Consider the following 134,239-nt stretch of genomic DNA (forward strand, 5'->3'; position numbering starts at 1 on the left):
CCTCCTGACTGGCCTTGCCAGCTCTCCCCTGTGGTAGATACAATTGGCAGGGGTCCTAAGGCTCTTCTTAAGCAAGAAAGGTGTCTCAGGGTTCCAACTTGGGGATGAGTAAGGGGACAGGGCTGGGCTGGTGGCAGGACCAGGGCAGGAAGCCAAGGGAAATCAACAAGAGAGCACACGGTACAGGCCAAGGCCGCCCAGCCCTCAGACTGAGGGTCGGTGTAAAGGACTCCTGTAGACCTTATACCCCTCGGGCCCTGGGCTTGAGCTGCCACCTGCCATTGCCTGACGGTCTGCCTGCCCACTGGAGAGAACCTGCAGAACACCAGCTACCTAGCAGCCGAATGGGAGGGGCCAAGCTGGGCAGGTGAGTGGGGTGCAGGGCCCTCACCTGGGCACGAAGGAGGCCTCTGGAGGGCTGGACCACCAAGGCCCAAATCCGGGTGGTGGCTATGGCCCTACCTGGCCCGTCACCAGTGGGCCCTGGACCACAGGGGAGCCGTGGAGGGTGAAGCAGAGCCCCCGGAGCGGGACTTGCTGGCGGGTCTGTGAGCACTAACTGTGCTGCAGCCCTGCCGCTCTCTCACGTAATGCTTCCCCCACCCCCTCAGCCCTCCAGTCCCCGGGCTCCCCGTCTTCCTTGTGTGTGATGCTTTTTGTCCTGCTGTGTCACCAATCTCTTTGCAACCTGACTGAAATCTTCTTTTGGAACTTCTTTCAGGACTGGAATTATTACTGTATGTCTTACAATGCACTTTCTGCCCGCATTTTAATCTTTGTGAACCAGTGTGAGCCAACGCACGTGTACAGTGATTGGCACAGTTTTTCTTTTTTTCCGTGAAAATCCATCATCTTGGATGGTTCATCTCACACTTTAGATCTGTGCCAACTTGTTGTATTAGTTTCCTAGGGTTGCCACAATGAATTTCCACCAACATGATGGCTTATAAACAGCCAAAGATTATTCTTTCACAGTTGGAGACCAGAAGTCTGAAATCAAAGTGTCTGCAGGGCCATGCTACCTCTGAGGGGGGATCTTTCCTGGTCTCCTTCGGCTTCTGGTAGCCCCAGGCGCTCCTGTGCTTGCAGGTGCATCTTCACATGGCCATCACCCCTGTCTGTGTCCCTTCACCTTTTAAAAGGACCCACCCTACTCCAGTTTGACCTCACGGTAACCGTAACTGATAACATCTTCAAAGACCACATTTCAAGATCCTATTCACAGGTACCGGAGGACAGGACTTCAGCATCTTTCTGAGGAACACAACTCCACCCACACCATTTGGTATAGCTCGCTCTAGGATGAGCCGGGCAAAGCCCCAATGTGAAAATGGCCTGAGTGCACCTGGGAGGAAGCTGGGAGAGCACCAGCAGAGCACTGGCCTAGGTCTGCGCGAAGCTGAGGTGGCCCCGGTACATCTACCTCACAAAGGCTGAGGAGGTGAGCCCTTGGGGTAGTCCAGTTCTTCCCCTACTTCATTACAGAGAGGCTCGTGTGCCCCTCCCTGGGCAGCCTAGCTTGGCAGAGGAAAAGAATACATTGACAACTGGTTTTTGTGTCAGTGGCCTGTTACCTGAGCTAGGCGTCCCCCCCGCCCCGGCCTGGTCATCTCTGGGGGCACTGCTAACATGGAATCTGTGGGCATACAAAGCGGTGGTACAGCTCTGGACCCTCTGCAACCCTCCCAAAGTCCCACCTGCCTGTGAGGCTCTGGGCTCTGAGCAGCTTGTCTGAGTCCTATCTGTGAAAGCTCTTGAAAGAGCAATGGTGCCTATTATTTAAGTGGCTGAACTAAGCAGCCATCTCATGCTTGATGCCTGTTTGTGGCAAGGCTGTGGGTAACAAAGATGGGGCTGGCCAGTCTGGCCACTCACAAGCACCTCTTTCTACCAGAGCATGGACTGCTGGGTCAGCCAGACTTCAAGCTGCATCTTTGCTCCTCTACCCTTAGTAGCTGTGTGGCTCAGGGCACATCATACACGCCTCTCTGTGCCTCAGCTTCCTCTTTTGTACTGGACTGTTTGCTGGGAACGTCCTCAGGGCTGGACACCGGCCTCTGCCTGGAGACTGGGCAGAGGAACTGGCCCAAAGAATCTGGGACAGGGTTCCAGAGATTCAGCAGCTGACAAACTTGCTGCACATTACTCATCCTTAAAACCACCTTATATAATAATATCCTTTCCTCAGTGGATGTTGGGAAGCCTAATTACCACTTGTGAAATGCTTTCAAGTTCTCAGCAGAAAGGTCATACATCATGGCAAAGCATGACTATAACAATTTTGATACTCTCGAGGTGCCCCGAGGCTGACCACATTAAATTGCTCTTCCTGAATTTCTGCTATTGTGACAAAGTACCATAATGACACTAGACTAACATCCAAGGTATTGCTGTGCTCATGAAAATCTCGATTGGCTGGAAGTGAAGATGGCAGACTAGGTCACCTGTTGTGGGCCTGTCTTGCTTTATTTGGTTGTTGGGTGCCATTGAGTCAGTTCCAACTCATAGTGACCCTATGTAGAACAAAACAAAACGTTGCCCAGTCCTGTGCCATCCTCACAATCATTTGTTTGAGTCCATTGTTGCAGCCACTGTGTCAATCCATCTCACTGAGGGTCTTCCTCTTTTTCACTGACCCTCTGCCTTACCAAGCATGATGTCCTTCTACAGAGACTGGTCCCTCCTGATAACAGGTCTAAAATACTTAAGATGAAGTCTTGCCATCCTCATTTCCAAGGAGCATTCTGGCTGTACTTTCAAGACAGATTTGTTTGTTCTTCTGGCAGTCCATGGTACATTCAATATTATTCACCAACACCATAATTCAAAGGCATTGATTCTTCTTTGGTCTTCCTTATTCATTGCCCAGTTTTCACACGAGTATGAGGCTATTGAAAACACCATGGCTTGGGTCAGGCACACCTTAGTTAGACCTCAAGATGACATCTTTGCTTTTTTATACTTTGAAGAGGTCTTTTGCAGCAAATTTGCCCAATGCAATACATCCTTTGATTTCTTGACTGCTGCTTCCATGGGTGTTGATTGTGGATCCAAGTAAAATGAATCCAAGTAAAATGCATCTTTTCTCCATTTATCATAATGTTGCTTATTGGTCCAGTTATGAGGATTTTTGTTTTATGTTGAAGTATAATCCATACCAAAGGCTGTAGTCTTTGATGTTCATAGCAAGTGCTTCAAGTCCTCTTCCCTTTCAGCAAGCAAGGTTTTTTCACCTGGATATTGCAGGTTCTTAAAGATTTTCTCCAATCCTGATGCCACATCCTTCTTCATTTAGTCCAGTTTCTCAGATTAGTTGCTCAGCATGCAGATTGAATAAGTATGGTGAAAGGATAGAACCCTGATGCACACCTTTCCTGATTTTAAACTACACAGTATCCCTCGTTCTGTTAGAATGAAGGGCTCTTAGTCCACGTACAGGTTCCGCATGTGCACAATTTTCTGGAATTCCCATTCTTCGAAATGTTATCCATAATTCGTTATGATCCACACAGTCGAATGCCTTTGCATAGTCAATAAAACACAGGTAAACATCTTTCTGGTATTCTCTGCTTTCAGCTAGGATCCATTTGACATCACCAATGATATCTCTTTTTCCTTGTCCTCTTCTGAATCCAGCTTGAATTTCTGGCAGTTCCCTGTCGATGTACTGCTGCAGCTGTGTTTAAATTATCTTCAGCATAATTTTACTTGCACGGGATATTAATTATATTGTTTGATAATTTCCACATTCTATTGGCTCACCTTTCTTTGGAATGGCCACAAATAGGGATCTCTTCCAGTTAGTTGGCCAGGTACCTGTCTTCCAAATTTCTTGGCACAGGCAAGTGAGCACTTCCACTGTGGCATCTATTTGTTGAAACATATCAATTGGTATTCTGTCAATTCCTGGAGCCTTGTTTTACGCTAATGTTTTCAGTGCAGTTTGAACTTTTTCCTTCAATACCATTGGTTCTTAACCTTATGCTACCTCCTGAAATGGCTGAACGTTGGCCAATTCTTTTTGGTATAGTGACCCTGTGTATTCCTTCGATCTTCTTTTGATGCTTCCTGCATCACTGAATTTTTTGTCCATAGACTCTTTCATTATTGCTACTTGAGGCTTGAATATTTTCTTCAGTTGTTTCAGCTTGAAAAATGCCAAGCATGTTCTTCCCTTTCGGTTTTCCAACTCCAGGTCTTTGCACGTCATTATAATACTTCACTGTCACGTCAAGCCACTCTTTGATGCCTCTGTTCAGCTCTTTGATTTCATCATTTCTTCCTTTTGTATTAGCTACTCTACATTCAAGAGCAAGTTTCAGAGTCTCTTCTGACATCCATTTTGGTCTTTTTTTCCTTTTCTGTCTTTTTAATGACCTTTTGCTTTCTTCATGTATCATATCCTTGATGTCATCCATCCTACAACTCATGTGGCCTTTGGTCATTAGCGTTCAATGCGTCAAATCTATTCTTGGTGGGATATATTCAAGGTCATACCTTGGTTCTTGTAGACTTATTCTAATTTTCTTCAGCTTCAATTTGAACTTGCATATGAGAAACTGGGGAAACCCTGGTGGCATAGTGGTTAAGAGGTTGGCAGTTTGAATCCACCAGGCACTCCTTGGAAACTCTATGGGGCAGTTCTACTCTGTCTTATCGGGTCACTATGAGTCAGAATCAACTCGACGGCAACAGGTTTGGTTTTCGGTTTTAGGAGCAATTGATAGTTTGTTCCGCAGCTGGCCCCTGGCCTTGTTTTGACTGATGATATTGAGCTTCTCTATCATCTATTTCCATAGATGTAGCTGATTTGATTCCTGTGTATTCCATCTGGCAAGGTCCATATGTATAGTAGCCATCTATGTTGTTGAAAAAAGGTATTTCCAATGAGTAAGTCATTGGTCTTGCAAAATTCTATCATGTGATCTCTGGCGTCATTTCTATCACCAAGGCCATATATTCCAACTACTGATCTTTCTTCTTTGTTTCTAACTTTTGCATTCCAATCGCCATTAATAATCAATGCATCTTGATTGCATGTTTGATCAATTTCAGACTGCAGATGTTGGTAAGAATCTTCAGTTTCTTCATCTGTGGCCTTAGTGGTAGGTGTGTAAATGTGAATAATAGTCGTATTAACTGGTCTTCCTTGTAGGCATATAGCTATTATCCTAACACTGACAGCATTGTATTTCAATACAGATCTTGAAATGTTCTTTTTGACGATGAATGCAACACCATTTCTTTTCAATTTGTCATTCCTGGTGTCTTAGGCTGGGTTCTCTAGAGAAACAAAACCAGTAAAGTGTATAAATATATACAGATTCATCTCAAAGAAACGGCTCACAGGGTTGTAGAGGCTGGAACATCCCAAGTCTGTGGATTAGGATAGAGTCTTCTCCCGATTCATGTAGCTGCAGGGGCTGGCGAACCCAAGATCAGCAGGTTGGAAAGCAGGGTTCTTGCTCACAGGCTGTGAATATCCATGAACCCCAAGGTTGGTCAATAAGCTGATAGCTTAAGTCCCAAGAACTGGAAGTCAGACGAATAGGAGGCAGCTGTAGGATCCAGAGCAAGCAAAAAGCCAGAATTTCTGCTTATATTTGGAGCAGACCACAACTCCAAGGAAACTCCCTTTCAACTGATTGGCTACTCACAGCAGATCCCATCATGTGAGTGATCACATATAAACACTGAGAATCATGGCCCAGCCAAGTTGACACAAATCTTAATCATTACACCTGGCATAGTAGACCATATGATTGTCCAATTCAAAATGGCCAATACCAGTCCATTTCAGCTCACTAATGCCTAGGATATTGATGTTAATGTTTTCCATTTCATTTTTGACTATTTCCAATTTTCCTAGATTCATACTTCGTACATTCCATGTTCCGATTATTAAAGAATGTTTGCAGCTGTTTCTTCTCACTTTGAGTCATGCCACATCAGCAAATGAGGTTCCCGAAAGCTTGACTCCATCGACATCATTAAGGTGGACTGTACTTTCAGGAGACAGCTCTTTCCCAGTCGTATTTTGAGTGTCTTCTGACCTGAGGGTCTCATCTTCCAGCACTATATCAGACAATGCTCTGCTACTATCCATAAGGTTTTCATTGGCCAAGATTTTCAGAAGTAGATCGCCAAGTCCTTCTTTCCAGTCTGTCTTAAGATTCCAAAACTAAATAAAGAGTCCTAGGCGGTAGCAAACATTCCTTGGCCACCTAGCCAGTGGTGGGCAGTGTGTCATGCATTCGATTTCATTGAATCTTCCCAACAAGTTTGGGAAGTAGATTTTAAACTCTCCGTTTTGCAGAGCAGAAAAACTGAGGCTCAAAGGAAGATGAAGTTTTAAGTAGGATGGCCTGAGGTGGGGAAAGAAGCCAAGTGTGTGGTGGCCACACAGTCCAGGCAGGCTCAAGGAGGATCTGAACTTGGTTTGCCAAGTGAGGCAGACTCCCCGAGTTCCAGTCTGGGAATCCCAAGGGAACAGGGCTGCTATCAACCCGGAGAGGACACCCAAGAGGGCAAGGTGGGCTGGGGGGGGGATGACTTTGGTTCCGGGGAACCTGAGTTGGGGACGTCCAGCGTATGTAGCCATGGTGGCCTGGGGCTTGGAGAGGAGTGGAGACACAGACTTTGAAGTCACTGAAGCCTGGGAGGAGATCGCCAAATGCAAGCTCTCACCCTAGTGCCACTTCTGTAAGCCAAGGCGCAACCTTCATTGGCGGAAACGTTCAGCAGCAGCCGTTTCTGCGCTGATGGTGTCTGGGAAGACCTGTCTTCGGGACGGAGGCTCAGTCCCTGAGGGCGTGAGCACACGCCGCTTCCCAGGCGGGTGGGCGGAACCGCGGCGGGCGGGGCTTGGCGCATGCGCGCCGCCCTACGGAAGCCTGGCCGGCGGGGCGCGGCCAGGCGGCGGCTCAGGTTTCTGGGGCGGCGGCGGTGGGGACGCGGTTGTGCTGGCACCATGAACCCGCTGTAAGGCGCAGGCTGCGCGGCGGGGCGGGGAGGAGGCGCCGGCGCCGCGGTGAAGTTCTCCGCCATGAACCTGAGGGGCCTCTTCCAGGACTTCAATCCGAGGTGAGGCGGCGCTGCCCGGTCGGGCTCGGGGAGGCGCGGTGGGCGAGATGCTGCAGCCGCGGCGGACCGCCCCGGGCCCGGGCCTCCTGTGGGTGCAGCGGCTGTCCTGGAAGCAAGTCTGCCTCCCTCCTCCGCCCCGCCGAGCGGAACTTCCCGGCGCCTGGCCCAAGCTCTGCCCTGCCCTGCCCGAAGGGCGCCTACCCCGCTAAGCTCTCCCTCCCTCGTCGGCTTCACAACTTCCACCTCTCGGTTCCACTTCTCCCCTCCCTGCCCTCCGCTCTCACGCCAGGCCCAGCTCACTTGACCCAGCACCCCTTCCTCGCACCCCAGCTGTTTCCTCCCGTCCCCCGCAGCCCTGGAGGGTTTCCTTGAATTGATGCCCATCCCTGACTTCTCTGCTTCTTTGTTGAATTGATGGCTGAAACATTGTTAAACCCTTGGAGTTGGTGTCAGGATATGATAAGACCTTACATAATGCCTTTGCGTGTGAGCCTGCTAATTTTCCATACGCATTTTCGCATCCGTCTTCATTCGGAGTTTATTTGCATGAAGCAGATCTTTCTGTCCTTATTTCTCAGGTTGGGAATCCCCAGTGGACAGCGAGGAAAGAACACTGGCTAAGGAATCCAGCATTTGTCTTTGCATGTGCCACGCGTCCTGTAACTTGCTGTCTGTCCTTCCCCCAGGCTCCCTGAAGCAGAGACCGGCTCCTGCTCATTTCACTGTCCCCGATACCTACCGCCGCTGTCGTGCACAGATAGGCAGTTCCTTTGGACAGGCAGCACGTTGTACTCCTCCTTCTTGTACTTCTTTATGCTCCTGTATTGGTTTGTGTGCTTTATAAGAAAAATGTTGAGCTAAACTGAGCCAGAAGACCTACACTTGAGACTTGGCCATATGTATCTGGGTAATTCTCTTCCCTTCTTTGGCCCTTCTTTTTTTTTTTTGTTTTAAAGAGATTGAATTCACTGTTCTCCTAGGTGTCTATGAAGGAAGTTTTTGTTTCCCTTATTTGCTAGTGTGAAGCCATGCACTCGGTAAACATTTACTGAGCACCTTTTGTATGCAAGGCCCTGTGCTAGGTGCTTCTGATGTTGAGAGGTCTCAGCTTGGGGGGCCCGTTGCTGTAGATTCCAACTCACAGGGGTGGAGAAGGGGTTGCAAATAGATTATGACAGTACTGTGCGGGACTGCACTGTGGGAGCCCAGTGGAGACCACTAACTTGGCTGCTTGTTGGAAATGCAAGGAAGTGTTGTATGTGTGTGTTGGGAAGTGCAGTCTAACGTTTTAAGCTATAAGCCATAGTGACTTCCCAGGTACCAGTGATCATGAGGATGGCACAGGACTGGCAACATTTCATCCTGTTATACATAAGATCACAGTGAGTCAGAGCCAACCCTACAGTGACTAACAACAAACGTACACTTATTCCTCTTTTGAGCACTTACCAGAGTTCATATTCTAGTCTGGGATGCCAGTGTTCCTATTACAGTACAGTCGATATCGTTGTTGCCCTTGAAGGCACCCTGCAAAGAGGAGCTTATTTAGAGTAGGTAACAGAACTTAACAGAACTAACTGTAGAGCTGTCCTCTGCTGCTCCCAGGGGTGAGGCTTGGTTTGCAGGGGTAGCCGACTTGGTGCTGAAGTTGGAGTTGGTTGAGTCTGGTGTATCTTCATTGTTTTTAGAGGGTGATGAGAAAGATAAGTAAAAACTGCATTGTTTTGTGTCCTTGAGCAACTTATCTGTCTGTTTTATCTGTTGAATGAGCCTAATCTCTCAGCAGGAGAGTGAGACTGAATTAATGTTTGATTGCAAAGTGCTTTATAAAGTTCCATGACTCCTTTGCAAGGTGACAGATACTTAGAAGCCACAGGGAACTACCTTAATAAGTGATCTAACAGGCTAACAGAATTGCCAAAGCATATTAGTGCTGCACAGATAACACCCTTAACTATTTTTTTCCTTCAGCTTTTTTCCCAGAAGAAAGTAGTATTTGTAAATTGCAGTGAAATACCCGCAGAATCAAACTAATTGCTGTTGAGTTGATCCTGACTCATAGTGACCCTATAGGACAGAGCAGAACTGCCCAACAGGGTTTCCAAGGCGGTAATCTACAGAAGCAGACTGCCACATTTTTCCCCTAGAGTGGCTAGTGAGTTCAAACCTCTGACCTTTCAGTTAGCAGCCGAGCACTTAACCACTGTGCCGCCAGGGCTCCTTCACAGTGAAGTACTAGGTATCTGAACAGTTTTATAGTACTAATCAACACATTTATTAACACCTTAATTCTACCTGGATTAAAATAGATCTTTACTTGAAACTTTTAAAGGTCTTTTATGCTATGCCATTTTACTGATTCAGTGTTTAGTCGGTGGGAGGGAGCAGTGTTACCTTACAGATATTTCAAGAAGATGACAGTGGTCAGATATTTTTAGCTGATGGTTGTCATCTCTCATGGGCACACCTAGTTTTTGTCATTGTTCTTTGGTCTTATTCCATGCTGAGGAGGGCCTTCCAGACAGAGGATAAACCAAAGGGTATAGACAGGAAGATACCTTGTGCTGGGGCCTAAAACCTTGGTGCTGCCTTGCTCGTTGTGTCTAATTCTGAGCCAATTCAACCTCTGCCTCCTACCACAGAATCTTATCACATACTGTTGTCTTTGCCAGGAGTGTTTTCCTCTCTTCTCTCCTCCTGACTTACGGTTATCCTTGAGGTCTCAACTCACTTGTTTCTTGCTGAGGGAATCTTTCCTGACTTCCCTGACCAGGTCCACCGCTCCTTGTTTGTACAATCTTTGTAGTACCCTGTATTCCCCCTTCAGAGTATTTGTTTGTGTTCTTATTTCATTAATAACAATCTCTTCAACTAAAGTACTAAACTCAGCGAGGCCAGGACCATGACTCTTTGCTCATGATTGTGTCCTCCACACCTGCTCAATAAACGTTTGTTGAATGAATGACTGACTCTTGCTCCTACTTTCAGTCACTGCTTTCCTGGTGGTCTGCAGCCTGGTTAGCTTTCCTCTCATCCTCTTTTCTCCTTCGGAATCCAGCCATTTCATTGGAGAGATGGGAAAGACCATGATGCTAAGGCAGAATGTGGCTGCCTTTACTTTGCAGGTTATGTCCGTGTTGCAGAAATAGTCACTGTCAAGGTGTGGTGGGTCCTAAGGCCTAGGAAGTGGTTCCAGATCTCCTTTCCAGCCTATGGCTCTTGGGGAGCCCAGACCTGCTGCTGCATTGCCAAGAATCTGGAAACTGTGATGACAGAGAATGATTCACGAGTGTCAACACTCAGATGCACATGGCTGCCAGCTGACCCTCTGCCTATTTGAATCTGGCTCAGAACTGGTTGATCATGAACTTCTTTTCATAATTGCTTTTTAGTTACACAGGTTAAGACTTGCTGAAACAGACGTACTGGACCCATCAGCCAGTCATTCCCTACATGCCTCAGGCTTCCTAGCAGCTCGGGGCCCCTACTCATAGACTAGACAAACTGCTAGAACAATATAGAGTTGTCAGTCTCTGATTAGGAGGCAAAGCTGGGAGGTAGGGGTCTGGGGAGAGGTGGCATTAACGTGGCCCCCTTCCCACATCTCAGTGCCTTGGGGTTTTCTGCTACTTTGGTGGAGCTGCTGGCTCTGAGAAGGCCCTCAGCCCTGCAGCTCTGCCAGGCTTTCTGAGTCGGTGCAGTGAGCTCCTGTTGGGAGTAGGGCACATCCCTCAGGTGCCCGAGTGGAACAAAGGTTGAGAAACACTGCTCGGGGGGGCTCCCCTCCTATGGGTGTGGAGTTTTGATGTGGTCAGTAGTGTTTATAAACTTCTAGATGCTTCACTTGCTAAAGCCATTTCGGAGTTTATGTAAGTAATCTTGTCCCTCATTTGAAGTCAGGGAAAATGAATGTGATTGCTGGTAATACCAAACCCAAACCAAACCCGTTGGCTGTTGAGACGATTCCGACTCGTAGGGACCCCATAGGACAGAGTAGTAGCTAAAGGCAATTCCCTGACCTTTATCAGTCATTTCAAAGTATTTATCTTAAAAGTATCTCTTCATCAAACATTCCCTGAGTCTCTTCTGTGTGCCAAGAAATGTGCTGCTGTTGTTGTTAGGTGCTGTTGAGTCAATTCTAACTCATAGCAACCCCATATGACAGGGTAGAACTGCCCCCTTGGGTTTTCTAGGCTGTAATTTTTATGAGAACAGATCACCAGATCTTTTCTCCCTCAGAGAAAAGACTTCAAACCACCAGCCTTTTGGTTAGCAGCCGAGCACTTAACCCTTCCACCACTAGGACTCCTAAGAGTTGTGCTAGGTGCTCTAAATAAAAAAATTAATTAATTAATGGGATGTAGTCCCTCCTTAAAACAAAAAAAAAAATTTTTTTAGAGCCCATTTATTTTTTTTGTTTAGAGCACCTAGCACAGCTCTTAGGAGTCCCTCCCTGGAAACCCTGGTGGCGTAGTGGTTAAGAGCTATGGCTGCTAACCAAAACGTCAGCAGTTCAATTCCACTACGTGCTCCTTGGAGATCGTATGGGGCAATTCTACTCTATCCTAGAGGGTCGGTATGAGTTGGAATCGACTCTAAGGCAATGGGTTTTTTTTTTTAGTCCCTCCCTCAAAGCTCAGACCTAGTGGAAGAAGTAGAAACGTCGAGGGAGATGAGAATTCAGCACAATCGGAGACATTACAGAGACAGGGCCCCCAGTATGTCTGGAGCAGTTAGGGAAGGCTCCACAGTGGAAGGGACTTTTTGAGTTAGGTCTTGAAGGGTAATTGTAGGACTTTGTCAGACCAGAGGGCAGAAATGTCTTAAAGGGACAAAGTGTGCAAAGGCACAGGGTCCTGAAAGGGCCTGGTATGTTTAGACAATGGTGAAAAGGTCAGTGTGGGAGGAGCACTGCAGACGACATGTATCATGTGATTTTAAAACATCGTTCTTAGTGTTAGGATTCCCTGAATGGTACAGATGGTTAAGCACTGGGTTGATAACTGAAAGGTTGATAGTTTGAACTCCGCCAGAGGCACCTTGGAAGAAAGGCCTGGCAATCTGCTTCTGAAAGGTCACAGCCATGAAAACACTATGGAACACAGTTCTACATATGAGGTTGCCACGAGTTGGAATCGACTCCATGGCAACTGGTTATATTATACTTGGTGTTAAACAGTTACTGTGAGTATAATTTTATCTGTTATTGTAGTTTAAAAAAAAAGCTAGTTTCTAATTCATCAGTAGTGAGTGTATTGTGAGTACTGCCAATTAACTACGCATCACTGGAATGCCTTTATCTGTCCTCCTGTCATCTCAAACCGCCTATAAGAAGATTGTCTTGATTAAAATGAGGTTGTTATTAACAATAGCTGTGACTTACTGAGTGCCTACTGTGTGCCAGGCACAATGTAGGTTCTTTTGTATCCATTATCTGTAATTTCTACAATGACTCTGTACATTAGATATTGTCTTTATTTTAGAGATGAGGTCCTGAGTGTTAGAGATTGTGACTTCCCCAAAGTCACACAAGGAGTAAGTGGCCAAGCCAGGATCGTAACCCAGGCCAGTCTCCTTCCAAAGTCTGTGCTCTTTCCAACATGCCATGCTACCTCCCTAATTTAGTGACTGTCTCTTCCCCAAATGCCACAGTAGGTCCTGTATACTAAGGAACCTTCCATTTATGAGCTTCAGGTGATTAAACAGAACAAAGTTTATATCAGAGCTTACACACCCAAATGAGTATTATCGTTCAAAGAAGTTACTTGGGAAAAGGAGAGGATATATCTGTCCCATTGCTCATGGTCCTTGTTACTCATCTGGAATTCCCTTTGGAGCAGTTTACAGATTATATGAGAAAATCAGTCTCATTGCTTTATAATCATTTATCATTTTCGAACCAAAATAGTGTCACCTAGTTAAATCACACAACTTATTCACTAAACTTGGCTCTGACTGAATTTTGTCCATTTCCAAAAATCCACGCTCTTCTCAGTGAACACTTGGCAGCATTTAGGGTGTTCAGAGGAACAGCCTGCGTACGCACTAGGCGATTCCAAGAGGATGCTCCAAAGATGGTTTGCGCGAGGAAGCGTCATTGGAATTAGTGTATGGCCTCCCAAGGGGACTGTTTAAAGGAGGCAAGCCTCATTTAAATGTATAATTTCTGTTTTTTTTAATCATTTCCTAAAGAACAATGATGAATCCGTGAAGCATTATCATAACATGGAGGAATCTGGAAGGCATTATGCTGAGTGAAATGAGTCAGTTGCAAAAGGACAAATACTGTATGAGACCACTACTGTAACAACTCGAGAAATAGTTTAAACAGAGATGAAAATATTCTTTGATGGTTATGAGAGGGGGGAGGGAGAGAGGGCGGGAGAGGGGTTTTCACTAATTAGATAGTAGATAAGAACTATTTTAGGTGAAGGGAAAGACAACACACAATACAGGAGAGGTCAGCACAACTGGACTAAACCAAAAGCAAAGTTTCCTGAATAAACTCAATGCTTCGAAGGCCAGCGTAGCAGGGGCGGGGGTTTGAGGACCATGGTTTCAGGGGTCATCTAAGTCAGTTGGCATAATAAAATCTATTAAAACATTCTGCGTCCCACTTTGGAGACTGGCATCTGGGTCTTAAACGCTAGCAAGCGGCCATCTAAGATGCATCAGTTGGTCACAACTGACCTTGGAGCAAAGGAGAATGAAGAACATCAAAGACACAAGGTAATTATGAGCCCAAGAGACAGAAAGGCCCACATAAACCAGGGACTACATCACGCTGAGACCAGAAGAACTAGATGGTGCCTGGCTACAACTGATGACTGCCCTGACAGGGAACACAACAGAGAACCCCTGAGGGAGCAGGAGAGCAATGGGATGCAGACCTCAAATTCTTGTCAAAAGACCAGACTTAATGGTCTGACTGAAATTAGAGGGACCCCCGGAGGTCATGGTCCCCAGACCTTCTGTTAGCCCAAAACAGGAGCCATTCCCAAAGCCAACTCTTCAGACAGGGATTGGACTGGACTATGGGATAGAAAATGAGCTGCTTGGATCAAGTAGAGACACATGAGACTGTGTGGGCAGCTCCTGTCTGGAAAGGAGATGAGAAGACACAGGGGGACAGAAGCTGGTTGAATGAACACGGGGGATACAGGGTGGAGGGAAGGAGTGTGCTGTCTCAGTAGAGGGAGAGCAACTAGGAGTATATGTTGTTAGGTGCCATTGAGTCACTTCCGACTCATAGTGACCCTATGCACAACAGAATGAAACACTGCCCGGTCCTGTGGCATCCTTGAAATCGTTGTTATGCTTGAGCTCATTGTTGCAGCCACTGTGTCAATCCATCTCGTTGAGGGTCTTCCTCTTTTCCGCTGACCCTGTACTCTGCCAAGCATGATGTCCTTCTCCAGGGTCTGATCCCTCCTGACAACATGTCCAAAGTGTGTAAGACGCAGTCTCGCCATCCTTGCCTCTAAGGAGCATTCTGGCCGCACTTCTTCCAAGACAGATTTGTTCGTTCCTTTGGCAGTCTGTGATATATTCAATATTCTTTGCCAACTCCATAATTCAAAGGCGTCAACTCTTCTTCGGTCCTCCTTATTCATTGTCCAGCTTTCACATGCATATGATGTAATTGAAAATACCATGGCTTGGGTCAGGCGCACCTTAGTCCTCAGGGTGACGTCTTGCTCTTCAACACTTTGAAGAGGTCCTTTGCAGCAGATTCACCCAATGCAATGCGTCTTTTGATTTCTTGACTGCTGCTTCCGTGGCTGTTGATTGTGGATCCAAGGAAAATGAAATCCTTGACAATGTCAAACTTTTCTTCGTTTATCATGATGTTGCTCATTGGTCCAGTTGTGAGGATTTTTGTGTTCTTTATGTTGAGGTGTAATCCATACTGAAGGCTGTGGTCTTTGATGTTCATTAGCAAGTGCTTCAAGTCCTCTTCACTTTCAGCAAGCAAGGTTGTGTCATCTGCATAACACAGGTTCTTAATGAGTCTTTCTCCAATCCTGGTGCCCTGTTCTTCTTCATATGGTCCAGCATACAGATTAAATAAGTATGATGAAAGAATACAACCCTGATGCACACCTTTCCTGACTTTAAACCAATCAGTATCCCCTCGTTCTGTCCAAACAACTGCGTCTTGATCTATGTAAAGGTTCCTCATGAGCACGATTAAGTGTTCTGGAATTCCCATTCTTCGCAGTATTATCCATAGTTTGTTCTGATCCACACAGTCGAATGCCTTTGCATAGCCAATAAAACACAGGTAAACATCCTTCTGGTATTCTCTGCTTTCAGCCAGGATCCATCTGACATCAGCAATGATATCCCTGGTTCCACATCTTCTTCTGAAACCGCCATGAATTTCTGGCAGTTCCCTGTCGATATACTGCTGCAGCTGTTTTTGAAAGATCTTCAGCAAAATTTTGCTTGCGTGTAATATTAATGATATTGTCCTATAATTTCCACATTCGGTTGGATCACCGTTCTTGGAAATAGGCATAAATACGTGTCTCTTCCAGTCAGTTGGCCAGGAAGCTGTCTTCCATATTTCCTGGCATAAACGAGTGAGCACCTCCAGCGCTGCATCTGTGTGTTGAAACATCTCAATTGATATTCCATCAATTCCTGGAGCCTTGTTTTTCGCCAATGCCTTCAGAGCAGCTTGGATTTCTTCCTTCAATACCATCAGTTCCTGATCATATACCACCTCTTGAAATGGTTGAATAGCGACTAATTCTTTTTGGTAGAATGACTCTGTGTATTCCTTCCCTCTTCTTTTGATGCTTCCTGTGTGGTTTAATATTTTCCCCATGGAATCCTTCACTATTGCAACTCGAGGCTTGAATTTTTTCTTCAGTTCTTTCAGCTTGAGAAACGCCGAGTGTGTTCTTCCCTTTTGGTTTTCTATCTCCAGCTCTTTGCACATGTCATTATAATACTTTACTTTGTCTTCTCGAGAGGCTGTTTGAAATCTTCTGTTCAGTTCTTTTACTTCATCAGTTCTTCCTTTTGCTTTAGCTGCTTGACGCTCCAGAGGAAGTTTCAGAGTCTCCTCTGACATCCATCTTGGTCTTCTCTTTCTTTCCTATCTTTTCAGTGACCTCTTGCTTTCTTCATGGATGATGTCCTTGATGTCATTCCACAACTCGTCTGGTCTGCGGTCACTAGTGTTCAATGCGTCAAATCTATTCTTGAGATGGTCTCTAAATTCAGGTGGGGTATACTCAAGGTCATATTTTGCTTCTTGTGAACTTGCTCTGATTTTCTTCAGTTTCAGCTTGAACGTGCGTAGAGCAACTGATGGTCCTTTCCACAGTTGGCCCCTGGCCTTGTTCTGACTGATGATATTGAGCTTTTCCATCGTCTCTTTCCACAGATGTAGTCAATTTGATTTCGGTGTGTTCCATCTGGCGAGGTCCATGTGTATAGTCGCTGTTTATGTTGGTGAAAGAAGGTATTTGCAATAAAGAAGTCGTTGGTCTTGCAAAATTCTATCATTTGATCTCCGGCATTGTATCTGTCACCAAGGCCATATTTTCCAACTACTGATCCTTCTTTGTTTCCAACTTTCGCTTTCCAATCGCCGGTAATTATCAATGCAACTTGATTGTATGTTCGATCAATTTCAGACTGCAGCAGCTGATAAAAATCTTGTTTTTCTTCATCTTTGGCCCTAGTGGTTGGTGCGTACATTTGAATAATAGTCGTATTAACTGGTCTTTCTTGTAGGTGTATGGATATTATCCTATCACTGACAGCCTTGTACTTCAGGATAGATCTTGAAACATTCTTTTTGACGATGAATGCAACACCATTCCTCTTTGAGTTGTCATTCCCAGCGTAGTAGACTATACGATTGTCTGATTCAAAATGGCCAGTACCAGTCCATTTCAGCTCACTAATGCGTAGGGTATTGATGTTAATGTTTTCCATTTCATTTTTGACTATTTCCAATTTTCCTAGATTCATACTTCGTACATTCCAGGTTCCAATTATTAATGGATGTTTGCAGGTGTTTCTTCTCATTTTGAGTCATGCCACATCAGCAAATGAAGGTCCCGAAAGCTTTACTCCATCCACGTCATTAATGTCGACTCTACTTTGAGGAGGCAGCTCTTCCCTAGTCATCTTTTGAGTGCCTTGCAACCTGGGGGGCTCATCTTCCAGCACCATATCAGACAGTGTTCCGCCACTATTCATAAGGTTTTCACTGGCTAATGCTTTTCAGAAGTAGACCGCCTGGTCCTTCTTCCTAGTCTGTCTTAGTCTAGAAGCTCAGCTGAAACCTGTCCTCCATGGGTGACCCTTCTGGTATCTGAATACCAGTGGCATAGCTTCCAGCATCACAGCAACATGCAAGCCCCCACAGTACGACAAACTGACAGACACATGGGGGAGGCTATATACTGACAGACATGTGGGGAAGGAGTATATAGCAAGGTGTATATAAGTTTTTGTATGAGAGAGTGACCTGGTTTGTAAACTTTCACTTTAAGCACAATAAAAATTAAAAAAATCATTTCCATTACTTGATAATTACGTGTTTTTCTTGGCTGTGAGTTCTTTGAAGGCTAAGATTTTGAGATGCTTGATAAATATATGTGCTAAATGAGTGGATGTTCAGTACACATAGACATATACCACTGGAAAATCTTTGTTGTAGGGGAAAGACAGTGGATTGAAGGAGGAGTTTCAGGTTATAACAGAGGAGCTTTCTAGGCCTCCAGGAGTTGTTTTCTAGTATTGACCTTGGGAATTCTGATTGTCATGCCTGATCATAGGATCATAGGATCAAGGTGACTAGAACTTTAGATCTAAGCCTTGAATTGAATGTGATAGATATGTTCTTTATGACTGGTAATTTGTACTTTGCCAGGTATGACCCAGTATCATGAAAAATGATTGCTAAATGAGATTGTTGAAATTGTGTGGCAGAACTTTCCTGTTTTATAATACTAGCAACAGCTATAATAGGTAAAATTTATAATTTACAAAGTGCTTTTTCACATAGCCATTTCTTAATTGATTGATTGATATGTAAGAAAGCAGATAAGGAAAGAGACTCAGAGGAGAGTAGCTCACCCAAGATCATACACCTCAAGTGGCAGGCGAGGACTTGAATGCGGATGTTTTCGTCAGCCTGTGCCCTTTCTGGTAGTCCTTTTTAAGCTGTTGTTAGTTGCAGTCCAGTCGATTCCAGCTCTCGATGACCTCATGTGTGCAGTGTAGGGTTTTCCAACCTTTGACCTTTTGGAAGCAAATTGTGAGGGCTGCCTTCTGAGGTGCCACCGGATGGGCTTCAATAGCCAGCCTTTCTGCTAGTAGTCAAGCACGTAACCGTTTGTGCCACTCAGGGGCTCTGTCCTTTTTAAGAGTGATTTGTTTTTATTTTACTTTTGTGCTTTCTTATATCTAGCGGTTAGATACTCTTAAACATTTTTCATCTTAAACCAGTTAACATTGCCCCTAAAAGACTTGAAGTTTTGTTAAGAAGGTTCTGTTCAGTGTTAGAGGTGCAGTCCCTTTAATGGTTTCTCAGTGTCAGTTAGCAGTTGGGCACTTGGGGCCATTCTCTCAAGCTGTACACAGGGAATCACTCGCAGGGATGTGCCCCCCTGTGAAGATGGGGGAGCTGGGGAATGGGAGCCAGTTAAGCCAGCAGCTTGCACCAGAGAACACTGACAGGGCTAAAAGGAGTCCGGTTGTGTGATTTGATTTGGGGAAAATAGATACTAGAACTTTGACACTCACAGAATCATCTGTTCGCTGTGTGGCTTTGTCTTCTTCTCTCTTCACATGAAGAGAGGGTATTCCAGCTTGAGTGGAAAGCTCCATGTAAATTTCAGAGAAAACACTAGCTTTGTAGTTTGGTCTGTGTGACACTTCATAGTGATAATATGTTAAAATTACAGAATCAGAAGAAAGTGAACTATATTCCTTTTAAGGGCATAATTGCTAAACTGACATTTAGGAAGTAGTCGTTAATGCCAGAATATCCAGTGGATCCTCCATTAGCTGGTTTGTGGTTATTGCTGAGAGGTGCCGTCGAGTCGGTTCCAACTCATAGCGATCCTAAGCACAACGGAATGAAACACTGCCCACTCCTGCACCATCCTCACAATCATTGTTATGTTTGAGCCCATTGTTGCAGCCACTGTGTCAGTCCATCTCCTTGAGGGTATTCCTCTTTTTCTCTGACCCTCTACTTTACCAAGCACGATGTCCTTCTCCAGGGACTGGTTCCTTCTGATAACATGTCCAACGTACTTCAGACGAAGTCTCACCATCTTCCCTTCTGAGGAACATTCCAACTGTACTTTTTCCAAGACAGATTTGTTTGTTCTTCTGGCAGTCCATGGTATATTCAATATTATTCGCCAATACGTAATTCGGAAGGCTTCAGTTCTTCAGTCTTCCTTATTCATTGTCCAGCTTTCGCATGCATATGAAAAAAAAAAAAACGAGGCGATTGAAAATACCAGGGCTTGGGCCAGCCACCTTAGTCCTCAAGGTGACATCTTTGCTTTTCAACCCTTTAAAGAGGTCTTTTGCAGCAGATTTGCCCAATGCACCTTTTGATTTCTTGACTGCTGCTTTCATGGGTGTTGATTGAGGATCCAGGTAAAATGAAATCCTAGACAACTTCAATCTTTTCTCCGCTTATTATAATATTGCTTATTGGTCCAGTTGTGAGGATTTTTGTTTTATGTTAAGATGTAATCCATACTGAAGGCTGTAGTCTTTGATCTTCATCAGTAACTGCTTCAAGTCCTCTTCACTTTGAGGACACAAGGTTGTGTCATCTCCATATTGCAGGTTGTTTTTGAGTCTTCCTTCAGACCTAATTCCTCGTTTTTCTTCACATAGTCCAGCTTCTCAGATCATTTGCTAAGCATACAGATTGAATAAGTATGGCGAAAGGATACAACCCTGACACACACCTTTCCTGATTTCAGACTATGCAGTATCTCCTTGTTCTTTTTTTAACAACGGCCTCTTGGCTTATGTACAGGTTCTGCATGAGCACAATTAAGTGTTCTGACATTCCCATTCTTTGCAGTGTTATCCATAATTTGTTATAAGTCACTCAGTCGAATGCCTTTGCGTAGTCATTAAAACATAGGTAAACATCTTTCTCGTATTCTTTGCTTTCAGCTAGAATTTATCTGACATCAGCAATGATATCCCTGGTTCCACGTCCTCTTCTGAATCTGGCCTGAATTTCTGGTAGTTCCCTGTTGATGTACTGCTGCAGCTGCTTTTGAATGATTTTCAGCATAATTTTACTTGCGTGTGATATTAATAATTTCCACAGTCTGTTAGGTCACCTTTCTTTGGAATGGGCACAAGTATGGGCCTCTTCCAGTCAGTTGGCCAGGCAGCTGTCTTCCAAATTTCTTGACATAGGTGAGTGAGCACCTCTAGTGCTGCATCTGTTCTCTACAGCATCTCAACTGGTATTCCATCAATTCATGGAGCCTTGTTTTCATCAGTGCCTTCATTGCAGCTTGGGCTTCTTCTTCCTTCAGTATCATCAGTTCCTGATCATGTGCTGCCTCCTGAAATGGTTGAATGTTGACCAGTTCTTTTTGTTTTTACACTTGGGCTTTGATCTGAATGCTTCTTAGAGAAGTAACTGAAAGTAGTTTAGGTTCCTAGGGCTTTGACCATGAGTTTTTGTATTTTTTGTCTGTTTTTAATTAATTCTGTGTCACTGTGTTCTTGCTGCCTCTTATCTTCTTGCCAATCATGGTTGGTATTTTATATGCAGTCATCTTTTTGGACTTGGCTTCAAACTGTATTGGCATAGTTGAGATCTTATTCTTTCTTCCCCCAGTTAAAAAAAAAAGCATAAATTACATCTTTAAAACTTGCTAATTGCATTAACTTGTTTATTGATCAAGTTTGTAGTTCATTTTTTCAAAGAACCGGTTACTGGTGTCATTTATAAGCTCCATTTTTATATCTATATTTCTGCTTTTAGTTTTAGTACTACATATTTTGGCTTCTTACTCTGTTTCTTTTTTAAATTTCTTCTGCAGAAACTCAGCACACTCACTAGTGTTCCTTTTGCCTCTTTTTTCTTTTCCCCCTTTCTTTTTCTTTTATTTAAACTTCTGCAGCAGATACATTTTGATGTTTTAGTTACGTGTTAGAAGTATTTTAATGATTCTGTAATAGTGTTCTGTTTCCTCCTTGTTTTAGTTATTATTTCAAGAAGGAAGCTAACAGTTACCAAGAATCACCTGTTTGGTGCCATGCCCTGCAAGAACTGCTTTCTGGTAGGTTTTTTAATCCTTACCTCGGCACAATCTGGTAGCGGTAATACTAACTGCAATTTGCCGATGAGGGGCCTGAGGCTCAAATAAAGTCACGCAAATAATCTCTTTAAGTCTACTACACTGCTTAACAAATGAGTATTGACGAAGATCCCTGTGGTTAGACAATTTTCAGTCCATTTCGTTGGTGTATTGTGAATTGTGTAGACTTTTCTGCCCCCAGTCTCTACCCATTATTAACCGGTTTTGTCAGCACCATTTGTTTAAAGAAAAAACAACTGTCTTTTCCCCATTTGGAGTCCTGGTGGCACAGTGGTTAAGAGCTTGGCTGCTAAACAGAGGATTGGCAGTTTGAATCCACTAGCTGCTCCTTGGAAACCCCGTGGGGCAGTTCTACCCTGTCCTGTAGGGTCGCTATGAGTCGGAATCCACTCAACAGCAATGGGTTTTTAATGTGTTTTTCACCCATTTAATCAACTTTAATCTTTTTAAAGATCAGCAGACTGTAGGCGGATGATTTAGGTCTCTGGGTTCTTGATTCTGTTCTATTGGTCTATGTGTCTGTCACTGTACCATTACCAGGCTGTTTTGACTGCTATTGCTGCATAGTAGGTTCTGAGATCAAGTAGTGTGAGGCCTCCTACTTTGTTCTTTTTCTTGAAGAAATGTTCCCATTTTTAAGAGAATACAGAAACATTTCATATGATATCCATCATGAAGATAATGAAGAAACTGACTAAACACCCATTCCGGAACCTCTTAAAATTGCTCCTATTCTCAAAAAAAAGACCAGGGTTCTGTTCTTTTCACTGTGATCCATGTGGTTAGGCAATTTTCAGTCTATTTTGTCAGTTTATTGTGAATTGTATAGACTTTTCTGTCTCCAGTTTCTACCCATAAGAATCACTTTATACACTCTTACGTACCTTATGTCACTCTCTGTGGCTAAGAAAATCTTCAGTGGCTCCCTACTGCCTCCAATGCCCTTTCTTCCCAACCTCCCACTCCTCACCCCAAGATTTACGGGATGTATTCTGTGTGTTCCAGTCTCCTGGGATATGACAGACTGTCTTGTACTTTTAAAAATGTTATCCCCTTTGTCTGGCGTTCCCTCTTCTCAACCTGCTGCTCAAATCCCACCTACCTTCCCAGCTTTCCCGGGGAAGTTAGTCTGCCAAGTCCTCCAGTTTTCCGTAATACATAATTGTTGTTGTTGTTAGCTTACAACAGAACAAAACATTGCCTGGTCCTGCATCATCCTCACATTTGCCAGCGTGTTTGAGTCCATTGCTGTGGCTGTTACGCCAATCCATCTCTCTGAGGGTCGTTCACACCCTCATTGGCTCTCTACTTCACCAACATGATGTCTTCCTCTAGTGACTGATCCCTTCTCAAGACGTGTCCAGAGTAATCGAGTTGGACGATGTTCTGTTGTGATCTATAAGGTTTTCATTGGCCAATTTTCAGAAGTAGATCTCCAGGCCTTTCTTTCTAGTCTGTCTTAGCCTGGAAGCTCTGCTGAAACCTGTCCACCATGGGTGTCCGTGCTGATATTTGAAATACCTGTGGCATAGCTTCCAGCATCATAGCAGTATGACAAACTTGCAGACAAGTGGTGGGCAATAAATCATTCTTACTTGTTGATAAATCATCCCCTTTTACCACTCCTAGTAGTCTTTGAGTATCTTGTGGGTAGAGACGGTTTTTTTCTCATCTTGTTATATCCCACACATTACAGGCATTCAAACAATTTTTAAAAATTTTAAATTCCATTTGTGCTTATTATATATTAGTGCCCCCGATCCTTTTTTTCCCCTGAAGAGATCCATATGCATGTAAAGAAAGTGTATTTTTGTGTACTGATATTTAATTCAGTCTAACCATGCTATTTTTGTCTACTCTAGTGCTTATTTCCATAGTTTTCTTAGGAACTTTGTCTACTTAGTCTGTCATATTTACTATGGTAATAAACTGCTTCCCTTGTCCTTACCCAGGCCTGGTAAACCTTTGTTATCTCCTTTCTTATAGCTGGTTTGACTTTTGACATTGGTTTCAAGTGTGACTCTGGAATGCAACAGATTTAGATTTTATTTTACAATCCAGTGACCTTTTTATAGGGTTGCGTAGAGAGACTAGTGCCGCCCCCACCCCCCCCGACCAAAAAAAGTCTACATCCTGATCCTTGGAACTTGTGAACATGTTACGTGGCAAAGGAAATTAAGGAAGCAGATGGAATTAAGGTTGTTATTCAGTTGACCTTAAAATAGGGAGATTATCCTGGATTCTCTGGGTAACCTAGTTGTAGTCTCCAGGATCCTTACATGTGGGAGAAGGAGGCAGAGTGATTTGATATGAGGAGGACTCAACTTTCCATTGTTGGCTTGAAGATAGAAGAAGGAGGTAATGAGATAAGAAATGTAGGTCGACTCAAACTGGAAAAGGCAAGGAAACAGATTCTCCCCTCGAGCCTCCGGAAGGAGCCAGCCCTGCTGACCCCTTGATTTTAGTCCAGTGAAACTCTTACTGAACTTCTGACCTCCAAAACTGTAAGATAATAAATTTTGGGTTTTTTTTAAGCCACTGAGTTTGTGGTTAAGAGCTCGGGTGCTAACCAGAAGCGTGGTAGTTCCAGTCCCCCAGCTGTTCCTTGGAAACCCTATGGAGCAGTCCTACTCTGTCCTATAGGGTCGCCATGAGTCAGAATCGACTTGAAGGCAACGGGTCTGGTTTTGGAAGTTTGTGGGAATTTTATGTACAATAGGAAACTAATAAGACCTTTCGATCCAATTGTATTTTTCTAATTCCAGTATTTGAATTATAAATTGTATTTTGTACTGTGTGTACTCCTTTAAGTTCATCTGTTTCCTTTTCATTTTTCAAATAATAAACATAAAACTCTTAATTTCTCTTTAAATTATGGCAAAAGGTAATTGTGAAACAACCACTTTTCCAACATTTTAAGCATTTTGGTATGTCTGTTTTCACTATTCTTACTGTTCTTTTATTAAATAAGAAAACTCTCTTACTAGGGTGGTAATTAATTTACGGGGTTTACTCTCCCTCCCCAACCTCATCTTTTTTTTTTTTTGTTTATAGTCTTATACTTCTTTAGAAAAGCTTCCACCTCTGTGTATTATCTAATTCATCTGTGAATCCTATGTTTATCATTATCCTTCTGTTTGTTAATATTCTCCACTTATTTTAAGTATTTTTATCTGCTTTCAAATCCCTTGTTTCTGGTAATGATATTTGTAGCTGTGGGCTTTGCTTGATGAATTGGTTCTGATTCTCTAGATTTTGCAATATTCTCCTTCTGCTCTCAGAATTTTCTTGTTTCCAGCTTTTGCATTCCAATCACCAGTAATTATCAGTGCATCCTAACTGCATGTTCAATCCATTTCAGACTGCAGCAGCTGATAAAAATCTTCTATTTCTTCATCTTTAGCCTTAGTGGTTGGTGCATAAATTTGAATAATAGTCCTATTAACTGATTTTCCTTGTAGGCGTGTGGATATTATCCTATCACTGACAGCGTTGTACTTCAGGATAGATCTTGAAATGTTCTTTTTGATGATGAATGCAACACCATCCCTCTTCAAGTTGTCATTCCCAGCATAGTAGACTATAAGATTGTCCAATTCAAAATGGCCAATACCAGTCCGTTTCAGCTCACTAATGCCTAGGATATCAATGTTTATGCATTCCATTTCATTTTTGACAATTTCCAATTTTCCTAGATCCATACTTTGTACATTCCAAGTTCCGATTATTAATGGATGTTTGCAGCTGTTTCTTCTCATTTTGAGTCGTGCCACATCAGCGAATGAAGGTCCCAAAAGCTTCACACCATCCACGTCATTAAGGTCGACTCTACTTTGAGGAGGCAGCTCTTCCCTAGTCATCTTTTGAGTGCCTTCCAACCTGGGGGGCTCATCTTCCAGCACTATATCAGACAGTGTTCTGCTGCTATTCATAAGGTTTTCACTGGCAAATGCCTTTCAGAAGTAGACTACCAGATCCTCCTTCCTAGTCTGTCTTAGTCTGGAAGCTCAGCTGAAACCTGTCTGCCATGGGTGACCCTGCTGGTATCTGAATACTGGTGGCATAGATTCCAGCATCACAGCAGTACACAAGCCCCCACAGTGTGATGGACTGACAGACACGTGGGGGATCGGTAGTTGGAAAATATGGCTTTGGTGATGGGAAACAATGCCGGAGATGGGATGATAGAATTTTGCAAGACCAATGACTTCTTCATTGAAAATACCTTCTTTCACCAACATAAGTGGCAACTCTACGTATGGACTTCACCAGATGGAACACACAGGAATCAAATCGACTACATCTGTGGAAAGAGACGATGGAAAAGCTCAATATCATCGGTCAGAACAAGGCCAGGGGCCGACTGTGGAACAGACCATCAATTGCTCATATGCATGTTCAAGCTGAAACTGAAGAAAGTCAGAGCAAGTCCACGAGAGCCAAAATACGACCTTGAATATATCCCACCTGAATTTAGAGACCATCTCAAGAACAGATTTGACGCGTTGAACACTAATGACAGAAGACCAGGTGAATTGTGGAATGACATCGAGGACATCATCCATGAAGAAAGCAAGAGGTCAATAAAAAGACAGGAGAGAAATAAAATACCTAAACGGATGTCAGAAGAGACTATGAACCTTGCTTTTGAAAGTCCAGTAGCTAAAGCAAAAGGAAAAAATGATGAAGTAAAAGAACTGAACAGAAAATTTGAAAGGGCATCTCGAGAAGACAAAGTAAAGTATTAAAATGACATGTGCAAAGAGCTGGAGATAGAAAACCAAAAGGGAAGAACACGCTCAGTGTTTCTCAAGCTGAACTGAAGAAGAAATTCAAGCCTGGAGTTGCAATAGTGAAGGATTCTATGGGGAAAATATTAAAAGATGCAGGAAGCATCAAAAGAAGATGGAAGGAATACACAGAGTCATTATACCAAAAAGAGTTAGTTGATCTTCAGCCATTTCAAGAGCTAGCATATGATTAGGAAAGGATGGTACTGAAGGAAGAAGTCCAAGCTCACCTGAAGGCATTGGCAGAAAACAAGGCTCCAGGAATTGACGGAATATCAATTGAGATGTTTCAACAAACAGATGCAGTGCTGGAGGTGCTCACTCGTCTATGCCAAGAAATATGGAAGACAGCTTCCTGGCCAACTGACTGGAAGAGATTCATATTTATGCCTATTCCCAAGAAAGGGGATCCAACCGAATGTGGAAATTATAGAACAATATCATTAATATCACACCCAAGCACAATTTTGCTGAAGATCATTCAAAAACGGCTGCAGCAGTATATCAACAGGGAACTGCCAGAAATTCAGGCCGGTTTCAGAAGAGGACGTGGAACCAAGGATATCATTTCTGATGTCAGATGGATCGTGGCTGAAAGCAGAGACTACCAGAAGGATGTTTGCCTGTATTTTATTGACTATGCAAAGGCATTCGACTGTGTGGACCATAACAAATTATAAATAACATTGTGGAGAATGGGAATTCCAGAACACTTAATTGTGCTCATGAGGAACCTTTACATAGATCAAGAGGCAGTCGTTTGGACAGAACAAGGGGATACTGAGTGGTTTAAAATCAGGAAAGGTGTGTGCCAGGGCTGCAATCTTTCACCATACCTATTCAATCTGTATGCTGAGCAAATAATCCGAGAAGCTGGACTATATGAAAAAGAACCAGGCATCAGGATTAGAGGAAGACTCATCAACAACTTGCCTTATGCAGATCACATGACCTTGCTTGCTGAAAGTGAAAAGGACTTGAAGCACTTATTAATGAAGATCAAAGACCACAGCCTTCAGTATGGCTTGCACCTCAACATAAAACAAAAATCCTCACAACTGGGCCAGTGAGCAACTTCACGATAATTGGAGAAGAGATTGAAGTTGTCAAGGATTTCGTTTTACTTGGATCCACAATCAACAGCCATGGAAGCAGCAGTCAAGAAATCAAACAACACATTGCATTGGGTAAATCTGCTGCAAAAGACCTCTTTAAAGTGTTGAAAAGTGAAGATGTCACCTTGAAGACTAAGGTGCGCCTGACCTTAGCCATGGTATCTTCAATTCGCATCATATGCATGTGAAAGCTGGACAATGAATGAGGAAGACCTAAGAAGAATTGACATCTTTGCATTGTGGTGTTGGCAAAGAATATTGAATATACCACGGACTCCCAAAAGAATGAATAAATCTGTCTTGGAAGAGGTACAACCAGAATGCTCCTTAAAGCAAGGATGGCAGGACTGTGTCTTACATACTTTGGACATGTTGTGAGGAGGAATCAGCCCCTGGAGAAGGACATCATGCTTGGCAAAGTACCGGGTCAGTGGAAAAGAGGAAGACCTTTAGTGAGGTGGATTGACTCAGTGGCTGCAACAGTGTGCTGAAGCATAACAAAGATTGTAAGTATGGCGCAGGACTGGGCAGTGTTTCATTCTGTTGTGCGTAGGGTCGCTATGAGTTGGAACTGACTTGACAGCAGCTCACAACAGCAACAGTCTCTCAGAATAAGTCATCCGGGCTGGAGGAAAAAAAAAAAAAACCCATCAAAGTTGGTTCGATTCCTACTCATAGCAACCCTATAGGATTGAGTAGAACTGCCTCATAGGGTTTCCAAGGCTGTAATTTTTACAGAAGCAGACTCCCACATCTTTCTCCCATGGAGCAGCTGGTGGGTTTGAACTGCCAGCCTTTCAGTTAGCAGCTGAACGCTTTAAGCACTGCGCCACCAGGGCCCCTTAGTTTGTGATAATAACTTCTATTAGCTTGTGAACCTCCCACCCCTCCCCAAGCCCTTTTTTCTCAGTAGTCTAAGAGATGAAGTCATTTCATTTTTTAAATTGTATTTCAAATGAAGGTTTATAGAACAAACTAGCTTCTCCTTAAACAGTACACATATTGTTTTATGATATTGGTTAACAATCCTACAACATGTCAATACTCTCCCTTCTCCACTTTGGGTTCCCTGTTTCCAGCTTTCCTGTCCCCTCCTACCTTAGTCCTTGCCCCTGGGCTCCTGTGCTGCTTTAGTCACATTTTGTTTTATGGTCCTGTCTAATCTTTGTCTGAAGGGTGAACCTCAGGAGTGACTTCATTACTGAGCTAAATGGTGTCTGGGGCCATACTCTTGGGGTTCCTCCAGTCTCTATCAGGCCAGTAAGTCTGGTCTTTTTTTGTGAGTTAGAATTTTGTTCTATATTTTCCTCCAGCTCTGTCCGGGACCCTCTGTTGTGATCCCTGTCAGAGCAGTTAGCGGTGGCAGCTGGGCACCATCCAGTTGTGCTGGACTCAGACTGTTGGAGGCTGTGGTAGTTGTGGTCCATTAGTCCTTTAGACTAAACTTTCCCTAGTGTCTTTTGTTTTCTTCATTCTTCCTTGCTCCTAACAGGGTGAGACCGGTGGAGTATCTCAGATGGCCACCTACAGGCTTTTAAGACCCCAGATGCTACTCACCAAAGTAGAATGTCCTGCCATCCTTGCTTTAAGGAGCATTCTGGTTGTACTAAAGTAGGACATTTTCTTTATAATCTATGTTATACCAATTGAGCTAGATGTTCCCTGAGACCATGGTTCCAACAGCCCCCGTCCCAGTGATTTGGTCCCTCAGGGAGTTTGGATGTATCTATGGAGCTTCTATGACCTTGCCTTGTTACAAGTTGTGCTGGCTTCCCCAGTATCCTGTACTGTCTTACCCTTCACCAAAGCTACCACTTACCTATTGTCTATTTAGTGTTTTTCCATCCCCGCCCCACCCCTCCCTGGCAACCATCGAAGATTGTTTCTCTTTGTGTGGAAACCTTTTCATGAGTTTTTACAGCAGTGGTCTCATACAATATTTGTCCTTTTTTGATTGACTTATTTCACTCAGTATGATGTCCTCCAGATTCATCCATGTTGTAAGATGCTTCGCAGATTCATCGTTGTTCTTTATCGTTGTGTGGTATTCCATTGTGTGTATGTACCATAGTTTATCAGGTCCTCTGTTGAAGGGCATCTAGGTTGTTTCCATCTTTTTGCTATTGTGAACAATGCTGCAGTAAACATGGGTGTGCATATGTCTATTCATGTGAATAGACATTTTTCTCTAGGATATATTCCTAGGAGTGAAATTGCTGGATCATATGGTATTTTTTTTTCTAGCTTTTTAAGGAAGTCCCATATAGTTTCCTAAAGTGGTTGTATCCTTTTGCATTCCCACCAGCAGTGCATGAGAGTTCCAACCTCCCCGCAGCCTCTCCAACATATATTATTTCATTTTGTTGTTGTTTTTTTTAATTTGTTCCAGTAATGCTGGGGTGAGATGGTATCTCATTGTGGTTTTGATTTGTATTTCTCTAATGGCTAGAGATCACAAGCGTTTCCTCACGTGTCTGTTAGCTGCTTGAATATCTTCTTTGGCGAAGTGTCTGTTCATTTCCTTTGCCCATTTTCTAATTGAGTTATTTGTCTTTTTGTTGTGGAGGTACTGAATTTTCCTGTAGATTTTAGAGATTACACCTTTGTCAGATTTGTAATAGCCAAAAATTTTTTCCCAGTCTGTAAGTTCTTTTTTTACTCTTTTGGTAAAGTCTTGAGCATAAATGTTTAATTTTTAGAAGATCTCAGTTATCTAGCTTATCTTCTAGAGTTTGTGTGTAATTAGTTATGCTTTCTATCCTGTTAATTCCATGTATTAGGGTCTCTAGTATTGGTCTTATTTTTTCTTCTATGATCTTTATAGTTTTTGGTCTTATGATCCATTTTGAGTTAGTTTTTGTGTAGGGTGTGAGGTATGGGTCCTGTTTCATTTTTTTGCAGATGGACATCCAGTTTTGCAAGCACTATTTGTTAAAAAGACTGTGTTTTCCCCATTTGATGGACTTTGGGACCTTATCGAATATTAGGTAACTGTAGGGAAATGGATTTACATCTGGATTCTCAATTCTGTCCCATTGGTCAATGTATCTGTCATTGTACCAGTATCAGGTTGTTTTGACTACCATAGCTGTATAGTAGGTTCTGAGGAGGTCAAGTAGTGTGAGTCCTCCTACTTTATTCTTGTTCAATAGTGCTTTACTTATCCGAGGCCTCTTCCCTTTCCATATAAAGTTAATGATTAATTTTTCCATCTCTTTAAAGAATGTTGTTGGTATTTGGATTGGGGTTGCATGGTATTCGTAGATTCCTTTGGGTAGAATTGTCGTTTCCACATTGTTGAGTCTACCTATCCATTGGCATCGTATGTTTTTCCATTATGTAGGTCTCTTGGTTTCTTGCAGTAGTGGTTTGTAGTTTTCTTTGTACAGGTCTTTTACATCCCTGGTGAGATTTATTCCTAAGTATTTTATTTTTTAGGGGCTATTATAAATGGTATTGTTTTCCTCATTTCCTTTTTGTCAGTCACATTACTGATATATATGAATCCAACTGATTTTTGTGTTTTTGTCTTGTAGCCTGTTACTCTGCTGAATCTATTAGTTCCAGTAGTTTTCTTGTGAAGCCTTTTGGGTTTTCTATGTATAGTATCATATCATCCGCAAATAGGGAGAGTTTAACTTCTTCATTACCAATTTGGATGCCCTTTATTTCTGTTTCTTGCCTTATTGCTCTAGCTAGGACTTCCAACACAATGTTAAATAAAAAAAAAAAAGGAGTGGTGATAAAAGCCATCCTCGTTTTGTTCCTGTTCTCAAGGGGAGTGTTTTCAGCCTATCTCCATTAAGAATGATGTTGGCTGTTGGTTTTGTATAGATGCCTTTAGTATGTTGAGGAATTACCCTTCTATGCCTGTTTTATTGAGAGTTTTTTTTTTAAATCAGGAATGGGTGTTGAACTTTGTCAAGTGACTTTTCTGCATTGATCGAGATGATCATGTGATTATTTTTGTGGTAGATTACATTGATTGATTTTCTAATGTTGAACTATCCTTGTATGCCTGGTATGAATCCTATTTGGTTGTGTGTATCATTTTTTTGATATGATGCTGAATTCTGTTGGTTAGAATTTTATTGAGAATTTTTGCATCTATATTCATGAGAGATATTAATCTGTAATTTTTTTTGGCCTGGTTTTGATATAAGGGTTATGCCGGCATCATAGAATGAATTCAGAAGTAACCCTTCCTTTTCTATGCCCTAAAATAGTTTGCATAGTACTGGTGTAAGCTCTTCTCTGAATGTTTGGAAGAATTCTCCAGCAAAGGCATCTGAGCAAGGGTTTTTTTTGTTGGGAGTTTTTTTTTTTTTTTTTTTTTTAGCCTTTTCGATCTCTTGTCATTGGTCAGTTCAGATTTTCAATGTTATTTTGTGTTAGTGTGGGTAGGTAATGCATTTGTAGAAATTTGTCCATTTGTTCTAGGTTTTCCAATTTGTTGCAGTATGGTTTTTTGTAATACTCTGTTATGCTCCTTTTTATTTCAGTTTGGTCGGTTGTAATGTCCCCCATTTCATTCCTTATTTAGGTTATTTGCATCCTTTTCTGTTTTTCTTTTGTTAGTTTGGCCAGTGGTTTTTTGATTTTGTTGATCTTTTCAAAGAACCAACTTTTGGTTTTGTTGATTCTTTGTTTTCTGTTCTCTATTTCATTTATTTCTGGCCGGATCTTTATTATTTCCTTTCTTCTTGTGGCTGTGGGCTTCTTTTGTTGTTCTCATTTTGTTCCAGATATGTACTTAATGTTTTGATTTTGTCCCTTTTTTGGTGTGTGCATCTATTGCTATAAGTTGACCTCTGAGCACTACGTTTGCTGTGTCTCAAAAGTTTTGGTATGATGTGTTTTCATTCTCATTTAATTATAGGAATTTTTTTATTTCATATTTGATTTCTTCTCTTACCCGGTGGTTTTTAAGCAGAGTGTTATTCAGTTTCCATACAATCGATTTTTTTCCTTGTGCTTCCTGTTGTTAATTTCTACTTTGATGGCGTTGTGATCAGAGAAGATACTTTGTATTATCTCAGTGTTTTGGATTTTGTTGAGGGTTGCTTCGTGGCCTAAGATGTGGTCTATTCTGGAGAATGGTCCATGTGTGTTGGAAAAGAATGTGTACTTTGCAGCTGTTGGGTGGAGTGTTCTGTATATGTCTGTGAGGTCAAGTTGCCTAATTGCGGCCTTTAGATTTTCTGTATCTTTGTTGAGTTTCTTTCTAGATTTGTCCTTTACTGAGAGTGGTATGTTGAAGCCTACTATTATTGTGGAACTATCAATTTCTCTTTTCAGTGCTGTTAGAGTTTGTCTTATGTATTTTGGAGCCCTGTCATTCGGTGCATAGATGTTAATATGGTTATGTCTTCATGATGGACCATCCTGTTAATCACTATATAGTGCCCTTCTTTATCTTTTATGGTAGATTTTGTTTTCAAGTCTATTTTATCTGAGATTAGTATTGCCACTCCTGCTCTTTTTTGGTAGGTGTTTGCTTGATGTATTTTTTTACATCCTTTGATTTTTAATAAATTTCTCTTTGTTTTTAAGGTGTGTCTCTTTTAGACAGCATATTGATGGATCCTGTTTTTTTTTTTTTTTAATCCATTCTGTCACTCTCTGGCTCTTTACGGGTGCATTTAGGCCATTTACGTTCAGCGTAATTATTGATAGGTGTGAGTTTATTGCTGTCATTTTGTAGTGCCTTTTTTTTGTGTGTGTGTGGTGCCGATGTTTTCTTCGTCCTCTTACTCTCCTGTGCTGAATTCCTTTTGTTTGTGGTGGGTTTTTTTTCCACTTCTTTTGTTTTTGTAGATTTTGTTTTTACTGAGACTTTATATGTCTCCTTTTTATTTTGATGAGTAGGTTTGTTAACTTTATTTTTGTTTTCCTTGAAATTTACCCTTATCTTCCTAAGTTTGAACCAGTCTATTATTACTTGGTATCACCTTGCCTTCGTCTTCATTAGAAAATGCTATATCTACATTGTTTATTCCCTCTTTTATTGTTCTGATGTTGTTGTCATTTACAGGTTAGCCTCGCTGGTTCCCTGTTGTAAATCTTTTGCTTTTAATAGTCCTTCAGAGTTCATTTCCTAGATTGGTATCTGGCTGGTGCAATCTTGTATCCTAGATTCAGGCTGTCGTCTGCTGTTGTTTGTTCTCAAACTGAAGGAGTCCCTGTAATAATTCCTGTAAGTTTGGTTTGGTTTTTACATATCCCCTTAATTTTTATTTGTCTGGAAGTGTCCTAATTTCACCATCATATTTGAATGAGAGTTTTGCAGGATATATTATTCATGGTTGGCAATTTTTTTCTTTCAAGGTTTTATATATGTCATCCCATTACCTTTTTGCCTGTGTGGTTTCTGCCAAATAATCAGAACTTAGTCTTACTGTTTCCCTTCTGTATATGACTTTTCGTTTTTCTCGAGCTGCTCTCAGGATTCTTTCTTTGTCTTTGGTTTTAGTGATTGTGATTATGATATGCCTTGGTGAGTTTCTTTTGGGGTTTATCCTATATGGTGTTTGTTGAGCTTCTTGGATGGTCAGCTTTTCATCTTTCCTGATATTAGGGAAGTTTTCTGTCAGCAGTCCTTCAGTGATCCTCTCTGTGTTTTCCATTTTCTCCCCCTGTTCTGGAACTCCGATCACTTGCAGATTTTTTGTTTTGATTGTATCCCACATCATTCTCAGGGTTTCTTCATTTTTCTGATTTTACCTTGAACAAAGTGGTATTCAAGTATTTGTCTTCAATTTCACTGATCCTGTCTTTCATTGTTTCAGACCTGCTCCTCAGACCTTCTATGTCATTGTCCATTTTTAAAATCTTGTTGTGTATATTTCTAATTGTTATTTTTGTATGATTTCCAGTTGTGAATTTATTTTGACATTTTGTTCCTGTATTATTTTTCTGAATTCTTCCATTTTTCTGTCTGTATTTTCCATAAATTTGCCTATTTTTTCCTCATTTTTTGTCTGCTTTTTGCTTCAACTCTCAGACAGCTCTGAATATTAGAGATTAGAATTCCCTGCCAGGTAGTTCCAGTGCCTTTTCTTCTACTAGAAAGTCATCTGGTGTTTTATTTTGGATGCCTACTGGAACCGCCCTGTTCTTTTTTTTTATGTTTTGATATTGCCTATTGTCTTCTAGAAATTCAGTAGTTATTTTATTTGTTTATTGATTGTAAATTTGTTTGTCTCATCCTGCTTTTTTGTTTTATTTGGTTATGTCTGAGTAGGCGGGCTATATGTTGTTTGTTGTTTGCTTGTTTGTGGGCAGGATATTTTTCACCTCGTCCAATGTGTAGGGCCAGTCGCTCAGCTGTGGTGCAGCAGGGCAGGTTCAGCTGAAGGGGCAGGGCTTGGATGAGTTGTTTATGGCATGTACTGGGGCCGACAAGGTGAGTCAGGGGTCAGTGAAGGGCAGTTTCTGGTAGGCCATGCCTGTGCTGCTCAGGGGTGCAATGTTCAGCACACGGTGTAGATAGGCAGGAGGAGGGAGGGGAAGGGGGGCGGTTGTGTTGTGTGGAGCTAGATGGGGTATGGGACAGAAGAGAGAGGAGAGAGAAAAAGTGCCGAAAAAAAAAGAAGTGCTGAGGGAGCCTGCTGTTGGTGTGGAGAGACGAGAAATGGAGAAATGAGAAAAAGGAAAACTGAAAATAAACAAAAACAAAAAATTCAATAAATGTCCCCAGGGATTGCACTGGCATGGCTGCACAGACTGGGACAGTGGGCTCCCAGGTCGCACAGTGCAGCCTAGTTAGAAGGGTTGGAGATGGCACACAGCCTCAGGTATTTGGGAGACAGGAAAAGAAGGTACATGGAAAGAGATAAGAAACCGAGAAATGAAGAAAAAGAGAAAGAGAAAACAAACATGCAGAAAAGAAGAAGAAAAAAAAAGCCCCCAGTGATCCCACCAACATGGTGGAGCAGACTGGGGAAGCAATTCCCCAGCCAATCAGTTCTTCACAGCCTGTCAAGAAGAAGCACACGGAGTCAGGTGTTTTCAGGGAAAGGAGGGGGAGGAGGTGAGAGGCAAGGAAAAAACCAAAAGAAGCCAAAAAAAGCAACAGCAGCAACAAAGAAATGTCACTTAAGGAGTTGACCGGTGTGGGCTGGATGAATCCACGTGGCATGGAGCTGGCATCTCCTTGGCCGTGGTGGCCCAGCCTGCTGGGAAGTGGCAGATTGGCCTGCTGGGAAGCAGCAGATGCTGTTAAGAGGGAAGGGGGAGGTGGGAAAGCGTGTATCCCTGGTTACTGGGTGCTCTGTCTCCTGCTGAATCTACTTTCCTGTGCTCCCTGTCTGCCGATCTCCGACAGGAGTCCAAGGTGGTGTATCCATGGTGTGTTAGCTGATAGGGGACCTCCGCTCATTTCTGTCCTAGCTCTCTGTTTTCTGTTAGTTTCTTATTCCATTTGATGCTTGGTTGAGTTCTTTATCTCTTCATTTGATGCTTAGGGTTCCAAGACTGATGTTTGTCTCTGTTTTACTTAGGATTTTTGTATCTTTGCTTTGGAGGGATGGCGTGGTGCTTCTGTCTATAGCGGCATGTTGTCTCCGCTGGCTGGGATGAAGTCATTTTTATCTTGGTATCTTTCAGTGCTAGTGCTCTTTTCTTTTGTGGCAGCTTTAGTAATAACAACTAACCTGTATTTAGTGCAGTGGTCATGAAACTGTGGTCCACAGACCCCTGGGGGACTTTGAGACCCTTTCCAGGAGTCTGCAAGGTCAAAACCATTTTCATAATGACACCAAGACCATAGTGGCCTTTTTCTCTGTTGACGTTGGCACTGCTGGTACAAAAGCAATGGTGGGTAAACCTGCTGGCACCTCAGCACGAATCAGGGCGGTGGCACCAACTGGTACTAGTAATCATTGGGTTCTTTACTGCCACACATTTGCTGCTGAAAAGAAAATGCTAGTTTCTCTTAAGAATGCCCTTGATAAAGCAGAAAAAGTTTAATTTATTAGATCTTGATCCTCGCGTGAACATCTTTTTTGATATCCTGTGTGACAAAATGGGAAGAATGCCTAAAGGCCTTCCGCCATCTGCTGAAGTACAATGGTTGATTCAAGGAAAACCACTTGTGTGGCTGAGTTGCAAGCTGAACTAGCTGCTTTTTTTTTGCATGGAATACCATTTTTCTTGGAGGAGCAACTAACAGACAAGCAATGTTATTGGAATTACGATGTTTGGCAGACATTCGTGAAAAGGAAAGACATGAACCTACCACTTCAAGGAAAACAACTGCTCAAATGATAAAACTTGAGATTTGAAGGGAAAATCGGAATTTTTGAAAACTGGTATCTACCACCATGAGCTTGACAGCCTCCCAGTGCTTAAATTTTTTAAAAATAATTTTTATTGTGCTTTAAGTGAAAGTTTACAAATCAAGTCAGTCTCTCACGTAAAAACTTATATACACTTTACTACATATACCCACTTACCCTCCCTCTAATGAGTCAACCCGCTCCCTCCTTCCAGTTTCTCCTTTTGTAACCGTTTTGCCAGTTTCTAACCCCTTCTTCCCTCCCATCTCCCCTCCAGACAGGAGATGCCAACATAGTCTCAAGTATCCACCTGATGCAGGTAGCTCACTCCTCATCAGCATCTCTCTCCAACCCATTGTCCAGTCCAATCCATGTCTGATGAGTTGGCTTTGGGAATGGTTCCTGTCCTGGGCCAACAGAAGGTTTGGGGACCATGACCGCCGGGACTCTTCTAGTCTTAGACCATTAAGTCTGGTATTTTTATGAGAATTTGGGGTCTGCATCCCACTGTTCTTCTGCTCCCTCAGGGGTTCTCTGTTGTGCTCCCTGTCAGGGGAGTCATCGGTTGTGGCTGGGCACCATCTAGTTCTTCTAGTCTCAGGATGATGTAGTCTCTAGTTCATGTAGCCCTTTCTGTCTCTTGAGCTCATAATTACCTTGTGACCTTGGTGTTCTTCATTCTCCTTTGATCCAGGTGAGTTGAGACCGATTGATGCATCTTTGATGGCCGCTTGCTAGCGTTTAAGACCCCCGACGCCACACTTCAAAGTGGGATGCAGAATGTTTTCTTAATAGAATTTATTTTGCCAATTTATTTAGATGTCCCTGAAGCCATAGTCCCCAAACCCCCACCCCTGCTCCTCTGACCTTCGAAGCATTCAGTTTATTGAGGAAACTGCTTTTGGTTTAGTCCAGTTGTGCTGACCTCCCCTGTATTGAGTGTTGTCCTTCCCTTTACCTAAAGTAGTTCTTATCTACTATCTAAGCAGTAAATAACCCTCTCCTGCCCTTCCTTCCTCCCTCCCCTCTCTCGTAACCACAAAAGAATGTGTTCTCAGTTTAAACTGTTTCTCAAGATCTTATGATAGTGGTCTTATACAATATTTGTCCTTTTGCAACTGACTAATTTCACTCGGCATAATGCCTTCCAGGTTCCTCCATGTTATGAAATGTTTCACAGATTCGTCGCTGTTTTTTATCGATGCGTCGTATTCCTTTGTGTGAATATACCATAATTTATTTATCCATTCATCCGTTGATGGACACCTTGGTTGCTTCCATCTTTTTGCTATTGTAAACAGTGCTGCAGTAAACATGGGTGTGCATATATCTGTTCATGTAAAGGCTCTTATTTCTCTAGGATATATTCCGAGGAGTGGGATTTCTGGGTCGTATGGTAGTTCTGGAAATCTGGGTGGCCTACTGGTTAAGTGCTATGGCTGTGAACCGAAGGGTCGGCAGTTCAAATCCACCAGGCACTCCTTGGAAACTCTATGGGGCAGTTCTACTCTGTCCTATAGGGTCGCTATGAGTCGGAATCGACTCGACGGTACTGGATTTGGTTTTTGGTTTGGATGGTAGTTCTATTTCTAGCTTTTTAAGGAAACGCCAGATCGATTTCCAAAGTGGTTGTACCATTTTACATTCCCACCAGCAGTGTATAAGTGTTCCAATCTCTCCATAGTCTCTCCAACATTTATTATTTTGTGTTTTTTGGATTAATGCCAGCCTTGTTGGAGTGAGATGGATGGTGATATTAACTAATGTCATTTTTTGGATTGTATATTGAAATGTGTGAGCATTTGAAAGATTTTCATAACTCAGCAAACCAGTATTTTCCATGTGACCTACATGACACTTACATAAGCATGCAATTATAAAAGATTCATTCAAAGTGCAAGAGAGGCCACTGGGTTTTAATGTAGCAGAGTACAAACAGTTCATTTATAGGCTTTCAGATTCCACATTGCTGTTAACTTTTAAGAAAGTACCACTTGTTGAGTTTTAGTGTCCTATCGAAGAATAATATTCACAATCATCTGAGAGAGCTATTAAAATACTCAGTTCTCTTCTAACTGCATATCTTTGTGAGGCTGGATTTTCTTTATATACTTGAACCAAAACAACATATTGCAACAAATTAAATTCAGATATGGGTATTAGGATATAGTTGTCTTCTATGAAACCAGACATTTAAAAAATTTGCAAAACTGTAAAACAGTGCCATTCTTCTCACTAAATTTTTATTGCTTTTGGAAAGAAGTTTTTTCATAAAAGTTATTCTTTTTGGTGTGTAATGTGTGTATTGTTTTCGTTATTTTAAATGAGTTAATACTTTTAAAATACCAGTTTTAATATCTGTTATGGATTGAATTATCTCCCCCCAAAAGATATGTTGAAGTCCTAACCCCTGACACCTGTGAACTTGACCTTGATTGGAAATATAGGGTCTTTGAAGGTGTTACCAGTTAAATTAACATGAGGTCATACTAGGGTAGGGTGAATCCTAATACAATATGAGTGATTCCCTTATAAAAAGAGACACAGACACAGAGAGAAGATGGCCATAAGCCAAGGAACACAAAGGATTGTCAGCAACCCCTAGAATCTAGGAAGAGGCAAGGAAGGATCTTCCCTTAGAGCCTTCAGAGAGAGCATGGCCCTGCTGACACCCTGAATTTGGACTTCTAGCCTCCAAAACTGTGAGGACAAATTTCTTTTGTCTTAAGCGACCCTGTTTACGGTACTTTGTTATGACAGCCCTAGGATACTAAGACATATCTGGTACAGTAAATATCAATAGGTATAGCCCATATAAACAGAAATTCTTTGGGGTCCTCAGTAATTCTTAAGAGTGTAAAGGACTCTTGCTACTAAAAATTTGAGAATCGCCTATTAAGTGCTTTACACAAAGCACTTTACATATTCAGTACCTTATGTTCACAACCACCCTATGAGGTAGATAGTATTATCCTGCAGTGCAGTGAATTGTTTTAATATGGCCCTTCTAGCCATAGTCTTGTGACTCCCACAAAATGATTGGGTGGGACTATGCAGATAAGGTGCATGTAGCCAACCAAGGGTATCGGATAGTTTTTGCTACTGCAACTAAGGTGTGTGAATCCCTTGCAGGGGATGGGGCATGCAAATAAGGTACGTGGAACTCTTTGTAGGGGATGGGTTGGTTTTGCCATCCCACTAGGCTTAAAAAGAGCCACTCCCAGAGTGAGGAAGGGGACCTCACTACCGTGAAGAAGGAGAGTTGGGAGTGGAGTATGTCCTTTGGACTTGAGATCCCTGTGCTGAGAACCTTCTAGACCTAGGAGACAGAGAGAGAGAAGTAACACTAAAGAGGGCATGAGACAACAGCAGCACAGGACTGGCAGACTAGGCTCACTGACCCACGATGTGAGAGAGCTGAGCACCCTCAGGCAGGACGCTTCCTGATGGAGTAGGGAGCCACCGGGCAATTTTTGGTGGAGCTAAAGAGCTCTGTAACAGTTGCCCCAGCAGGGCAGAGGCCAGGTTGAGGGCTGAGTATGAGAGCCAAGGATCAAGAGCCGAGAGCGAGGGCTGGGGGCTAGGCGAAAGGCCTGCCAGCGAGCATGGCTGAGAAGCAGCTACCGTGATTGAAGGACTGTATCCTAAGTTGTTCCTGTTACTTTCAAGTTGATCCTGATCCTGAATTGTAACCTATTACTTCCCTAATAAACCCCATAATCGTGAGTATGGTCTGTGAGTTTTGTGTGGCCACTGCAGTGAATTATCAAACCCGGCAGAAAAGTAGAGAGTGCTGTGGGAGGGATAACTGTTGTCAGAATTGGTAAAAAGGTTGGAGGGTGGAGGTATGTCTAACCTCTACTACAAGGGAATCATCAGCACCGGGCTGATGTTAATCTTGGTGATTATCCTCCCCCCTCTTAAAGTTAGACAAGGGGGTCTGATGCTATGCCATTTTTACATACCCTAATTCTCATAGGTGGAGTCCTGGTGGCACAGTGGTTAAGAGCTCAGCTGCTAACCAAAAGATCGGCAGTTCAAATCCACCAGCTGCTCCTCACAAACCTTATGGGGCGGTTCTACTCTGTCCTGTAGGGTCACTATGAGTCGGAATCGAGTCAGTGGCAATGGGTTTATTCTCATATATAAAATTAGGGTAATAATATCGAATCGACTCGATGGCAGTGTGTTTTTTTTTCTAATATCTATGACACAAAGAGGCTATATAGTAAAACATTCAAGAAGTGTTCACCATTGATGTTATTGTGTGTGTATGTGTATACATAGATCAGTAGATTGTCAGGTTTGTTGAAGTATATTTTACATATGGTAAAATTCATCATATTTAGTCTTCAGTTCTACGAGTTTTGACAGATCCATACAGTTGTGTAACCATGACACAAAGATACAGATCTAGAACAGTACCATTACTGTAAAAAAATTCTCTTGTACCCCCATGTTGTCAGCCTTTCCCCTATCCAGAGCCACTGGCAACCACACTGTTCTGTTTTCTTTGCCTATAGTTTTGCCTTTTCCACAATATCAAATAAATGGAGTCACCCAGTATATTGTGTTTTGAGCCTGAATTGTTTTACTTAGCATAATACATTTGAGGTTCATCCATGTTGTACACACCTAAGTAGTTTGTTCCTTTTTACTGCTGGTTAGTATTCCATTGAATGGATTCCACAGTTGGTTTAACCGTTCACCAGCTCATGGACATTTGAGTTGTTTCCAGTGGCTGTTAAGAGTAAAGCTTTGAACATTCGAATACAAGTCTTTGAACGTGTTTTTCTTTTACCTTTGGATTATTTAGAAGTGTGTTGTTAATTTCCAAGTGTTTTGAAACTTTCTAAATATCTTTATCATTGATTTCTTTTTTAATTACGTTGTGCTTAGAGATTTATGTTGCATGATTTCAATCCTTTTAAACTTGTTGAGGTTTGCTTTATGGCTCAGAATACAGTCTATCCTGGTGAATGTTCCATGTGGACCTGAAGCGAGTTTGTATCCTGCTGCTGTTGGGAGGATTGTTTTGTCAGTGTCAACTGGGTCAAGTTGTTGACGGTATGGTTAGTCTTTTATATCCTTAGTAATTTTCTATTTGTTCTACCAATTACTGAGAGAAGGAGTGTTCATTTCTAACTATAATTGTGGAATTTTCTATTTCTTGTTTTGGCTTCATTTGGTGGTGCAGTAGTTAAAATGCTCGGCTGCTAACCGGAAGGGTCAGCAGTTCTAACCCACCAGCCATTGCATAGGAGAAAGTTGTGGCAGTCTGCTTCCATAAAGATTTGTTGTTGTTGTTAGGTGCCATAGAGTTGGTTCCGACTCACAGCGACCCTGTGTACAGCAGAATGAAACACGGCCTGGTCTTATGACATCCTCACAATCATTGTTATGCTTAAGTCCATTGTTGCAGCCACTGTGTCAGTCCATCTCATGGAGGGTTGGAATGGATTGAACTGTGTCCTCCAAAAATATGTGTCAGCTTGGTTAGGCCATGTGTGGTTGTCCTCCATTTTATGATTTTTCTGTGTGTTATAAATCGTCATCTCTGCCTGTGGTTAAAAGGATTAGGGTGGGATGTAACACTGTTGCTCAGGCCACCTCCCTGATCCAATGTAAAGGGAGTTTCCCTGGGGTGTGGCCTGCACCACCTTTTATCTTACAAGAGATAAAAGGAAAGGGAAGCAAGCAGAGAGTTGGGGACCTGGTATGACCAAGAAAGCAGCGCCGGGAGCAGAGCACATCCTTTGGAGCTGGGGTTCCTGCGCTGAGATGCTCCCAGACCAAGGGAAGACTGATGACAAGGACCTTCCTCTAGAACCTACAGAGAGAGAAAGCCTTTCCCTGGAGCCAGCGCCCTGAGTTTGGACTTGTACTACTGGACTGTGGGAGAATACACTTCTCTTTGCAAAGCCATCCACTTGTGGTATTTCTGTTATGGTAGCACTAGATGACTAAGACAGGGATCTTCCTTGTTTCCGCTGACCCTCTACTTTACCAGGCATGATGTCCTTCTCCAGGGACTGATCCCTCCTGATAACACGTCCAAAGTATGTGTGACTTAGTCTTGCCAAACTTGCTTCTAAGGAGCATCGTGGTCATACTTCTTCCAAGACAGATTTGTTCGTTCTTCTGGCAGTCCGTGGTATATTCAATATTCTTCGCCAACACCACAATTCAGAGGCATCGATTCTTCTCCGGTCTTCCTTATTCACTGTCCAGCTTTCACATGCATATGATGCGATTGAAAATACCATGGCTTTGGGTCAGACACACTTTAGTCCTCAGCGTGACATCTTTGTTCTTCAACACTTTGAAGAGGTCCTTTGCAGCAGATTTGCCCAATGCAATGCGTCTTTTGATTTCTTGACTGCTGCTTCCATGGCTGTTGATTGCGAATCCAAGTAAAATGAAATCCTTGACAACTTCAGTCTTTTCTCCGTTTATCATCATGTTGCTTATTGATCCAGTTGTGAGATTTTTGTTTTCTTTATGTTTAGGCGTAATCCATACTGAAGGCAGTGTAAAGATTTACAACCTTAGAAACCCCATAGGACAGTGCTACTCTGTCCTGTAGGGTCACTGTGAGTCAGAATCAGCTAGACGGCAGTGGGGTTTCTTTTGTTTGTTTGTTTTTGTTTTATATTTTCTATATATATTTTGAAGCTTTGTTATTAGGGGAAACCCTGGTGGCGTAGTGGTTAAGTGGTATGGCTGCTAACCAAAGATCGGCAGTTCAAATCCGCCAGGTGCTCCTTGGAAACTCTATGGGGCAGTTCCACTCTGTCCTGTAGGGTTGGTATGAGTCAGAATCGACGCGACAGCACTGGGTTTGTTTTGTTGTTGTTGTTGTTGTTATTAGGTATATAAACATTTATAATTCTTATATCCTCTTGGCAAATCTATACCTTTATCATTATGAACTGCCCCTGTTTGTCCCTGATAATATTCCTGTTCTGAAATATAGTTTGTCTTATATTGTGATAGGCAGAATGGCCCCCAAAATATCGGCGCCCTAAACCCTGGAATTAGCGAATATGTAATTAAGGCTACTTATTCGTTTTCTGTTGCTGCCATGACAAATTATGACAAACTTAATGGCTTAAAACTATGTAAATGGATTGTCTCACAGTTCTATAGGTCAGAAGTCCCAATACATCTTGGCTTAATTGGGTCTTCAGCTTAGTGTCTCACAAGGTTGAAATCAAGGTGTTGGCAGGTCTGTATTCCTTTCTGGAGGCTCTGGGGATTAATCCGCTTCCAAGCTCACTCAGGTTGTTGTTAGATTTCCATTTCTTGTGGTCGTAGGGCTGAGGTTCCTTTTTCTTGTTGGCTGTCATTTGGGGTCATTCTCAGGTTCTAGGGCCCACCCTCATTTTCTGGCTCACAGTCCTCTTTCCATATTCAAAGCCAGCAATGGCAGATCAAGGCCTTCTCATGTTTGGAATCTCTCTGACTTCTCCTTCTGCCCCATCTCCTCTCTGCTTTTTCTTCTGCCACATCTCTCTGACTTACTCCTCTGCCTTCCTCTTCTGCTCTTATGGGCTCATGTAATTCTGTTGGGCCCACCTGTATAGTCCAGGACAATCTCCCTATTTTTTTTTAATTTTTAAATAATTTTTATTGTGCTTTAAGTGAAAGTTTACAAGTCAAGTTAGTCTGTCACATATAAGCTTATATACACCTTACTCCATACTCCCACTTACTCTCCCCCTAATGAGTCAGCCCGCTCCCTCCTTCCAGTCTCTCCTTTCGTGATGCTTTTGCCAGTTTCTAACCCTCTCTACCCTCCCATCTCCCCTCCAGACAGGAGACGCCAACACAGTCTCAAGTGTCCACCTGATACAAGTAGCTCACTCTTCATCAGCATCTCTCTCCAACCCATTGTCCAGTCCCTTCCATGTCTGATGAGTTGTCTGCAGGAATAGTTCCTGTCCTGGGCCAACAGAAGGTTTGGGGACCATGACCGCCAGGATTCTTCTAGTCTCAGTCAGACCATTAAGTCTGGTCTTTTTATGCAATCTCCCTATTTTTTTCCCCTATTTTTAAGGTCAGCTAGTTAGTAAACCTTAATTCTTTTGTCAAGTCCCTTCACAGCAGTGCCTAGATTCATGTTTGATTGAATAACCAGGGGATGAGAATCTTGGGGACATCCTTAGAATCTACCCACCACAGTTCCATACCAAAAGACCCGCTGCAGTCGAGTCGATTCAACCTCACAGGACAGGGTAGAACTGCCGCATATGGTTTCCAAGTCTGTAATCTTTTTACGGAAGCAGACTGCCCTGTCTTTCTCCCACAGAGCGGGTGGCGAGTTCAAACCACTGACCTTTTGGTTAGCAGCCAAGCACTTAACCAGTGTACCACCAGGGCTCCTCCCTACCACAGTTAAGGACTCTAAAATAGATAGATTATCCTGGATTATTCCAGTGGTCCCAATCTAATCATGTAAGCCCTTAAAAAGCAGAGAACTTTCTCTGGTTGGAAGCAAGGAAGATGTGGCAGAAGTTTGAGAAGTCAGATTTCAAGCCTGAGGAGGATTCAGTATGTTGTTGCTGGCTTTGAGATGTAGGGCCTTAGGATGAGAGAGAGGCCTCTAGGATTTAAGGGCAGCTCCTAGCTGACAGCCAGCAAGGAATGGGGACCTCAGTCCTGCAACCCCAAGAAACTGAAAATTGTCAACAACCTCAATGAGCTGGGAAGCAGATTCCTCCCAGAACTTCCTGATAAGAGCCCAGCCAGCTAACACCTTGATTTTGGCTTTTTGAGACTCTGAGCAAAGAAACCAACTGAGCCCACTTGGACTTCTAATCTACAGAACTGTGAGATAATAAACTTGTTTCCAGGGGACCCTTTCCAACCAGACCTCTGGATTGCTCTCTTTGTGCTTTCCTTCTTTCCAGAACTCTGCCCCACAGCTTCTGGCTGCCGTGGCTTTTCTGAACTCTGATCTCTGTAGGTCAGAAGATCGCAATGCACCGGCCCTGGTCTGTTTGGGTTCCCCTCCCTGTGCTGTAGCTGGAAACTGCCTGCAGGCAGCAAGCTGGGCCAACAGTAGGGCTTCCCTTCTCTCTAGTACCGTGGTCCCTCATTGCCTACTGCCTGCTGTCCGTGTCCAAAAACTGTTGTTTCACATATTTTGTCCAGTTCCTTACGGTGGGAGGGTAAATCCAGTTTCTGTTAGAAAAACAAGGTTAGTAAATCAAGTCCTTGACAATGTAGCTTCTAATTAATATTTTAAGGACGTTGTCTTCAGGAATTCCCTTTTATGTGAGATTGAAAATGTGTGTGTGTGTGTTTCAGTCAGTCAGGAAAAATAGAATAAATGTACTAAAATGTTATTGAATATGAACATGGCAGATGGCTGTCTTTTAAACAGAATCAGTGACAGAACTTGGCCATATCCTGAATGTGCTCACATTGTCCAGTCTCCATGTCTTGGTAGGGGTTGTTCCTTCTGCCTGGTACGCTTCCTCACCTCTCTTTCCTGTCTGCCAGCTTTCTACGTGTCTTCCAGGCCCAGCTCCAGGGCCATCACCTCTCTGCTTCCCAGTGCCCCAGATGCAATCCGGATTTCCTCTTCTGGGTTCCCACTGTTGTCGTGTCTGCCTAGAGCACCATTGCAGCACGTCAAGTTGTGTTACAATCGTATGTTTCTCTGTGTATTCCCTCCTGCTGGAAAGCAGCGAATGTGATTTAGTCTTCTTTATGTTTCTTTTATCCCCTAACACAGTACGTCTACGACATAGAACCCTTCAGTAAAGTGTTGTTAAATTAGTGCCTTGTTTTTTTTAAAAAATGCGGTAAGTATATTTATAACAAAACATTTGCTATTTCAACACTTTACATCACAATTCAGTGACATTAATTACATTTATCATGTTGTGCAGCCGTCACCCTTATCTGTTTGCAGATTTTTCCATCACCCTTAACAGAAGTTCAGTGCCTCCCTAAGCAATGCCTCCCTTTTTCCCCCTCCCTCTTACTCTTGGTAACTACTAATACATTTACCTGTTCTAGATATTTCATCTAAGTTGGACCATACAATGTTTATCCTTTTGTGACTGAGTTATTTCACTCAGCATGATGTTTTCAAGGTTCATCCATGTTGTGGCATGAGTCAAGACTTTATTTCTCTTTATGGTTGAGTAGTACTCCATCATATGGACGGACCACATTTTGTTTATCTGTTCATCTGTCAATGGACATTTCGGTTGTTTCCACCCATTGGCAGTTGTGAATAGTGCTGCAGTGAACATTGGTGTACATTAATGACTGTGTGCTAAAAAATATCGCTGTTGTTACCCCCCATTGTCAGTTTCACATGTCTGTAAAAAAGGGATCCTCTTTAATCATTTTGCTTTTCTCCTAGTAAATTCCTCATATACGCCTGTCTGCTGCTGTTTTCTGTGCTGCTGGCCCTTCGTCTGGATGGCATCATTCAGTGGAGTTACTGGGCTGTCTTTACGCCAATATGGCTGTGGAAGTTAATGGTCATTGTTGGCGCCTCAGTTGGAACTGGAGTCTGGGCACGAAATCCCCAATATCGGTAATACTGCTTTACACAGTCTACTAGTTTCTGCTCTGAAAGAGCAATATCTTAGTTTTTCTCACTTTTATTGATAGAGTAAGCACCATTTGTCTCATTCCCTTCTCTGGAGTTTTATATGACAGGAAAACTGACTTCTAAGTTTTTAAAAATTAACGTTTACAGCGTGTTTTCCTGCAAAAGCAGTGTCATTTTGGGTGATCAAGTTCCTAGCCAGCTCACAAAAGCCTGTATAATCCAAAATGCACCCACAATATAGAACTGTTACACCATGCCAGGCCTAGGAGTATGAAACGATCCTGTTTTTAGGAGCATGTGCTCAGAGTTCTAGATTTGGTCATCAGTCCTGAAACTAGGGCTCCTGTTGCCCCAGTCTCCTGGTCCTGGGCTCTCAGTACCGTCACCGGTGTGGGGAAGCTAGCTTGGCCAGGAGACTGTAAGTCCCTGAGAGCAGCTGGGGAGCGAAGAGAAATGAGGAGAGCAGAGCCTTTGGGAGCAGGGGAGAGGACTAATCTTTACCTGCTTCAGCCTGCCCTCCACCCGCCCCTGATTCCTGGATGCCTCAGCTGGGCTACATCGCTGCTAGTTGGCCCACTCCAGTCCACAGCCTGGTGCTGCAGGTGCCTGGGAGAGCCAGAGAGTGAGGGGACCACCTTATTCCTTTCCTTTCTCCCTCGCAGAGACTGGAACTACAGAAAGGAATGAACATTACCACCAAAAAAAAAAAAAACCAAGCTAGACTTTAACTGTATAAAGGTGGGAGGAGGAGGAGGCGGGGGTGAGCCTGGGATCCGGTAGAAAACAAAAAAAAACAAACCTGTTGCCGTCAAGTCGATTCTGACTCGGTGACCCTATAGAACATGGTAGAACTGCCCCATAGAGTTTCCAAGGAGTACCTGGTGGATTTGAACTGCTGATCCTTTGGTTAGCAGCTGTAGCACTTAACCATTATGCCACCAGGGTTTCCAAGGTGAGGTAGAGGCCTAGTCTAAACCTTCACAGGGAAGGCAGGGAGGGAAGGAATGGCCCTGAGGCAGGTGGGGAGGGGAGAGGAGATCTGTATAGCAGCCTAGGGCAGCTGCTCTGGTGAGAAAAGGGTAGACCTTGGGACCACCTCAACTTGTTTAGTTCTTTATTATTAACTTTAAAATAAGATTTAGATTATGTAAAATACATATCATATACAGATTCAGGATTTCTTCAGGTATCTTTTGCTCAGCCACTATTTGTGATGTACTTTTTATGCTGAGAAGAGCAGAAACTCTGAAGCGCCTTGGTGGGGTTGGGGCCACGCACTTTCATGTTAGCTATTTAAAAGTTCTTAGATTTTTTTTTAATAAGATTACCTGTGTGGATCCAAGTCTTCTTTTTTATGGGATTTTTTTCAGGTATCTAATGTATTTGATACTCAGATAATGAAAAATTAAATAACTAAACATTTTAAGTGCCACTAATTGATATTTGGAAACCCTGGTGGCGTAGTGGTTAAGAGTTATGGCAGCTAACCATAAAGGTTGGCAGTTGGAATCCACCAAGCGTTCCTTGGAAACTCTATGGGCACTTCTGCTCTGTCCTATAGGGTCGGTACGAGTCGAAATTGATTTGACGACAATGGGTTTTTTTAATTGATATTTAGATGCTATTTGAACTCTTCTCTGTAGGTTCAAGATTTTTAGAGCAAGGAAAGGAAGTGAGTGTGCGTGATTGACTGTACTGAGTAGAGCTTGCCAGCATAACCGCTGACCGTGATTTCTTTGTGTCCTAAACTCAGGTGTGTGATCACCAACAAGACGGGTCAGAAATGCAAGTATGCATTTTGAATGACTGTTGTAGGCCTTTCAAATGCAGTATTAAGCATTTTCCTAATCAGTGGCCTTGTTATTTTTCATTGTTAATCTATTAAGTTCATACATGATGCTGAAACAGCTAAATACCCTGATTTGGTTTGAGGGCTTCTGCTCTTTACCATTCATCTCCAGGTGTTAAATCATCCTGGTGGACTAGAGAGAAAAATAAAAAAGCCATCAGTACTTGATAGTTGCATTTTAAAGTGATACCTAACAATAGTTACTACTGAAATATAACACACACTTGTTCTTAAACCTAGAGTTATTTTTTATAATACTGCGTGGCATGGTTTACATGGTTTTTGATTGGTTGAGAGATGAGGAAATGAGACTTAAGGAGTGTTTGTCAGCTTTAAGCAGCAGAAGCCGTCGGCTTGAATAATCTGAGAAGCAACTCTTGTAGTTGAATTTAAGTTTATGAACAAAAGTTTTATGTGCAGGGTCAGGGAAATCCTAACTGTGGCCACTCCTTGTGTGAGTCCTTATACAGTGAAAGCCTAGCTTGGTGGTAATGTTCATTCTTGTCATGTAGCATTTCTTTGAGGTTTTAAAGATTGCCTATTAAAGATTCGGTTTCTGTTAGATTTCTACCTGGCTTTCTTTCACTTTTTGTCAGTTTTACTAATAAGATTCAAAGCATCAACATGGACTGCTTGCTTGTAATGCAGATTCTAAACTGAGGGTTTTTTTTTCTCTCATGTCCCTTTTTAGAGCAGAAGGAGAAACGTGTGTGGAATTCAAAGCCATGTTAATTGCAGTGGGTATCCACTTGCTCCTGCTGATGTTTGAGGTCCTGGTCTGTGACCGGATCGAGAGAGGAAGCCACTTCTGGCTTCTGGTCTTCATGCCACTCTTCTTTGTCTCCCCCGTGTCTGTTGCAGCTTGTGTTTGGGGCTTTCGACATGACAGGTCACTAGAGGTGAGATTTCCTGTATTTAATAATGCTATCTATAATTAAGAATTTATAACTTATGTTACAATTATAATTAAAAACTCTTTGGGTCAGTTATTTGAGGGTAAATATCTTGCCCTTTGTTAGAAAGAGAGTGCTCACTCATTCTAGATCGTGGTATACAAGGACAGACAAGGCGATAGAAGTAAACCTGCTTCTCTTTCTTGACTTAGAACATTGGCTTGCACCCAGGCCGTCAGTCTTCTTCCTGCTCACTTCTTTCCCTCTCCACCTCAGACCCCGTGGCCTAGCCTCTTGCCTGCTCTTTGGGTAGCTTATCCTGATGTGCCCATCTGTTTATTTGTCCAGTCAGTCCACATTTTGCTAGCATATGTCTAAGCATGGGGGATACACAGATGAACAAAGTAGCAATACTAGTAATGCCAATAATAATAGTGGGAATAACGGCAGATGACATGTATTGAGCACTTACTGTGTGCCAGGCATTGTGCTAGGCACCTTATATGCAGTATCTTATTAAATATTCACTACAACCGTGTGAGGTAGGTGCAGTTGTCATCCTTGTTTTCCATTTGGGGAAACTGAGGCCCAAAGAGGGGAAGTAATTTGTTCCTGGCCTCACATTAGGGGCAGGGGTAGGACTCCATTTCCGTCAGCCTGATTCCAAAGTCCAAGCTCTTAACTGCATGGAAGCTGAGGGCCTGGAGCCATGCGGAGATGGCTTGACAGGAGAGCTGGAGGATACAGACTCCTTGCTTTTAGCCGGCAGCCTAAAAAGTGGAACAAGGAGACTGCAGTTTGGTTGGAAGGTGCCTATGAGCCAGAGGGTGGTTCAGGGTATGTGAGCCTCAACCACTTACCCTGAGAGGAAGGTGCCAGTTGAAAGGGAGGATGATGGAGCAAGGCTCCCTGGGAGCCAGAAGGAACAGAACACAGAGTACCAGGAAGGGCTTGGCCTTGAACAGGGGCAGGGATTCCTGGACTTTGGTACTGGAGGAAAGGCCCCAGGTAGGTGTGCTTGGTCAGTAGGGGTGGAACCTAGAGGGAAAGCACCTCTGCTGCCCAGGTCACCCTCCCTGCACGCCCTAAGCCTTCATCAATCCAGGCTTCCCACTGGCTGCTTGCCAGTTGCCAGGTGCTGCTGAAGAGAGTCACGTGGCCTGTGGATTGGACACCATAGGTTTATGGTCTCCAGTGCCACCCGACCATGCCTTCTCGATGGGGGTGGGGGGCAAAAATTGTTACTGGGATGGGGGGAGATTGGGAAAAAAATCTGAACTCTTTCTACAAATAAAATACAGGTGCACATACAGTATATAAACAGATATACAAGATATCTGTACTGGTAAAATTTCGTGGGGAGGGTCAATGAGGAAGAAGTGTCCAAAAAAGCTTCCCAGCTGGTAGCGGTAATGAAAACAAGGCTGAGAGGCACGGAGCTCGGCCCTCCTTCCCTTCTGCATCTGCCGCCTGTCTCTCTGCATGGTGCCCCCAATTCCCAGCAGTCACATGAATCCCTTGCCTCTCTTAACCTCCTCCCCCCTGCCATTCTGCTTGCCCCATACCTGTTCTCTGACATGTGTGTTTCAGACTTCGCCCCTTCCAGTGCCTCTAAGCCTCTGCTCCAGAGCTTGTCCACACTCTCCAGGAACTTTGGTCTCATCTTAAAGAGAAAACAAAACAGCAGCGGCAAAACTTTGGCAATCCTCTGCTTAGCGGTTGTGCTTCTCCTTTCCCCTTACAGAAATGCTCTGCTAGTCTGTGACTGTTGTCCATGTCTTGGAACATCCCAAGACTCCCCTTGCTCCTCATGAGCCCCATTTCTCTGGACGTCTCTGTCTTTGGCTCCTTTGCTGAGTTCCTCTTCCTCACCTACTCTTATAAGTCACTTGCGTAGGATTCCAGTCTTAGGCGTGTTCTGTTCTCACTGGGCACGTTCTCTGAATGATCTGGTTCACACTTCCTGCTTCCACTACCACCTAGATGCAGTTGACTCCTAAAGTCATATTTGTAAACTCAGATTTCTCCACCAGCGCCAGAATCCTTACCCAACTTCCCTCTGAATCTTTATTCCTTGTATTGGTGACAGGTATTTTTCCATCCATTCATCCAAACTTTTCGACTTTCTGCCTGTGTTGCTTTGTATGTTTTTTTCTGTTACCTGAACAAATGAAGTTAGAACCAAGCTTTAGAATCATTTTCAAAAGCTGACATTGAAAACCGATCACTGAGAGCAGTGTTTCTCGGTGGGGGAGAGGGTGTGCAATCGGCATTTTGGGTAGGAACTTTTCTGTTGAATAGGGCTGTCCTGTGCATTGCAGGACAGTTATCATCCCTGACCATTGCCCACTAAATCCTTGTAGTGCCCCTCCCTCCCCAGCCAAGCCTTTGCATTTTTGTGAGATCCCAAAGTGCTCCTGGTGATCAGCTTCAAAGAGGTCACAGTCTTGAAAATCCTATGGAGCAGTTCTACTGTGCACACACAGAGCCAGAAAGGAAGGGGTGGGATCCAGGGTCGAGATGTACAGAGATGGTTACAGAACTGACTCGATGGCAACTAACAACAACAGGAGCCTGTGAAGGAATGACTAAGTCAGTATTTGCCCTGTGAGTCTGGAAAACTTTTGGGAACCTCTGGGCCAGATCGTAGACAGCTTTGTGTGCCGTGCTGAAAAGTTTGAATTTTCATTCCGTAGGCTTTGGGGCACCATTAAAGGGTGGCAAGTAGTGTAAGCACGCTGGCCAGTGTTCCAGCCGGAGTGGAAAGCAGCCTAGAGGGTGATGGAGAGCACAGGGCCATCGGACTGGGGGCAGGGAGGCTGGTAATGGGGCTGTCGAGGCGGGGGTGAGGTTGACAAGGAGAGCCTGAGCTAGGACCATAGTAATTGGAACAGAGAGCAGAGAGGGGATTCAGGTGTGAAGGATTTGGTGACTGAATGCAAGTATGAGACGGGGAATCTGGGTGCTGCCCAGCTTCGTGGCTGGGGTAATTAGACAGTTTTGGTACCTACAGAGAAGGGGGAGGGACAGGGTAAAGGTGCCTCAACTCAGTTTTGGGCTCGATTCATTGAGGTGCCTATAGGACAGCAACAGGGTATATGGACAGCTGGGCCTGGTGCTCAGAAGGCAGGCTAGATTTGAGACAGCTTTGAGAACCAACCAAGAGGAGACGATGCAAGTTCATCGTCTTCCCCCAAGGGCAGAGTGAGTAAGTGAAAGTGGGGGTACGCATATGTATGTGTCTACTGGGGAGACAGAAGGACTGGGTTTAAAGCTCTGGGGAATATCACCATTTGAGGAGAGAAAAAGGATTACCAGAGCAGGAGGATGCCAAGACTGCGTGGTGGGGCCCTAGAAGCCCAGGAGGAGAGTTTGAGGAAGAATGGAGTGGCCAACCCTGTCAGGGTGCCAACTGAAAAATATTCTGACACCACAGCAGGGGTGATCGTCATCTTGGTGAAAGCTGGCGCCCCATGGCCGTGGGGGTGGAGGCTAAATCACAGTGGGAGGAGCTGGAAATGTGAAGTGAGGCCATGGAGATTAAGCTCCCAGTACCAGCTCAGAAAGCAAAGGAGTGAGAGAGCTAGGGCTAAGAGAGTACAGGATCAAGGGGGGCTGGCTTTCTTTCGTTTGGGGGTGGTTTTGTTTTTAATGGAAAAGTGTTCAGCTTGTTTCTGCGCTGTGGGAAAGATCAGTGGAGTAGGCGGGGTTAAAGTCTTAGTAAGGAATCTATAACTGATGTTTTGATCGTACAAGGTCCTTGAGGAGCCAGAAAGGAAGGGGTGGGGCCCAGGGCCGAGGCCTGGGTAAGAGAAGAAGGAAGTACAGGGATGGTTACCAGTAGAGATGCTTGCTGTGGGGCAGGAAGGAAGCTTGGGGCATCCACTGCTCGGGCCTGGAGCAACATAAAGGGTGGGGCAGCCACTGAGCAGAGGGGACGTGGCGCACACCAGCGGCAGGTTTCCTTGGGGGCAGCACTGCTTGGCTTCTCAGGTACCAAAAATTAGTGTAACTTCAAAAGGTTTTACTTTGTTGTAATTGGCATCACGTTACAGTATGTTAACCAGGTCATTCCAGTATTGAATGCAACTTTTACTTTGTTTAACTAATTCTTCTCTTCCTTTTTAGTTAGAAATCTTGTGCTCTGTCAACATTCTTCAGTTTATATTCATTGCCTTAAGACTGGACAAGATCATCCACTGGCCATGGCTTGTATGTAACGTTCTAAATCTTTAAAAAAAACTTTTCATTTTTATTGTAAAAGTAATTCATGTTCATTGTAGAAAACTTGGGACAGATATAGCTAATAGCATAAGCATAGCTAATAGAGTAAGAATCCACCATAATCCCACCACTGGTTTGTGTTTTCTGTTTCTTCTTTGGGGTTCTATTGTTTTATGTAGATAGCTGAGATCACACTGCATGTATAATTGTGTATACTGCTTTTTGTTTTGACGTTGTATCATAACATTTCCCCAGGTCAATTCTTTATAAACATAGATTTTAAGGTTTAATTATGTAAAATATTCTTCCACCATCCCCTTGTCTCTGAAGATTCAGGTTGTTGCCAGTATTTTGTGATTATAAGTCGTGTTGCCTTGTATATTTTTGTGCGTAAAAATCTTTGCCTGATTTATGGATAGTTTTCCCAGGAAAAACTCCAAAGACAGTATTACTGGGTTAGAGAGTGGGAAGCTTTTGAGAGTCTCTAGTACAACTGCATTGCCAACTTGCTTTTTCAAGAAAGGTGTGCCAATTTACACTCTTGTCAGCAGTGGGATCTAAGTCATGCTTTTAAACTGTGGCTCCAGTTAATGTGTGTTTGGTTAAAATTGACAGCACATGGATGGATGGATGGATGGGTGGGGGGGTGGGTAGGTAGGTGGATGGATGGATGGACGGACAGACGGACGGATGGACGGACGGACGGATGGATGGATGGATGGGTGGGTGGGTGGGTGGGTGGATGGGGATGGATGGACAGACAGACAGATGGACGGACGGATAGACAGATGGCAAGCTACAAACATGAGAATACAGTATGGTGTCAGCTATTAAATGCATAGAAACAGGATTGGAACAAAGGCAGAAGGGTTCCATTACCTCCTGGAGGTGAGTTGTGCCCGTGGTTTTTCCCCATGCTGCATGATGTATACTTTTTGTTGTTTGTTTTTATTTTGAATTTGTGTTTTTAACAGCTTTATTGAAATATCATTCAATACCATACAACCCATCAATTTAAAGTGTACAGCTCAATGGTTTTAAGTATCTTCACAGATAAGTACAACCATCCCCACAGTCAATTTTAGAATATTTTCGTCTCTCCGAAAAGAAACCCTGTATGCTTTAGCTATCACCTGTCTTTCCTCCCCCAGCCCTAGGCAACCGCTATCTACTTTTCTGTCCCTGTAGATTCCCCTGTTCTGGACATTTCATATGAATGGTATCATAAAATATGTGTTGATGTACACTTTTGCACTTTAGATATTTTCTGTAATGAACATGGTTTACATTTAAAAAAAACAAAAGTAAAAACTACAGTAAAAAAAAGAAAATATTCATTTAGGGGCAGGGAAGAAAATAAGAGAACATGAGTAGCCTCCATAAATAGTGAAAATGGGATTCATAACTTTTGCCCAAAGTCTTTGATAAAATATTCTTAATCAAAAACGCTGTTCAATGATGAATCCGTGAAACATCTCATAACATGGATGAATCTGGAAGGCATTATGCTGAGTGAAATCAGTTGCAAAAGGACAAATATGGTATGAGACCACTATTATTTGAGGTTAAGGGAAGGACAACACGTGATACAGGGGAAGTCAGCACAACTGGACCAAACCAAAAGCTAAGAAGTTTCCTGAATACAGCCAAACACTTTGAGGGACAGAGTAGCAGGGGTGAGGGTCTAGGGACCATGGCTTCAGGGGACATCCGAATCAATTGGCATAACAAAGTTTATTAAGAAAATGTTCTCTGTCCCACTTTGCTGAGTGGCATCTGGGGTCTTAAAAGCTAGCAAGCGGCCATCTAAGATGCATCATTTGGTCCCAATGCACCTGGAACAAAGGAGATGAAGAACACTGAAGACAACAGGAGAACATGAGCCCAAGAGACAGAAAGGACCACGTAAACCAGAGACTCCATCAGCCTGAGACCAGAAGAACTAGATGGTGCCCGGCTACCACCAATGACCGCTCTGACAGGGAACACAACAGAGAGTTCCTGAAGTGGAGCAGGAAAAAAGTAGGGTACAGAAATCAAATTCTAGTAAAAAGACCAGACTTAATGGTCTGACTGAGACTGTAGTGACCCCAGAAGACATGGCCCCCGGACTCTGTTAGCCCAAAACTAAAGCCATTCCCAAAGCCAACTCTTTAATCAAAGATTAAACTGGACTATAAGACATAAAAAAAAAAAAAATTGTTTTTATAAGACGTAAGACATAAAGTGATACTGGTGAGGAGTGTGCTTCTTAGCTCAAGTAGAGACATGAGACTATGTGGGCAACTCCTGTCTGGTGGTGAGATGAGAAGGCAGAGGGGGACAGGAGCTGGATAAATGGACATGGGAAATACAGGATGGAGAGGAGAAGTGTGCTGTCACACTGTAGGGAGAACAACTAGGGTCACATAATAATGTGTGTATAAATTTTTGTATGAGAAACTGACTCAAATCGTAAACTTTCACTTAAAGCACAATAAAAATAAAGACTGTTCAAGCACCGATGCTACATCTTCTGCAGGCTGCAGCTGGAGGATGGTGATTGGGTTCAAGAATTTTTCTTTTGTAACATGGAGGAAACAACTCTGGATAAGACCAATTTTTTAGTGTAAGGTCTAATCAGGAAAAAATGTTAGGAATTTTTAATGTTTTATTGAAGTAGACTGAGGGATTGCTCAAGCCCCGATCTTGTGCAGGTCCCAGCAGATGAAGCAGTCTGACTACACATTTGCTGCAAAGGTCAAGAGCGAGCAAGTAAGGCTGGTAAGGTCAATAACTTTGCCCTCAACAACAGAACACCAATGAATGACAGTCTCGTCACCTAACTGCTTTAGCAGGCAGAACAAGAGGACCAGGCCGTGTATAAACTCTTCAGCAAAACCTACAGCCAAGAACTAGCTAGTCAGGAAGATTGAAAATCAGATACCAAATTAAAATGGATCCACAGGTCTAAAGGTAAAACTACAGAACGTTTAGAAGAGAACGTGGGAGAAAATCTTCAGAATCTTAAGTAAAAAGTTCTAAGAAATGACACCAAAGGCATGGTCCATAAAATAAAAAAAAAGTCATAAATTTGGACTTGCTCAAAATTGAAGTAAAACGAATGAAAAGATAAATCACATACTGGGAGAAAATACTTGCAAAGCACATACCTGACAAGGAATTGTATCCAAAACATGAACTGTCAAAACTCAGAAATAAGAAAATAAACACCCAGATTTAAAACATGGCGAAAGACTTGAACAGACATTTTTTTAAAGAGAATATACAAATAGTAAATAAGCTTGTGAAAAGATTCTCAACGTCATTAGCCATCAAGGAAATGCAAATCAAAACCACAGTTACATACTAGTATATGCCTACTAGCATGCCTATAATCAAAAAGATAGACAATAACAAGTATTGTCAAGAAAGTATAGAAATTGGAAACTTTATAGGTGGCTGGTGGAGATGTAAAATGGTGCAGCAGGTTTGGAAAACAATCTGGAAGTTTCTCAAAAAGTTAAACAGAGTTACCATATGACCTAGCACTCCTGGGTATGTATCTTGTTGTTGTTGTTAGGTGCCCTTGAGTTGATTCTGACTCATAGCCACCCTATGTACAACAGAAGGAAACACTGCCCAATCCTGCGCCATCTTCATGATCCTTGTTATGCTTAAGTAAGCCCATTGTTGCAGCCACTGTGTCAATCCATCTCCTTGAAGGTCTTGCCCTTTTTCACTGATCCTCAACTGCCAAACATGATGTCCTTCTCCAGGGACTGATCCCTCTTGATAACATGTCCAAAGTATGTGGAGGTAGTCTCGCCATCCTTACTTCTAAAGAGCATTCTGGTTGTACTTCTTCCCAAGACAGATATGTTCTTTCTGCAGTCCATGGTACATTCAATATTCTTCTCCAACACCACAATTCAAAAGTGTCAATTCTTTTTCAGTCTTCCTTTTTCAGTGTCCAGCTTTCGCATACACATGAGGCAATTGAAAACATCATGGCTTGGGGCAGCTGCACCTTAATTCTCAAGGTGACATCTTTGCTTTTCAACACTTCAAAGAGGCCTTTTGCAGATTTGCCCAATGCAACACATCTTCTGATTTCTTGACTGCTGCCTCCATGGCTGTTGATTGTGGATCCAAGTAAAATGACATCCTTGACAACTTCAGTCTTTTCTCCGTTTATCATGATGTTGCTCATTGGTCCAGTTGTGAGGATTTTTGTTTCCTTTATGTTGAGGCGTAACCTATACTGAAGGCTATGGTCTTTGATCTTCATCAGTAAGTGCTTCAAGTCCTCTTCACTTTCAGCAGGCAAGGTTGTGTCATCTGCATAATGCAGGTTGTTAATGAGTCTTCCTCCAATCCTGATGCACAGTTCTTCTTCATACAGTCCAGCTTCTCGGATTATTTGCTCAGCGAACAGATTGAATAGGTATGGTGAAAGGATACAACCCTAACGCACACCTTTCCTGACTTTAAACCACGCAGCATCCCCCTTGTTCTGCTCAAACTACTGCCTCTTGATCGATGTACAGGTTCCTCATGAGCACAATTAAGTGTTGTGGAATTCCCATTCTTTGCAGTGTTCATAATTTGTTATGATCCACACCATTGAATGCTTTTGAGTAGTCAAATAAAACCTAGCTAAATGTCTCATATTCTCTGCTTTCAGTCAAGATCTGTCTGACAGGAGCAATGATATCCCACATTCCACAACCATTTCTGAATCCGGCTTGAATTTCTGGCTGCTCCCTGCTTTTTGAATGATCTTTAGCAAAATTTTACTTGCATGTGATATTAATGATATTGTTTGATAAATTCCATATTCGGTTGGATCATCTTTCTTGGAAATAGTCATAAATATGGATCTCTTCCAGTCAGTTGGCCAGGCAGCTGTTGTCCAAATTTCTTGGCATACACAAGTGAACATTTCCAGTGCTGCATCAAATTGTCGAAAAATCTCAATTGGTATTCCATCAATTCTGGGAGCCTTGTTTTCCATCTGTGCCTTCAGTGCAGCTTGGACTTCTTCAGTGCCATCAGTTCCTGACCGTGTATACTACCTCCTGAAATGGTTGAACATGGACTAATTCTTTTTGGTGTAATGACTGTGTATTCACTCCTATCTTCTTTTGATGTTTCCAGTGCCGTTTAATATTTTCCCCGTAGAATCCTTCAGTATTGCAACTCGAGGCTTGAATTTTTTCTTTAGTTCTTTAAGCTTGAGAAATACAGAGTGTGTTCTTCCCGTTTGGTTTTCTACCTCAAGGTCTTTGCACATGTCATTATAATATTTTACTTTATTTTCTAGAGGGGCCCTTTGAAATCTTCTGTTCAGCTCTTTCACTTAATCGTTTCTTCCTTTCGCTTTGGCTACTCTGCATTCAAAGAGCAAGGTTCAGAGTTTCTTCTGAAATCCATTTAGGTCTTTTCTTTCTTTCCCTGTCTTTATAATGACCTCTTGCTTTCTTCATGTATGATGTCATTCCACAGCTCATCTGGTCTTCAGTCATTAGTGTTCAATGCATCAAATCTATTCTTTAGTTGGTCTCTAAATTCAGATGGGATATACTCAAGGTTGTATTTTGGCTGTTTGGGACTTGCTCTGATTTTCTTCAGTTTCAACTTGAACTTGCATATGAGCAACTGATGGTCTGTTCCACAGACGGACTCTGGCCTTGTTCTGACTGATGATGTTGAGCTTTTCCATCATCTCTTTCTACAGATGTAGTCCATCTGATTCCTGTGTATTCCATCTGGTGAAGTCTGCATGTATAGTCGTTCTTCATGTTGGTGAAAAAAGGTATTTGCAATGAAGAAGTTGTTAGTCTTGCAAAATTCTATCATGCAATCTCTGGTGTCATTTCTATCGCCAAGGCCATATTTTCCAACTCCCGAACCTTCTTTGTTTCCAACATTTGCATTCCAATCACCAGTAATTATCACTGCATCCTGATTGTATGTTTGATCAATTTCAGAAATTCTCAGTTTCTTCATCTTTGGCCTTAGTGGGTGGTGCGAAAATTTGAAGAATAGTGCTATTGACTGGTCATCCTTGTAGGCATGTGGATATTATCCTATCACTGACAGCGTTCTGATTCAGGATAGATCTTGATATGTTCTTTTTGACAATGAATACAACGGCATTCCTCTTCAAGTTGTCATTTCTGTCATAGTACACCATATGACTGTCTGGTTCAAAATGGCCAATACTAGCCCATTTCAGCCCACTAATACCTAGGATACTGATATTTATGCGTTCCATTTCATCTTTGAAGAATTCCAATTTTCCTAGATTCATACTTTATACATTCCACATTTCTATTATTAATGGATGTTTGCAGCTGTTTCTTCTCATTTGAGTCATGCCACATCAGCAAATGAAGATTCTGAAAGCTTGACTTCATCCACGTCATTAAGGTCGACTCTACATTGAGGACGCAACTCTTCCCCAGGTGTATTTTGAGTTCCCTCCAATCTGAGGGGCTCATCTTCTGTCACTATATCAGACAGTGTTCCGCTGCTATTCATAAGGTTTCCACTGGGTAATTCTTTTCGAAAGTAGACCGCCAGCTCCTTCTTCTTAGTCTGTCTTAGTCTGAAAGCTGACACCTCTCTGCCATGGGTGACCCTGCTGGTACCTGAATACCGCTGGCATAGCTGCCAGCATCACAGCAACACTCAAGTTCGCACAGTACGACAAAATGCCAGATACTTGGCGGGGGGGCAGTGTTTACCCTAGGGAAATGAAAACTTAGGTTTGTAGCAGCTTTGTTTGTGATAGCTCCAGACTGGATACTCTTCAGTCAGTGAATGCATAGGCAAACAGGTAAATCCATACCATTGAATAAAATTTGAATACCACTCTGCAATATAAGGGAAGGACCTGTCCATATATACACAATGGCCATATAGACACAGCGTGCACATACACACAAAGGGAATGAAGCTCAAAGGCATGCTGATTGAGAGAAACTGGTCTGAAAAAGTTGCATGCTGTTTGATTCCATTTATATGACATTCTAGAAAGGATAAATGTATAATGAGAGTGGTTGCCAGGGGTTATGGGTGGGGAGAATGTGTAACAGTAAAGGCGGCTAGCATTGGGGGTGTTTATGAGGTGATCCAAGTGTTCCGTATCCATCCTGTGGCAGTGGTTACATGAATCTGTATATGTGTTAAAAGTCATAGAACTGTACACAAAAGAAAAAATGTCAATTTCCCTGTACGATAATGAATAAAGGAAAAATGAATAACTGAGAAAGTAGTCCAAGGGGCTGGGGGCCATGCAAGAGCCTGGCCAGCTGATGCCTCCACTGTTACCTGCGGGCTGTATGAGGTGGAGTAAGGTCTCTCTGGTCTCACAGCAACTTACAGAGCCTGTGCTGCCGTGGAAGCATGGACAGGGGAGTGTAGGCACCCGGCGTCTATCTACAAATTTAGCCAGGGGGTCTGTAGAAAGCTCGGCAGCTGACGTTTCCGGGGAGTGAGTTCCCAAATACATTGCCAAGTAGCTGGAGCAGGATGCAGAGTGCTGCCTGTGAAGAGAGAAGGCGAGAGAGTATCTCTGTCCACAGGGTGACAGCTCTGCCCTGGGCCCTCAGGGAGCCAGGATGCTAACAGGACTGGATGACTGACAAGCAGTGGGGGCAGAGGAAGGCTTGTCTACCTCCACAGTGACCCATGGAAAACATTCCGAGCGCAGGTTCTGTGCTAAAAACACTATGCTGTCCCCGCAGCTGTCCCGGGAGGTAGGACTGTCCTTATTCCGTCTTGCACTGTGTAGTCTTGCACTGTCTTAACTAGAGAGACCCAGCAGGGCTTTGCCAACGCCTCCATCTGCTGTGGTGGAAGCTGCAGAGATGCCTCTCCTCCTCCCCTCAGGTTGTGTGTGTCCCCCTGTGGATTCTCATGTCCTTTTTGTGCCTGGTTGTCCTCTACTACATCGTGTGGTCCGTCTTGTTCCTGCGTTCCATGGATGTGATAGCGGAGCAGCGGAGGACACACATAACAATGGCCCTGAGCTGGATGACCATCGTCGTGCCACTTCTAACTTTTGAGGTGAGCTTTCTGAGGAAACAGTCTTCATATTCAGAGCCCCGCCCTTCCCTATAACAGCAGCTTGGACACTGGTGCAGCTGGCGAGCCCTTGAACTCACAGGGTGCCAACTCCCACAGAGATGCCTACAGAGACCGTCAGGAGACTTAGAACAGCCTGTCCTGTCTGGGGGTGGGAATCGGCTGTGAGAAGGGCCCCTTTTTAGCCAGGAGGCATCCATATTTATGGCTGCTGCTACTTTCTGAAAAGGAAAGTTGTATTTTGTATTTTACTTCTGTGGCGAATGGTGCAACAGGTGCTGTTTGTTTCTGAGAACAAACACTAAGAGGTCTCTCCCGTGAGAAGCACAGGCCTTAGAAACTACCCTTGCTTAGTCCTGAAGAGGCACGTGACACTGGGCGGCCCCTCCCCGACACTGGGAGGGTGGCCATTCTTTCCTCTAGTGCTCACTTCCCTCCCTGAGACCTGCTGGGGGTGTCTAGTGAGGCTCTGGCTGCAGACTTCCTCTGACTACTTGCAGATGTTGCCTCAGCATGACCTTGGCTGTTTCTTTCTTTAGATCCTGCTGGTTCACAAACTGGACGGCCACAATGCATTCTCTTGCATACCGATATTTGTCCCGCTGTGGCTTTCACTGATCACTCTCATGGCAACGACCTTTGGACAGAAGGGAGGAAACCACTGTATGTACACACCATTTGGAAGCCCTTGTGCGGGGTGTGTGTGTGTGTGTGTGTGTGTGTGTGTGTACGTCTGTGTGCGCCCACGCTCTAGAAAAGGAGGAACCTGAGGGCTCCAAATAATGTGCATGCCTGGGAAAGCTGGGCCCGAGGCAGTCTCAGGTCTTCACCGAAAAGGCACGCCATCAGCTTACTCTCCACTAGCTGGCACCACTCTTCTCTAGCAGTGTCGGGCTGCGAGTTGAGGGATACCAGAACCAGCCCAGCAGCCCCTCCTAAACCTAGTCTTGTCAGTGGTACTTAATTGGCATGTTCTTCCTCTCCATCCCTGCGGTGTGGTCCCCTGTTTGCTAGGCTCAGAGGCTCCTTTGCGCACACCCCCAGAGGCTGCCCTTCTGCAAGCCTGAGCGGTGGAGGTGGGGAGGGCCCTAGACTGCAGCCCTGGCTGTCCTTGTTGGCTGTGCGCCAGGAGAGCCAGCACTGAGCTGACGTTCCTGTGCTGGGCACGGGAAAGACTGGCCTCCTAGAAGTCACTGGAGGAGCCCCTGGAGTCCAGGCCTCCCACTGGCCTGGACCAGCACGTGCCTGACGACTTCCCTCATCCCGGGGGTGACAGAATTCCTCTACTTGGATGGCACTCTATGCCCCACATGAGGGTTGGACCAGGGACGATTAAGAGGATGACAGCATCGTCTAGGTTCTCACAGGTATCTGAGCCTCGCTAGAGCCCTGGTTAAGAGCTTGGGTGCTGAACCAAAAGCTTGGCAGTTCGAATCTATCAGTTGCTTCTTGAAAACGCCATGGGGCAGTTCTACTCTGTCCCGTAGGGTCACTATGAGTCAGAATAGACTCAACGGCAACGGCTTTGGTTTGGTTTTTTGGTTTAGAGCTGAGGTTCTCAGTTGTGTGTACCCTCAGGGTCACCTGGAGGGCCTGGTCAAGTTCCAGGTTTTCAGACCGGGTTCAGTCTTTGTTTCTGGGGCGACAGAATAAAGCATTACCGCACAGCAGTGCAATTTCACGTTCGGGAAAGAAAATGTATGTGAAACTCACTTGAACCAAGTTTTTGAAAAAGTGTTTTCTTATTTTTCAGGGTGGTTTGGTATTCGCAAAGATTTCTGTCAGTTTCTGCTTGAAATTTTCCCATTTTTAAGAGAATATGGAAACATCTCATATGACCTTCATCACGAAGATAATGAAGAAACGGAAGAAAGCCCTGTTCCGGAACCTCCTAAAATTGCTCCTATGTTTCGAAAGAAGGCCAGGGTAGTCATTACACAGAGCCCTGGAAAGTATGTGCTCCCTCCTCCCAAGCTAAATATCGAAATGCCAGACTAAAGGCACTTCTTTCCGGGAGGGAACATGGGTGGATCGGACACACACTCCTCGCCCTCCCTCTGCCTCTGTCTGCACCCTCCACCCAGGGCTGGAACTGGAGCCGGGCCCCCAAGGACTGTCATCTCCTGCCTTGTTTGCATTCAAAGCCTCTCTGTGACTCCCCACCACGTGTCACAGAGGAGGAGGGGCCTGGACGACGGGTGTGGGGGGTGTCAGGGTAAGCGTGCTTGACGGAGAGTGTGCCCACGAAAACAGGAGAAACTGACTTCCACATGGGCCTGAGGAGCTGGCTTATCGCCCTCAGGGGTGGCTGATGAGGCCCAGGAAGGGGGTCTTTGTGTCTGTTGGGTAAAATGCTAAACAGGATCACAGCATTTTGAAAGCACGTCTGCCAGGATGTGTGGCCCAGACTTCTCCTGCATAGTCAGTAGGAGCTCTCCACGTGTCGCTGTCGCCCACTGGTTGTATGCCTTGCAGGCCTCACTCCCAGCACCCTACCCGGGAAGGCCTTGCTCTTGGGGCAGGACCACGGCAGGTTTTCCTTAAAGCCTCCCTGGCAAGCCCTTTCTCATGGAGTAACTCCATGGCTGTATAGTATTTATACAAATATTTTAGCATTGTGACATACGGTGTGCAATCCTACTCTGTACAGTCTACTCTGTTAAAGTATTTTTTTACAAGCTTGTACTCGAGATGGACGTGCTCTGCGCTGGAGTATAAGCTGGCGGCATACTGCCTGCCCCAGCAGGGGCTGCCTTGTGGGACACAGCCATTCACCCACTTGAGGTTCTCCTCGGATGGAGCAGCTGCTACTACCAGGACAGCCACCACAAGTGGGAAACAGTCCGCGCTGTTGCAACCTCCAAGGACTGTTGGCTTGCCAAAAATCACAAAGCACTGTTTGAAACTGGAACCCTACAGAAGGTGGTCAGAGACGAAACCTGAACAACGGTATCATGGGTAGCTCCAAGTCTGCAGATTTTGGTCTGCGGTGACGAGAGAACTTTAGCCTGAGTCCCACACTTTTCATTCTGAGAGTGGTTTCTGTAAGCACCGCTGGCATAGCCGTGGATCAGAGGAGGGGAGAAACCAGTTCTTACAGGTAGGAGACCCTTCAGCCTGAAAAGAAAGCGTTTTCTACAGCAAGGAAAGAGGAGGGTTGATGTTCTCACCCAGGAGAGGCGAGGAGGAGTTTCAAAGGAGGCCACTGCCTGGTCGTCTGTTTGAGCTACAACTGAACCCTGTAAACAGCTCCTCCCCTGACACTGAACTCCGCCAAAGCTGCCCTCGTTTGGGGGCACAGGGTGAATGGGTGGTGTCGCTGTGCCTGCGTGGTGTGTAAGAAGTTCAGCTAAACTCACTATTCCAGCTCCCTCAGCTGTTCAATAAAGCAGTTCCTCACTTTTGACGTGCACCGTGTGGAGCTTGTTGTACAGGTGGTCCAGGAAAGTCAGTGTGGGCTCAGCCAGTCTCAGAGAAGCATCTGCAGTTGCATAGGCAGTCGGGTGGGGGTGTGTTGGGGACAACCCTTTAGACCTAGTTGGCTTCCAGGTACAGCCTAAGGGGACGGGAGGAAAATAGGGACGGCATCAAGAATCCACAGCTGCCTAGGTGACACCGTGTCACCTTTGCTGCAGCTCATGAGACTCAGCAGAGAATTGGGGGGGGCATTCCAAGATGCCCCCCACGGGGATCGGGTTTCAGAGATTCTTCTGCATGGCCAGGGCTCACCAACAGCCAAGGATTGCTCATGTTTAAGCAAACTCTCTCCCTGATTGCTGTGGGGCCCACCATGGTCCCTCTGCCTTTTCATGGGATGGGAGCTCAGGTGGAGTGTCAGCTGGTGGTTTGTAGCAACCGACAAGGAGATCTAGCTCGTGCTGTTGACTAAATGATGTCCCGTCGTTAGCCAAGGGCCTTCCTTAGGCTCAGTAGATTTCAGACTTGCTGTCAAGCACAACATCTTTGAAAGCAACGCCAGCAGTTCTGCCTTCCTGCCAGGTACCTTGTTCCCTGGGTGGGTCTCACTGAATCCTCACATCCCTGTAAGGCAGCTGCTGACACTGTCACCACCGTGAGGAGACTGAGGCTCAGAGAGGTTAAGTAACACGCCTGCGGTAACAGAGCTTGGACGTGGCTGGGCTGGGATGCCAACCTCAGCCTTCCAAGTGAGATCCCTGGCTCTCACCCACGGTGCAGGAGAGCCTCAGGCCTGGGTCCCTATTTCCGCCTCACCTCAGTGGTCAGCAGTCTCTGTGCCTGGATTGAGATGGGGTGTCATGGAGTGGTGCCCCCTATGTGATGTGGGTGTGTGGTGAACCAAGATGAAAAATGAGCTGGTGCAGTGCTTAGCTTTCAGCAAACAGCTGACATTACCCAGTGATGAGATCATCAGCTTTTATTAGTAACGCAGAGATTAGGATGAAGAGGAACTGGGCAAGATTCATCATGGGGTCAGTCTTGCTCAGACCCTCATCCCAGCGTGAATTGACCAAGGAAACATCTTCTACGAATGCCCCACAATGCGCTGTAGGCAGGAGACAGAGGGATTCATGTCATAGATTGAAACCTTAAACTGGAGGGGTATATGTGCTGGAGTGCATGGGGAAAGGGTAACGGGGTAAGAGGAAGGGGCCTTTGATTAGGCACACCTGGCTGCCCGTCCTGATACCGGGAAGGCGTCTTTGTTCAGATGCAAACAGCATAGCCATCCTGTGACCAAGGTGCGTAACCGGAAAGACCATTCCTTCCCCTCTAGCTACAAGATCAATTTTGTAAGCCTGCATTTTCTGTTTAATGATGCAACCTGTTAAAAGTCGCCAGTAGAAACTGTCCCCCCTCCTCCACCAGGGTGCATACTTAGTACAATTAAGTAGTCAAGGAGACTTTGGGAAACAAAACTCAATCTGGGAAAGCAGCTGCTTTCCCTCAGGGAGAACGAGATACAGATGCTGCTCTGGGTGGACAGACATCCCATGCTGGACCTCCCAGTCCCAACCTCAAAAGAACAGTTGCAGGGGTCAAACACGAGGGCAGATCCAAGACACATTTCTCTCTGACGTGGTCAAGGGAAAGAAGGCATGTGTTAAGGACAGGGGACAAATGCCCTGTCATGGAGAGATCACGGAGACGCCCGGCATGTAATAGGGTATGGATGGGGGGCCGTGTCCATGCGGAGGAGAGGCAGGAGGAAGGACGCCTACGGTCCTGTGGGTGCTCAGCAATGGGGGAAGAGAGGGCCAGCCCAGTCACCTGCGTACCCATCTGCAGTGTGCCTTCCTATGACATATCCTGCGGGCATGGTACGGCATCTGTGTGGAGGACTTTGCTGCCCCTGCCTGTGACTGTGCTACAACGGTGGTTGGCTCCAGCCTTGACCATGGACACTTGTCCAAGATTCTGCTCAGTGTTTGCAAACGTTAATCCCGTGCAGCGCTTCAAAGCCAGTGAGTTCCATGAAGGAGCTCTGAACCTGCTGAGTCGGTGACTTCCATCTGGTTCTACCTGACCCAGGGGCTCTCGGAGGAAGACATGTCCTGGTTTGAAGGAAGGTTGGGCCTGATCCCGGAAACACAAATGTTTGAATCAGCCGTGACATTTTGAAATGAACATGTGTGGCCCAGAATGTGAGACATGCTGACAGGTAACCCACCTGTGTGGCTTTCTATTGAGGTCACTTGCTAAGTGTCCTGTGACGTCCCTGTCAAGCAGCCTGGGCACCTTTGTGACACCTGGGGCTGCATTGTGAGCCCAGCGCTGGGGGCTAAGCCTCACCCTTGTTGCTAGGAAGGAAGCAGAGCCTTCACTTTGCATGGATAGTTGCGAGAAGAGCAGTCCCCCAGGCCAGGACCCAGGCTCGAGCATGGCCCTTTCTCCCCCAAGGGCCGGGGCACCCCGAAATGTCAGTGAGGGACCGGTTCCTGCAGCAGTTCCGGCAGGGGCCTGGGACGACCCGCTGCCACCTGGCTGCCCCAACAGGAGATTCCTGCTTGAAGAGACCGCTTTCCAAACGCCGACCGAGAGGCCTTCTTTGAGAAGAGCAGGCCCAGGCACGAACACCCTGTCACCGAGGGGCGGGAGCCTGTGTTCTCTCCCCTTCCCCAAGAAACTGGAACATCGTGAGCAGCAATCAGTTTGTGTCCATTTGGTGGGAGTGTAACGGCGCGTGCGTCGGGATCAACGAAAAACTATTTCAAAAAGAGATTTTGGACCAAGACGGTGCTGACAAAGTGTTTGCAACGCACTATATGAAGAGCTTCATCCGCCAGCTCAACCTCTACGGCTTCAGCAAAATGCACCAGATTGCTTGGCAACCTGTCTGCCTCGCTAGATGTTTCAAAGAAGAAAGATCAGTGTGTGTCGTGAGCAAGGTAACGACCGAGGGCCTCCCTCCCAGGGCTAAGGCGGTGGGCTCGGGGACAGGGTCATTGAACTCCCAGGACGGCCTCTGGGGAGTGGGGGCACCTAGGGTGAGGTGCAGGACAGCTCCTAGGCCTGTGTCCCCTCTGGGTGGTGGTGACAATGACTGAGCGTTATTTTGGGGAGAGGGTTTCAAAGATGATAGCTGTGACATCTCAGGATCTGTGTTCCCTCCTGCGACTGACACGCCCTATGACACCACAGCTCTTGAACTTGTCCCCTAGCTAGCCGTGCTGTTCCCTTCCTCTGCAAACAGCAGGGCCCCGCAAGCTGGACTCGAGGTGCTGCCCTAAGCCATTTAACGAGAGTGCTGAAGGCAGAGTACCGGGCCTGTGGAGCCCGGCCAGTGGCCCCAGGTGGTGAAGAGCCCGTGGCTCCCAGCAAGGGATTGGGTCTATTGCCAGGTCCATGTCGTCGTGAAGGCTGCGAGTCTTTATCAGTCTCAGTGCCATTTCAGAGTCCCCTTGCGGTCGGTTGTGTACTTGGACCTTGGTGGGTTGTTTACTTGGATTTTTGCTCTTTGAGTCCTGTTCCAGGGGTGAAATGCCGGTCGGAGGTTGGGGAATGTTGAGGGTTAACAGTCGTGTTTCCAGCTACCACCTGGGACTGTGACCTTTGTCAGAAGGCCGCCAGGACAGCTAGTGACACTGCTTGGGTGGAGATTTGTTTTTAGTTGCTGTCAGTTCTCCTGTGACGTCACTTTCATTTCTTTTTCTTTTTAAAATGTGGATCTTAGTTACACTTCTACTATTGCCCCTACTTTAAAAAACACTTCCTCTAAGCTCCTTGTGAAGATGAAGAGACGAGTGGGCGTAACAGGGTCATCCAAAGCCGTCCTGCACACGTACTCCCAGCAGAGGGAGAGCCAGCCCGAAGCCCCGAGATCTCCTTCAGCACCTACAGCCGTGGAGCGACAGGAAGCTCCCACCTGTCCCAGTGAGAACAAGCCAGCGGGCCCGGGGAACCCAGAACTGCCCGATGACACGTCCGGAAGCAGCAGTGCCCGCTGGGCCCCACCAGCAACTGCAGCAAGGGCCCTCGAGGCTGGTGGGAAGAAACCTGGGGGCTGTGGCCCACCTGTCAGCACGGTCTCCCCACTAGCCGGAGAAGAGCCAGACTCCCCGGGCTGCCCCTGGTACCGAGGCCACTGCCCTCGGAAAGCCTCCCCGGGTTGTCCACGTCAGGGTTTCTGCGCATATATGTTCCTTTGGGCCGATGGTGGGTCTGCCAGCCGAGCCTCCAGGATACCACAGCTCCCCTGCCATGTTCCTGCCTTGGGCGGGCCTGTTGCCCTTCTGCTGCCCCTGGGTCCCCATGCCCATCAGGGCTATGGGGCCTGCTGTCCGCATGCCTGTTTCCTCACCCCCAGCCATGCCATTCCACTGCTTCGCCAACTGCCCCTGCTTCTCAGCCTACAGGCTGCCTATCATCAGGCCCCCAGGGTGTCCTGTGCTCAGGGACCACCACAGATAAGGCAGTCATTTTCCCAGGAAGGGTGCAGGCCAATAAAAGCACCAGAAAATGAGTGACCGTCTATGTGAGTGATGATCCTTGTCTCTGTCACTTGTCTGTCTTTGCACTTGAGTCGCCCTCTGAGGTATGGTTTGCTTGCATGGTAGAAGCAAACGTAAGCACGGTCTTCCCCAGCATAACGCAGGCCCCTAGGTGATGCTCAGACAGGTTACGGGTGTGAGGAAGGCCTTGGGACAGCCTGCATCCACTCATTAAAGAGCTGTCTGAAATCTGCGACAGGTTCCAAACCCTGACGTTGGTGCGTAACCACCACACTGCCTTCTTGGCCACCCAGGCACAATTCCCTGTCCTGTCTGTGCCTTGTATAACACTCTCTTCAACTGACAGATGAAGAAAGACCAACTCTCACTTTAGGGGAGGGCTGACACGTGCCCTTCCTGTCCCCCAACATACCGTTGTGCAGGTGACAGTCACCGCGCATGAGTCCTACAGGTTTTCTGTTGAGAGGGGCTCATGTGTATGTGGATGCGGCGGTTGACCTTTGGCTTTGATTCCACGTGCTGGGTCTGGGAGTTTTTTCTTTTATTTTTAGAACTAAAAATTGATATGATAGTTGTGCTTAGAAAGAAACCTTCTGGAGACAAGCCTTTCTCTTTACAAGTTGGTTCTGCTTGCTTGGGGTATCTACATGAGAACACACGCTCTCATCGATGGGGCTCCGTAGAGTGCTCTGTCCGAAAGCGCATGAGAAGGACACTTTCCAGTTCTTCGTATAGATAATTAGGCATAGCACCCAAAGACTTCCGAGATCAGGCAGTGGGAGAACCCAAACCCCAACACCGCGAGGTGGCGATCTCCTGGATTTTGAATTTGGCCCAAGGTAGGAGAGTTCTGTGAGAGCTGAAGAGTGGGTGGGAAGTGGACACTTGGGAACGGCTGACAGAAGTGCTTGTAATCCCCATCTCGCACTGCCTTGCAGGTGGAGAGCCCCGTCTAGCTGCTGTTACAAACCAGTGCTTAGGTAGAAATGGGTGCCCATCGCCTTTCTACGCTTCCTGAATTTGTGAGCTCTTCCACTTTTCAGAAGGGCATTTTTCTCATCTTGTAATTCCAAATGCCTCTTGATCTTTACTTGAGTCATGTGGAGATGGATGCTCCTTAAATCCACTTCAACCCACGGGAAACTTGCTTACATGCAGATCTATGTAGAAAGGTGTGGGTTTGCACAACGTAATACCGGGTGGTTTGCCTTTGAAAAGGATTTGCTTGAAGGACATGGTCTCGTTTACAAAGCCTAGAGTGTATGACACCAGTAGCAGACCTTCTCCATACTTCATTCTTACCATTTACTCATTTCTCTGTTTTGAACTTAATAGTTAAAGGAAATATGCCGACCTTGAGTCCCTCTGAGCTAGGGCAGAGGGCTGCTTTCTAGAAACATCTGGGAATAAAGTGAGTGTGAACAGGTTTTAAGGGCTGTGTCCTGACAGCTAAACCAAGTCTTGAAAATACAGACCGGGATGATCCAGGGCACGGTATTTCACTGTTGCTTCCAGGACACGATAAGGTGACAGCGATTAGAAAAGTATAAAACATGACTGAACTAGAAGTAGCTCTAGACCTAGAGAGGGCTGCATGAAATGTACAGAAGGTATGTAAAGTGTGACATTTTATGCCAAAATCATACACCCAGGTGGTTCTGATGTCTGGGTGACAGGAAATACATAGACACACAGGTGTGTGTATGTCTATGTATATATTATGTATACACACACATAATGAGAGTAACAATAGCCAGGCCTTTCCAAAGCACAATACAGCATGGTTACTTTGGGCACCTGCTCTGTGTCTACTGCCGTGGTCCATACAGCTTCCTAAACACCTGACAGAACCTTCCAGAAGCTATTGAATTGGTTTGACCTCATCTGTACAAGTGTAGAGTCATTGCCTGTGTCTTGTGTTGAGGGAGAGCATGGACACCCTGGACTCACTTGCCACTGAGCACCGCCCAGACCTCCTTTAGCCCAAGGTCAGCTAGGTTCCAAGGTCAGTGTACCCCAAGATCACCTCTGAGGTCTCCTTTTCCCCTGTACCCTCTCCAGTGAAGGTGGCTACAGCCAAACAGTGACAAATGAGAAAGTGGAAAATAGGGTAGCACCCTCTCCCACGGTCTGACCAAACCCAAGAACCCCAGTTCTGTGGGAATGTGTCCACGACCTCCCTGTGTGTGCTGCCTCTTAGGGCTTAGTGACAATGGCATTCTGCCATCATGGCGCCCCATGGGATGACAGACGACTGCCATAGAGGCCAGTGGGGGCTCTGGGTCATTACCACAAAGCTGGATGTCCTCAGTCAAGCGGTCATATAACGGTGGGTGAAGCAGCAAGCAGTTAGGGACTGTGGTAGAGCAGCACAGAGGGCAGAAGTCCTGTTTCTGGCAAAGCCTCAGAAATCACCCCGTAAGTCCTGAGAACAGTGGTTCTCACTCGAGGGTGGCTTCCCCCACACCCCTGCCGCAGGACATTTGCTAATGTTTAGGGACTTTGTGGGGATGTGCTACCGGCTTCTAGTGGATAGAGGGCAGGGGTTCTGCTAAATATCCTCCTATGCCCAGGACAGCCTCCATTGAGGAGAATTACCAGGTCCGATTGTGCAGTGCCCGCTGGGGACACCTGGCCCTGGTATACAACCTGCATTTCCCACCACTCCCCTTTCCTCATCCTTCCACATCGGGACCATCCCTGGGGGACTGGGCTTTCAAGGCAGGGCCCAGAGAAAACAATTCCCCTTCCACTGTACAAAACAATGCAAAGAGTCAGGTACAAGTGAGGATGAGAGCGGGTGAGCATGGTGATGGCGCGGTCAGAATGAAGAAAAGTGCAGAGAAAGACAATGATGAAATCACTGTCCCGGATGGGAACTTGTTTCAGAGGCGGCTTTGGGCTGTTTCAGATTCGTGATTTCAGAGTCTGACAGTTCAACAGACCCCTCAGAACCCTTAGAAAATGGCTAAACTGCCAGTGGTAAAGGACCATTCCAGTGGAGCCTTGTATATAGTGGCCGCTCAGACCAAAAAAACCCAAACCCAGTGCCGTGGAGTGGATTCTGACTCATAGCGACACTATAGGACAGAGTAGAACTGCCCCATAGAGTTTCCAAGGAGCGCCTGGCGGATTCAAACTGCTGACCTTCGGTTAAGAGCCGTAGCACTTAACCACTAAGACACCAGGGTTTCCAGAAGTGCTCCTGAAATGAGTACTGGAGTGGGATAACCATCAGGGCCCTCGAGCTGGCAAGGAGGGGGAATCGTCCTGGGAGCATTTAATCAAGGAGTCAGGAGCCAAGATGAGGAACCTCAAGGTGAGAACTGACAGGTCCATCTACCCCAGGACAGAAAGGCCCCACAGAATCCAGCTTCGGCCCTCTGTCAGCCCTGGGAGACCACGGCAGAGTGGCCGGATGTGGTGTTTCCTGACTTCTTTCTTGGGAGGCTGAGGGAGGGTTAAGTTGGTCTGAAGGGGGCAGCCTCAGGTCAGCAGACAGAGGAGTCCCTGGTTCTGCCAAGAGTCAAGGTCAGGACCCGAGGGAGGACAGAGGGGTCTATGGACCCTAAAACACAGGAGGCCCCCCCTCGATAAACCTGTTGCTGCTGTTGCTCTAGGAGGTTTTGAAGGAGCTGTGAGACTGAGGCACTTCCTGAATGCGGTCTGGAGAATCTGAGGAGGGTGAAGCCTTGGTCCTGTCTGGAGAGGAGTCAATCAGCAGAAGGGAGAGGACCCAGACCCTGTCAGCAGTAAACAGGAATACCTTCAGGACACTGAGGGTATCCCCCAGACAAAGGGGCCCCACCGTAAACTGCCCCTGCTTGCAGCCCTGGTAGACCCCAGGCAGGGGTGGCCGGATTTGGTGCGCCCTCCCTTGTGCCTCGGGAGGCCCTCAGGGAGGTGAGACTCCAGGTCTGAGGGGATTGGGCCCAGGCTCTGCGAGGAGTCAAAGTGAGGACCTGAAAGAAGACTGAGGGGAGCCCCAGCCCGAGAACCGAGTACCCCAGCTCGCCAGGCCCCTGCTGTCAGCTCTGGGAGATTCTGGGCAAGGCTGTCAGACAGAGGTGCCATCCCCCACTACTTCCTTCTCGGGGGTCTCAAGAAGATGTCAGGAGGAAAAATGAATACTTTCAGGGGCACTAAAGGTACCTCCAGAAACCCTGGTGGCGTAGTGGTTAAGTGCTACGGCTTTTAATCAAAAGGTCTGTGGTTCAAATCCACCAGGCGCTCTTTCGAAACTCTATGGGTCAGTTCTACTCTGTCCGATATGGTCGCTAGGAGTCGGAATCGACTGGAGGACAATGGGTTTTCGGTGTTTAAAGGTGCCTCCCACCCTACCCAATAGCGTGCCCTCCCCAACCGCCCTCCCCCTGCCGCCAGCCAGGGAGGGGGGCCAGATGTGATGTTTCCTCACTTCCGGCTTGGGAGTCTGAGAGCTGAGGCTGGTCTGAGGGGTTGTGGCCTCCGGTCCAGGCCGGGTCAAGCCTCCAGGTGAGGATGAGGGGACCTGGAATCTCAGAATATAGAGGCCCCCCCAGAGGAATGTGCACCTTCTCTCAGGCCTAGAAGACCCCAGAATATCTCAAGAACTGGGGCTTCCATCAATTTGGCCCCGGAATCTGAATGGGTGGGGTGTCGTCTGAGAAGGCGGCCTCAAGCACCTGAGGGGAGGGGTCCTGGCACTGCCTGGGGTCAGGGGGAGGATTGGGGAGACCCCAGGTCTCAATGGGGAGGCCCCAGAGAACCTGCTCCTGCTCTCAGCTCTGGGAAACCCCAGCTATCCCTCAATTCCACGTGGGATCTGAGGGAGGCGGAATGTTGTCTGTCAGGGTGGTCTCAGATCATCAGAGGGGAGGAGTCCCGGACCTGCCAGGAGTCAGGGGGAGGATTGGGAGACTGTAGGTCTCAATTGAGAGGCCCCAGAGAATCCGCCCCAGCTGTCAGCTGTGGGAAACCCAAGCTATCTCTCAATTCGGCCCTGGGATCTGAGGAAGGCGCAGTGGGGTGTGGAGGGCGGTCTCAGATAATCAGAGGGGAGGGGTCCAAAACCTGCCAGGAGTCAAGGGGAGGATTGAGAGGATCTGGATCTCAGAACAGAGAGGCCCCTAGAGAACACACCCCTGCTGTCATCCCTGGGAAACCGCAGAACCAAAAAATAAAAAACCAAACCCGTCACCATCCAGTCAATTCCAACTCATAGCAACCCTACAAGACAGAGTAGAACTGCCCCATAGAGTTTCCAAGGAGCACCTGATGAATTTGAACTTCCAACCTTTTGGTTAGCGGCCTTAGCACATAACCACTAAGCCAACAGGGTGGGAAATCCTATCTACCTCTAATTTGGCCTCTGGAGTTGAGGCCAGGCATGGTGCAAGGAGCGGCCTCAGATTATCAGAAAGGAGGGGGGTTCCTGGATCTACCGGCAGTTAACGGGAGCACTAAGGGGACCCTTTGAATCAGAACAGAGATGCCCCCAGGGAATCTGCCCCTTCTGCAGCTCTGGGAGACCCCAGCTATCTCTTATAAGGCTCCTGGATATGAGGGAGTGGGGCGGGTTCTTTGGGACCATCTCAGACCATTGGAGGGGAGGGGTGCAGGGCCTGCCAGGAGTCAAGGGGAGGACCTGAGGGATAATTGAGGGGAACCTGCACTCTAGACAGAGGGGGGCCCCACCGAAACCTGTCATGCTCCTGCTGTTAGCCCTGGGAGACCCCCAGCATGGGCCTGCAGAGATAGTACCCCATCACTTTTGTCTCCAGGGTCCCAGGGAGGCGAGGAAATTGGTCAGCAGAGGGAGCCACATCTGGTCAGAAATGGAAAGGGTCCTAGGCGCTGCCAGGAGTCAAGGTAAGGATCTTGGTGAGGACTGATGGTACTGCTACCTCATCAAAGGGGCGACCCTCCAGAGTCTGCCTGGCTGCTGTTCTCAGCCCTGGAAGGACTCTGACAGAGGGAGCTGGATGTGGCATGCTCTCACGTGTTGATACGTGTCTTAGCAGGAGAGGTGTGGAGGGGAAGACAGGTCGACCAGGCTGTGCCAAGGTTAAAGGTGACTATTCTTAGGGAAGACTGGGGGTACCTCCCACCCCAGAACAGTTTGGACCTAGGCCCTGAGGATACCTCCGGGAGATGCCAGACCTCCTAACTTCTGTTTGGGGATCTCAGGGAGGTGAGGGCCATGATTTGAGGGGGCGATGCCAGGTCACCAGTAGGAAGATCCATGTTCTGTCAGATATCAAGGTGAGGACCATGAATGAGCACTGAGGGGACCCTCCACCCGAGATGGGTGTGGACCTCACAGAGTCCACACTGCCCGTACTGTGAGCACTGAGCTTGCAGACTGAGGTGCCCCTCAGTTCCTCTCCCAGGAGCACAAGGAACCGGGAGGTGAGGGCCTTGGTCTGAGGCATGCGTCCTCAGGTCAGCAGAGCAGAGGAGGCCCAGGTGCTGCCAGGAGTCAAGGTGAATGTGTAGCAAGGCTGCACCCACCCGGGGAAGGGAGGAGACCCCACAGCCCCCGATCACACTCGCCTCACTGCCAGCCCTGGAAGCCCTGGCTGCACCCTGAGAGGCCTGTCACTTCCTCCTTCAGGGTCTTAGAGATCAGGCTGACAGGAAGACAGGAGACCTGTGAGACCCTAGAGAAGACCTGTAAGTCAGCCTTTGTCAGAGCCGCCAAAGTTGAGTTTCTCACCTGAGGCCTCTTATGCTGTTCCTCTATCTCCTGCAGGCTCCCATCACGCACCCTCCTACCTGCTGTCCCTGACAAGAGCCATCATGCCTCAGGATCAGAAGAGTGAGCACTGTGAGCCTGAGCAAGGCCTTCAGGCCCAGCGTGAGACCCACGGCCAGGAGGGAGCGCAGGTTCCTGGTGGTGAGGAGGAGGAGGCCATGAAGGCCTTGTCTGCCTCCGCTGCCACCTCATCCTCCTGCTCTCCCCTGACCCTAAGGTCCTTGATAACAGAGGAGGGGTCTGCTGCTGGGGCACGGAGTGCACCCCAGAGTCCTCAGGGAGCCTGCCCCTCCCTCACTGCCATCTCACCCGCACCATCAACCCTCTCAGCTGAGGGCCCAAGCAGCCAAATAGAAGAGGGAGCCAGCAGCCAAGTAGAGGAGGGGACCAGCAGCCAAGTAGAGGACAGGGACGGCAGAGAAGTAGAGGAGGGGGCCGGCAGCAAATTAGAGGAGGGGGCCGTCAGCAAATTAGAGGAGGGGGCCGTCAGCCAAGTAGAGGAGAGGGCCATTGCCCTGAGGGCCCTGCAGGACACTGAGCCCTGGCGAAGAAACCGGCTGGGCCAGAAGGTGATTCATTTAGTGAAGTTCCTGCTCCTCAAGAATCGAAGGAAGGAGCCCACCATGAAGGCAGAGATCCTGGCCCTGGTCATCAGAAACTACAATAGCCACTTTCCCGTGATCTTCAGGAGGGCCCTGGAGGTCATGCAGCTGATCTTTGGCATCGACATGAAGCCAGCGGGCCCCACTGGCCACTCGTATGTTCTGGTCCCCACACTGGGCCTCGCGTACGATGGGATGCCACCGGGTGGTGTCCCGAGCGCACCCAAGAGCAGCCTCCTGATCTTGGTCCTGGGCGTGATGTTCCTGGAGGGCAACTGCGCCCGTGAGGAAAAGATCTGGGAAACGCTGGGCATGATCGGTGTGTATGCTGAGCAGGAGCACTTCATCTACAGTGAGCCCCGGAGGCTCCTCACCCAAGACTGGGTGCAGGAGAAGTACCTTGTGTACCAGCGGGGGTCCAGCAGCCTTCCTGGCTGCTCGGAATTGCTGTGGGGCCTGAGGGCCCACGCAGAAACCAGCAAGATGAAAGTCCTGGGGTTTCTGGCCAAGGCCAGCGGCACTGACCCCAGTTCCTTCCCATCCCACTATGCAGAGGCTCTGAGAGAAGAGGAAGAGAGAGGCCGAGCCCCAGTCGCAGCCAGGGCTCGCACAAGGGCCGTGGGCTGTATCCATTCCAGGGCCACGTCCAGCACCTTCTCTTGCCCCCTAGGACCTGAGGGCGACCCTCCCTCTGTGCTCGAAGAGCGGGGACAGCAGGCCGAGTAGCGGAGGGCCTGGGTGGGCCGGGGGACACGGCACATAGCACCTTTGTGAACCTGTTCATCTTTGTGTTCCCTTGGAGATTTTCCAATGGTGTTCCTTTTCAGAGAAGGTTTGATGAGCTTCAGCATCATTAAAGCTTATGAACGACATAGGTCATGTGTTTCTTGCTGTTTATGTATCAGGTTCAAGAGTAAGAGTTTTGCTATTTGGTGAAACAAATGGGAAACCTTCCACTTTGTGCTGTGGACTGGGGAATGAAATCCTGACACACAGCACATGGGTGAACCTTGAAAGCATTATGTTGCGTGAAATAAGGCAGACAGAAAAGTACAAATGTTGTAACGTCGCACTAGCGATCTTTCTAGAATAGGGAAATGCATAGAGACAAATGCAGATTCCTGGTTACTTGGGGCTGGAGCGGGGGGAAATGCAAAGTTACTGCTTAACAAGTATGCACCGCGTTTCTGTTGGCGGCGATGAGATACTTTAGGAAATAAGCGGTGATGGTTGTACAACACGGAGAATATAATCAATGCCGCCGAAGTTGACACTTAAAAAAGGTTCGGATGGCAAATTCTTATTTTCCATATTTTCCCTCAATAAAATAAACTAAAAGAGAAAAACATACCATATTAACTTTTGGATGCCCTTATCCGTTTTGGTCTGTTGTTGTGTAATATTAAGAGATACACCTGGATTTGCTTGGCTGATTCCTGAATGTAGGAGAAATTAAACTTTCATAAATGGAAGTCTCTGCTCACTGGCTCATTTTTCCCCCCAAACATGAATTGAGCATCTGCTGTTTGGGAGACGCGGTGTTGTGGCGGACGGGGAGAGTTCCTCATAGAATGGTAGTGTCCAGGAGCAGCAGTCATACAGGAGGAGGGTGCCATGTCCCCGAAGACCTGCAGGCCCAGTACAAGAGGGTTTGAGGAGCTGGGGTCCCGGGGGGGAGCTGCCATAAGTTAATGCCCTAGCCAGGGCAGCTTGGGGCTTTGGGAAGCTATAGTTGCCCATGTGGAGTTCGCTGTAAAGAAGGTGGTGTGACCAGGTGGCCTGACTCTAAGATGGTGTCTTTGAGGAGAGACAGAAGCCTGGATGGAAAACTGCTCTTGGCGGGTACTTTTGGGTCCTGGAGAAGCCAGAGAGAAAGCTCCACCTCGGGCAGGTATGGGCGTTGTCTCCTGCTATTGTCCCAGTGCAGGTGAGCCCAGTGCAGAGCCAGCTGCTTATGCCTGCAAGGAGTTCCTGAGAAGTGGAGTTGAGGCTCCCTTGCCGTGAGGCCCAGGAGCACTGGGCTTCCTTCCACTCTCTCACTGGCCGGCGACAGCCCAGCCCCTCCACTGAGAGGACATTTTCCCTAGGTCACCTTCAGTGCACTTTGGCCAAATTTAAAGAAGGACCGGTGGTTGGTGGGGTGGAAGGAATGAAAACAGCGGTTTGGATGGAAGAGCAGCTGGGAGGGGGGGAAAGAGTTGGTCCTTGAATCAAATTCTAGGAGCTTCCAGTGGCACCCAGCTGGGGACGACACCCCACACCCAAATTAAATAATGCCTCTTCTAGGAGGGAATGTTTCCCAAGTCGTATTTAAGAAACAGCGTTTTGGCTGATTTAGTATTTGGTGTCCCACTGAGCTTCATATAATGTGCGAGGCCTGGGTAATGAAAACATTCCCAGAGGAAAAGGTGATGAGGTCTGGCATCAAAAGAGTCCTAGAAATAACTGCCATTCATTAAAGACCCACGATCTGCCAGGCACTGGCCCAACAGCAATGTTAGCTGTCTTCATGGAGTCCCGAAAGGCAATTTTACATTAGAGCTTATATATCATTGTTGCAAGGGTTACACAGTGTCTTTAGGCATGTAGCCCACAGATGGCCTGATGGGTTATACATTACAAGACAATTATAAGAGACTTCTTATCGGACTGAAGAGATACATACCAGATGTCTCCTTATCGGGCTGTAGATATACATACTGGACGTCTGGATTCTAATCTTTATTTCGGGGGTCATAAGTCACAGGTGGCCTGGTGGAACAAAACAAAGCCAATAACAAAAGTATGCAGAAAGAAGACAGGCCAAAAAACCAAAAAAAACTTACAAGTTATTTAGAGTATTCATCATGACGTTAGTTATGTCAAGCTCTCAATTGCCTTTTTGAAAAGGAGAAAAAACATGTTGTGAAGTATTAGGGTCACATATTCCCCCCCACCCTTTTGAAGCTTGGGTGGCCATATACACCTATCCCAATTTTCAACATAGTCCCTTAGATCAAGAAAATTTGAAGCAAAAGGATTAGGCCTTTTGCCTGTGACGGATTTGAGCCATTCATTGGATGGTCCGATTCCAGACAGAGAACGCCATCCCACATATAGGCATGAATTGGAGACAGCAACAGATTAACAGGCCTATAGCGACCAATCCAATTTCACTAATGAGTATGGTTTTTAGCCAGGTAAAATCAGGTAGCCAAGAGGTCAGCCAAGAAAAATCAAATTCTTCATGAATCTTTACTTTTTATAGCTCATCTTTTGCACAATTCACCTTTTGTTCCATGAGTTCGGAGTTGTCCATAAAGTTAAAACAAAATATTCCTTTGAACTCTTGACACGTGTCGTTGTATCGTAGAAGCAAGAAGTCTAACGTAGCTTTATCTTCTAAAACAGCTTCTCTGACCTGTCCTAGTTCCTGGCTAATAGCATCTGTCTTGGTCATCTAGTGCTGCTGTCACAGAAATACCAAAAGTGGATGGTTTTAACAAAGAGAAATTTATTTCTTGACAGTAAAGTAGGCTAAAAGTCCCAAATTCAGGGTGTCAGCTCCAGGGGAAGGCTTTCTCTCTCTGTTAGCTCTGGAGGAAGGTCCTTCTTGCCAGTCTTCCCCTGTATTAGGAGCTCCTCTGTGCAGGAACCCCTGTTACAAAGGACGTGCTCTGCTCCTGGTGCTTCTTTCTTAATGGTATGAAGTCCCTCGTCTCTGCTCCCTTTCTTGCTTTTATCTCTTGTAAGATAAAAGGTGGTGCAGGCCACACCCCAGGGAAAGTCTCTTTCCATTGGGTCAGGGATGTGACCTGAGGAAGGGTGTTACATCCCACTCTAATCTTCTTCAAGGGAATCCAGTCTTGCCTCATTAACCACAGACAGAGATTAGGATTTACAACATATAGGAACATTATATCAATTACAAGATGGAAGACAACCGCACAGTACTGGGAATCATGGCCTAGCCAGGTTGACACATATTTTTGGGGGACACAGTCCAATCCATGACAGCATCTATGGCTTGTGATCTGGCATTCAGTGATTTTGTAGTGAGGCAAGCTAGATGTTCTATTTCTTGATAAGCCCGAATCTTTAAACCTGGGAAACAAACCAAGACTGCAGTATAGGAGATGTTTTCAACTTCACTTAACAAGCATCGATTATCGTTACACGTTGCATGTAGGACAAGATCTCTAGTGACCCTATTTTGGAGGAATCTCTTTAGAGGCAAGATCATAGCCAAATGCCCCATTGAAAGAGGCCATATGGTAGGCATTAGCAGGGATATGAGGTTAAGCAGTACTTCTGCAGAGTAGGAACCAACCTGAAGGGAGCTTCACATGAGTAGTGGCATATGTCACGCTGTCAACGAAACCACAATTCCTATGGTTGTTTCTTCCTAAATCAACACAATTCGTTTGACATTTCGAGAGCATCACACAGTTAGAGGCATTCGTTACCAAGGAAAGCTGAAGAGTATACATCTCTCTGTCTCTGAATCTTGTAACAGGCCCCCAAGTATAAATATCAGAATACTGTAACTCTTTCTTTATGTGTTTAAAAATGGTGAAATTACTCAAAGCCTCTAAAAAAAAAACAAAGCCTCTAGAGGAGTACAAACGCAATGAGACAGGACTTGAGGGCAGAGTTGGCATGCAACCCCCCATCCAGATAGAAATCAGTAATGTTTAACCTTTCTCTAGCAATAGAGATCCAGAAATTTTCATCTTTTAACAAGGAGTCGGGGGAGTATCTATTTTAGGGATAGGGATTCCCCAGGCAGAAGTCTCTGGGGTACCTAATAGTAATCCCATCGAAGCTGATATCAAAAATATTTTTACTTTTTACCCCTAGGAAGTCTTACCTTGAGGCTGTTGATGGGTTGGGCTTTCCAATCCTTCTTGTCACTATAGGCTGGGCAGGGCTTGACACAGGAATGATGGATCCGTGGTTTACCTCCTGCAAGTTTCATGGCTGTATGAGTGCTGAGTAGTACAGTGAAGGGCCCAGTCCACTTGGGCTTTAAAGGGAAGACCTTCTACATCTGGAGAAGGGCCTGATCATCGGGCTGGAAAGAGTGTGCAGCTATCTCAAGAGGGAACTTCGGCCAGGTCCACACTGCCTGATGTAACTGGGAAAGAATTTTGGTTAGAGAAAGCAAATAGGTAGACATTAGGGGGCTGGGTAGAGGATTGTGGAGAGTGTTGGCTGAGGCAATATGGTCTCCCATAAAGTATTCCAAAAGGATTGATTTTAGGTTTTCCCTGGGGTGTGATATGGTCTCGGTGGGGGACCAGTGACAGAACATCCATCTAAGGCAGCCTGGTCTCTTGACGCAGTTTACTAAGATGGCGTTTTATGCACCGATTCATTCGTTCAGCCTTCCCAAGATTGGGGTCTCCATGCTGGGTGGAGCATCCACTTTATTCCTAAGACAGCTGAAACCTGTTGTACTGCTGTGGATATAAAATGGGTGCCATTGCCACTATTGAGTCCCCTCAGAAACCTGAAGCAGGGGATGGTTTCTTTCAGAAGGGCCTTGGTTACCTCTCTAGCCATCCCGGTGTGGCAGGGAAAAGCTTCTACCCATCCTGAAAAAGAATCTACACACAGCAGTAGATATTTCATCTGATGTTTAGTTTTTAACACATCACAAACGTCAATCTGCCATGTGTCACCTGGAAAGGGTCCTGTTCCTTGAGGGCCGGAAATCTTGAGCCCATGAGTCCTTGGATTATTGCCGGCACAAAGTAGGCAAGTGTCAACCACATGGTGAATGCCTGTAGTGAGTTTTTCTCCCAAGACATGTTTTGTTACCCAATCAAGCATGGTTTCTTGCCCAAAATGGAAAGCCTGATATAAATGAAAAAATCGAATTAAAGACTTGATTGGCACGGATGAAAATCTTCCCATCAGGGGTGTGTTTCCAGCCCTGACTGTCTTATGTGGCACCCCAGTCTTGGGCTCTGTGTAGATTTTCTTAAGTATATTAGGGGGGGCTTGTCTGGTGTGGAGGTGATTGGGAAAAAAAATTTTTTTTTTTTTTTTTAGAGCACAAATTGGCCGGGCACTAGCAGCCACTCGCTTAACTTCCCAGTTGGCTGCATGGTTTCCTTGTCTTATTGTGGTATTTCCTTTTTGCTGAGCTCGGCAGTGCACTACTGCCACTTCTTGGGGTTTTAGGACCGTGTCCAAAAGTTGTGACAGTTCAGTTCCATACTTCATAATTTTGCCTCCGACTTTCAGGAGACACTTTCTTTCCATAAGGCTCCATGTGCATGCAGAGATTCGAATACAAAATTAGAGTCAGTGTGTCTGGTGATTCTCTTCCCTTTTGCCAGTTCCAAGGCTCTTATCATGGCAACGAGCTCGGCCTTCTGGGCCAAGGTGCCCACTGGTAAGGGTTTGCTTTCAATAAAAGCTGATAAAGAGGCAGTCACATACCCTGCACGCCAGACTCCCTTTTGCACAAAACTGCTACCATTAGTGAACGAGTTATCGTCTTGATTGAACAGGGGTTCATCTTGCAGATTGTGTTGACTTGAATTAACAGCATCAAGGACCTCAAGACAATCATGAATGTTTTCTTCTCAGGGATGGAGTGGCAAGAAAGTGGCCATTCAGCCGTGAACTGACCTGTAAAGTCAAATTTGATCCCCCTAAAAGCTGGGGTTGATATAGTGCTAGCCGACCTGAGACGAGCCAGAAATGTACTTTTTGTTCCAGTACTACAATCACTGTGTGAAGGACAAATGCAGCAGCATCATGTCCCAAAGTAAATTTGTTAGCCTCTTTTAGGATAATGCTAGCTGTGGCAACTGCTCGGAGGCAGGCCTGCCAACCTTTTGAGACAGTGTCCAGATTTTTAGAGAAATAGGCGATAGGGCATCTCCACAGTCCCAGCACCTGTGTTAGTACAGCAACGGCTACTCCTCTTCTATCATCTACGTATAATTCAAAGGGTTTTTGATAATCTGGCAGCCCTAAAGCCAGGGCCATCATCAACTGGGATTTTAAGTCACTAAAGGCATGTTGACAGTCAAAGGTCCATTCAGAAGGATCTCTCCCGCCCCTGGATAGCCTGACAGAGAGGTGGTGCCAAGACCCGAAAGCTGGGAATCCAGATGCGACAGAAACCTGCCATTCCTAGGAATCCTCTTAGCTGTTTAGGTGTCTTAGGAGGGGCTAGGTGGCAGATGCTCTTCTATCCTTTCAGGCAGTAACCGCCTTTGCCCTTGGGAGGTGAAGAAACCCAGGTATTTTACTTCTGTGAGGTTAGCTTGTAACTTTCCTAGGGACACTCAGTATCCAGCTTTGGACAAGAAATTGAAGATAGTCACAGTATTTGGAACAGAGTCTTGTTCAGACTGGCTTCCTTTTAGGAAGTCGTCTAAGTATTGCAGGTCCACCCCTCGGTTGAGGGGAGGTAACTGCTCTAGGTCTTGGGCCAGTGATGTCCAATAATAGTGGGGGAGTTCTTAAACCCTTGGTGTAGCACAGTCCAACAGACCTGTTTCTTCCCTTTTTCCCCTTCCCATTTGAGAGCAAGGATCAGCTGGCTCTCAGCATCCAGCGGGATACAGAAGAAAGCATCTTTTGAATCCAAAACAGTAAAATGAGTACAAGAAGACGGGAGGGCTGAAAGTAAGGTACATGGGCTCGGGACTACCAGGTGTGGGGTCTTCACAACTTTGTGAACATCCTGCAAATCTGGGACAAAATGTTACTCACCAGCTGATGCCTTCTCCACTGGCAGAACAGGAGTGTTGAATGGGGATTGGCACTCTCGCAACAGGCCCCACTCCATGTATCGAGTGATTAGTCCCTGCAGTCCCAAACAAGCCTCACCTCTCAGTGGATACTGTTTAATCCGAGGAGGCATGACATTGGGTAACAGGTCCACGACCACAGGAATGACATTCTGAGCTCATCCTGGTCGACCACTGGCCCAAACCCACGGGTTTACGGCATCAACCACTCTTTGCACCGTGGGCGAGACAGATGCCAGGGGTAGCACTGGTTGGGTGAGGGCTAAGAGAGCTGCTTGCACTTTCCAGGTGTTTGCTGGCAGTACTGTCAGGGCCAAGCCTTTTCATCAAAAGAGATTTCAGCATGTAGTGTACCTAGGAAATTCCATCCCAAAAGGGGGACTGGGCGTTCGGGCAGGTATAGAAACTGGTGGGACAGTTTGGTTTCTGTTTCACCGCCCATTGGCTGCAAAAAAGGTCTAGTCACCTGTTTTCCAGTCATCCGACAACTTGAGTACTGCTAGTCGAGGCAGTCCCTTTAGGTTCTGGGTGAGTATTGAAAAGCCTGCTCCGGTATCAATCAAAAAGTCTACTGGCTGTCCTCCTACCATAACTTTAACCAAGAGATTGGTAGAGGGTAAATCAAAAGTTGTCTCCCCTGGTCTCTGTCATTCAGAGTCGTCTTCCTGCTCTTTCGTAAGTCCTTGGAAAAGCTTCTCCCCTCTTTCAATCTAGCCTGGCCCTTTTCCATCCTTTCTTTTGGGGTACTCATTTTTCCAGTGTCCCTTCTCCTTGCAAAATGCACCTTGGTTTTTCTTTAGTTGGGGTCCATCCTTACCTTGGTCTTGTCGTCTTCCTGCAGATGATCCTTGAGCAGCGGTCAGTAGATTGGCCTGTTTCCTCATGTCCTGGTCTTTTTCTTTCTTTTTCTCGGCCTCCTTTACCTGATCTCTGTTGGTAAAGGCCTTAAATGCAATTTCAACTAATTGAGTTAAAGACAGGGTCCCTAGTCCTCCTTCTACCTCCTGCAATTTTCTTCAAATGTCAGGAGCACCCTGCCCAATAAAAGTCATACTGATCAGAGGACCGTTCTGGGGCATTTCAGGATGAATGTTTGTATGCTTAAGCAAGCCCATCATGAGCCACTCCAGGAAGGCTGATGGGTTTTTTTTCTGACCCCTGAATGATCTCCTTGATCTTAATAAAATTTATCTGTCTAGGTACCCCATGTTTTAGCACATACAGGAGGAACCCTCAGTAAGCTGTGAGATTCCGCTGCCTGCCACTGTATTTGGGTCCCACGTTGGCTCCTTAGCAGGGACCGCTTCATTGGCTGGTACTCTGTCTATAGCCCTTTCTTCATTGTATTTTTCTTCTGCCTTTTCTTTGGCTTTTGCTAAGACCATCCGTCTTTCTTTGGCTGTGAGGAGTGCATCTAATAAAGTCTGTCAGTCAGCCCATGTAGGATGGGGGGTAGAAAAATGTGGGGAAAGTGTTGAGTCATGGCACATGCGTCTGACTGATACTCCAGAAAGCGTTGCTTCGAATTGTTCAAATCGGAAGCCAGGAACAGATTATGGACCCACATCATCCGAGGTGGCCTTTTTGCAGCGGGAACTGATACCTCCCAGAGTGTATAAGGCCCTCCCAGAGGAACTGGGCCCAATTGTATCCCACTCCTAGTGTGGGGTGAGGCAACTTTATCTGTCCCACCTCCTCTGTCCCCCTCTAACACCTTCTCATCTTCATCCTCTGATACCACCAGGGAGGGGTCATGAATAGGTGCTGAGGGGGGTTTTTGAGGTGAGGGAATGAGAAGAACATTCAACGGTTCTTCACCCCTTTCTTTATCTTCATCTTTGGTCTGCATAAGAGGGACTAAAACAGAAGCTTTATCCTTTTCCTCATGCCCTAATGTCATAAAACATTCTACATACAGCTTTTCATCCCACTTGTTGGTTCCAGTACAAAACAGATTGGGCTGCAGATTAGTGTCAAATCCCTGGAACCATTCATAGGCCATGTGACTCCACCAGAGAGTTGGTATTGAGGCCACATTTGATTACACAAAATTTTAAGACATCTCTTGGTTAGGGGATCCCCTCTGAAATTAGTTAGAAAGTTAGAAAGAATAAGGCCTAGTGGACTCTCGACTGGAATCTTACTTCCCTGGGTACCCATTGGCACTGGGAGCCTCACCAGTCTCTCGTGCAACCTTATGGGACCCAGTCACCCATTCTTGGATGGAGTCCATGAGAGCCAACTCCCCTACGGCTTTTACAGAGGCTCTTATACCTAAAGCCCAACCACCTACCGTATCATGGCTGAACTTTCTCCCTCCATCTGGAGCTCACTGCTGTGGAGTCGTGTCCTGTCACCAGACCTTCGGGCCACCACAGGTTGAGAGACCTCCACAACCAGGGGAGGGGTGCAGCTTCTCTCTTCCCGGATTCTTCCCACGGGCTTGGTCTTTAGGGAGATGGGCCAGGGCCAGAGTAATTCGAGCTGTACATTGGTTGCCAGCATTTGTTGCCTGATTAGGGTTTGTGCCCTGGAGCAGTCAAGCCAATGAAAGGTACTCCAAGTCAGAAAGAGAGAGAAAGTTTATTAGGAGGTGACACCATTCAAGAGCCTGACAGCAACATTAGCTGTCTTCATGGAGTCCCGAAAGGCAGTTTTACATTTAAAAAAAAAAAAAAAAGCTGTCTTCCTGGAGTCCCGAAAGGCAGTTTTTCCATTAGAGCTTATATATTGTTGTTGCAAGGGTTATGCAGTGTCTTTAGGCACATAGCCCACAGATGGCCGGATGGGTTATACATTACAAGGGACTCCTTATCAGACTAAAGAGATACATGCTGGACATCTCCTTATCAGGCTAAAGATATACATACCAGACATCTGGATTCTGATCTTTATGTTTGGGGGTCATAAGTCACAGGTGGCCAGACAGAACAAAACAAAGTCATTAACAAAGTATGCGGAAAGGAGAAGACGGGCAAAAAAAACTTCTAGGTTACTTAGAGTATTCATCATGGCGTTGGCTACGTCAAGCTCTCAATCGCCCTTTTTGAAAAGGAGAAAACATGTTGCAAAGTATTAGGGTCACAACTATTTTGAGGTATTCCTATTTTCAGGTAGTTCAGATGCCCCAATTTATTCCTTCTACTTCCTCTCAGCAGATGCTGAGCTACTGGTGGTTTGTCTCAACCTGCTCATATTTTGGTTCTCATTGCGATGGCTTGTCTCCTAGTTTTGTTGAAGATATTGTTTATGAGCTTTTTGTTTTGCTCTTCTAGCTCTGATGACTGGTAGAACACTTATTTCTAATCCAGTTACATTCTAATGTTGATAGTCTCCACAGACTGCTGCGTGGAGTTCAACCTCTTGGAGACATTTGCAGTAAAAGAATTCTAGCAAAAAGAATTGGCTGACTTGTGATTGCTAAAAAGGTAGCTCGGTGCAAATAAAACGTACTCCTGTGAGGGAGCCTTAGGTCTGTTTTCCAGCCTCTCCTCCCAGTGTTTCATTTCTAATCTCTCTGCAGAAAGACACCTGTCACCAGAGAACCAAGTGGACACTGAAACATATGATCTTCTTAAAGTCCCCAACACTCATCCTCCTTCAGAAGAGACTCCTGGGTTCAGAAGCTCCAGCCAGCCCCAAGGCTCCTTCCTTTGCGAGGGCGATTTTGCTGGGGTGGTGGTTCCACATCTCCCAGTCGCTGTGGTCACCAAATATAAGTTCAGTAGCAGAAATGCCTTTCTGCAACCGTTTCATATCTCTGTTACCAAGTCATGGGGTAGAGCCTCATATTTTGTGGGTAGCATTTAGAATGCTCACTATCATAAGAGACTTTGGACTTATAGTTAAATTGCTTTACCTGGGTTATGTATGAGTCCTTTATTCCGGGGAAAACAAAGTGCTTTCTGTACAGTGTGTGTTCTCATAATATCCAGGCGTGGGAGAAATACATAGTGTAATATGATATGATATAATACAGTAAATATAATAAATAAAATATCATATTGTATCTCATAAGTCTCTTAATGTAAGAGGCTTGGGAGAAAATAGGATTATCGTTAATTTCCATTTCGAAGGTGGAAACAAGAAAGAACGGGGAGCTACACATATCTGCAAAGACAATGATTCTCAACTCCACTTTTGTGTTATTCCAGGGTGTGTCATAGGGTCTCAAGATGGCTCAAAAAATTGCTCTAAAGTTCTCAAGGCCAAATTCATTCTAACTGATTTTAATTTTTATAAAAGGTATCGTATTTTGAGGGTGCGTGGCTAAGTTTCACAAAAATAATCCAAAAACGAACAAGCAAGTAGAACCAATGAAACATCAAAGCTCCCAAAACGTTTGGGAAACAGTGGACTGGTCAGCACCAGAGCAAGCATGGCACTACCGGAGATAGGCTGAGACGTGTAAACCCGACCATCCTCTGTTTGTCCGAAGGCAGTGTCTGGTGGGACAGCCCTTCTGAGCATACTTCTCTTCTGGGTAGGGTTTTTACAACACTTGGGAATGATCCTAATGACCTTTGGGGTGACCTGATGTTTCTACGGGTAGAGAGGTGAAAGCATGTGTATTGATATACTTGAGCACAGGATCATGATTGGAGAATTATGTGAAATATGTTTGCAAAGGTAGGTTGGGACCACCTTTTTAAGGGCCTTGAATGCCATATTGAGCTGTTTCACTTTTGTTCAGTAGGCCGTAGGGAGGCATCGAAGGTTTTTGAGCAGGTGTGGAGCGTGAAATGGCCAGAGTTACATTCTAAGATCATTTGTGTGGCTCAATTGTGTAGGTTTGACCAAACTGGGATGAGCCAAGACAGGGATTAGTTGGGAACTTTTGTAATTGTCTGGCGAAAGGCATTCTCTAGGTCATCCAACTTTACTGTGAGCTCTGTTACTGCACTAGTGTTTAAAGCAGCAGAGGCGTTATCTCTTGAAGTCCATGGACTCTTCCTAGTTATATTGACCGGCTCAACCAAAAAAAAAAATAGACCCTTTGCCCTGAGGCAAAGAGAGGCACTTGTTCAGAATGAGCCCCTCAAGCTTGGCACCATCAAGTCTGTGTGATCCGTGAAGATCCAAGTCCAGATTGACCGTCTCTAGTTTATTGTGTTGAAGGCGACTGCGTCTGTGGTCTTTAACCCACACATGCCTTCAGACCTGTTATGTGTGAGCTTGAGCAAGGAGGGTTTCCTCCCTTCCGATGTTGGACAGTTTGACAGCCACTATTTGGCTTATATTTGAAGTGGAGAAGACAAGGGTTGTACAATTTTAACCTGAGGTTTTCTATCTCTAAAAGCTGTTTTTCTAAGAACATTGTCTAGTGCCTTGGGACACCCAGCAAATATTTAAAGAATTAATTTTTAAATGGAAACGGTTAATTTTCCATGCCTTCATCTTTCATTCTATGAGCCTTTAGCAAAAGAGATTTCCCCATTTTTTATTAACTTTTATTAAGCTTCAAGTGAACGTTTACAAATCCCATCAGTCTGTCACATATAAGTTTACATGCATCTTACTCCGTACTCCCACCTGCTCTTCCCCTATTGAGTCAGCCCTTTCAGTCTCTCCTTTCGTGACAATTTTGCCAGCTTCCCTCTCTCTCTATCCTCCCATCCCCCCTCCAGACAAGAGCTGCCAACACACTCTCAAGTGTCCACCTGATATAATTAGCTCACTCTTCATCAGCATCTCTCTCCCACCCGCTGACCAGTCCCTTTCATGTCTGATGAGTTGTCTTCGGGGATGGTTCCTGTCCTGTGCCAACAGAAGGTCTGGGGAGCATGGCCGCCGGGATTCCTCTAGTCTCAGTCAGACCATTAAGTGTGGTCTTTTTATGAGAATTTGGGGTCTGCATCCCACTGATCTCCTGTTCCCTCAGGAGTTCTCTGTTGTGCTCCCTGTCAGGGCAGTCATCGATTGTGGCCGGGCACCATCTAGTTCTTCTGGTCTCAGGATGATGTAGGTCTCTGGTTCATGTGGCCCTTTCTGTCTCTTGGGCTCCTAGTTGTCGTGTGACCTTGGTGTTCTTCATTTTCCTTTGCTCCAGGTGGGTTGAGACCAAGTGGTGCATCTTAGATGGCCGCTTGTTAGCATTTAAGACCCCAGACGCCACATTTCAAAGTGGGACGCAGAATGTTTTCATAATAAAATTATTTTGCCAATTGACTTAGAAGTCCCCTCAAACCATGTTCCCCAGACCCCCGCCCCTGCTCCGCTGACAATTTCCCCATTTTTTACTTCTTCTGATAGACAACTTCTGTCATTTCCCCACTAAGTAAATCATGCTCAAAAATGGTAGAATAAATTGAAAGGTATGGAACTACCACAACGTCCAGAGGAGCCTTGAATAAGTACCCTGAACCCTGACCCTCAGGGTTAATTTGTAAGCCCTTGGCAGTGAGATGGGACATGTTCCTTAACTTTGCAAAAAGGAGACCTATGGGGGACATTGGTGTTTCGGCGGTAGAATGCTCGCCTCCCATGGGGGAGACCAGGGCTGGATTCCCAGCCAATGCCCCTCATGTGTAGCCACCATCCATCTGTCAGTGAGCCTGTGATGCTGAACAGGTTTCACTGGAGCTTCCAGACTAAGGTGGACCAGGAAGAAAGGCCCAGCTAACGATAACAAGAACATTGTGTCCTAGGTAAGTTGTATATTGACACCCTGTTAACTTTGTTGCTGCCACGTCCTTACACAGACAGCTTCCTTTGGTCCCCACCATTCTATTTATTGTATGACTTAAATATTTTTATTTAAGAGAATATCTGCTTGAACCAGCTTTCCATTCTTCTTTGACCTGTTTTCGTCACTAGCCATGCCTACTCCATTCCACTAGGTGGCAGTCTCCACCATGAGAGTACAAAACGTTTCCTACCTGCCAGCCTTTGAATCTCTCCTAAATGTTCATTGAACAACGTGCCCCCTCCCATACAGTGAGTGCCCACGCTATCTAAGGGACGGTAGGAGGCATAGAGGTAAACCACAGTCTCTGCCCTCTAGGAGTTCACAGTCTAGTGGCAGGGGGCAGATGGCATCAAAGCCAGGATGGAGGGCCACGGCAAGGGAGAGATGCTTCTGACTAGAAAGTCAGCATGACTAGAGGTCTGAAGACCTGGGAACCGTGCCTCTCATTTGAGGGGCTACTGGTGAAGGGTGAGGGCTAGAATGGAGAGACTAGAATCATGGCATTGTTTCCCTGGCAGTGCCCAACGTTCCGCCTTGGGACCAAGGCAGGAAAGCGGTGGCCTTGAATGCGCCCTCCCATCCCGAGAACTGACTGGGCTCTCCCACAGTCTCAAGGCGGAGGACCAAACATGCCCGCGCTGGTCCGGAGCCAGAGAGTGGAAACAGCTACTGCACCCTCGGTTGCTGTCATTTGTTACCTTATGTTTTATCTTGAGACAAAAAAATAGAAAATCACAACAAAAGAGTAACCATCGCCCATATTCTTACCAAAAAGAATTAAACATTCTTTTTAAAAACAATTTATTTTTCTTGTTGAGAATATAACCCAAAACCAAACCCTTTGCCGTCGAGTTGATTCCGACTCATAGCGACCCTATAGGACAGAGTAGAAGTGCCCCACAGAGTTTCCAAGGAGTGCCTGGTGGATTGGAAGCGCCAACCTTTTGGTTAGCAGACATACCACTTAACCACTACGCCACCAGGGTTTCCTGCTGAGAATATAAAAAAAACAGTGAAAATACACCAATTAAACAGTTCCTACATGCAGAATTCAAGTTCTGCAAACATTCTCACCCTCCTTTTCTGAGTTGTTCGCCCCCCCGACCCCCCCCCTTAACATAAACTCACTGCCCCCTGAGTTTCCTGCCTAATCTTTGGAGTTCCTGCTGTCAGTTTGATCCCATGTAGGTAGTTCTTAAAAGAGCACAATGCCCAAGGCAGACATTCTTTACTATTTAAGCTAAACTGTTGGTTTGAAGACAACTTAGCAGTTGGTTTTCAGGAGACTTCAGGGGACTTTTTTTTTTTTTTTTTGCTTAAAGTGAAAGCTTACAATTCCCATCAGTTTCTCATACAAAAGCTTACACTCACGTGGTTATATGACCCTACTTGCTCTCCCTACAATGTGACAGCACATTCCTCCTCTCCACCCTGTATTTCCCGTGTCCATTCAGCCAGCTCCTGTCCCCCTCTGCCTTCTCATCTTGCCTCCGGACAGGAGCTGCCCATTTAGTCTCACCTGTCTACTTGAGCTAGGGAGCACACTCCTCACCAGCATCATTTCAAGTCTCATACTCCCGTCTAATCTTTGTCTGAAGAGTTGGCTTCAGGAATGGTTTTAGTTTTGGGCTAACAGAGAATCCGGGGGCCATGTCCTCTGGGATCCCTCCAGTCTCGGTCAGACCATTAAGTCTGGTCTTTTTGCTATAATTTGAGATCTGCATCCCACTTTTCTCCTGCTTCGTCAGGGACTCTCTGTTGTGTTCCCTGTCAAGGGCAGTTATTGGTGGTAGCCGGGCACCATCTAGTTCTTCTGGTCTCAGGCTGATGGAGTCTTTGGTTTATGTGGCCCTTTCTGTCTCTTGGGGTCATATTTTCTTGTCTACTATCTACTTAGTGAATACCCCTCTCCCACCCTAACGACCCTCCTAACCATCAAAGAATGTTTTCTTCTGTGTTTAAACCTTTTCTTGAGTTCTTATAATAGTGGTTTCATACAATATTTGTCCTTTTGTGACTGACTAATTTCACTCAGCATAATGCCTTCCAGATTCATCCATGTTAGGAGATGTTTCACGGATTCATCGTTGTTCTCTATCATTGCGCGGTATTCCATTGTGTAGATATACCATAATTTGTTTATCCATTCTCTTTCCATTGATGGGCACCTAGGTTATTTCCACCTTTTTGCTATTGTAAACAGTGCTGCAATGAACATGGGTATGCATATATACATTTGTGTGAGGGCTCTTATTTCTCTAGGATATATTTGAAGGAGTGAGATTGCTGAATCGTATGGTAGTTCTATTTCTAGCTTTTTGGTCTTTAAGTTGAATTTTTTAAAATTGCGCTTTAGTGAAAGTTTACAAAGCAAGTCAGTCTCTTGTACAGAAACTTATATACACCTTGCTATGTACTCCTAGCTGCTCTTCCCGTAGTTAGGCAGCACACTCCTCCTCTCCAGCCTGTATTCCCCATATCCATTCAGTTAGCTTCTGTCCCTCTCTGTCTTCTCGTCTCGTCTCCAGACAGGAGTATTTCTAGCTTTTTATGGAAGTGCCAAATTGATTTCCAAAGTGGTTGTACCATTTTACATTCCCACCAGCAGTGTATAAGTGTTCCAGTCTCTCCACAGCCTCTCCAACATTTATTATTTTGTGTTTTTCTGGATTAAGCTAGGCTTGTTGGGGTGAGAAGCTATCTCACTGTAGCTTTGATTTGCATTTCTCTAATGCCTAATGATCTAGAGCGTTTATTTCCTCATGTATCTGTTAGCCACTTGAATGTCTTCTTTGGTGAAGTGCCTGCTCATATCCTTTGCCCATTTTTCAATTGGCCTTTTGTCTTTTTGTCGTTGAGGTTTTGCAGTATCATGTAGATTTTAGAGATCAGGCACCAACTGGATTTGTTGTAGCAAAAAAATTTTTCCGAAGGTGTAGGTTGGCTTTTTACTCCTTTGGCGAATTCTTTTGACGAGCATAAGCGTTTGATTTTTAGGAGCTCCCGGTTATCTAGTTTCTCTTCTGGTGTTTGTGCATTCTTAGTAGTGCGTTGTATACTGTTTATGCTGTGTATTAGGGCTCCTATCGTTGATCCCCATTTTCTCTTCCATGATGTTTATCATTTTAGATTTTGTATTTGGGTCTCTGATCCATTTTGAGTTAGTTTTTGTGCATGGTGTGAGGTATGGGTCTGGTTTCATTTTTTGCAGATGGATATCCAGTTATGCCAGCACCATTTGTTAAAGAGACTGTCTTTTCCCCATTTAATTGACTTTAGGCCTTTGTCAAATATCAGCTGCTCCTAAGTAGATGAATTTACATCTGGATTCTCTATTGTGATCCATTGGTCTGTGTATCTGTTGTTGTACCAGTACCAGGCTTTTTTGACTACCATGGTGGTATAATAAAAAACTAGAAAAAAATAGTTTCTTTAAAATCAGGTAGTGCGAGGCCTCCCACTTTGCTCTTCTTTTTCAGTAATGCTTTACTTATCCACGGCCTCTTCCCTTTCCATATGAAGTTGGTTATTTGTTTCTCCATCTCATTAAAAAATGCCATTGAAATTTGGATCGGGGTTGCATTGTATCTGTAGATGGCTTTTGGTAGAATAGACATTATGACAGTGTTGAGTCTTCCCATCTGTGAGCAAAGTATGTTTTTCCACTTATGTAGGTCTCTTTTGGTTTCTTGCAGTGGTGTCTTGTAGTTTTCTCTTTTTTTTCAATGGTTTCGTGTTTGTTTTTGAAAGTGACTTTTTTTACCTTTTTTTAAAATAATTTTTCTTGTGCTTTAAGTGAAAGTTTACAAATCAAGTCAGTCTGTCACATATAAGCTTGTATACTTTTTTTTTTTACTCTCCCCCTAATGAGTCTGCCTGCTCCCTCCTTCCAGTCTCTCCTTTCGGGATGATTTTGCCAGTTTCTAACCCTCTCTACCCTCCTATCTCCCCTCCAGACAGGAGATGCCAACACAGTCTCAAGTGTCCACCTGATACAAGTAGCTCATTCTTCATCAGCATCTCTCTCCAACCCATTGTCCAGTCCCTTCCATGTCTGATGAGATGTCTTTGGGAATGGTTCCTGGAAAGTGACATTTTTATGATCCTTTTTTAAGATTAATTTTTTAAAATAATTTTTCTTGTGTTTTAAGTGAAAGTTTACAAATCAAGTCAGTCTCTCACATAAAAAGTTCTATACACCTTGCTACATACTCCCAATTACTCTCCCCAAAATGAGACAGCCCGCTCCCTCCTTCCACTCTCTCTTTTCACATCCATTTTGCCAGCTTCTAAGCCCCTCTACCCTCCCATCTCCCCTCCAGGCAGGAGGTGCCCACATAGTGTCTCAAGTGTCTACCCGATCTAAGTAGACCACTCCTCACCAGCATCCCTCTCCTAGCCATTCTCCAGTCCAATCTATGTCTGACGAGCTGGCTTCTGGAATGGTTCCTGTCCTGAGCTAACGGAAGGTCTGGGGGCCATGACCACCAGGGTCCTTCTAGTCTCAGTCAGACCATTAAGTCTGTTTTTTTTATGAGAATTCGGGGTCTGCATCTGAGTGTTCCCCTGCTCCCTCAGGGGTCCTCCGCTGCGTTCCCTGTCAGGGCAGTCATTGGTTGCGGCCGGGCACCATCTAGTTCTTCTGGTCTCAGGATGATGTAGTCTCTGGTTCATGTAGCCCTTTCTGTCTCTTGAGTTCTTTTTTACCTTCTGTCCTTGGTGTTCTTCATTCTCCTTTGATTCAGGTGGGTTGAGACTCATTGATGTATCTTAGATGGCCGCTTGCTAGCATTTAAGACCCCAGACGCCACTCTTCAAAGTGGTATGCAGAATGTTGTCTTAATAGATTTTATTATGCCAATTGACTTAGATGTGCCCTGAAACCATGGTCCCCAAACCCCTGCCCCTACTTCACCAACCTTCGAAGCGTTCAGTTTATTTAGGAAACTTCTTTGCTTTTGGTTTAATCCAGTTGTGCTGACCTCCCCTGTATTGAGTGTTGTCCTTCCCTTCACCTAAAGTAGTTCTTATCTACCAACTAATTAGTGAATACCCCTCTCCCACACACCCACCCTCCCTCCTCTCATAACCACAAAAGAATGTTTTCTTCTCAGTTTAAACTATTTCTCAAGTTCTTATAATAGTGGTCTTATACAATATTTGTCCTTTTTCAACTGACTCATTTCACTCAGCACAATGCCTTCCAGGTTAGTCCATGTTATGAAATGTTTCACAGATTCCTCACTGTTCTTTATCGATGCGTAGTTTTTTTTTTAGAGTATTCTACTGTGTGAATATACCATAATTTATTTATCCATTCACCCATCAATGGACACCTTGGTTGCTTCCATCTTTTTGCTATGGTAAACAGTGCTGCAGTAAACATGGGTGTGCATATATCTGTTCATGCAAAGGCTCTTATTTCTCTAGGATATATTCCGAGGAGTGGGACTGATGGGTCGTATAGTAGTTCTATTTCTAGGTTTTTAAGGAAGTGCCAAATCAATTTGCAAAGTGGTTGTACCATTTTATATTCCCACCATCAGTGTATAAGTGTTCCAATCTCTCCATAAAAAAAGCCTCTCCAAAATTTATAATTTTGTGTTGTTTGGATTAATGCTAGCCTTGTTGGAGTGAGATGGAATCTCATTGTAGTTTTGATTTGCATTTTTTTTTAATGGCTAATGATCGAGAACATTTCCTGATGTATCTGTTAGCTGCCTGAAGGTCTTCCTTAGTGAAGTGTCTGCCCATATCCTTTGCCCATTTTTTAATTGGGGTGTTTGTCTTTTTGTGGTTGAGTTTTAGCAGAATCATGTAGATTTTAGAGATCAGGCGCTGGTCAGAGATGTCGTACCTGAAAATTTTTTCCCAGTCTGTAGGTGGTCTTTTTACTCTTTTGGTGAAGCCTTTAGATGAGCATAGGTGTTTGATTTTTATTAGCTCCCAGTTATCTGGTTTCTCTTCAGCATTTTCAGTAATGTTTTGTATTCTGTTTATGCCATGTATAAGGGCTACTAACGTTGTCTCTATTTTTTCTTCCTTGATCTTTATCGTTTTAGACTTTATATTTAGGTCTTTGATCCACTTGGAGTTAGTTTTTGTGCATGGTGTGAGGTATGGGTCCTGTTTCATTTTTTTTGCAAATGGATATCCAGTTATGCCAGCACCATTTGTTAAAAAGACTATCTTTTCCCCAATTAACTGACACTGGGCCTTTTTCAAATATCAGCTGCGCATATGTGGATGGATTTATACCTGGATTCTCAAATCTGTTCCATTGGTCTGTGTATCTGTTGTACCAGTGCCAGACTGTTTTAACTACTGTGGTGGTATAATAGGTTCTGAAATCAGGAAGAGTGAGGCTTCCCACTTTGTTCTTCTTTTTCAATAATGCTTTACTTATCCGGGGCTTCTTTCCTTTCCATATGAAGTGGTGATTTGTTTCTCCATCTCATTAAAAAATGTTGTTGGAATTTGGATCGGAATTGCATTGTATATGTAGATGGCTTTTGGTAGAATAGACGTTTTTATAATGTTAAGTCTTCTTATCCATAAACAAGGTATGTTTTTCCACTTATGTAGGTCCCTTTTGGTTTCTTGAAGTAGTACCTTCTAGTTTTGTTTGTATAGGTCTTTTACATCTCTGGTTAGATTTATTCCTAAGTATTTTATCTTCTTTGTGGCTACTGTGAATGGTATTCATTTGGTGGGTTCCTCGCCAATGTTCTTTTTGTTGGCGTAGAGGAATGCAACTGATTTTTGTATGCTTATCTTGTATCCTGATACTCTGCTAAACTCTTCTATTAGTTTCAGTATTTTTTTTGAGGATTCCTTAGGGTTTTCTGTGTATAAGATCATGTCATCTGCAAACAGAGAAACTTTTACTTCTTCCTTATGCCTTTATTTCTTTATCCAGCCTAATTGCTCTGGCCAGGACCTCCAGCACAATGTTGAATAAGAGTGGTGATAAGGGACATCCTTGTCTGGTTCCCATTCTCAAGGGGAATGTTTTTAGAATCTCTCCATTAAGGATGATGTTGGCTATTGGCTTTGTATAAATGCCCTTTATTGTGTTGAGGAAGTTTTCTTCTATTCCTATTTTGCTGAGAGTTTTTATCATGAATGGGTGTTGGACTTTGTCAAATGCCTTTTCTGCATCAATTGGTATAATCCTGTGGTTCTTGTCTTTTGTTTTATTTATATGGTGGATTACATTAATGGTTTTTTTAATATTGAACCATCCTTGCATACCTGGTATAAATCCCACTTGGTCGTGGTGGATTATTTTTTGATATGTTGTTTAATTCTATGGGCTAGAATTTTGTTGAAGATATTTGCATCTATGTTCATGAAGGATATAGGCTTGTAATTTTCTTTTTTTGTGATGTCTCTACCTGGCTTTGGTATCAGGGATAAACTGGCTTCATAGAATGAGTTAGGGAGTATTCCATCATTTTCTACGCTCTGAAATACCTTTAGTAGTAGTGGTGTTAAGTCTTCTCTGAAAGTTTGGTAGAACTCTGTAGTGAAGCCGTCTGGGCAAGGGCTTTTTTTTGGGGGGGGGAGTATTTTAATTGCCATTTAAATCCCTTCCTTTGTTATGCGTTTATTTAGTTGTTCTACTTCTGTTTGTGTTAGTTTAGGTAGGTAGTGTGTTTCTAGGAATTCATCCATTTCTTCTAGGTTTTCAAATTTGCTAGAGTACAATTTTTCGTAGTAATCTGATATGATTCTTTTAATTTCAGTTGGGTCTGTCATGATATGGCCCATCTCATTTCTTATTCGGGTTATTTGTTTCCTTTCCTGTATTTCTTTAGTCAGTCTGGCCAAAGGTTTATCAGTTTTGTTGGTTTTTTTCAAAGAACCAACTTTTGGCCTTGTTAACTCTTCTTATTATTATTTTTTTCTCTAATTTATTTAATTCTGCTCTAATTTTTATTTTTTGCTTTCTTCTGTTGCCTGACGGTTTCTTTTGTTGCTCTCTTTCTATTTGTTCAAGTTGTAGGGACAGTTCTTTGATTTTGGCTCTTTCTCCTTTTTATATGTGTGCATTCATTGATATAAATTGATCTCTGAGCACTGCTTTAGCTGTGTCCCAAAGGTTCTGATAAGAAGTGTTTTCAGTCTCCTTGCATTCTATGAATTTCTTTATTCCCTCCTTAATGTCTTCTATAACCTGGTCTGTTTTGAGCAGGGTATTGTTCATTTTCCAAGTATTAGATTTCTTTTCCCTGGTTTTTCTGTTATTGATTTCTGCTTTTATGGCCTTATTTTCTAAGAAGATGCTTTGTAATGTTTCAATGTTTTGGATTCTGCAAGGGCTTGCTTTATGACCTAATATGTGGTCTATTCTAGAGAATATTCCATGTCTACTAGAAAACAAAGTATACTTTGCAGCTGTTGGGTGGAGTGTTCTGTATAAATCTATGAGATCGAGTTGGTTGATTGTGGCAATTAGATGTTCTGTGTCTTTATTGAGCTTCTTAGTGGATGTCCTGTCCTGCACCGAAAGCGGCATGTTGACGTCTCCTACTATAATTGTGGAGCTGTCTATCTCACTTTTCAATGCTGATAGAGTTTGTTTTATGTATCTTGCAGCCCCGTGATTGGGTGCATAAATATTTAATATGGTAAATTGTCCCTTTAAACATTATGTAGTGTCCTTCTTTATCCTTTGTGGTGGATTTAACTTTAAAGTCTATTTTGTCAGAAATTAATACTGCCACTCCTGCTCTTTTTTGATTGCTGCTTGCTTGATATATTTTTTTCCATCCTTTGAGTTTTAGTTTGTTTGTGTCTCTAAGTCTAAGGTGTGTCTCTTGTAGGCAGCATATAGATGGATCATGTTTTTTTATCCAGTCCGTGACTCTCTGTCTCTTTATTGGTGCATTTAGTCCATTTACAATCAGCTTAATTATAGATAAGTATGAGTTTAGTGCTGTCATTTTGATGCCTTTTTTTGTGTGTTGTTGACAATTTCATTTTTCCACTTAGTTATTTGTGCTGAGTTTTTGTTTGTAAATTGTGTGTTCCTCATTTTCATAGTAGTTGAATTTATTTTTGCTGAGTCGTTATGTTTATCTTGGCTTTTATTTTGACATATGGAATTGTTAGACCTCTTTGTGGTTACCTGAATATTTTCCAGTATTTTTCTAAGTAAAAACCTAAGTTGTATCGTTCTATATCACCTTGGTTTCCTTTCCATATGGAAGGTCTATGCCTCCTGTATTTAGTCCATCTTTTTTGATTATTGTAATCTTTTACATAATGACTTCAATGATTCCATGTTTTAAATATTTTTTCTTTTTTAAATTAATCTTGTTTTGGGGATTTCCCTCTTTGAGTTGATATCAGGATGTTCTGTTCTGTGACCTTGTGTTGTGTTGGTATCTGATATTATTGATTTTCTGACCAAAGAATTTCATTTAGTAATTCTCGTAGCTTTGGTTTGGTTTTCACAAATTCTCTAAGCTTGTTTTTATCTGTAAATGTCTTAATTTCATTTTCATATTTGAGGGAGAGTTTTGCTGTATATATGATTCTTGGCTGGCAGTTTTTCTCCTTCAGAGCTCTATATATGTCAACCCATTGCCTTCTTGTCTGCATGGTTTCTGCTGAGTACTCTGAACTTATTCTTATTGATTCTCCTTTGTAGGTGACTTTTCGTTTATCCCTGGCTGCTTTTAAAATTTTCTCTTTATCTTCAGTTTTGGCAAGTTTGATGATAATATGTCTTGGTGATTTTCTTTTGGGATCTATCTTGTATGGGTTCGATGAGCATCTTGGATAGATCTCCTTTCATCTTTCACGATGCCAGAGAAGTTTTCTGCCAACATATCTTCAACTATTCTCTCTGTATTTTCTGTTACCCCTCCCTGTTCTGGAACTCCAATCACACGCAAGTTATTCTTTTTGATAGAGTCCCACGTGATTCTTAAGGTTTCTTCATTTTTTTAACTTCTTTTATCTGATTTTTCTTCAACTGTATTGGTGTCAATTGCCTTATCCTCCAACTCCCCCACTCTACATTCCAGTTCCTTGGTTCTGCTCCTCTGACTTCGTATTGAGCTGTCTAATTCTGTAATTTTATTGTTAATCTTTTGGATTTTTGAATGCTGTCTCTTTGTGATTCATGCAACTTATTAGTGTATCCACTATGTTCTTGAATAATCTTTTTGATTTTTTTCAACTGCTTTATCAGTGTGTTTCTTGTCTTTTTCTGTAGATTGCCTTATTTCATTTCTGAGGTCATCCCTGATGTCCTAAAGCATTCTGTATATTAGTTTTTTATATTCTACATCTGGCAATTCTAGGAATGTATCTTCATTTGGCAAAGATTTTGATTCTTTAATTTGGGGGTTTGTAGAAGCAATCATGGTCTGCTTCTTTATGTGATTTGATATCGACTGCTGTCTCTGAGCCATGTGTAAGTTATTGTAATGATTTATTTTATATTTGCTTCCTGAGTCCTTTCTTCTTGTTTTGTTTTGTTTTACTACACCCAGATGGGCTACTAGAGTGCTCTAACTTAATTGTTGGAGGCTTTGAATCACTTATGTCCTGTTACCAGCTGGTCTGAGCTGTTACCAGGTTTATGAGGCTATGAGTCTATTCACTATTCTTGAATAGAATCAGCTCAGGTGTCCTGATAGTGGGTCACCTAGTGTGTGGTGTAGACTCTCCCCTATTATCTTAGAGGAGTAGTGGTGATGGTTGTATGCACCAGTTTCTAGTATCAGCAGGGGGTCACACTCCACAGAGGGCAGGGTGCTGACAGCCTTCTCCCAAGTGCCAGTGAGGAAGGAGCATCTATGTTCTCTAGAGTGCTCTGGTGGGTGGGCTCTGTAGCTGTATCTTAGACACCCAATGCTTGTACCTCTAAAAATTGGTAGGCATCACTATCCTCAGACCCCTTTAGAAGGTGGTTAGGTGGTGTGGATGGAGCCTCAGCACTCAGTTCCCTGCTGCAGATCAGTGAGGTCTCTGTTTAGTAGGTAGAGCAGTATCAGACCTCCAAAACTTCCCTTTCCACTGCTCAGCTACTACAATTACAGTCAGATCGCTAAAAGAATTGCTTTGCATTAAAATAGCCACCTGGTTCCATGTAGGGGTGAAAGCCAAAGACTGTGGATCTCTTATGCCTGGGTGGTGCTGGTTCTGTACTACTATTCCAGTTTGGAGAAATCAGGAAAGGATTTTCACCTGATGGTTAATTGCTGCTTTTCCAGGCTAGGAAAATAGGTTAGGAAAAAGAAAAAAAAAACCCGCAAAGCACTTCAGCCTCTGGCCCAGGGAATTCCAATGTTAATGGAGCCAGCTGGGGCAGGGAGGGGAGGAATCGGATAGATAGGAGGGAGTAAAATAGATAAACTCATTTATCTTGTTTGGTGAGGACTGTTCTGAGATTCTGGAGGGATGTGTAGCCTGTGTGTGCTGGCTGAGTCCCCGGGGAGATTGCCCCAGGGGGTTACTGTTGCATCCCTGCTTGCCTTGTCTCAGGAAGCCATGATCATCTCCACAGCTCTGGCCCCAAAGCTCTGCAAGAATTTAGGTCTGGGGCACGGCTTGTTGGACTCTGGAACTGGTCACTTCTTCAGCACGCAGTTTCTCGTTCCCCAGAGGGCTCAGGACTGGTGTGTGGCGCGCTGGGCTCCAGAACTGGTTGGTGCCCCAGGGCGTAGATTCTCGCTCCTTGAGGGCTCAGGGCTGGGGCATGGCTCGTCTGTCTCCAGGACTACTCGCTGCTTCTGCGCAGGCAGTTTCATGACCCCCGAAGGCTTAGGGCTGTGGTATGGCTCACTAGTCTCCGGGACTGCTCACTCCTTCACCACATGCAGATTCTCACTCCCCTGAGATTTCAGGGTTGGGGCACGGCTCGCTGGTCTCGGGGACTGCTTGCTCCTTTAGTGCACGGATTCTCACTCCCCGTCACTCAGTTCAATTCCCTAGTTCTGAGTTTGATGGTTAGGGTTTGTAGATTGCCATGTATCTAACGGATTCACTTGTTTTTTCGAGTCTTTGTTGCAAGAGGGGTCAGCAGGAGCATCTGCCTAGTCAGCCATGTTGGTTCCGCCTCCCTTGTAGTTTTCTTTGTATAGATCTTTTACATCTCTGCTTATATATATTCCTCAGTTTATCTTCTTGGGGGCTGTTGTAAATGCTATCGATTTGGTGATTTCCTCTTTGAAGTTCTCTTTGTTTGTGTCGAGGAATGCAGCTGATTTTTGTGTGTTTATCTTGTATCCTGATACTTTGCTGACATCTTCTACTAGTTCCAGTAGTTTTCCTGTGGATTCTGTAGGTTTTCTGTGTATAAGATCATATCGTATGCAAATAGAGATACTTTTACTTCTTCCTTACCAATTTGAATGTTCTTTATTTCTTTTTCTCGCCAAATTGCTCTGGACAGAGATACTTTTACTTCTTCCTTACCCATCTGGATGCCCTTTATTTCTTTATCCAGCCTAATTGCTCTGGCCAGGACCTTCAGCACAATGTTGAATAAAAGTGGTGATAAAGGGCATCCTTGTCTGGTTCCCATTCTCAAGGGGAATGCTTTTTGTCATCATATTTGAGAGAAAGTTTTGCTGGATATATGATTCTTAGTTGGCAATTTTTTCCCTTCAAGTCTTTGTATACGTCATCCCATTGCCTTCTTGCCTGTTTCGGTTTTGCTGAGTAGTCCGAGCTTATTCTTATTGACTCTACTTTGTAGGTGACTTTTCGTTTATCCCTAGCTGCTCTTAAAATATTCCCTTTATCTTTGGTTTTGGAAAGTTTGGTTATAATATATCTTTGTGACTTTCTTTTAAGACCTGCCATATGTGGAGTTGGATGAGCATCTTGGATAGATATCTTCTCATCTTTCGCGATATCAGGGTAGTTTTCTGCCAACAAATGTTCAACAATTCTATCTCTATTTGTGTTATCCCCCCGTTCTGGTACTCCAATCACTCGTAGGTTATTCCTCTTGATGGAGTCTCACATAATTCTTAGAGTTTCTTCATTTTTTTAAAAATTCTTTTAATCAAGACAGTGCAATCTAGTAGCCCATCTACGTATATTGAAAGAAAACAAAACAAGGTAAGACTCAGTGAGCAAATATAAAATAAATCATTACAATGTCTTATAGAGGCTCGGAGACAGCAGTCGATATCAAACCACATAAAGAAGAAGACCATGATTGCTTCTACAACTCCCCAAATTAAAGAATCAAAATCTTTCCCAAATGAAGATACAATCCTGGAATTCCCAGATGTAGAATATAAAAAACCAATTTACAGAATGCTTCAAGACATCACGGATGACCTCATAAATGAAATAAGGCAATCTACAGAAAAAGCCAAGGAACACACTGATAAAGCAGTTGAAGAAATCAAAAAGATTATTCAAGAACATAGTGAAAAAATTAATAAGCTGCAAGAATCCATAGAGAGACAGCATTCAGAAATCCAAAAGATTAACAGTAAAATTACGGAATTAGACAACTCAGTAGGAAGTCAGAGGAGCAGAATCGAGCAATTGAAATGCAGAGTGGGGGAGCTGGAGGATAACAGAGTTGACACCAATATAGCTGAAAAAAATCAGATAAAAGAATTTAAAAAAATGAAGAAACCCTAAGAATCATGTGGGACTGTATCAAGAAGAATAACTTGCATGTGATTGGAGTTCCAGAACGGGGAGAGATAACAGAAAATACAGAGAGATTAGTTGAAGATCTGTTGGCAGAAAACTTCCCTGATATGATGAAAGACGAAAGGATATCTATCCAAGATGTTCATCGAACCCCATATAATATTGATCCCAAAAGAAAATCACCAAGGCATATTATCATCAAACTTGCCAAAACCAAAGATAAAGAGAAAATTTTAAAACCAGCTAGGGATAAAAGAAAGGTCTTCTACAAAGGAGCATCAATAACAATAAGTTCAGACTACTCAGCAGAAACCATGCAGTCAAGAAGGCAATGGGATGACATATATAGAGCACTGAAGGAAAAAAACTGCCAGCCAAGGATCATATATCCAGCAAAACTCTCTCTCAAATATGAAGGTGAAATTAAAACATTTAAAGATGTACACAGGATTTTTTTTTTTGAGAATTTGCAAAAACCAAACCAAAGCTACAAGAAATACTAAAGGAAATTCTTTGCTCAGAAAATCAATAATATCAAATACCAGCACAACACAAGGTCACAGAACAGAACAGCCTGTTATCAACTCAAATAGGGAAATCACAAAAACAAATAAAGGTTAATTTTAAAAAGAAAAAATGCTCAAAATACGGAATTATTGAAGCCAGTATGTAAAAGATCACAATAATCAAAAGAGAGACTAAATACAGGAGGCATAGAACTGCCATATGGGGAGGAAAACAAGGGGATTTAGGACAATACAAGTTAGGTTTTCACTTAGAAAAATAGGGGTAAATATTAAGGTAACCACAAAGAGGTATAACAATTCCATAACTCAAAATAAACACCAAGAAAAACATAACGACTCAGCAAACATGAATTCAACTACTATGAATATGAGGAACACACAACTTACAAAGAAAAACGTCTCAGCACAAAAAAATAAGTGGAAAATGAAATTGTCAACAACACACACATAAAGGCATCAAAATGACAGCACTAAACACATACCTATAATTACGCTGAATGTAAATGGACTAAATGCACCAAGAAAGAGACAGAGAGTCTCAGATTGGATAAAGAAACACGATCTGTGTATATGCTGCCTGCAAGAGACACACCTTAGACTTAGAGACACAAACAAACTAAAACTCAAAGGATGGAAAAAAGTATATCAAGCAAACAATAAGCAAAAAAGAAGAGTAGCAATATTAATTTCTGACAAAATGGACTTTAAAGTTAAATCCACCACAAAGGATAAAGAAGGACACTACATAATGATAAAAGGGACAATTGACCGGGAAGATATAACCACATTAAATATTTATGCGGCCAGTGACAGGGCTGAAAGGTACGTAAAACAAACTTTAACACAACTGAAAAGTGAGATAGACACCTCCACAATTATAGTAGGAGGCTTCAACACACCACTTTCGGAGAAGGATAGGACATCCAGTAAGAAACTCAATAGAGACAGGGAACCCCTAATTACAACAATCAACCAGCTTGACCTCCTTGACTTATACAGAACTCTCCACCCAACTGCTGCAAAGTATACTTTTTTTTCTAGCGCACATGGATCATTCTCTAGAATAGACCACATATTAAGTCATAAACAAGCCTTAGCAGAATGAAAACATTGAAATATTACAAAGCATCTTCCTTGACCATAAGGCCATAAATGTGGAAATCAATAACAGGAAAATCAGGGAAAAGAAATCAAATACTTGGAAACTGAACAATACCCTGCTGAAAAAAGACTGGGTTATAGAAGGAGAGAATAAAGAAATTCATAGCATGCAACAAGAATGAAAACACTTCCTATCAAAACCTCTGGGACGATTCCCGGGAGCCAAGATGGCGGACTAGGCAGACGCTACCTCGGATCCCTCTTACAACAAAGACACGGAAAAACAAGTGAATCGATCACATACATAACAATCTACGAACCCTGAACAACAAACACAGATTTAGAGACGGAGAACGTACTAATACGGGGAAGCAGCGATTGTTTCCAGAGCCTGGAGCCAGCGTACCAGTCAGGTACGGCACAAGCACAGAGATCTGCTCCACCCCCCTGAACTAACCCCGGGAGGGGGACTAGCCGGTTCCACGGGCGGCGTGGGACGCAGCCGTTAGGAGAAGTCCCCGGGAGGCAGTGACTGATCTTGGAGCAGAAAGAGCAGCATCCGAGCCGGGGAACCGTCTCGCAGGGATTTGGACTGCACGCAGGTACGCCATAAACACGGAGAGTTGCTCCACCCCCTGAACTAACCCCGGGAAGGTGACCAGCCGGGTCGCGCGGGCGGCGTGGGACACAGCCGGTAGGAGAAGTCCCCGGGAGGCAGCGACTGGTATTGGAGCGGGGAGAACAGCGTTCCAGCCGGGACACTCGGTCGCGGCACAAGCAGGGGGAGCTACTCCACCCATCTGAACTAACCCCGGGAGGGGGCCCACCTGGTTCACGGGGGCGGCACGGCCACGCGGCTGGAGGGACGAGAAGTCCCCGGGAGGCAGCGACTGATTTTGGAGTCGAGAGTGCACCGTCCCAGTAGGGGAGCCTTGACGCTGGGCATGGGGCTGGAAGCGGAGGATCTGACCGTGACTCCAGCGGGCCAGACCCCCTGGGGGCAATCTCCACACAGCCAGCACACATAGGCGACGCGCCCGCGGGAATCTCAGATATAATAGTCATTCCAAGCAAGACAAGCAACTCTGGCTATATTCTGAGGTGCTACTCTCCTATCTCTCTGTTCCCTCCCCCACCCTCCCCAGGCGGCTTCATTAACATCTGAATAGCCTAAGCCAGAGGGAGAACTCTGATAGGGATCTGACTGCTGTTTTTTTTTAGCGGATTTTCTGGAAAAACTAGTTTCCCAGTGATGGCTCGGAGACAACAATCCATATCAAACCACTTAAAGAAGCAGACCGTGACAGCTTCTCCAACCCCTCAAACAAAAGAATCAAAATCTTTCCCAAATGAAGATACAATTTTGGAATTATCAGATACAGAATATAAAAAACTAATTTACAGAATGCTTAATGATATCACAAATGAAATTAGGATAACTGCAGAAAAAGCCAAGGAACACACTGATAAAACTGTTGAAGAACTCAAAAAGATTATTCAAGAACATACTGGAAAAATTAATAAGTTGCAAGAATCCATAGAGAGACAACATGTAGAAATCCAAAAGATTAACAATAAAATAACAGAATTAGACAACACACTAGGAAGTCAGAGGAGCAGACTCGAGCAATTAGAATGCAGACTGGGACATCTGGAGGACCAGGGAATCAACACCAACATAGCTGAAAAAAAATCAGATAAAAGAATCAAAAAAAATGAAGAAACCCTAAGAATTATGTGGGACTCTATCAAGAAGGATAACCTGCGGGTGATTGGAGTCCCAGAACAGGGAGGGGGGACAGAAAACACAGAGAAAATAGTTGAAGAACTTCTGACAGAAAACTTCCCTGACATCATGAAAGACGAAAGGATATCTCTCCAAGATGCTCATCGAACCCCATTTAAGATTGATCCAAAAAGAAAAACACCAAGACATATTATCATCAAACTCACCAAAACCAAAGATAAACAGAAAATTTTAAAAGCAGCCAGGGAGAAAAGAAAGGTTTCCTTCAAGGGAGAATCAGTAAGAATATGTTCTGACTACTCAGCAGAAACCATGCAGGCAAGAAGGGAATGGGACGACATATACAGAACACTGAAGGAGAAAAACTGCCAACCAAGGATCATATATCCAGCAAAACTCTCTCTGAAATATGAAGGCGAAATTAAGATATTTACAGACAAACACAAGTTTAGAGAATTTGCAAAAACCAAACCAAAGCTACAAGAAATACTAAAGGATATTGTTTGGTCAGAGAACCAATAATATCAGATACCAGCACAACACAAGGTCACAAAACAGAACGTCCTGATATCAACTCAAATAGGGAAATCACAAAAACAAACAAATTAAGATTAATTAAAAAAAAAAATACACATAACAGGGAATCATGGAAGTCAATAGGTAAAAGATCACAATAATCAAAAAGAGGGACTAAATACAGGAGGCATTGAACTGCCATATGGAGAGTGATACAAGGCGATATAGAACAATACAAGTTAGGTTTTTACTTAGAAAAATAGGGGTATATAATGAGGTAACCACAAAAAGGTATAACAACTCTATAACTCAAGACAAAAACCAAGAAAAACGTAACGACTCAACTAACATAAAGTCAAACACTATGAAAGTGAGGATCTCACAATTTACTAAGAAAAACGCCTCAGCACAAAAAAGTATGTGGAAAAATGAAATTGTCAACAACACACATAAAAAGGCATCAAAATGACAGCACTAAAAACTTATTTATCTATAATTACCCTGAATGTAAATGGACTAAATGCACCAATAAAGAGACAGAGAGTCACAGACTGGATAAAGAAACACGATCCATCTATATGCTGCCTACAAGAGACACACCTTAGACTTAGAGACACAAACAAACTAAAACTCAAAGGATGGAAAAAAGTATATCAAGCAAACAATAAGCAAAAAAGAAGAGGAGTAGCAATATTAATTTCTGACAAAATAGACTTTAGACTTAAATCCACCACAAAGGATAAAGAAGGACACTATATAATGATAAAAGGGACAATTGATCAGGAAGACATAACCATATTAAATATTTATGCACCCAATGACAGGGCTGCAAGATATATAAATCAAATTTTAACAGAACTGAAAAGCGAGATAGATACCTCCACAATTATAGTAGGAGACTTCAACACACCACTTTCGGAGAAGGACAGGACATCCAGTAAGAAGCTCAACAGAGACACGGAAGATCTAATTACAACAATCAACCAACTTGACCTCATTGACTTATACAGAACTCTCCACCCAACTGCTGCAAAGTATACTTTTTTTTCTAGCGCACATGGAACATTCTCTAGAATAGACCACATATTAGGTCATAAAACAAACCTTTGCAGAGTCCAAAACATCGAAATATTACAAAGCATCTTCTCAGACCACAAGGCAATAAAACTAGAGATCAATAACAGAAAAACGAGGGAAAAGAAATCAAATACTTGGAAAATGAACAACATCCTCCTGAAAAAAGACTGGGTTATAGAAGACATCAAGGAGGGAATAAGGAAATTCATAGAAAGCAACGAGAATGAAAATACTTCCTATCAAAACCTCTGAGACACAGCAAAAGCAGTGCTCAGAGGTCAATTTATATCGATAAATGCACACATACAAAAAGAAGAAAGAGCCAAAATCAGAGAACTGTCCCTACAACTTGAACAAATAGAAAGTGAGCAACAAAAGAATCCATCAGGCACCAGAAGAAAACAAATAATAAAAATTAGAGCTGAACTAAATGAATTAGAGAACAGAAAAACAATCGAAAGAATTAACAAAGCCAAAAGCTGGTTCTTTGAAAAAATTAACAAAATTGATAAACCATTGGCTAGACTGACTAAAGAAATACAGGAAAGAAAACAAATAACCCGAATAAGAAATGAGAAGGACCACATCACAACAGAACCAAATGAAATTAAAAGAATCATTTCAGATTATTATGAAAAATTGTACTCTAACAAATTTGAAAACCTAGAAGAAATGGATGAATTCCTGGAAAAACACTACCTACCTAAACTAACACATTCAGAAGTAGAACAACTAAATAGACCCATAACAAAAAAAGAGATTGAAACGGTAATCAAAAAACTCCCAACAAAAAAAAGCCCTGGCCCGGACGGCTTCACTGCAGAGTTTTACCAAATTTTCAGAGAAGAGTTAACACCACTACTACTAAAGGTATTCCAAAGCATAGAAAATGACGGAATACTACCCAACTCATTCTATGAAGCCACCATCTCCCTGATACCAAAACCAGGTAAAGACATTACAAAAAAAGAAAATTATAGACCTATATCCCTCATGAACATTGATGCAAAAATCCTCAACAAAATTCTAGCCAATAGAATCCAACGACACATCAAAAAAATAATTCACCCTGATCAAGTGGGATTTATACCAGGTATGCAAGGCTGGTTTAATATCAGAAAAACCATTAATGTAATCCATCACATAAATAAAACAAAAGACAAAAACCACATGATCTTATCAATTGATGCAGAAAAGGCATTTGACAAAGTCCAACACCCATTTATGATAAAAACTCTCACCAAAATAGGAATTGAAGGAAAATTCCTCAACATAATAAAGGGCATATATGCAAAGCCAACAGCCAATATCACTCTAAATGGAGAGAACCTGAAAGCATTTCCCTTGAGAACGGGAACCAGACAAGGATGCCCTTTATCACCGCTCTTATTCAACATCGTGTTGGAAGTCTTAGCCAGGGCAATGAGGCTAGACAAAGAAATAAAAGGTATCCGGATTGGCAAGGAAGAAGTAAAGTTATCACTATTTGCAGATGACATGATTATATACACAGAAAACCCTAAGGAATCCTCCAGAAAACTACTGAAACTAATAGAAGAGTTTGGCAGAGTCTCAGGTTATAAAATAAACATACAAAAATCACTTGGATTCCTCTACATCAACAAAAAGAACACCGAAGAGGAAATAACCAAATCAATACCATTCACAGTAGCCCCCAAGAAGATAAGATACTTAGGAATAAATCTTACCAAGGATGTAAAAGACCTATACAAAGAAAACTACAAAGCTCTACTACAAGAAATTCAAAAGGACATACTTAAGTGGAAAAACATACCTTGCTCATGGATAGGAAGACTTAACATAGTAAAAATGTCTATTCTACCAAAAGCCATCTATACATTTAACGCACTTCCGATCCAAATTCCAATGTCATATTTTAAGGGGATAGAGAAACAAATCACCAATTTCATATGGAAGGGAAAGAAGCCTCGGATAAGCAAAGCACTACTGAAAAAGAAGAAGAAAGTGGGAGGCCTCACCTTACCTGACTTCAGAACCTATTATACAGCCACAGTAGTCAAAACAGCCTGGTATTGGTACAACAACAGACACATAGACCAATGGAACAGAATTGAGAACCCAGACATAGATCCATCCACGTATGAGCAGCTGATATTTGACAAAGGACCAGTATGAATTAACTGGGGAAAAGACAGCCTTTTTAACAAATGGTGCTGGCATAACTGGATATCCATTTGCAAAAAAATGAAACAGGACCCATACCTCACACCATGCACAAAAACTAACTCCAAGTGGATCAAAGACCTAAACATAAAGACTAAAACGATAAAGATCATGGAAGAAAAAATTGGGACAACCCTAGGAGCCCTAATACAAGGTATAAACAGAATACAAAACATTACCAAAAATGATGAAGAGAAACCCGATAACTGGGAGCTCCTAAAAATCAAACACCTATGCTCATCTAAAGACTTCTCCAAAAGAGTAAAAAGACCACCTACAGATTGGGAAAGAATTTTCAGCTATGACATCTCCGACCAGCGCCTGATCTCTAAAATCAACATGATTCTGTCAAAACTCAACCACAAAAAGACAAACAACCCAATCAAGAAGTGGGCAAAGGATATGAACACACATTTCTCTAAAGAAGATATTCAGGCAGCCAACAGATACATGAGAAAATGCTCTCGATCATTAGCCATTAGAGAAATGCAAATTAAAACTACGATGAGATTCCATCTCACACCAGCAAGGCTGGCATTAATCCAAAAAACACAAAATAATAAATGTTGGAGAGGCTGCGGAGAGATTGGAACTCTCATACACTGCTGGTGGGAATGTAAAATGGTACAACCACTTTGGAAATCTATCTGGCGTTATCTTAAACAGTTAGAAATAGAACTACCATACAACCCAGAAATCCCACTCCTCGGAATATACCCTAGAGATACAAGAGCCTTCATACAAACAGATATATGCACACCCATGTTTATTGCAGCTCTGTTTACAATAGCAAAAAGTTGGAAGCAACCAAGGTGTCCATCAACGGATGAATGGGTAAATAAATTGTGGTATATTCACACAATGGAATACTACGCATCGATAAAGAACAGTGACGAATCTCTGAAACATTTCATAACATGGAGGAACCTGGAAGGCATTATGCTGAGCGAAATGAGTCAGAGGCAAAAGGACAAATATTGTATAAGACCACTATTATAAGATCTTGAGAAATAGTAAACCTGAGAAGAACACATACTTTTGTGGTTACGGGGGGGGGAGGGAGGGAGGGTGGGAGAGGGTTTTTTATTGATTAATCAGTAGATAAGAACTGCTTTAGGTGAAGGGAAAGACAACACTCAATACATGGAAGGTCAGCTCAATTGGACTGGACCAAAAGCAAAGAAGTTTCCGGGATAAAATGAATGCTTCAAAGCTCAGCGGAGCAAGCGCGGGGGTCTGGGGAACATGGTTTGCGGGGACTTCTAAGTCAATTGGCAAAATAATTCTACTATGAAATCATTCTGCATCCCACTTTGAAATGTGGCGTCTGGGGTCTTAAATGCTAACAAGCAGCCATCTAAGATGCAGCAATTGGTCTCAACCCACCTGGAGCAAAGGAAAATGAAGAACACCAAGCCCACATGACAACTAAGAGCCCAAGAGACAGAAAGGGCCACATGAACCAGAGACCTACATCATCCTGAGACCAGAAGAACTAGTTGGTGCCCGGCCACAATCGATGACTGCCCTGACAGGGAGCTCAGCAGAGGACCCCTGAGGGAGCAGGAGAGCAGTGGGATGCAGACCCCAAATTCTCATAAGAAGACCAAACTTAATGGTCTGACTGAGACTGGAGGAATCCCGGCGGTCATGCTCTCCAGACCTTCTGTTGACACAGGACAGGAACCATCCCTGAAGACAACTCATCAGACATGAAAGGGACTGGTCAGCGGGTGGGAGAGAGACGCTGATGAAGAGTGAGCTAATTATATCAGGTGTACACTTGAGATTGTGTTGGCAACTCTTGTCTGGAGGGGGGATGGGAGGATAGAGAGAGAGGGAAGCCGGCAAAATTGTCAAGAAAGGAGAGACTGAAAGGGCTGACTCAAGACGGGGAGAGTAAGTGGGAGTAGGGAGTGAGATGTATGTAAACTCATATGTGACAGACTGATTGGATTTGTAAACGTTCACTTGAAGCTTAATAAAAGTTATTATAAAAAAAAAAGAATAAATAACATTGTTAAGTGAAAAAAAAATTACAGGGAAGTTTTAGAAAATGATACGTTTTAAAAAGCAAAAACAAAAATTATACATAAAATATCTCTATAAATTGTTCAAAGTGAAAAAAAAAAAAAAATTGAACTCTAAAAATTTTGCAAACCTAGAAGAAATGGATGGATTCCTAGAAAAACACTACCTACCTAAACTAACACAATCAGAAGTAGAACAACTAAATAGACCCCTAATAAAAAAAGAGATTGAAAAGGTAATCAAAAACTCCCAACAAAAAAAAAAGCCCTGGCCCGGACGGCTTCACTGCAGAGTTCTACCAAACTTACAGAGAAGAGTTAACACCACTACTACTAAAGGTATTTCAAAGCATAGAAAATGACGGAATACTACCTAACTCATTCTATGAAGCCACCATTTCCCTGATACCAAAACCAGGTAAAGACATCACAAAAGAAGAAAATTACAGACCTATATCCCTCATGAACATAGATGCAAAAATCCTCAACAAAATTCTAGCCAATAGAATTCAACAACACATCAAAAAAATAATCCACCACGACCAAGTGGGATTCATACCAGATATGCAGGGCTGGTTTAATATTAGAAAAACCATTCATGTAATCCACCATATAAATAAAACAAAAGACAAAAACCACATGATCTTATCAATTGATGCAGAATAGGCATTTGACAAAGTCCAACACCCATTCATGATAAAACGCTCAGCAAAATAGGAATTGAAGGAAAATTCCTCAACATAATAAAGGGCACGTATACAAAAAAAAAATTTTTTTTTTTATACAAAGCCAACAGCCAGTATCACTCTAAATGGAGAGAGCCTGAAAACATTTCCTTTGAGATCGGGAACCAGACAAGGATGCCCTTTATAACTGCTCTTATTCAACAATGTGGTAGAGGTCCTAGCCAGAGCAGTTAGGCTAGACAAAGAAATAAAGGCCATCCAGATTGGCAAGGAAGAAGTAAAATTGTCTCTGTTTGCAGATGACATGATCTTATACACAGAAAACCCTAAGGAATCCTCCAGAAAACTACTGAAACTAATAGAAGAGTTTGGCAGAATCTCAGGTTATAAGATAAATGTATAAAAATCACTTGGATTCCTCTACATCAATAAAAAGAACATCGAAGAGGAAATCACGAAATCAATACCATTCACAGTAGCCCCCAAGAAGATATAATACTTAGGAAAAAATCTTACCAAAGATGTAAAAGACCTATACAAAGAAAACTACAAAGTACTAGTGCAAGAAACTAAAAATGACCTACATAAGTAGAAAAACATACCTTGCTCATGGATAGGAAGACTTAACATAGTAACAATGTCTATTCTACCAAAAGCCATCTATACATACAATGCACTTCCGATCCAAATTCCAATGACATTTTTTAATGTGATGGAGAAACAAATCACCAACTTTATATGGAAGGGAACGTAGCCCCGGATAAGTAAAGCATTACTGAAAAAGAAGAAGAAAGTGGGAGGTCTCACTCTACCGGATTTCAGAACCTATTATACAGCCACAGTAGTCAAAACAGCCTGGTACTGGTACAACAACAGGCACATAGACCAATGGAACAAAATTGAGAACCCAGATATAAATGCATCCACATATGAGCAGCTGATATTTGACAAAGGCCCAGTGTCAGTTAACTGGGGAAAAGATAGTCTTTTTAACAAATGATGCTTGCATAACTTGATATCCATTTGCAAAAAAATGAAACAGGACCCATACCTCACACCATGCACAAAAACTAACTCTACGTTGATCAAAGACCTAAACATAAAGACTAAAACGATAAAGATCATGGAAGAAAAAATAGGGACAACGTTAGGAGCCCTAATACATGGCATAAACAGAATACAAAACATTACCAAAACTGACGAAGAGAAACCAGATAACTGGGAGCTCCGAAAAATCAAACACCTATGCTCATTTAAAGACTTCACCAAAAGAGTAAAAAGACCACCTACAGATTGGGAAAAAAATTTTCAGCTATGACATCTCTGACCAGCGCCTGATCTCTAAAATCTATATGATTCTGTCAAAACTCAACCACAAAAAGACAAACAACCCAATCAAAAAGTGGGCAAAGAATATGAACATGCATGTCACTAAAGAAGATATTCAGGCAGCTAACAGATACGTGAGAAAATGCTCTCGATCATTAGCCATTAGAGAAATGCAAATTAAAACTACAATGAGATTCCATCTCACTCCAACAGAAAAAGGCTGGCATTAATCCAAAAAACACAAAAAAGTAAATGTTGGAGAGGCTGCGGAGAGATTGGAACTCTTATACACTGCTGGTGGGAATGTAAAATGGTACAACCATGTTGGAAATCTATCCGGCGTTATCTTAAAAAGTTAGAAATAGAACTACCATAAAAAAAAGAAAAAAACTTTTTTTTTTTTAATACAACCCTGAATTCCTGCTCCTTGGAATATACCTTAGAGAAATAAGATCCTTTTCAGCGGAGCAAGGGCGGGGGTTTGGGGACTATGGCTTAAGGGGACTTGTAAGTCAATTGGCAAATTCATTCTATTATGAAAACATTCTGCATCCCACTTTGAAGTGTGGCATCTGGGGTCTTAAATGGTAACAAGCGGCCATCTAAGATGCATCAATTGGTCTCAACTTACCTGGATCAAAGGAGAATGATGAACACCAAGGTCACACGATAACTATGAGCCCAAGAGGCAGAAAGGGCTATATGAACCAGAGACTTACATCATCCTGAGACCAGAATAACTAGATGGTGCCCGGCCACAACCGATGACTGCCCTGACAGGGAACACAACAGAGACCCCTGAGGGAGCAGAACAGTGAGATGCAGACCCCGAATTCTCATAAAAAGACCAGACTTAATGGTCTGACGGAGACTAGAAGAATCCCAGCGGTCATGGTCCCCAAACCTTCTGTTGACCCAGGACAGGAACCATTCCCGAAGACAACTCATCAGACGTGGAAGGGACTGGACAATGGGTTGGAGAGAGATGCTGATGAAGAGTGAGCTACTTGTATCAGGTGGACACTTGAGACTGTGTTGGCTTCTCCCGTCTGGAGGGGAGGTGGGAGGGTAGAGAGGGTTAGAAACTGACAAAAGCGTCACGAAAGGAGAGTGGAAGGAGGGAGCGGGCTGACTCATTAGGGGGAGAGTAATTGGGAGTATGGAGTAAGGTGTATATAAGCTTATATGTGACAGACTGACTTGATTTGTAAACTTTCACTTAAAGCACAATAAAAATTATTAAAAAAAAACAGAAAAAAATTCTTTTATCTGATTTTTCCTCAATTATGTTGGTTTCAAGTGCTTTATCTTCAATCTCACTAATTCTGACTTCCATTGCCTCAATTCTGCTCCAAAGACTTTCTATTGAGTTGTCTAATTCTGTAATTTTATGGTGAATCTTCCGAGTTTCTGATTGCTGTCTCTCTATGGATTCACGCGGCTTATTAAATTTTTCATTATGTTCTTGAATAACCTTTTTAATTTTTTCAACTCCTTTATCTGTGTGTTCCTTGGCTTGTTCCTTGTATTGCCTGATCTCCTTCCTGATTCCTTGAAGAGTTCTGTATATGAATCTTTTGTATTCTACCTCTGGTAATTCCAGGAAGTTTTCTTCATCTGGAAGATTTCTTGATTTATTTTGGGAACTTGCTGAAGCCATCATGGTCGGCCTCTTTATGTGATTTGATATTGACTGTTATCTCCGAGCCATCAATAAGTCCTTGTATTTATTTATTTTATGTGGCTTACTGTTTCCTAGCTCCTTGTTTTGTTTTGATATGCCCAAATACACTGCTCAAGTGAGCTGATTTGATAACTGGTGCCTTTAAAGCTGTAACGTCCTGTCACCAAGTCATTAGAGCTGTTACTAGGTATGTGAGTCCAGGAGTGCGTTTAGTTTTCTTATATGGATTCAGCTCAGATGTCCAGGTAGTCGGTTACCAAGTGTGTGGTGTAGGCTCTCGCCTACAATCCTCGATGAGTAGGGGTGATTGGTGTAGTCAAAGGTATCTGGGTGCAGTAGGGGGTCACACACTGAGCAAGGCAGGGGCTGAGAACCGCCCCTGAGAATCTGTGAGGAAAATGTGTTCTCTAGAACACATAGGTGGGTGGGTTTTGCACCTGGACTGTGAGCATCCAGTGGTGTTGGTTGTAACGACTGGGAGGCACCACCTATTCTCAGGCCCCTGTTGCAGGTAGCTAGGTGGCATGCGTGGAGCCAGTAGTTCACAGGCCCCTGATGTGGTAGGCGAGGACCCTGCTTAATAGGCAGAACGGTGTCAAACGTCATGAACCTGCCTGTCCACTATATAGCTGAAACAGTTAAAGTTAGACTTCAGGTATATACCCAGTTGTACTGTGCTAATGAGGGCCTACACTGTTGAAAAGGCCCCACACAGGTCTATGCACAGGTGAAGGCATTCAGTGTCCGTTGACCCTTATGCCTGTGCCTAGGCAAAGGAGCTGTTTCTGCCCTGAGTTCGTGGCTTAGGGGAGCCTGCAGATTAGTTTTTCCATGTTTGTTAATTTATTTCCTCTCCAAGGTTGGGAGAATGGCTCAGGACATGTAATGGGTTCTACTTCTGGCCCAGCGGTCGCAGCTGGCTCGGACTCAGCACAGGGCGGGAAGGGAGCAGGTAAGTGGGAGTGAGGTTTTTCCCAAAGCGGTATTTCTTGCTCCATATGGTAGGTTAGGCACATGTACTTATCTTTTGCCAGTTGAGCACCATTGTTCTCTGATTCTGGAGGCATGAGTAGACTCTCCACAGCTTGGCCTCTCCCAATGTGGAAAATGCATTTGGAATGCCACTGCTTGTGTCACCACGCTCGTGCCAGCAGATTTGGCCTGCGGGGTGCTTGTTTCTCAGTGGGTCAGGTCTGGCAACTCCTGGCTGTTTCTGACCTGTCTGTCTCTCCCCTTGCCGCTCGGACTGATTGCTCAACTTTTCTTTTTATGTTCAGGGCTCCTAGATTGTCAAATAAAATCGATCCACTTGTTTTTCCAAGTCTTTGTTGTAAGAGGGACCACAGGAAGCGTCTGACTACTCTGCCATTTTGGCCCTGCCTCCAGGGGATATTTTTGCTTTAAGGTTTAAAGATTATCTTGGAGCAATAGTTCAGGGATTTATCCAGCCTCCACAGCTTCAGAAATTCTGGATTCCATGAAAATTTGAAATTCTGTTCTATATTTTTCCCCTTTTGACCAGGATTCTTCTATGGAATCTTTGCTCAAAATGTTCAGTAATGGTATCTGGGCACCATCCAGTTCTTCTGGTCTCATGGCAAAAGAGGCAATTGTTAATGGAGACAAGTAACCACATTTTATTTTCTGACTCTCCTTCATGGGGCAGTTCTGCTCTGTCCTATAGGGCCGCTATGAGTCGAAATCAACTCGACAGCACTGGGTTCTGCGTTACCTGCAGTACTTCTTCTACATGGTTTTAAAAAGTTAGTTTCATATTATTGTATTTACTATTTTATGATCTGCCTTGTTTTGCTTCATTTTCTGTCTTCGATATTCTTCTCCCTCATGATTTTTCATAGTTACCATGTGTTCCATCCTATAGCTATATCATACTTTATAATTGGTACTTGATTTTCTTTTTTGGGGGGCAATTATAAATAATGGTTGTTCTTCTACATGCATCTTTATTTCCATATCTGATTATCAGGGTAAATTTCCAGAATTGGAAATTCTGAGTTGAGAGGTATAAACAGTAAAAGGCACTGTTTTATTGTTTTTTGAGCAAAATAGTATGTGTTTATTATAGAAAATTTAGAAAATCAAAACCAAACCAAACCCGTCGCCGTTGAGTTGATTTTGAATCATAGTGACCCTGTATGATAGAGTAGAACTGCCACATAGGGTTTCCAAGGCTGTAAATCTTTGTAGGAGATGACTGTCACAACAGCCAAAATACAACCTCGAGTATTGGAGTATTGAGTATTCTTGGAGACCATCTCAAGAATAGATTTGATGCATTGAGCACTAATGACTGAAGACCAGACGAGTTATGGGATGACATCAAGGACGTCATACATGAAAAAAGTGAAAGGTCATTAAAAAGACAGAAAAGACTAAAATGGATATCAGAAGAGAGTCTGAAACTTGCTCTTGAACATAGAGCTGCTAAAGTGAATGGAAGAAATAATGCAGTAAAAGAGCTGAACAGAAGATTTCAAAGGGTGGCTCGAGAAGACAAAGTAAAGTATACACACAATAGAGTATTACGCAATGCTGAGGAACCGCGATGAATCTGTGAAGCATCACATAACATGGATGCATCTGGAGGACATTATGCTGAGTGAAAGAAGTCAATCACAGAAGAACAAATATTATATGAGACCACTACTGTAAAAACTCATGGAAAGGTTTACATACAAAAAGAAATAATCTCTTACGGTTACAAGGGAGGAGAGGGGTAGAGATGGAAAAACACTTAAGAGAAAATAGTCAGTCAGTGTATAGCCTGGTCTTGAAATCAGGCTCATTTCAGGTCCACATTTAGTTCACACCTGTTACGTCTCAGGCACTTGCCAGTGTTGAAGAAACATGTTTCGTGGTCTCGAGGAGCTTATAGGTGTGCCAGCGAGTTAGACATATAAGCAAATCATTTCAACCCAACGTGATAAGTGCTGTGATAGAGACCTCCGTGCGATGCTATGTGGGCACAGAGGAGGGGCACCAGGTCCGTTCTGATCAGGCCAGGAAAGGCTTCCTGAAGAAGGGACTTCTCAGTGGAGTTTTGAAGGCTTAGTACAAGTTGGCCAAGAGTACAGAGAACATTTCAGGCTGAGAGGTCAGCCCCAGTAGGGGCACAGAGGTGGGAGTGAACACTGTATGTTTCTAGGATCGCTGCGATGTAGTTACCAAGGGGGGTGTGGCAGGAACAATGACGGGAGAGGTAGGCAGGGATCAGATCACCGATGATGTGAACTTAGCCTCGTTTACCCTTAGTTCCCAAACACTGCTGAATCATTCAGATTGCCTGGGGGGTCTTTCAAAATGTACAGATGCCGCAGCCACACACCTCGTGATTTTCTTGAGAATCACCTCTGGTGGCAACAGGAAGCCATGGAAAGATTCGTAGCAGGGGAGGCACCTAGGTTGCCATATTGGGTCATTCTGGTGGCAGTCCGCATGGCAGCAGGGGGATGTGACTGGAGGCGGAGAGGCCATTTAGGAAGCTGTTGACTTTGTCTAACTGAGCTCGCATGGTTGTCTGAAGAAGGCAGCTGTGGTGGGGATGGCGGGTAAGACGCAGACAGCAAGAGATGTCAAAGCGGGCAGGTGGATGAGGGAGAGAGAAATGTCTAGGATAATCCTGCAGGTTTCTGGCCTGGCTTCCTGGGTAGAGAACAGTATTTCTAAGCGAGATCAGGAATGAAGGACAGTTGGTAAATGCAGCTTGGTATCTGCTGGACTTGAGGGCTTGTGGGGCATCCAGACGCGAGGGTGGCCATTTTGCCCCTGAACTTGGGATAGTTTGGGTCAGAAATTCAGATCTGGGCCCCTCTGTGTCGGGGTTTTAAAGTCACCTGACTAGCAGGCTCTCTCAGGGAGAGTGTGTAGAGGGGGCTTTCAGTTACTCTCCCCCTTCCCACCTTTATGAACCATCCGCTGGGCAAGCAGGAGCCGCTTTTTCTCCCCCTAATGCGTGAGAGCGGCAAGGTGGGATAGTGAAAATGGGATGAAAGGTGGAGACTGCCCACATGGGGTCAAACCCTTCCTCTGCCCATCACCACTCTGCAACCCTGAGTGGCTGCCACGCTTCTCTCAGCCTCCAGGGCCGCAGCTTTAAAACCTGGAGAGTCATAGCATCTGCTTGGCCGGGCCATTGAGATGGTCCAGTGACAGCACGTATGCCAAAAGTCCCACGTGGAGGGCCACAGGAACATTGAGGGGTCCCCCTTGAAACGTGGACCAATATGTAGGAATTATAGGGAGGCTGGTTTTGGCCCCCCAGTGTAAGGAAAGACTGGGTAACGCTTTGAGCCGCTGGTTGATGGGCAGAGCTTTGGGACACGGGAGGCTCCTGGGCTCTGGAGGTCTTTAAGCAGAAGCGGGGTTTCTGAACTTCTGCTGAGCGTTTTGTTGCCTGGGGTGGGAGTGGGCCTGGATGGCCTCTGAGCTCCCTTCTATGGAGCAGATATCAGGGGTTATGGACTGCAGGAGTTAGGAGAACATGTCTTTACCCTTTTCCTGAGAACTTTCACGCTAGATAGATTTATTCTTAAATTGTAAAAATAACACAGATACAGGGTTCTTTCTTTTCCTTTACACTCTCTTAAAGCTGCGGGCATCTTGGTTCTTAAGTAGAGTCTTAGTTCCTATATTCCTACTAAATGGGGAAGGAGTCCCTGGGTGGTGCAAACGGTCAACACACTGAGCTGCTAACCAAAAAGGTTGGACGTTCGAGGCCACTCAGAGATGCCTCAGAAGAAAGGCCTGGTGATCTGCTGCCGAGAAATCAGCCGTTGAAAACCCTGTGGAGCGTGGTTCTGCTCTGACAACACGTGGGTCACCAGGGATTGGAATCGACTCAGCAGGAACTGGTCCTGGTAATAACTGGGCAAACTGCCTCTGGGTCTTCGTGCGTCGGGCCTTGGCGGACGTTTTCTAAACGGTCTTTAGTGAGGATTCAGTGGGGAGCCTGTTGCCACGATGGTGAACCGTGGATTACTGTAAAAGGATCGATTTTTATTATTCTCAAGCAGAAACGATAATATCAACAGCTAACAAAATATTGCCAAATAGAGGTCTTGATTGCGTATGGGGTAATGAGTGGGCAAGGATCATTGCAAATCAGCATGCTAATTATTTATATGCAAATGAGTGTTGTCAGAGACCTTGGAGACAGTTTGTTCTCTGAACTGGGTTAAACATCCCCTCATGTTTACAGCCTCATTTGCTCAGAAACCTGTTGTCATTGGTTTCTAACAGACAGAAAGAGGAAAGGTAGAATATGCTGGCCCAGGACTGGATTCTCACACGTTCCGAAATGGTCTGCATCGTGTTCTATTTGTCTGTACTTATTTCATTGCCAGTCACTGGTGTAACGCACCTTTGCTGAACGAGGCCTCATTTTCTTCCTGACTTTCTGTACATAGAAATTATTTTTGTAAATGGAAGATCTCCACCCATGCTGTTTTATGGCGAATTATCTTGATGCTAGTCCAGGTGACTTCCTGGCTTTAAAAACATCACCAAAACCATTGTCCCAAATGATCGCAATTTCATACTTAGCTGGAGAACAGAAGTTTCAGCAAATATTCTGGCTGGGAGAAAGTTACCGTAAGCCGTATAGAGGTGACCAATTGTGAAAGCGAAAAATGGAAGACAATGCACTCCGTCGTAATGGTGGGTGGGACCGAAGGTCATCATTTTCCTGATGCTCCTGCAGGCCCTTTAGGGACTTTACAAGGCCCCCGGGTCAGCTCTGGATGCTTGCTTTTCATCGCGCTGTAGCTATGGTGAAGGATGGTGGGTAGAAACTTCTGCTGATACTTTGAGAAAGGGAAACTGTTTAAATATCCTTGCCTCCTGTCTCCCTTCCTCCTTGTCGGCATCCACAGGAAATGATGGCCTGAGAGAGTGGGCGTGTTGTGGCTGTGGGGGCCTGGACTCTGAATTCTGGCCCAAAGGGGCAGGGTGGGGCAGCAGTAGGGGTGGGGGATTGGAGGACAGGGAATGTGCAGGGAAGGAAGTTGAGGGAAGGGGAGAAAGAGAGAATCTGTGAATAAGCCACAGGGGTGAACCACGGAAGCTTAGGAATGAGCCCGAGCACAGAAGATGGGTCAGAGATGGAGGCACAGACAGAAGGAACGATGGGGCACGGTCCAGATCTAAGGCCGCCAGACCCTACTTGGGCCTTGGTGCCCTGCCTCTTTTGTGACCCCTCAGCTTCTGTCTTAATGAAGCAAGTTGTTAAACTTTGGCCTGACCTCAGGGGGAGGCTGAGGAGCTCAATATCCAGGCCCTTCTCGAAGAATCTTGGAGTTTTTGTCCTCTTTCAACCCCATAAAAAAAATGAAACCCGTTGCCTGCCGTCAAGTCGATTACGACTCAAAGCAACCCTCTAGGACAGAGTAGAACTGCCCTGTAGGGTTTCCAAGGAGCGCCTGGTGGATTCAAACTATTGACTTTTTGGTTAGCAGCTGTAGCTCTTAACCACTACTCCACCAGGGTTTCCTTCAACCCCATAGATCTCTCTTTATACCTGTAAATTCCTTCCTACTTTTGACTTGCTGCCTGGACTTTTTCTAGCAGCCCGACTTTGGGGGGCACAATATAGTACGCTGTAGGAGCCAAGGTGGTGCAGTCGCTAAGTGCTTGGGTGCTAACCAAAAAAAAAAAAAAAAGGTTTGAACTCACCGGCCTCTCCATGGGAGAAAGATGGGGCAGTCCGCTTCTGTAAAGATTACAGCCTTAGAAACACTATAGGGGGGAGGGGCAGTTCTACTCTGTCCTGTAGGGTCACTGTGAGTCAGAGTCCACTCCACCACCTTGGGGTTATAGTATGCTGCAGAGACCCCTGCCTGGGGGCTGAGAGCCTTGGGTTTTAGTCAGTGCTCTGCCACTTATTGGCTATGGAACCTCAGGCAAGGGATCCAGTCTTCCAGGGCCTCAGTTTTGCCATATGGAAATGAGGATCAAGGAGGTAAAGATGCACAGCCCATCGGTCAGTTGTGAGTTCTGCAGCAGAGAAAAGAGCTCGGTGGCCTTTAGTGCTGAGTTTGTTTGACTCGAGAACAATAAATACAACCTAGGAAGACCTTGAACCAAACTGATGGAAAGCCCACAAGTCACAATCAAGCTTGTCTGCCAGAGCCCAGAGTGTGGAAGGCAGCCTGTGCGCTGCGGGGCCTTTGAGCAGTTGCGGACCTAGCGTGATGCAGGCTGCAGAGGGTGAGCAGGTGCAATAGAGGACATACCAGCACTCACCAGAGGGCTGCTGTGTTCCTGGGACTCTGAGGGAGCTGATAGCCCCCGGTGATGCACAGGCCCCCAGCCAGGCGGGACCTCCCATCCTTTGCCAGGATCTCCCAGGGCTCATTGCGGGGGCTGTGGCAAGATGAAGTGCCTCTTCTGAGTGGCCCACCCTGTTGGACCCGCTGGTGGGGGACAGAAGAGCTAAGGGCTGCCAGGGGACTTTAAATCTCTGTCCCCTGCCCGACGCCCTCCAGCCCCTTCCATGCAGATAGACTGCTGTGATGCTCATTTCTGAGTTCCATGGGTGGGGGTAGGGGGTTCTACATTGGCCAAAAATTCTAAAGAGACAAATAATTGCCTCTGGAAGAGAAGTCTTCTCTCTTCCGAAGTCCTTATTTGCCCGTTTAAATTGATGAGTGTTTATGTTTTGGCCAGCACCTGCAATATCCCACTGAGCGGTAATTATTCCTTTGGTGTTGCAGGAGTTTTCTGTGAGAAGGAAGAGGAATCTAAGAGAGTGAATCCATCTGGTACCTATGCTGAAGCGCTCTTGAGGCCACTGGTATGAACATGCTAACGTTAGGTTTCCATCTACTGGTATCCTTGGGGTATTGACATAGAGCGAGCTAGGCACTGGGGCACGGAGCCCAAGGCTGAATCCCAGTCCGTTACATGGCACAGTGGATGGGTGATTTTCTTGGCAGAGCTCAGTGGGAAGATGGCCCCCACATTCTAGACCAGCCCCTGGCTGCCCAATCATGCTCAGGGGTAGGTACCAAAGATGAGTGGCTGAAAGAATAATGTCTCCTAGCGCCGGAGGCATCAAGATCTCAGCTTGGCAGGATAATGGAATTCCTGCCCTCTCATTCCCCACACACCTGTAGGTGACCCCTAGAATTCATCCCATACCTTAAGTAGTAAGTGCCCCGGAAAAGCTCCTGCCTCCTTCCTCCTTACATTAAGGCCTGGGGGAAGCTGGGATGGCCCAGCATCTGATTTGGGTTCCAGAACCCATCTGGAGGTCATTGTGATTGGTTGGGGCCCTGCCACACATTCTAGCCTTGGCAGGCCTTTCCCTGGGTGCTGGGTTCTGTCTATCTAGATAATGACTGAGGTCCAATCCGGTAAAACCTATAGACACACAGTGCTGCCACCTGCCTGATGATTACTATTGCCACCTGCCTGATGATTAATATTGCTGCTTCCTCTGTGGCTTTCCTAAGGGATTGCCACCTGAAATAGCCAGCTTGCATTTGTCCTGTTTCTCTGATCTTTGTCACTTGGACTGCTGGTCAGCCCCGTAGAGTATACTCCGTGGCCCTCCAAATTCTGAGTCTACTTGGTCCGGGCTCATTGCCCTTTTCTTGCTCTCCTGGCATTGAGTCTTAGGACCACCAACCCCCGACTTGATCTGTAAAGCCTTTGCTGAAAATAGAGGAAGTAGTCCACCTTATTGCATAGTCCTCTCACACCTGCATGGGAAGCCTGGACATCTCAGAGTGCCCTCGGGGTGAACTCACAGTTCCTGCCTCCCCTGCCAGGAAGCCTTAAGGTCAGGAGCCACAGGGGATTTGCCAGGCTCATATAAGATAAAATGCTGTGTGCTGCCAAACAGCCAACTGTCCAGATTTGTCAGCAAAAGCTGGCTGCTCTAACTTTCTGACAATTCTCTTTTCTCTCAGTAGTCCACTGGGAAATAGAGTTTCCAGGGTGAATTGTCATTGGGAGGAATTTGGAGCTGCCGTACATCATTGATACGTGGCTGAGGAGAAGCCAGCAAAAGGATTACCACCATTTCCCCAAAAGCTGATCATTTTCCAAATACCTTCCACCTTCCTCACAGCACGTTGTGCTCATTAAAGAAACACTGTCATTTATCTTTTTTTTAATTAATTTTGTTGTTGTTGAGAATATACGCAGCAGAACATACACCAGTTCAACAGTTTCTACACGTACCATTTAGTGACACTGATTACATTCTTTGAGTTGTGCAAGCATTCTCACCCTCCTTTTCTGATTTGTTCCTTCCCCATTAACATGAATTCACTGTCCCCTAAGGTTCCTGTCTAATCTTTCAAGTTACTGTTGACAGTGTGATCCCATATAGATAGTTCTCTGCACACTCTTTGCAAAGACCTGGAGTTAGAAAACCAAAAGGGAAAAACGTTTTTGGTATTTCTCAAGCTGAAAGAACTGAAGAAAAAATTCAAGCCTCAAGTTGCTATATTGAAGGACTGGTTTTTTTTATGGGCAAAATGGAAACCCTTGGTGTCGTAGTGGTTCAGAGCTATGGCTGCTAACCAAAAGGTAGGAAGTTTGAATCCACCAGACGCTCCTTGGAAACCATATGGGGCAGTTCTACTCTGTCCTATAGAGTCGCTATGAGTCGGAGTTGACTCAACAGCAACGGGTAGGTATGGGTAAAATGTGTCATCTGCATAAGGCACGTTGTTACTGCGTCTTCCTCCAATGCTGATGCCCCGTTCTTGTTCGTATAGTCCAGCTTCTTGGATTATTTGCTCAGCATATACAGATTGAATAGGTACAGTGAAAGGATACAACCCCGACACACACCTTTCCTGACTTTAAACCACTCAGTATTCCCTTGGTCTGAGGAGTGGAAGCACTTACTAATGAAGATCAAAGACCACAGCCTTCAGTATGGATGACACCTCAACATAAAGAAAACAAAAATCCTCACAACTGGAGCAATAAACAACATCATGATAAATGGAGAAAAGATTGAAGTTGTCAAGGATTTCATTTTACTTGGATCCACAATCAACACCCATGGCAGCAGCAGTCAAGAAATCAAAGGACACATTACATTGGACAAATTTGCTGCAAAAGGCCTCTTTAAAGTGCTGAAAACAAAGATGTCACCTCAAGGACTAAGGTGAGCCTGACCGGAGCAATGGTGTTTTCAGTTGCCTCATATGCATGTGAAAGCTCAACAGTGAATAAGGAATACCGAAGAAGAATCGATACCTTTGAATTAAGGTGTTGGTGAAGAATATTGAATATATCATGGACTGCCAGAAGAATGAACAAGTCTGTCTTGGAAGAAGTACAGTCAGAATGCTCCTTGGAAGCGAGGATGGTGAGACTTTATCTCATGTACTTTGGACATGTTATCAGGAGGGATGTCAGCTCGGTAAGGTAAAGAGTCGGTGAAAAAGAGGAAGACCCTCAAGAAGATGGACTGACACAGTGGCTACAAGGACCGGCTCAAGCATAGCAACCATTGTGAGGATGGCACAGGACTGGGCAGTGTTTCGTTTTATTGTACATAGAGTTGCTATGAGTTAGAATCGACTTGAAGGCATCTAATAACAACTACAACAAGATAGCTATTAAGAGAGCATAATGGTCAAGGCTGACTTTTTTTTTGAAATTCTTATTGAGCTTCAAGTGAATGTTTACAGATCAAGTCAGTCTGTCACATATAAGTTTATATACACCTTACTCCATACTCCCACTCGCTCTCCCCCTAATGAGTCAGCCCTTCCACTCTCTCCTTTCGTGACAATTTTGCCAGCTTCCAACCCTCTCTACCCTCCCATCCCCCCTCCAGACAGGAGATGCCAACACAGTCTCAAGTGTCCACCTGATACAAGTAGCTCACTCTTCATCAGCATCTCCTACCCACTGTCCAGTCCCTTCCATGTCTGATGAGTTGTCTTCGGGAATGGTTCCTGTGCTGGGCCAACAGAAGGTTTGGGGACCATGACCGCCGGGATTCCTCTAGTCTCAGTCAGACCATTAAGTGTGGTCTTTTTGTGAGAATTTGGGGTCTGCATCCCACTGATCTCCTGGTCCCTCAGGGGTTCTCTGTTGTGCTCCCTGTCAGGGCAGTCATCAGTTGTGGCTGGGCACCAACTAGTTCTTCTGGTCTCAGGATGATGTAAGTCTCTGGTTCATGTGGCCCTTTCTGTCTCTTGAGCTCATAGTTATCATGTGACCTTGGTGTTCTTCATTCTCCTTTGACTCAGGGGGGTTGAGACCAACTGATGCATCTTAGATGGCCACTTGTTAGCATTTAAGACCACAGATGCCACATTTCAAAGTGGGATGCAGAATGTTTTCATAATAGAATTATTTTGCCAATTGACTTAGAAGTCCCCTTAAACCATAGTCCCCAAACCCCCGCCCTTACTCCGCTGACCTTTGAAGCATTCAGTTTGTCCCGGAAACTTCTTTGCTTTTGGTCCAGTCCAGTTGAGCTGACCTTCCATGTATTGAGTATTGTCCTTCCCTTCACCTAAAGTAGTTCTTATCTACTAAGTAATCAGTAAATAACCCTCTACCACCCTCCCTCCCTCCCCCCTCCTAACCACAAAAGTATGTGTTCTTCTCAGTTTATACTATTTCTCAAGGTCTTATACTAGTGGTCTTATACAATACTTATCCTTTTGCTTCTGACTAATTTCGCTCAGCATAATGCCTTCCAGGTTCCTCCATGTTATGAAATGTTTCACAGATTCGTCACTGTTCTTTATCGATGCGTAGTATTCCATTGTGTGAACATACCACAATTTATTTAACCATTCATCCGTTGATGGACACCTTGGTTGCTTCCAGCTTTTTGCTATTGTAAACAGAGCTGCAATAAACATGGGTGTGCATATATCTGTTGGTGTGAAGGCTCTTATATCTCTAGGGTATATTCCGAGGAGTGGGATTTCTGGGTTGTATGGTAGTTCTATTTCTAACTGTTTAAGATAACGCCAGATAGATTTCCAAAGTGGTTGTACCATTTTACATTCCCACCAGCAGGGTATAAGAGTTCCAATCTCTCCAGCATTTATTTTGTGTTTTTTGGATTTATGCCAGCCTTTTTTTGTTGGAGTGAGATGGAATCTGATCGTAGTTTTAATTAGCATTTCTCTAATGGCTAATGATCGAGAGCATTTTCTCATGTATCTGTTAGCTGCCTGAATATCTTCTTTCGTGAAGTGCGTGTTCATATCCTTTGCCCACTTCTTGATTGGGTTGTTTGTCTTTTTGTGGTTGAGTTTTGACAGAATCATATAGATTTTAGAGATCAGGCACTGGTCGGAGATGTCATAGCTGAAAATTCTTTCCCAGTCTGTAGGTGGTCTTTTTACTCTTTTGGTGAAGTCTTTAGAGGAGCATAGGTGTTTGATTTTTAGGAGCTCCCAGTTATCTGGTTTCTCTTTGTCATTTTTAGTAATGTTTTGTATTCTGTTTATGCCTTGTATTAGGGCTCCTAAGGTTGTCCCTATTTTTTCTTCCATGATCTTTATTGTTTTAGTCTTTATGTTTAGGTCTTTGATCCACTTGGAGTTAGTTTTTGTGCATGGTGTGAGGTATGGGTCCTGTTTCATTTTTTTGCAAATGGATATCCAGTTATGCCAGCACCATTTGTTAAAAAGACTATCTTTTCCCTAATTAACTGGCCTTTGTCGAATATCAGCTGCTCATATATGGATGGATTTATATCTGGGTTCTCAATTCTGTTCCATTAGTCTATGTGCCTGTTGTTGTACCAGTACCAGGCTGTTTTGACTACTGTGGCTGTATAATAGGTTCTGAAATCAGGTAGAGAGAGGCTTCCCACTTTCTTCTTCTTTTTCAGTAATGCTTTACTTATCCGAGGCTTCTTTCCCTGCCATATGAAGTTGGTGATTTGTTTCTCCATCACATTAAAAAATGTCATTGGAATTTGGATCGGAAGTGCATTGTATGTATAGATGGCTTTTGGTAGACTAGACATTGTTACTATTTTAAGTCTTCCTATCCACGAGCAAGGTATGTTTTTCCACTTAAGTAGGTCCTTTTTAGTTTCTTGTCAAAAAAAAAAAATTTTTTTTTTTTTTTTTTTGTAGTAGTACTTTGCAGTTTTCTTTGTATAGGTCTTTTACATCTTTGGTAAGATTTATTCCTAAGTGTTTTATCTTCTTGGGGGCTACTGTGAATGGTATTGATTTGGTGATTTCCTCTCCGATGTTCTTTTTGTTGATGTAGAGGAATCCAACTGATTTTTGTATGTTTATCTTATAACCTGAGACTCTGCCAAACTCTTCTATTATTTTTAGTAGTTTTCTGGAGGATTCCATGGGGTTTTCTGTGTATAAGATCATGTCATCTGCAAATAGAGATAATTTTACTTCCTCCTTGCCAATCCGGATGCCCTTTATTTCTTTGTCTAGCCTAATTGCTCTGGCTAGGACCTCTATCTAGCACAGTGTTGAATAAGAGTGGTGATAAAGGGCATCCTTGTCTGGTTCCCGTTCTCAAGGGAAATGCTTTCAGGCTCTCTCCATTTAGAGTGATGTTGGCTGTTGGCTTTGTATAGATGCCCTTTATTATGTTGAGGAATTTTCCTTCAATTCCTATTTTGGTGAGAGTTTTTATCATAAATGGGTGTTGGACTTTGTCAAATGCCTTTTCTGCATCAATTGATAAGATCATGTGGTTTTTGTCTTTTGTTTTATTTATATGGTGGATTACATTAATGGGGTTTTTCTAATATTAAACCAGCCCTGCATACCTGGTATGAATTCCACTTGGTCGTGGTGGATTATTTTTTTGATATGTTGTTGAATTCTATTGGCTAGAATTGTGTTGAGGATTTTTGCATCTATGTTCATGAGGGATGTAGGTCTGTAATTTTCTTTTTTTGTGATGTCTTTACCTGGTTTTGGTATCAGGGATATGGTGGCTTCATAGAATGAGTTAGGTAGTATTCCGTCATTTTCTATGCTTTGAAATACCTTTAGTAGTAGTGGTGTTAACTCTTCTCTGAAAGTTTGGTAGAACTCTGCAGTAAAGCCATCCGGGCCAGGGCTTTTTTTTGTTGGGAGTTTTTTGATTACCGTTTCAATCTCTTTTTTTGTTATGGGTCTATTTAGTTGTTCTACTTCTGATTGTGTTAGTTTAGGTAGGTAGTGTTTTTCCAGGAATTCATCCATTTCTTCTAGGTTTGCAAATTTGTTAGAGTATAATTTTTTGTAGTAATCTGATATGATTCTTTTGATTTCATTTGGTTCTGTTGTGATGTGGTCTTTCTCATTTCTTATTCGGGTTATTTGTTTCCTTTCCTGTTTTTCTTTAGTCAGTCTAGCCAATGGTTTATCAATTTTGTTAATTTTTTCAAAGAACCAGCTTTTGGCTTTGCTAATTCTTTGAATTGTTTTTCTGTTCTCTAATTCATTTAGTTCAGCTCTAATTTTTATTATTTGTTTTGTTCTGGTGCCTGATGCATTCTTTTGTTGCTCACTCTCTATTTATTGAAGTTGTAGGGACAGTTCTCTGATTTTGGCTCTTTCTTCTTTTTGTATGTGTGCATTTATTGATATAAATTGACCTCTGAGCACTGCTTTTGCTGTGTCCCAGAGGTTTTGATAGGAAGTGTTTTCATTCTCGTTGCATTCTATGAATTTCTTTATTCCCTCTTTGTATAACCCAGTCTTTTTTCAGCAGGGTATTGTTCAGTTTCCAAGTATTTGATTTCTTTTCCCTGATTTTCCTGTTATTGATTTCCACATTTATGGCCTTATGGTCAAGGAAGATGCTTTGTAATATTTCAATGTTTTGATTCTGCTAAGGCTTGTTTATGACCTAATATGTGGTCTATTCTAGAGAATGTTCCATGTGCGCTAGAAAAAAAAGTATACTTTGCAGCAGTTGGGTGGAGAGTTCTGTATAAGTCAAGGAGGTCAAGTTGGTTGATTGTTGTAATTAGGTGTTCCGTGTCTCTGTTGAGCTTCTTACTGGATGTCCTGTCCTTTTCCGAAAGTGGTGTGTTGAAGTCTCCTACTATAATTGTGGAGGTGTCTATCTCACTTTTCAGTTCTGTTAAAATTTGATTTATGTATCTTGCAGCCCTGTCATTGGGTGCATAAATATTTAATATGGTTATATCTTCCTGGTCAATTGTCCCTTTAATCATTATGTAGTGTCCTTCTTTATCCTTTGTGGTGGATTTAATTTTAAAGTCTATTTTGTCAGAAATTAGTATTGCTACTCCTGCTCTTTTTTGCTTATTGTTTGCTTGATATGTTTTTTTCCATCCTTTGAGTTTTAGTTTGTGTCTCTAAGTCTAAGGTGTGTCTCTTGTAGGCAGCATATAGATGGATCCTGTTTCTTTATCCAGTCTGAGACTCTGTCTCTTTATTGGTGCGTTTAGTCCATTTACATTCAGCGTAGTTATAGATAAGTATGAGTTTAGTGCTGTCATTTTGATGCCTTTTTGTGTGTGTTAACAATTTCATTTTTCCACTTACTCTTTTGTGCTGAGACGTTTTTCTTTGTAAATTGTGTGTTCCTCATTTCCATAGTATCTGTGCATTTATCGATATAAATTGGCCTCTGAGCACTGCTTTTGCTATGTCCCAGTGGTTTTGATAGGAAGTATTTTCATTCTCGTTGCATTCTATAAGGCTGACATTTTTGACCAGGTAAGCTAAGCCATTGTTTGGTTTTAGGAAGACTTCAAGAGATAATTTTGGTTTAAGCTTTAAAGGTTATCTCAGGGCAATATTTTCAGGAGTT

General features: G+C 44.1%; 3 protein-coding genes across 6 annotated transcripts; all 3 read left to right on the forward strand.

The window, feature by feature from the left end:
• Window positions 1–6,926: 6,926 nt before the first annotated feature.
• Window positions 6,927–65,635, forward strand: LOC100664033 (transmembrane protein 185A). 4 transcript variants are annotated; one of them, XM_064277688.1, is made up of 8 exons: window positions 6,961–7,083; window positions 21,310–21,386; window positions 46,990–47,166; window positions 49,725–49,932; window positions 54,055–54,138; window positions 62,029–62,205; window positions 62,763–62,886; window positions 63,977–65,635. In XM_064277688.1, the coding sequence occupies exons 3-8, from the start codon at window positions 47,108–47,110 to the stop codon at window positions 64,219–64,221; spliced, it is 897 nt and encodes a 298-aa protein (XP_064133758.1). In that variant the 5' UTR covers window positions 6,961–7,083; window positions 21,310–21,386; window positions 46,990–47,107; the 3' UTR covers window positions 64,222–65,635. The 4 variants fall into 4 exon arrangements, with proteins under 4 accessions (XP_064133759.1, XP_010599065.2, XP_064133757.1 ...); XM_064277687.1 differs by lacking the exon at window positions 21,310–21,386 and having other exon boundaries at window positions 6,930–7,083; XM_010600763.3 differs by lacking the exons at window positions 21,310–21,386; window positions 54,055–54,138 and having other exon boundaries at window positions 6,929–7,083.
• A 130-nt stretch (window positions 65,636–65,765) lies between these two features.
• LOC104847037 (heat shock transcription factor, X-linked-like) lies at window positions 65,766–74,501 on the forward strand. The gene is given in 5 exon segments (XM_064278492.1): window positions 65,766–68,328; window positions 68,330–68,736; window positions 68,897–68,961; window positions 69,377–69,409; window positions 69,411–74,501. Coding segments are annotated over 5 exon segments (1,560 nt in total). The 5' UTR covers window positions 65,766–68,032; the 3' UTR covers window positions 70,170–74,501.
• A 1,938-nt stretch (window positions 74,502–76,439) lies between these two features.
• Window positions 76,440–78,218, forward strand: LOC100666591 (melanoma-associated antigen 10-like). Its single transcript, XM_010600777.2, has 3 exons — window positions 76,440–76,477; window positions 76,750–76,808; window positions 76,888–78,218. The coding sequence occupies exons 1-3, from the start codon at window positions 76,440–76,442 to the stop codon at window positions 78,216–78,218; spliced, it is 1,428 nt and encodes a 475-aa protein (XP_010599079.1).
• The last annotated feature ends 56,021 nt before the right edge of the window (window positions 78,219–134,239 follow it).

Source organism: Loxodonta africana, chromosome X, assembly GCF_030014295.1.
Source record: "Loxodonta africana isolate mLoxAfr1 chromosome X, mLoxAfr1.hap2, whole genome shotgun sequence".
NCBI classification, from domain to species: domain Eukaryota; kingdom Metazoa; phylum Chordata; class Mammalia; order Proboscidea; family Elephantidae; genus Loxodonta; species Loxodonta africana.

Excerpts from the sequence above, each read along its gene's own strand:
- LOC100664033 (XM_064277687.1), top strand. The coding sequence starts at position 7,046 with ATGAACCTGAGGGGCCTCTTCCAGGACTTCAATCCGAG. Across the intron at positions 47,167-49,724 it reads GCACGAAATCCCCAATATCG|AGCAGAAGGAGAAACGTGTG; the intron begins GTAATACTGCTT and ends GTCCCTTTTTAG. Across the intron at positions 62,206-62,762 it reads TGCCACTTCTAACTTTTGAG|ATCCTGCTGGTTCACAAACT; the intron begins GTGAGCTTTCTG and ends TTCTTTCTTTAG.
- LOC100666591 (XM_010600777.2), top strand. The coding sequence starts at position 76,440 with ATGGGTGTGGACCTCACAGAGTCCACACTGCCCGTACT. Across the intron at positions 76,478-76,749 it reads GAGTCCACACTGCCCGTACT|GGTCTTAGAGATCAGGCTGA; the intron begins GTGAGCACTGAG and ends TTCCTCCTTCAG. Across the intron at positions 76,809-76,887 it reads TGAGACCCTAGAGAAGACCT|GCTCCCATCACGCACCCTCC; the intron begins GTAAGTCAGCCT and ends TATCTCCTGCAG.